Source organism: Dermochelys coriacea, chromosome 3 (genome assembly GCF_009764565.3).
Source record: "Dermochelys coriacea isolate rDerCor1 chromosome 3, rDerCor1.pri.v4, whole genome shotgun sequence".
Lineage (NCBI taxonomy): Eukaryota > Metazoa > Chordata > Testudines > Dermochelyidae > Dermochelys > Dermochelys coriacea.
Window position 1 is genome coordinate 206,499,588 of NC_050070.1, and position 144,179 is coordinate 206,643,766.

Below are 144,179 nucleotides of genomic sequence, written 5' to 3' on the forward strand. Positions count from 1 at the left end.
AAAATGTGCTCATTTTGTAATTTCCCTTACCTCGTGTCTGCTCTTTATCACTCCAAGGAACAGTAATTGAAGGAGGGAGGCAATCCAATGTGACCACCCTTGAACCAACTGCCTGCCAAATCAAGAGTGATCAGGCAGACAGTCTTAACCCTGAGCACAGTGCATACAAACAAAATTGGGGTTATTTGGTGGCAGTGTAATTCATTAAATGTTCTCTCTGAAAGTAAAACATCTAGTTCCCTTGTGTTTCAGGAAAGGGAAAAGAAATACAAAGCTACCCACTGGTCACTGATGTTGTGTTAGAGATATTCTTTTTTTTGCAAATGAACTGCTGCAGAATCTGATGCAGTAATTATACCCTTCAGGAATCACTCACCCCCGCCCCCACCAATAAGCATAAGGGGGAAAAAATCACTTTTACTAATACCGCTGGTGTTTAGATGAAATTAGGCAGTTAGCTTTGAAAATATATTAAAAGAAAAATTTTAATTAATCTGTTCCACTGAGTCATAAGATAATATCTGATGCATATAACAGGCAAACAGGTGAAGTATGATAAAATAATTATTTGCAATTAGATATATGCATTACAGACAATGCCATAATTAAAATGTACTTAATGTCATAGGAGGTCCTTTCTTATCAAAATCATTCGTGGAAGAACTGTAAAAACAATGTGATTATTATCCAGAGTTCTGAAAAATCTCAAAATTTACCAACAAGACCAAAGAATTTTCTATAACACTTTCTGTTACCGGACTCCTGTTATTTTAGTACCTAATGCATTTGTTACTGGAGTGGTGCTTCCGTCATTTGTTCATTGATATTCTTTTCTTTCATACTCCCTGAAATCTGATATGCAGCAAGCTCCAGACTAGCTACTGCCAAGGAATTAACTATTAGAACAGGGCATGTTTTTAAAATAGAAATGGATTTTTGTGCAGATCAGATGGGGGAGGGAAATGATATTATGCTGTTCTCCCCATAAAATTAGATATTTTTAATTCTGAAATTAGTGGAATAGTCCAGTGGTTAGAGTGCTAGCCTTGGGCTTGGCAGACCTGGGTTCAATTACCTGCTTTGCTACAGGCTGCTGGTGGGGTGGGGGAGTCAGTTTGTCTCTGTGCCTGGGTTCCGCACCTTGAATACTGTCTGCAGTTCTGGTTGCCCCATCTCCAAAAAGATCTCTTAAAATTGGAAAAGGTACAGAGAAGGGCAACAAGAATGACTGGGGGATGGAACGGCTTCCACATGAGAAGAGATTAAAAAGATGGGGACTGTTCAGCTTGGAAAAGAGATGACTAAGAGCAATATGAGAGAGGTCTATACAATCATGACTGGTGTTGAGAAAATTAATAAGGAAGTGTTATTTATTCCTTCATGTAACAAAAGAACCAGTGATCACCTAATAAAAATTAATAGGCAGCAGATTTAAAACAAACAAAAGGAAGAATTTTTTCACACAACGCCAAGTCAACCTGTGAATGCCAGAGGACGTTGTGAAGGCCAAAACTATAACTGGATACAAAAAAGAACTAGGCAAGTTTGTGGAGGATAGGTCTATCGATGACTATTAGCCAAGATGGTTAGGGAGGCAACCCCATGCTCTGGTGTCCCTAAACCTCTGACTGCCAGAAGCTGGGAGTAGACGATGGAATGGATCATTCGATTATTTCTCTGTTCTGTTCATTCCCTCTGAAGCACCTGGCACTGGCCAATGTCAGTGGACAGGTTACTGGGCTAGATGGACCATTGGTCTGACCCAGTATGGCCATTTTATGTGTAAAATGGGGATTATACCATTTCTCTGCCTCATGTAGGTGCTGTGAGGATCATAAAAACATAGAGCTAAAAGGCACCTAGAGAAGTCAAGTTAAACCTCCCCCCACCCCCAGCCCCACATCCCCCAGTGTTAAGACAGAACCAAGTAAACTTGGATTATCCCCGACAGGTGTTTTTTATTCAGCCTGTTCTTAAAAACCTCCAGTGACAGGGATTCCCCAACCTCCCTTGGAAGCCTGTTCCAGAGCTTAACTTCTCTTATAGTTAGAAAGTTTTCCTAATATCTAACCTAAATCTCCCTTGCTGCGTGCAGATTAAGCCCATTACTTCTTGTCCTACCTTCAGCACAACTGATCACAGCCCTCTTTATAACAGCTCTGAACATATCTGAAGATTATTACCGGGTCCTCCCTCAGTCTTCTCTCAAGACTAAACATGGCCAGTTTTTTAACCTTTCTTCATAGGCCAGGTTTTCTAAACGTTTGATCATTTATGTTGCTCTCCTCGGGTCTCTCTCCAATTTGTCCACATTAAGGGTTGTGGGGCACTTAGACAGTACAGCTATGGGGGTTGTTACATACCTGCAATTGTTAAATTAAATCAGGTGCATTTCTTGAAAAACTTGCGATGTTTATGAGAATGTAAATGCCAAAAATCTATGGAATTTTTTTTTACCATACATATATTATTTTCTCATACTTGTCAAAAAAACTGTTGTTCCTGGTATTTTATGAGGCATTTAACTAGTATTACCGCAGATTACCATAGGATTTCATGAGGCATTTAACTAGTATTACCGCAGATTTCCATACAGTGTGGGAAAGACTGGCCCAATTGAAATCAATGAGAGTTTTGTCATTGACTTCACTGGAACCAGGATTTCACCCAGGGTCTCCCAGAGCTCAGTAGTACAACAGGGGTCATACACCCATAGTTGTGAACTGTCTTTGAACAATATCTGAAATGTATTGGATTCACCAGTGGTGAAAGTAGTTTCAAAGAAATACAGAGGGTCAGACTGTGATTTGCATTGGGGTAAATGACCTGTTGGGTCTGGTCACAAACTAAGATCATAAGCTGTTTGGGGCAGAGGCTTTGTCCTTCCTGTCTGTACAGCACCTACCATAATGGGGCTCTGATCCCTGATCTATGCATCTAGGTGCTACTGTGTTAAAGATAAAGAGTAACTCCATGGATGTCTCACTGGTGAGATCATAGATCCACTCAGTCTGAGAATGACCCTTAGAGATCCTTTCAGGTGGTGTCTTCGAAAGCACCCTGTCTTAATTTAATTCTGTTGCCACTGAAGTCAGCATGTACTGTTGTAATTGTGTTGGTCCCAGGATATTAGACAGACAAGGTGGGTGAGGTAATATCTTTTATTGAACTAACTTCTGTTGGTCAGAAAGACAAGTTTTCAAGCTTACACATAGTTCTTCTTCGGGACTGGGAAACGTACTCAGAACCTGCAGAGTGGGAACCCGGGGGATTCTGGGCTGCTGACACCCCCACATTGCCTCTGGAGTGTGTTTTAACTTCCTGTGGGTTTATCCACAAGTGGGTTGACTGTGGACCTGTAATAATCCAGGGTGTTGCTGGTCAGGAGTGAGGTGCATTGAAGGGGTCTGTAACCTGGCACCTGATCCTGTTCTGCTGGTAACCTGACCCTGCCTGCCTCCTGACACCTAACTCTCAGTTAATCCTCTGGTCTATCTTGGACCCTGACTGCCTGGTATCTGACTTGGCATGACTCTTTCTCTGACCACTAGGTATGACTGCCCACATCCTGATCATGACAATGTAAGCCCAGAGTTAGTGGAACTACAGATGACCTTGGGTTAGAAAACCCAGGGCTTAAATATACACTGACTATTAACCTATGTTAAGAAATTTCTAACACAGGCTCAAACCTGGGGTTCTGGTGTCCACACTGCAGCATGCACACCCAAGTCAAACCAACCATATCCAAGACTCCATAGCACCCTGCCAAAAATGGCCTCTCTAGCCCTTTGATTGTGGTGCACTCTGAGAAAACTTGACTGTCCACCCTGCACATTACAGGAGGTTTGAACAGCCTGCCAACACATCCTGCCAAGCAGTCTTGTTGGTCTGTGTGCTCCCAGCTACTGAGTCAGCAACATGGAGGAGGCTTCTTTTGAAGAACTTCTCTTGCTTGTGCTTTCACACCTGTGTCAGGAGATGGGCTGAGTGTCTGAGACTCTGGTGGACATTTCCTCAGTATTTTCTGACCCACCAAAGACACCTGACATAGCTCATGATGGAGCAGAGAAGGAGGAGGTGTACCCAGGCATGGTAGACTCAAACTGGCTGCTTCTGACACCTGGTATAGCCACCAATGCCCTTTTATAGACCAATGCTTCTGGAGCAGGGACACAAACACAGACAGGTGGTATCATCGTGCAAACCTGGGATGATCAGCCGTGGGTCCAGAACTTTTGCGTAAAGAAAGCTATGTTTCTGGAGCTTTGTAAGCAGCTTGGCCTAACCCTCCAGGGTAAAGATACATGGATGAGGGCATCCTTGTGCAGAAAGGTGGGTTTCTATAACTGTCTGGAAGCTGGATACCCCAGGCTCCTACAGGTCTGTTGCCAGTCAGTTTGGTATTAGAAAGTTGACCATGGGCAAAAGAAGTGATGTAGGCAATCAGATGTGTGTTTTATCCCAACCTCGTGGGTGTAAAAGCTATTCCTGAAGTAATTGCAGGCTTTGAGAAAATGGGGTGTTCTAACCATTTTGAGGCCATTGCCCCTAGTTTACTCTCCTCAAGGAGCACTGGTTGAGCTGATAGCTGAATCGTTTTTTGGTGCTGTCAAGACGGTTGGTGTACCCCTTCATAAGCCAGGGGAGCCACAGATAGTCTGGTCACCCAGGATCACTACTGGCATTTCAACATTGCCAATGATGATCTGCCATTCATGAAAGAAAATCCCTGCTTGCAGCTTCCTGAAAAGTCCTTTGTTCTTAAAGATGTGAGCATAATGTACCTTTCCTGACCAGCCCTCACTGATGTCAGTGAAGCATCCCTGGTGATCCACCAGTGCTTGCTTAACCATAGAAAAATAGCCCTTTCTGTTGATATATTCTGTGGCAGGGTGGTCTGGTGCCAAAATAGGGATATGCACACTCTCTCTTGCTCCACCACAGTTCAGGAACCCCATTGCTGCAAATCCATCCACTATGTCCTGCACATTGCTGAGAGTCACAATCCTGTGTAGCAGCAGGCAATAAATGGCTCTGCACTCTTGCCTGACAATGGCTCCCATGATGGATTTCCCGCCTCCAAATTGATTTCCGACTGACCAGTAGTAATGTGGCATTACAAGTTTCCATAGTGGGATTGCCACTCTCTTCTCCACTGTCAGTGCAGCTCTCATTTTGATGTCACGCACTGGAAGGCTAGGGCAAGCTTGGCTCACAGATCCAGGAATGTTGCCTAGCACATCCGAAAGTTCTGCACGCCACTGCTTGTCATCCCAAGTCTGCACCATGATGCGATCCCACCAATCAGTTCTCGTTTTTCAGGCCCAGAAGCAGCACTCCACCATCTGCAGCTGCTCCCTGAATGCTACCAACAACCTTGAATTGGTTCTCGCTATGTCCCACAGCAATCTGTGGATTCGGTTCTTCGTGTGGCTCTGTAAATACAGCAGGATCATGGACCCTGTGCTTGAAAAACTCATGACAATAGTGCAGTGAGGAAAGCTGTGTGGGTCTGTGTTATTTTGAAAAAGAAGTGCAAAAATTATGGGATGCAGATAACATTATGCGATGGAGATTGTTGCAAACTGGAAAGTTGACCCCATGCGCCAGTCATGACTCGTTTTGGCCCAATCATGCATTGACAAAACATCTCAAAAGACAGTGGGGGTTTGCACACTGGGATACCTACCCATGGTGTGCTGTACTGTGCATCGATTCAAGCAATCCTGCTACCAACAACACAAGGAGCAAAGTATGCATGCACACAAGCAATCAACTAACAGTTGTGGCTTTATCCAAAGCAACTTAGGTTGATGAAAGTGCGTAGTGTCGACATGGCCTGAGTAAATTTTCAGTGTCAGCGCTCAGACTTTTCTTTCCCACCAACAGAAGTTGGTCCAATAAAAGATATTACCTCACCCACCTTTTCTCACTGCTCTGAGATCAATGGGAGTAAAGCTAGGCCAAGGAGAGAGCTTTCAAAATCCTTAGAGTCGAATGTGTGGAATGCTGCATTCCAGTCATTTAATAAGCACAATTCAGTGCTTTGAAATAAAGACCAAATATAGCAATACATTTTCTACAACAGGGGGCCCATGCTGTGTTGTCTTCATTTTATTCTTCTTTCCTCTAACCCCAAGCTTCTTTTCTTAAATCTCTTGCAGGCTTGTTCATCTGCATGGAACTTAATCCCATTCTCCAGACATATCCAAAGTTCGGAGCTCCTGTACTATCAGTGAGGGTTTTGCCTGTATGAGGAAGACAGGATTGGTCCTTAATATTTCATTAATCCTTTCTATATTTGATTGAACACCAACCTATCTATTTCATTTTTCTTTTCCTTTCAATTTTTCATGTGTGCTTTCCACTTCAGTTCTTTTTCTCCCCCCCAACATCCCTTTACAAAAAAAGCAATTTAAATTTTGTAACACTTAGCATTCCGAAGCAGCTCAAGATCCTTTCCTAATATTACAGGTTTTTTGAGACTGACTCTCATTTACAGTAAGTCTCCTTTACAGTAAGGGTGGACTGAAAGTGGCTAAATTACATAATCCAGTGGATTAAGATAATTTGGAATAAGGCACTTTTATTTCAGAATAAGAGTGTCCACATGGAGAGTCAGGCCTGATTTATAGAGTAACCCTGGCCCTGGCACCTGCTTCTATTTCAATCAAGAGAGCTAATGTTAAGGCCTGCAGCTGTGATGTAGTGGCATAGAAAGCTGTCCTGTAGAGAGAGGGAGCCAATGAGAGGGGACAGTTGGAAGGTGGGTAGAGAAGGAGGCAAAAGAGACTGCACTAGGGTGAAAAGGGGGTTTGCTGGGGAAGAGGAAGCTAGGCCACGAAGGGCAGTGTGCAAGGAGCCCAGTGCGAGGGGCACAGAGTATATGACCAGTGAGGTTGACCATTGGGCTGCTGACAGAGGGAATACAAATTGGGTGCCTGCAGAATGGGTGGGGCTATCTGGGTGAGGAGTTTACGGGTGGATTGGCTGGAAAGAGGTGCAGTCGCTGCCGTGTCAAAGCAAAGAGCATCACAAGCTGAAGGCAGGCACAGGCAGGACAACTGAGTGAAGCTAGACATTGCAGCCAGGGAGGGGAGGAGTTGGTTCCCCCTTGTGTGTTGTTGAAAAACATCTTTCAGTGTGATGTTAATTCACAGTGTGTTGTTTTCCTAAGCAAGTATTTGTTACTTTATATTATTTAGTTTTATATTCTATTGTTTCCATTATTTTATTGTTCCTGCCCAATTTCTGGGTTTTTCCAGGGCAAAGTTTAAAATTTAAGGTTATCTCCATTGCTCACTGGAGGCATAACCTAGCCAAGGCTGGATCGCTGCATCTACACCTAAAACCTAGATTAAGCTAACTATATCGCTCCAGGGTGTGAAACATGTAACAGAGACCTCGTTACGCCTACGTAAACCCTGATATAGACAGCACTAGGTTGCCAGAAGAATTCTTCTATCAACCTAGCCCCTTGAGCTGGTGGACTTACTGTATCAACTGAAAACCCCCTTTTGTCACTGCAGCAAGTGTCAATGCTACAGTGGCACAGTTGCAGCCCTGCGACTGTAGCACTGTAGTGTAGACAGAATCAGACATAGTTAATCCACTTTAAATTCACACCCTGCTTTAGCCTGAATCAATTTCCCTATGTCGAAAAGCCCTTAGATTTACACATGAAAAACAGGGGACATGCATTAACACAGGCAATAAATTACATAAAGCAGTTCATGATACAGTAGTCGAAAGAGTGACCAGCTGCTGTGAAACATTTTGGCATTGAAGATACAAGAAAGCATGCCTCCATTTTGTGGCAATCCGTAGAGAATGAATAGAGCCTGTAAGTCAGAAAGCTCGCCTGGTTTCTGTTTGTGCGCAGCTTTGTCAATAAGCAGGATCACCATATAAAGGATGCAAAACTGGACTCATAGCTTTTGTAGCTGCGCCTAGACTGGGTGCACAGCTGAGAATTCTGGCTTCTGTGCTTTGTTCAAGCTGCAAACTCTAAATCAAAGGGGATCATATGCCCATAGGAAAAGAACTGCAATAAAGACTTTATGAATCCTAATAAGCCCCTGATAGAACTTGAAGGATTCTGCTGTAGCTAAGTGAATGACTTGTGCTAGTGTGTCAGGAGGTAATCTGGGGGCTCATATAGCTGCTTATCTGAAAAAAGCAGCAGGATACGTCCGCTGAGAACACATGCTGCTGACCTTGATGTATATACTAGTCAGTAAAGATGGTCACATTTTTTTAGATGGAACAGTTTTCTACCAGAAAATGTAGTTTAACTGAAATTGAAACATTTGGCTTTGATAAAGTACAAATGTTTCATTTTCACTTCATCACTTTGATTCATTTCATTTAGCGCTATACTATATTTGAATGTTATTATATTTAATGTATATGATATTATGTTTTATATTTGTTTCAGGGATTCCAAATAAAATATCCTCAGAATTATCATTCTGTGGGACATTTCAAAACGTTGGGCTTTTTGTTCTGATTTGGAACAAAACCATATTTCAAAATGCTGAATTGCTCACAGACTGGAAATGCTAGTTTCTGCCTAGCTCTACTGGTCAGCTTTGAGAGTCAGCACATCCCCTAGGACCAAGGTGTGCACAGGAATGACAGTAGCTGACCCACTCTTTTAGTACCCAGGAGCACTTAGAGATCCTGGTCTGCTACTTGAGTGCAGCGGGCAAGGTGCTCTCATTTCTTGCCCATCCTTCCAGTTTGTCACTGCAGAAGAGGGCAGGCTGCTGCTGAGAGTGTGTAACCCTCACCCACCCACAGTGACCACTGGCCTGCTCTAGTAGTGGCTGGGCCACAGAGATTGATGAGTTTCCTCCAGCCTTGGCTAATGGCGAAGGCAGTAGAGGCTCACACTTTAAGATTCCCAGGTTCAATTGCTGCTGCTAACCACTCCCGTGAGCGGTCCAGTGTTACTAGTGCTAATAGAGATGTCACCAAACCTTTGCATTTGACTAACATTTTATCTCCTCGGAGTTGCCATGCCATGATTACTGAGATATCTGTTGTTGTCAGCCATAGCTAGAGCTTTCTCTGTTTGCAAGGGTTCAGTCGTGCACTGCTGCAAAATTTCCCTTGAAGTCAATGGAGAATAAGCTCTGTTAAAGTGCATGTATTTTCCTAGTGCTGGGTCTTTCTGAGAATGCTACATAGTAGCAATCTGCCACTGTCCAATCAATGTCTATTTATACAAATACTCATTTCTTCAAACTGTAAATAATAAGTCAAATTGTTTTGATACATAGCAAAATAAAGCAACTTCCAGCAGGAAGTGGCAAACATCCCCGCCATATAAACTGCTTCCTCTCCATGTCCCTTAGGCATCTTCACTTTACAGTTGTCAGAAGAACAAAGGGAATGTGCCAGGGCTGTGTTGGGATTTTAATGAAAAATAATGAGAATTCATTGCTAATTAGGGCAGCAATTAAAACATAACGATTGTTGCTGGGGCACTGTTAATGAACTTGTAAATTGCAGCTGTAGACTTGTATCCATATCCACATTACTGTTGTCTTAACTCAATTTGTATATCTAAAAATAGTAATCAAAGTACGCTGGCATTTATGCATGGCATTGCAATAATCACTTGGCCCCGTTACAGCAGTCTAATAATCCCTGCTGTTACTAGTTGTACTGTATGTTCTTTGGGTCACTTTCAGGACATGAGTGGCATATAGATGATCATGGTCTCTATTCCAGAGGAATATCAAAAGCTTAGTGATTTTAATAGCTAGTCTCTTGTCAATATGCACTGACTTTGCTGCCCACAGGGATGGCACAGGTTCAGGATTGCTGATTCAGAACGCTCCTACTCTGCATAGATAACACGTTTAGAATCTCATGTCAGAATCAGGACATTGTTCCAAATTTGAGAATGATGTTGCACTCAACTCCTCAATGACTTTCATGTGTTCTGTGAGGGTGATCCTCTATATCACACTCAGGGAAACAGAGGCAATAAACTCATGCCTGTCCAGGGACGGGAGTAGGAGGTGCACATCTTACCAGCGGACATTAGCGGGAGAGGGGGCAGCAGGGCTGTTTCCAGGCACCAGCGTTCCAAGCAAGTGCTTGGGGCGGCAGTTCGAAAGGGGCGGCAGTTCCTCCGGCCATGGCAGCAATTCGGCGGCAGCTTCTTCTTTTGCCATCCATGGTGGCAGTTTTTTTTTCACGCTTGGGGCGGCAAAAACTGTAGAGCCGGCCCTGGGTGGCAGGCAGAGAGCATAGCAGTGTGAGATGTTGTGGCTTACTGGGGTTGCTGCCCTGCACACCAGCTTTGCACTTCAGATTCAAGCAGCCTTATGGCCGCTCTACTTTACTTTACACCAGTCACTCATGCCAACTTTACCAGGCAGCCAGCTGGAGAATACATGCTGTGTGGGTGTCCCTTTATGGCCTACCCACACCCATTTTGAAGTTTATATCTCAGTTCCCAGAGCCTTCCACCATATGGCAACTACTCCATGTACTTTGTCAAGGAGAGAACCACGTTGGTGCTTTACAGTGTATACATCACTGGCAGTAAAGTTTAGTACCCAATTAAGATAAGGCTCAGCTGTCTACAAACAAAGCAGAGAATCAGGACTCATGTGTACATGCCACACTCGGTTGCACATACGAATATATTTCCCATTCTTGTGCCTGAGGAGCCATCATCCAGGAGATGTTTTTAATCAACAAAGAACCTATTGGGTTCAACTCTACAAAGATACATGAAAATTATTATGTAATGCTCCCCGTGGTGATGCAAAAGCATGAGTACCAACCTCAGGGCAGACTGTTAAAAACCAGGGCACAAACTCCTAATGGGTTGTGAATTCTCAAACTTAGATTTTCACCAACCAACTACACCAACGTGCACACACCTCAGGGCACTTTAATCATCTTAACAGGGAGTCACAGGTATTCCTCTTGGGCACTCCTGTCTGTCATGCCATGCAGGTGGGCATCTCTGGGGTATGTGGCCCCTTACACCAAGAAACTCAGCAATATTGAGGTTATTTCTGATCCTGAAGAAGCAGTCACTTACCCCAGGTCAATTGTGCTCTAGGTCTCAAACCAAAGGCAATGCTTATAGCCAATCCTATAGTAAACTATATGAAGATTTATTAAGTAGGAAAAGGAAATTAGTTATTTTCAAGGGTAAAGGGAGCCAACATAGACACACAAATGAGTTAGTATAATATAGGCTTCTATCAACAAGCTCTATTTGACCTTTAGGGCTAACCCAGGCTAAACAGCTGGGATTCTCTTACTTATGCCTAGAAAAACCTTGTCCCCCAGAGTCCAAGCAGCATGGAGATCCCTTGTTCCTTTTGTTGTGTTTCCTTTTAATCCCCCTCTTGCCATGTGCTTTGAGCTACAAAATCAACTGAAGGGAGGAGTCCACTTGCATGACTCATCTTCATGGGGAGGGGGAAGAAGGGGGAGAGAGCAGATCAATAATATGAGTCTTTAGCAGGGGTGAAAGTAAGGTGAGTACGGGTCGGTACGGCATACCGGTAAAAAGTGGCCGCCGGTACCAGCCCCGCACAGTTGACTTTGTTGCCCTTTTGCCCCCACTTCCGCCCGAGGCCTCACCCCTTCTGGACGGGCCAAAGCCGGCCCCTGTACCGGTAAGAGATCAATTTACTTTCACCCTAGTCTTTAGGTCTTTTTTTGAAGATTCCCTAATTCAGATTTGAGGAGTTTCCAGTTGTAAGAGCCACCTAAAGCCTGTCAGGTATCCATGGGTCTCCTCTTTCAGGAGGGGCGTAACAATTTCTGTAGAAGAGCAGCTCTTCACACTAATTAACGTCCCTCTCCTGTATGGCAATTCATGCAGTCACGGAGTACACGTGGTGCGGGTTTTTTATAACCATGTCAGTATAACCGCTCAAATACTACATTACAGTATGGACCACAGATATTTCAAGTAAGATTAATGCAACTAGCAACTCTCAAGCATTCAATAGTCTAAACACTAAAAGCTTTCTTATCATTCTAATACTTATTTTATCAATATTAACTGACAAGTGAGCCAGACTGATTCGAGCTATGTATTTTGTATTTTGAGACCTGGGGACCATGGAATGAGCTGGTGCATGGCCTGCCAGCAGATTAATAAAGGAGATTGTATAAGAAAACTGTTATGGAAAATTCATTTGGGGGCTTAAACAAAATTGACAGTCTTATAAAAGTTTTGGTATTATAATACCTTCATAAATAGCATATTTAAAGGATGAAGCCTCATTGATTATATAATTTCAATCAGTCTTGATTTAATTAGGATACCTTTTCTATTTCTGTAATGGGGTGTGTGTAGAAAGAAAAGTATCAGTTAAGGGTACTTCTGGATAATTGTGATTGTGTGAATGTACAATAGCACAAAACAGCCAACCGCTAATCAACATAAATATATAGATTTACATGTTCTGAAGAGGTATTTAATTAGAGGCTAATGGTTACCACAACCTCTACCCACTTTTAACAAGCTAAGGGTCAGTGGCTACAGCTGATCTGTTCAAGCTTGAAGGGAAAAAAACCCGACCTGTGTATAGGGAAGGGGAAAAAATAAAAGGGTTGGGAAAAGTTGATCTCTTTTTTGTTCAACCGGTAATTCAAGGAGAACAAAGCAAACTGAGCTCGCTGTAACTCCATCAGCTACAACAGAGTTACATCAGAGAGGCAATTGATCCAGTATTTGTTACTGTGGTCAGCTGCCGGGTGAAGGATGTTTTGCAATACACTTCGGTTTAAGGATGAAGGCAGCATGACATGATGTTTGTGAAGCTGGTAAATATCAAGGACATCAACGATCCTGTTAGGGAATTAAAGGACAACGATAGAATCAGACAGGGATGTTCAGAAAGCATCAAATGTATTTCATTTTTTAACTCAAATATTTTAGGAGCAGTATAGCAAGTGCCATTCTTTTTCCAAAATTATTGCTATGCAGGTATTTTTGGTGGAAGTTGCAATATCTCAAGTATTTCAGTTTCTTTAACTCTCGTACCCAAAGATAAATTCTTAAACATCTCTCACGTGTGATAAAGTCTTAGGACCAAATTCAGTTGAATACTGAGTATATTCATATTTACTAAGCTCCAGACTTCCATTGTCTGGAAGGTCTTTGGACCTGCTGCAAACAAGAGAGCTCACTGCTACCATGGAAAGGCCCTAGGAAATGTAACCCTGATTATATCTATGATATGTCCATTTGTTTGGCTCTTTTTATTAAAATATAGAAGCATTTTTTCCAATGACCAATTCAAAGTAAACCACCACTTTCAGCCTACTTTGGACCCTTGATTATTTTTTACACCACATTATGGGAGCACGTGGTGCTTGTCATACAAAACTGACAGATCCCTTTACCAAGAATCTTGCACTTGAAGTTAAACTTAACAGGCAAGCAAGTGATGACGATAAGGAAGGGTGATGGAAGAGGATATGGTGGAATGAGGATTAAAGCAATGAAAGCTCAAAAGTTCTTAAGAATGAGCTCTCAAAACTGGATACTCTCATAAAGAACCAACCTTCCACACAAACTTCCTCATGGCTGGACTTTACAAAAACTAGACAAGCCATCTACAACACACACTTTGCTTCTTAACCCACCCAGCAATATTGTTAATCTATCCAACTATACTCTTAGCCCAGCAGAAGAATCTGTCCTATCCCGGGGCCTCTCCTTTTGCCCCTCCATCCCCACAAACATGATACGGTTCTGTGGTGACCTAGAATCCTATTTTCGATGTCTCCGACTCAAGGAATATTTCCAACACACCTCTGACCAACATATTAACCCACAGAGACCTTCATACCAACACTACAAAAATTCTGGGTGGACTCCACCTGAAGGTTGAAATAACAGACTGGACTTCTACAGAGAGTGTTTCCGCCGATGTGCACGGGCTGAAATTGTGGAAAAGCAGCATCACTTGCCCCATAACCTCGGCCGTGCAGAACACAATGCCATCCACAGCCTCAGAAACAACTCTGACATCATAATCAAAAAGGCTGACAAAGGAGGTGCTGTCGTCATCGTGAATAGGTCGGAATATGAACAAGAGGCTACTAGGCAGCTCTCCAACACCACTTTCTACAAGCCATTACCCTCTGATCCCACTGAGAGTTACCAAAAGAAACTACAGCATTTGCTCAAGAAACTCCCTGAAAAAGCACAAGAACAAATCCGCACAGACAAACCCCTAGAACCCCGACCTGGGGTATTCTATCTGCTACCCAAGATCCATAAACCTAGAAATCCTGGACGCCCCATCATCTCAGGCATTGGCACCCTCACAGCAGGATTGTCTGGCTACGTAGACTCCCTCCTCAGGCCCTACGCTATCAGCACTCCCAGCTATCTTTGAGACACCACTGACTTCCTGAGGAAACTACAATCCATCGGTGATCTTCCTAAAAACACCATCCTGGCCACTATGGATGTAGAAGCCTCTACACCAACATTCCACACAAAGATGGACTAGAAGCCGTCAGGAACAGTATCCCCGATAATGTCACGGCTAACCTGGTGGCTGAACTTTGTGACTTTGTCCTCACCCATAACTATTTCACATTTGGGGACAATGTATACCTTCAAATCAGCGGCACTGCGATGGGTACCCGCATGGCCCCACAGTATGCCAACATTTTTATGGCAGACTTAGAACAACGTTTCCTCAGCTCTTGTCCTCTAATGCCCCTACTCTACTTGTGCTACATTGATGACATCTTCGTCATCTGGACCCATGGAAAAGAAGCCCTTGAGGAATTCCACCATGATTTCAACAATTTCCATCCCACCATCAACCTCAGCCTGGACCAGTCCACACAAGAGATCCACTTCCTGGACACTACGGTGCTAATAAGCAATGGTCACATAAACACCACCCTATATCGGACACCTACTCACCACTATTCCTACCTACATGCTTCTAGCTTTCATCCAGATCATACCACACGATCCATTGTCTACAGCCAAGCTCTACGATATAACCACATTTGCTCCAACCCCTCAGACAGAGACAAACACCTACAAGATCTCTATCATGCATTCCTACAACTACAATACCCATCTGCTGAAGTGAAGAAACAGATTGACAGAGCCAGAAGAGTACCCAGAAGTCACCTACTACAGGACTGGCCCAACAAAGAAAATAACAGAACATCACTAGCCATCACCTTCAGCCCCTAACTAAAACCTCTCCAACGCATCATCAAGGATCTACAACCTATCCTGAAGGACGACCCATCACTCTCACAGATCTTGGGAGACAGGCCAGTCCTTGCTTACAGACAGCCCCCAAATCTGAAGCAAATACTCACCAGCAACCACACACCCACACAACAGAACCACTAACCCAGGAACCTATCCTTGCAACAAAGCCCGTTGCCAACTCTGTCCACATATCTATTCAGGGGACACCATCATAGGGCCTAATCACATCAGCCACACTATCAGAGGCTCGTTCACCTGCGCATCTACCAATGTGATATATGCCATCATATGCCAGCAATGCCCCTCTGCCATGTACATTGGTCAAACTGGACAGTCTCTACGTAAAAGAATGAATGGACACAAATCAGACGTCAAGAATTATAACATTCAAAAACCAGTCGGAGAACACTTCAATCTCTCCGGTCACTCGATTACAGACCTGAGAGTGGCTATCCTTCAACAAAAAAACTTCAAAAACAGACTCCAGCAAGAGACTGCTGAATTGGAATTAATTTGCAAACTGGATACAATTAACTTAGGCTTGAATAGAGACTGGGAATGGATGAGTCATTACACAAAGTAAAACTATTTCCCCATGTTATTTCTCCTCCCCCCACTGTTCCTCAGACATTCTTGTTAACTGCTGGAAATAGCCTACCTTGCTTGTCACCATGAAAGGTTTTCCTCCTCCCCCCCCCCCCCCCGCTGCTGGTGATGGCTCATCTTAAGTGATCACTCTCCTTACAGTGTGTATGATAAAACCCATTGTTTCATGTTCTCTGTGTGTGTATCTCCCCACCGTATTTTCCACCGAATGCATCCGATGAAGTGAGCTGTAGCTCACAAAAGCTTATGCTCAAATAAATTTGTTAGTCTCTAAGGTGCCACAAGTACTCCTTTTCTTTTTGCAAATACAGACTAACACGGCTGCTACTCTGAAACCTGTGTTCTTTAGTTGTTTTATCGCTATTGTAATATCACACTCACCAGGTCACGAGGGGCTTGATCCAAAGCCCACTGAGGCCGATGAGGCTCAAGCCCTTGAATTGGAAAATATATTAATTAACTTAGTATTTTAAAAAAAACCCTTGCTCTTTTAGAGCACTTTTCATCAGTAGATCTCAAAAAGCTTTACAAAAAGAGAAGAGCATCATTAGTCCCATTTTACAAATGTGAAAACTGAGGCACAGGGAGGGCTGTGATGTGCCTCAGCAGTAGAACCAGGATTAGAACGCAAGTCTTTTGAGGCTCAGACAGTGCCTTAGACACCAGGCCATGCTAACATGGCTCCTTATTTGGAGATTATAATGGCAATGTTTTTATTACACGTCTGCCCAATATTTGAGCAGAAAAGTTATGCAGTGGTAAGCAAAGTAAGCACCTCCTAGGAGAGTGATCTGTAATTCTCCCAAGTCACAAGCAGCAATGGGATTGAATGGCTGAACTGTCTCATTCTGAATGGGCACAAAGGATTCCTGCAGGGAATATTAATACAAAAGTGATGCAAAAGTCAACAAGAAGTTACTATATTCAGGAAAAATACTTTGTACTAACAAAGGTGGAAAGAAGAAAAGAACAAAATGTTGGATTGTCAGTTTAGAAAACCTGCCATTGGCTTCTTGGGAATTATTTGTTGCATGGTTTGATGCTCTTTAGTAAACAGTGCAAGACTGCTTAGTGTCTATCCTATACTGAATCTCAATATGTTTTTTTTTTTAAAGAGACCTGATGGGAATGCTTAGACTGGTAGGTCAAGTGCAGTCAGTGGCACCTAACTGATATGAACATACCTGCTGACAGGCAATGCGACACTTCTGAAATTTGCCATAGTTTACTTTGGACTGGGCACATGTTAAAGGCAATTTTGTGCCACCACCGATTGTTCTTGCGGAAGTTATATATGGAAATGTTTGTATCTGTGTTCCAATATGTGCTTAGTGTGGTTTTCCAAGTCCATGCAGCTAAAAATGCCTATAGTACTCAGTGAAAATTGCTCTCTGCTTCCTAGCCATTTTATTTATAAATGGATTGTACATTTTTTGCTCTGTTATCTGTGAGAGAAATTACACTGTAATGTGGGTCCCTGTTTCTTTCCTCCATTTAATTCCACTATAAAATTAAGCAAAAGTGAGTCAAGAATGTAGTATAGCAAGAATGTGGGTATATTCTTTCTAAGGTGTTACCATGATTAATTTCACATTGTGCCACAAAATATGCTACCTCATTTAAATACTTTGAAACTTTGTAGAGTTTTAAGTGATAGCAAGATATGCATGCTTGCCCTGGAACTCTAGGACTAGGCATATTAAACTCTTGAGTGTGAACAGATCAGACAAAAATAGGCGTTAAAAACTTTACTGGACAACATTAAAACTTTTGGAAATTCCAGAATTGCTAGTTCAGTTCTGACTTTATTGGTATGTTTCCAAACAAGAACACCAAGATTTAAAAAAAAAACAACAAAAACAGGTGCCTAAAATTAGGCTCCTAAATCCAGTTTTAGGCAACTAAATAAATGGTCGGATTTTCAAAAGTTCTGAATACTCAACAGTTACCATTGACTTCAGTGAGAGGTTTAGGCTGATCAGAGCTTTTAAAAAATCAGGATTATATTCTGGTGCCTTGTCTACACATGCAAATTAATCTGGAATAAAATAGGATTTGAATTGAAAGTGGATTAACTATTCCTGATTAACTCCATGTGTGGAGTCTCTTATTACAAAGTAAGAGAACTTTATTCTGATTTATATTAATGTACTTCCAAAATGGATTAAACTCATTTTGGAATAAAGCACTCTTTTTTAGAAGTGACCACAGATGGAGTTAATCAGGAATGGCTTTCCAGAATAACTCCCTGTGTGTCGACAAGCCCTAAATATGGACTTTGAAGCCTAACTTTGGAGAACTCATTATTGAAAATCTTGGCCAAAGTCTCTGATAGGATATTTCTGGCTAGTAACACTCAATCTTGTGAATTTGTAGGATGCATCTAAGCTATGGGTTCTCAATCTGGTGGTCATGACCACCCTCTCCCTTTCTTTACAGCAGGGTGGAAGAGGGGTGCTGAAACTTCTCTCTGTTATAACACTATAAACCACTGCTCTAATCCAATTCTGTTTTGTATCCCATTCAGTCACTCACTCATTTTCCCTGTACAAAAATGAATAAATGAAAGCAAAAAGTTTCCTTCTGTGGTAATTCGACAGGAAAAGTCCTCTAAAACAAGATTTAGCTTATAAGCATAGCAGTGATTATAAAAGGATAAAATGCTGTGTAATGGGGAAAGTTTTTAAACTCAATTGATTTAAGGCCCTGATTCTGTTGCCACATCAGTGTAAATCAAGCATAGCTCCACTGAAGACTAGTATAAGTGAGAGCAGAATCAGGCTGCAAATTATCACCATGAGATGCCTAGACAGCAAATATGACATGAAAAATAGAACTAATACATTTTAAAATGTAAGAGGCAGGACAGTACATATTTTTTGTTTGTATCCATCTTTCAAACTTTCACAGAAGCTTTTCTTTGGCTGTGGATTTAGAGACAGATGTATCCATCCTGCACACAAAACTCTTGCTGCTTTCCAAGGGAGTTCTGTATGCAGAGCAGTGGTAGCATGATCTCTTTTCTTAATCGTTGCAGCCATCCCAGCCTAAGGTGGCCCTGCCAACAACAGCACAGCTCATAGAGTGGGCATGCTGAAAAGAGGGGGCGTGGAGGAAGCAGGCTTTCACACGGACACAGCGGCCTCTGAACTTCTTTGGATCGGTGGGGTTGGTAGCTCTTACAATCTGCTCCTCCTGAACTTCTGCAAAACTCCTCCCAGGTGAGGAGATGATGATTATCTGTAAACCCCACAAGGAGTAGGAAGGATGATCTAGTGGATAGGGGACTAGACTGTAGTTATCTTTGCAAAAGACTGCCATATAATATAACTGTTAGTAAATGAAACAAACCACCATAACCTTTTGTAGGCGAGTTAAAGTCCCACCATGCCTTGTGTATAATTCTTTGCATTTAAGCTAAACCTTAGTAGAACTTTAGCTGATCCTAGTGGGTTATCAATAAACTGATTATTATAATTAGTCCCTAGTGAGTTATCAATAATGGCTTATGTGTCTTCTTACTCTGACCTGTTGACCCTTAGGAAATGTGTCTAGGTGGCCAGAAAGGGCCTACTTGTAATTGATGAGAAGCAGGTATTTTCTGTGTTAGCTGAGACAATGGTCTACTGAGATGCTTTTAGCTTGTCCGATATTTATCTAACAGATATTTTCTGTCATAATGACTAGGTTAGAAACATCTTTTGCGATTGATAAAATAATGGATTGTTGAACAGGTGTTTTCTGTTAATCAATTATGTAAACCAGATTCCATGAGAAGAGCTCTCTGGGTCCATAGATCACTTTCTTTGTCTCTCTTCTGTACACATGCTGGGTATATAAGGGGATGTAATTCTGGGAGTTAGTTGCAACAGTCTAATGCTGACAGCTGCTCTTCAGATTGGGTCTGGTGGGTATAACCTTCCTTTCTGTTTTGTGCTGTGTTAATTTTTGACTAATAATCTTGGATTAATAAATTCCAGTTGAGCCAGTTATGTGATGCTTCTTATATTAATATATTACTAATAATACAATTAATACAATTTTAACACATAACACAACTTTCTGCTGAAATTGTGGATATTTTGCATTCCTAGCTAAATTCTGAAGTGTCTGTTTGCTTGCTTTCTGTAGCTGTAAACTTTTGGAGTGTTACCCAGGACGTAATTCAGTAACTTCTTTCCTTTTCTCATTAGCTTTCACAAAATATAACTTTTCCACAGGACATTTGAGCAGAGTGAGATTGATTAGTTTCACTAGCTCTTTTCAGTTGTCTGTGAATCAGGTTTGTGACAGTCTGTCTCTACAGAGTTCTCTCCACTTACATGTGAGCTGTCATAGATTCCCATTTGTAATGCTATTGCAATCACAGGATGCTATTACCTACTCTGTTACACTTCAAAGGACCCTCCTGCAGTTCTGTGCTATAATACTGAATGTTGTTTACCTATTGAGAAAACAGGAATGTATTATTTTGTGTGTTCACAATGGACATCCCCTTCTTAACCTGACTGAATGCAAACAATAACAGCTGACTGAATGGATTCCCTCCATTCGCTTGCAGTACTAGAAGATGAAGAAAAGCTGCATTTTCATATTTATTGGCGACATTAAAGCAAACATAGTAATTGACACTAACAGTCTCCACTTTGGCATGCAGCTAGCAGAAGGACATTTTATATTTGCACAGTGCATATAAAAAAGCAGGTGCTTTCCTTTTTTATATAGGTCAGGCCTTACATGACTTTTACAAGAAGAAAAACAATGCCATTGATACGCACATGCTTTAAATCTAGCTAATAAAAGTACCCAGGTGCCATGACATTCAAAACACTTTTACTGCGCCCTGGGGACAAATTATGCAGTCTCAGTCACTGATGCATAATAAAAATAAAATAAAGGGCAGTTGATTCACAGAGGGAGATGTTCCTTTTTATATAGAACTGGTCCTGTGAACTGTACTACTGTAGATATGCAGAAGGGTGTTATTCAGCTCTGTGCAGAGGGCCCGTACAAAGATTACCGGCTACTGAAATGCCATCCAAAGAGGGACAGGTTCTGATATCAGTTACACCAGTGTAAATCCGGAGTAATTCCTTTGACCTCAAAGTTCCTCTCTCTTCATGCTGTCCTGGTGCAGAGGCTAGCGGGGAGTAGAAGAGGGAGCACACTGCACTCTGGCTATCTCCAGCTGGTGCACGATCCTTAGGGGGACCATAACTAGTTGGTGCAAGTTACAGTAGACTTCAGGTTGTTCTCGCCTGGGCTGGGGTTGGGGTAGAGAATCAGGGAGTCATAACTGGTTTTGGTTCACACGTTCTCCTCTTTTGTCACCCTCCTGGGTGGAAGAGAGCCATCCGTGGCTAGATGTTCCTCTAGCCTCTGGAAGAGCCAGTTGAGTTCTTGATCTCGCTGGGGGTGCCAGAGTCTGGCCAGGAAACAGGCTTGTTCTTGCTGTCAGAGGTGGAAGAGAGACTTATTTTTGTGTTCCCTTCTCAAGGAAGGAGCTCACACCACATACCAGAGTGATGGATGACCTTCTAAACACCTTGCTAGCTAGCTGCTCTCTTCCCTCCCCTGCAGTACAGAAGGCGGCCAGCAGGGGAATGGCTGAGGAGGGACAGCAGCAGCTCAGCGTGCTCTTGGCTTGCATCAGAGCTGCTCCTAAGGGTTTGTCTACACTTAAAACCCTGCAGCTGTGCTGCTGTAGCGCTTAGTGAAGACGCTACCCACGCCTATAGCAGAGCTTCTCCCGTGGGTTCAGGTAGTCCATCTCCCCAAGAGGTGCTACACATATTGATGGGAGAAGCCCTCCCATCGATATAGCACTGTCTACTCCGGGAATTCGGTCAGTGTAACTGCGTCGCTGTGGGGTGTGGCTTTCCCACAGCCCTGAGCGATGTAGTTAACACGGATGTAAGTTTATAATGTAGATCAGGGCTGAGACTGCAGAGGAAATGGTGGGAAGCACAGCTGTGGAGGCGGTGCCATCTCTCTCCGCGCTCCAGCAAGCGGGGCAATGGAAATGACAGTGTGTGGCTCAGGGACCACATTTTCAATTCATAACCCAATGTCCATATGTCTTAACACAGCCAGCCTGGAGTGCCACCATTGAGAACCTCAAAAGCTATAACTGGCCTTCAGGCAACAGGTAGGGCACAACTGGTCTCGTTGCTACATTTTAAGATTTGGCATCAGATGTCTGGGATCCATTCCTGGGTCTGCCAGTAGCTTGAAGTGCCAGCTTGAATCTCAGGTCCCTTGCTGAGAAATGGACAATATCACTTCTCTGATGGAATTTTAGCAGATTTTATTACAAGGACTTGAAAACACTTGGGAATCTTCAGAATATTTGTAACGTGCCATTTCAGGGATCCTGAAATTACTGTTTTGCGTCAATATCTGTCAATCTGATAGAACGGCCCTAGGTACACAAACAAAACTCAGAATAATCAACTCTCTTCCAATGAGACACCCATGCCAGGCATCCAATCCCAAAGACTGAAATGAAAGAGAAAATTAAGTCTCTCACATCAAAAGTCTTGCTCAGTTTTTACTGTTGGATGTGTCAGGAGAGTCTGCATGAGAGAGCAGTATCCCTTTAAAACAAAGAAAACTCCTAGGGCTTAATTTTCAGCAACAACAGAAACAAGCAAGCGCCTGATTAGAGCATTCGGTGTGGAGATGTACTAGGAAAAATTATTCTATAACCAGAACTGTGAAACCTTTGCTGCACTGTCTGAGTGTTTGTGAATCCAACACCATATACTCCATGTGTTAGTCTTTGTTAGGACTCAGAGGAAAATATCTGTGAACTCTGTTGTAAGAGAGAGAGATTTGTACAGGGGATTAATGTTGCCAGGCTGTCAAGCTGTGACAATTTGAATGAGGGAGATTTCCAATGTCTCATTGAAACGCACAGCAAAAACTTTCACTGCAAGAGAGGCATATTTTTAAAACTACCTTAAATGTAATCCAAATGTGGGAGTTTCCCTCCCTGAGAGTAAGAATTAGGAGCTTTAAACACTTCCCCGTTCACGTTGTAAGGCGGACTTCTTTTTTACTATGCTCCGGCGAGAATTCTCAGAACAGCTCAGCACCTGCAACTGGGCATGGATGTTCAAAATGTTCAGATGTTAAATGTGCTGGGCTCCTTTGAAAATCTGGCCATAAGTGTCACAATGGGAGCTGAGCTCTTTTGAAAACCTGACCCTTAACTAAGTGCCTAAATTGATGCTAAGCGCTTCTGAAAATCTGGCCCCAAATGTGGTGCTGAGCCCTTGAAAATCTCTTTTAAAAATCTAGCCCTAAATGTTTCCAGGTGGCTGGATTCTGTAGCAAATTAAATGAAATAAGTGTCCTATGGAACAATGGGCACATCAAAACTCAGTTGTAGGGGATGGCAAGGAACTTCCCCAAAACTGAAATGCAGATAATCATTGCCACTACCGTGTCTTTTATTTTGAAGGACTGACACTCTGATTTTTATAGCTGCTCTGGCCTCTGCTACATCAATATCAGGCCCTGTTTTTTCACCCTTTGTTCTTAGCTTGGGGACTTGCTGAGTAGCCCAATCAGTGGGTCCAAGTTCCCACACAGGAACCCATGCCTGATGTCTTCACTCCTGTTTGTTCAACTGGCTTTGAAAGGAATAAGGCCTGCCAGAGTGGCACCTGAATGGGTCGGCGGTGGTGGCAGTACTTAATTTGCACCAGGGCTTGCCAAGTTCTGAGCCCTAGCACCTCTAGGTGTGGCAGTTCATGGCAGAGTAGGCCATCAGCACTTTTGCCTCACTGCCATTCTTGTGACTTTCTTGAGTCTGATACTTATGTTTTCTCTTTTTTCTTCCAAATGTGGCTATTTTATTTCTCGTAATGGTATCCCAGGGGACACCAGGATAACAGAGCCATTTAAGGAATATTTCTATGAATAGACATTTCCTGATGTAAAAATATTCCTGAAAATTTGAAAGATTGAATACTGGTTTGCCAATTAAAAAAAAAACATTGGAAATGCTTGAAAAGTTCTAAGGCTTTATAGAAAACTGATGGAACAGCGCATGTACATTTAGAATGCTATTGACTAATAGAAGAGAAGACATTTTGATTAAATTGTAGCAAAAGCCTTCATCATAAAATGCTGTGGAATAACCACAGATTTAGACTTCATTACATTTGCAAATGATCTCTTACACAAACTCGATTCTTACCTACAGTGTGACTTCAGCAATTTGCTGATTGTTAATACAGTGATTTGTTCAGCTACAATTAAACACCAAAATACAATGAAAGGTGTAATAATAATTCATGATTGGAATGCATTTTCTTCCAGTAATGCTATGCCTACATTTTATTTTGCACTTTGGGTTTTTGAGCCATAGCCCTACAGAATGGCAGCTCAGCATTGTGTAATCTGCTCTTCTCACTAACACTAGTAGAAAGCAGGAGTAATTACTATGCAGTGAAGCCAATGTGACCAGCTGCTATCTTGGCGGATACATCAGGAGTTGAATTGGGGACCTCTCAGGCTAAAAGCATGAGCTGCTGTTGCATGAGTTAAACAACCAGTGCTGGTTCTGTAACAAACTCATATTTTCTGTGGATCAGGTAGAGGGGGAACCTGTACATAGAGCAGATTCAGGCCCATAGTGCTTGAGACCACTGTAACACTTTTCATGAGGTTCATTGTGCATTTCCTCCCGCACTAGGTCAGCTTCCTTGGCCAGGAGGCAGGACCTGGCCTTCTCTGCCCTCTTTGAGTCTTCTATTGCTGGTGCTGGATTCTTTGCAGTCCTTATGCTAACGAGATGAAATTCACCCCTGTGCCATTGACTTCAGTGGTGCCAGGATTTCACTTAAGGTCCAGTCCAGACCCCACTAAAGTTCAATTTAAACCCTATGGCCCTGATCGTCAAAGGTATTCAGGCTCTTAGAAGTTAGGATGTGGGCCTTAGGAGATGCTGCAAAACCTTTCTCTTCACAAAAGCTTCTCTAGTATAAGAATGTCACTCACCCTATTAACAGGTTTCAGAGTAGCAGCCGTGTTAGTCTGTATTCGCAAAAAAGAAAAGGAGTACTTGTGGCACCTTAGCGATTAACAAATTTATTTGAGCATAAGCTTTCGTGAGCTACAGCTCACTTCATCGGATGCATTCAGTGGAAAATACAGTGGGGAGAGTTATATACACACACAGAGAACATGGAAATAAAACTAGACAAGTCATCTACAACACACACTTTGCTTCTCTACAAAAGATAAAGGACACTAAACTCTCGAAACTACTACATGCCACAAGGGGACACAACAGTGGTTCCCTTAACCCACCCAGCAATATTGTTAATCTGTCCAACTATAGTCCTAGCCCAGCAGAAGAATCTGTCCTATCTCGGGCCCTCTCCTTTTGCCCCTCCACCCCCATGAACATGATACAGTTCTTTGGTGACCTAGAATCCTATTTTTGACGTCTCCAACTCAAGGAATATTTCCAACACACCTCTAACTAACATATTAACCCACAGGGACCTTCCTACCAACACTACAAAAAGAAGGATTCTGGGTGGACTCCTCCTGAAGGTCGAAATAACAGACTGGACTTCTACATAGAGTGCTTCCGCCGATGTGCACGGGCTGAAATTGTGGAAAAGCAGCATCACTTGCCCCATAACCTCAGCCGTGCAGAACACAATGCCACCCACAGCCTCAGAAACAACTCTGCCATCATAATCAAAAAGGCTGACAAAGGAGGTGCTGTCGTCATCACGAATAGGTCGGAATATGAACAAGAGGCTACTAGGCAGCTCTCCAACACCACTTTCTACAAGCCATTACCCTCTGATCCCACTGAGGGTTACCAAAAGAAACTACAGCATTTGCTCAAGAAACTCCCTGAAAAAGCACAAGAACAAATCTGCACAGACACACCCCTGGAACCCTGACCAGGGGTATTCTATTTGCTACCCAAGATCCATAAACCTGGAAATCCTGGACGCCCCATCATCTCAGGCATTGGCACATCACAGCAGGATTGTCTGGCTATGTAGACTCCCTCCTCAGGCCCTATGCTACCAGCACTCCCAGCTATCTTCGAGACACCACTGACTTCCTGAGGAAACTACAATCCATCAGTGATCTTCCTAAAAACACCATCCTGGCCACTATGGATGTAGAAGCCCTCTACACCAACATTCCACACAAAGATGGACTACAAGCCGTCAGGAACAGTATCCCTGATAACGTCACGGCTAACCAGGTGGCTGAACTTTGACTTTGTCCTCACCCATAATTATTTCACATTTGGGGACAATATATACCTTCAAATCAGCAGCACTGCGATGGGTACCCGCATGGCCCCACAGTATGCCAACATTTTTATGGCTGACTTAGAACAACGTTTCCTCAGCTCTTGTCCTCTAATGCCCCTACTCTACTTGTGCTACATTGATGACATCTTCATCATCTGGACCCATGGAAAAGAAGCCCTTGAGGAATTCCACCATGATTTCAACAATTTCCATCCCACCATCAACCTCAGCCTGGACCAGTCCACACAAGAGATCCACTTCCTGGACACTACGGTGCTAATAAGTGATGGTCACATAAACACCACCCTATATCGGACACCTACTGACCGCTATTCCTACCTACATGCCTCTAGCTTTCATCCAGATCACACCACACGATCCATTGTCTACAGCCAAGCTCTACGATATAACCGTATTTGCTCCAACCCCTCAGACAGAGACAAACACCTACAAGATCTCTATCATGCATTCTTACAACTACAATACCCACCTGCTGAAGTGAAGAAACAGATTGACAGAGCCAGAAGAGTACCCAGAAGTCACCTACTACAGGACGGGCCCAACAAAGAAAATAACAGAACGCCACCAGCCATCACCTTCAGACCCCAACTAAGACCTCTCCAACGCATCATCAAGGATCTACAACCTATCCTGAAGGACGACCCATCACTCTCACAGATCTTGGGAGACAGGCCAGTCCTTGCTTACAGACAGCCCCCAAATCTGAAGCAAATACTCACCAGCAACCACACACCACAACAGAACCACTAACCCAGGAACCTATCCTTGCAACAAAGCCCGTTGTCAACTCTGTCCACATATCTATTCAGGGGACACCATCATAGGGCCTAATCACATCAGCCACACTATCAGAGGCTCGTTCACCTGCGCATCTATCAATGTGATATATGCCATCATGTGCCAGCAATGCCCCTCTGCCATGTACATTGGTCAAACTGGACAGTCTCTACGTAAAAGAATGAATGGACACAAATCAGACGTCAAGAATTATAACATTCAAAAACCAGTCGGAGAACACTTCAATCTCTCCGGTCACACAATTACAGACCTGAGAGTGGCTATCCTTCAACAAAAAAACTTCAAAAACAGACTCCAGCGAGAGACTGCTGAATTGGAATTAATTTGCAAACTGGATACAATTAACTTAGGCTTGAATAGAGACTGGGAGTGGATGAGTCATTACACAAAGTAAAACTATTTCCCCATGTTATTTCTCCCTCCACCCCACCCCCCACTGTTCCTCAGATGTTCTTGTTATCTGCTGGAAATAGCCTACCTTGCTTGTCACCATGAAAGGTTTTCCTCCGCCCCCCCACCACCCGCTGCTGGATGGCTCATCTTAAGTGATCACTCTCCTTACAGTGTGTATGATAAAACCCATTGTTTCATGTTCTCTGTGTGTGTATCTCCCCACTGTATTTTCCTCCGAATGCATCCGATGAAGTGAGCTGTAGCTCACGAAAGCTTATGCTCAAATAAATTTGTTAGTCTCTAAAGTGCCACAAGTACTCCTTTTCTTTTTTACTCACCATATTCTACCATTAAATCCCTACCAAAATAAACAAATAACCCAAAGCAGAGTTTTCTCCCCAAAAAGGGAGAAGTGCCAAAGCCCGCCTAAAGTCCACTAGGGGCTTTTATTGCTATTGGGTTTATGCGAAAGGGGCTCAGATACTGCCAATCATCACCAAAGTATAAACCCCGTAAGTAGATTGTTACCCTGTGGCAGTAACCCTTTTGCTTCCCATTATCCTTTTTTGCTATCTCTTGAACCTTTAATAATAAGCTTATTTTCACTATAAATATTTCAGTGCTGTGGTATCATGCAAGAAACTGATCCTGAGATGAGTCACACAAGCCGGTGTGTACCCTGCTCCCTTGGAGATAGCAGAACTGGTGATGTTGTGAGTGCTCAGTGGATAAAGGGCTGGACACTACAGGGGAACACTTCAAACGGGTTTGGACTGGGATGGACCTATTCTTAAACTGCAAGGCAAAGCAAAAGCTGGCATAGCCCAGAGGAGGGTGGGGCTGACAGGCTGGTGGTGTCTGACACTCAGCTTAGCACAAGCAATTCTTCCTCACTGGAAGCAGGAGGACAACAGGGTGTCTCAGTCCTGGGTACCCTAAGAATCCTCACAGGCTCCCAACTCCATTGGGAGATCAGTGGGAGTTGGGCACCCAACTCCTCTTTGTGCCTTTTGAAAGCCTCTGCCACCCAACACGTATTGGGTCAGACAATCCTTTTCAAAAGCATTCAGTAGTAGTCTGCCTCTGCTCCTGTTAAAACCAATGGTAAATCTCTCATTCTCCTCAACAGGAGCAGAGCTAGGCCACTGTGGAGTGTCTTTTTGAACATCCCATGCTCCATTATGAGCTGTGATCCAAACTGATGCGGTAATAAGCTGCCTTTATTATGCAGAAGCTTTATCACTCAGTGCTATGTTTAGTTTCAGAGTAGCAGCCGTGTTAGTCTGTATTCGCAAAAAGAAAAGGAGTACCCGTGGCACCTTAGAGACTAACAAATTTATTAGAGCATAAGCTTTCGTGAGCTACAGCTCACTTCATCGGATGCTAATGCTAATGCATCCGATGAAGTGAGCTGTAGCTCATGAAAGCTTATGCTCTAATAAATTTGTTAGTCTCTAAGGTGCCACGGGTACTCCTTTTCTTTTTGCTATGTTTAGGTAATCTTCCCATCATCACCAGGCTAATGTGCAGTTTACAGGCTGGCTGTTGGCCAGTTGACCACTGTTCCCATCAGCAACTGTGATTATGTAAACCTGGTCTCTTTTCATGGGGACCATTAATTGATCCTCTGAGCAGCAGGGCTGGGCTGAGCATTTCTGCTGCTCTGTGCAAAGGAAGACATGCAGCTTTCTCCTGATCTTTAATTGGGTTTATGACACTGGATATAGGTTGCGTGTGTGTATGGCGGGGGCCGGGGGAAAAGCCTTGTGGTAGAAAAGGTAGCAAAGATATAAAGCTATTCTGAGCAGGGCAACATAAACCTGGGAAACTGCCTTTTTCATGAAGACATACCAGGAAGGAGCATTTGAAAATCTCATACAAGCAATAAAAATAATTTGAGGCATCACACCTGCAGCCTGAAGCTTTTGCTTGCAGGATCTTTTTTCTCAGGAAAAGTACAGCAGTCAGCTTGGTCCGGTGAACAACTGGCACATCTTAGGTTTTCAAAACAGGTCTTGCCCTGGAGTAAAGTGATCTCCCCTATGGTCAGAAGTACATGCACACATGGACACTAATAGTTTCAACTCTGTTCCTCAGTTGCACCTTTACTATAATGGAGCATAAATCCAGACTCGGAACAGCTAGATAGAACCTTGCCATGGAGATGGTAAAAGGAATGGCAGAAAAGGAATGCCAAATGAATACACATCCTACTGGTTGAAGATATCAATGCAATTTTTGAATCTTGCAATAGTTAAACCCAAAGTCTTACCTTAGCATTAAGGCAGCGCTGACGGTTGGGGTTTTAATGCCAATAAGTATTGCTGTTGCAGAAGGATGACTTAGCATCCTTTGGAGGGTAAATTCTTGGCTGAGGAACAGAATAAATGAGGAATACTTCACTGGACTTGGTGCATTTCAAAGAGCTCATCAGTAAACTGACAGAAGTATAGAGCAGCTCATAACAGCTGTGCTTCCATGCAAAAATTAACATCCCGCTGCTAGTGGGGATTATTTTGTTTATAGGATACTGTTGCTTTGCAAGACTCGGTAATCCCAAATGTGCAACAGAAAAGCATGTTCTATATCTCAGAGCTTATTTTGAAAGGGACACTGGCAAAGTATATAGGTCTCACAATAACTTATTTTAAAATTGTGGTGGGAAGGAAGTGGAGGCTGTTTGGGGTTTTATTAGCATATGGGTTAGGACTGCAGGATTCTACCATTGACTTTTGTTTAGACAAAGCATTTTTGCATTTCTATGGTGCTGAAGACCTGTAGCTCCAATGAAGTTAGTGGCAATACCTTTGAAAAAATATAAATGGATGGAGCCAGAGATTTAATGTTTTTCTCCAAACAACCTTTTGTATGAGCCTTGCACTAGAAATAGAAGTATCTGCCAATGCCTCAAATAACCATTCAAGCCTGTTCCTCGAAGAAACAAGGAATAAAACAGGTGTCATTGGCTACATGACACTTAGTTGTGTACCTTAAGGCTAGATCTTGCATTTCAAATAAGTGTTTTGCTTGTGGGTAAAATCCACCTCTGATTATACCCCTCCCCCCATTTATTTTAAAAGTAGTTACATGAGTTAAGGCTCACAGTTCCTGAATATCTACCTGGACTTTCTTAGGATAGAATAAAGTTTCAGTACCATGTCAAACGGAGAAAATAGAACTGTCAGGGTTGTGTTTATATTTCACTTGTGGTGGAGAGTGTAAGTGCATGTCCTGTATTGTGTGCGGTTGATTTTAACTTTCTTCACAGGGAAACTGAAATCGAGCAAAAATTGCAATTTACAATCTGCTTTAACTACATAATTTTTATAACTGTGTTTATCCCTTCTCTGCAAGCCACCTAAGTTGTTCTTCCTTATGTTGGGTACTTCCCTGGCCTCTATTACGGTAATATCTGAGCACCTCACAATCTTATTAGGTTGGAAAATGCTGCTGTCCCCATTTTACAGATGGGAAAACTGAGATACAGAGACGGTCTCTAAGGAAGTTTGTGGTGGAGCATGGACTAAAATCCAGGTCTCCTGAATCTCTGGATTGCACCCTAACCATTGTTCCTTTACCCCAGCATCCTAACAAACCAGAGTGCATGGAAGCAGTATGGGGGGGATCACAAGGACCCAAATTAAAATATCTAGCTTCAAGAGGTTTATTACAAACAAAGAATGATTAAAAGCATAATACCTTGGTAACATTCCCTTGTCATTTTAATTAAGGCCTTGGTTCAGATGGCACTACTCAGGAGAGCACTTAAGTACATGCTAAGCACATAACTTCAGTGGGACTTGAAGTGCTGTTCCGAAAAGGACCAGCCTTGTGCTTAAGTGCTTTTCTGAATAAGGGCCTTAAGAATTCATAAAATATTTGTTTTGACTTATTGTAATAGTTTATAATATTGGTACAGTTGTATGTTAGTAAATGGAGCCCACTTAGATATGGCTGTCAAAACAACAAAAAACCTTCTCCACAGATGGTGAGCCCAGATCCTGCTAGCTTTCCTCATGCAATATCAGAAGGACTCTACATGAATAAGGCCCTGTATTTTCTACACACCAAGTGAAAACCTATTGAGAAATGCACTGACAGTCCATGGCCTGTGTTATACAGGAGTGCAGACTACATGATCACAATGGACCCTTCTGGCTTTGGATTCTATGACTATGCATTGAATTTTCAGTAAGGTAGAATGTAGAGCTAGTCTGTGGGTGGGTGGGTCAGGGGAGTTTAAACATGGAAAAGCTTGACTTTTCATTTAAAACTAGGGGAAGGGGAATATTTTAGCTTTCTGGCAATTGAAGACTAATTGCCAAAATGTAAGCAGGCACCTTTTGTGGGAACTTTCCTTTAGTCAAAAACCCAATTTTCTATTTAAGGTTTTGATAGAAGATTTTCAACTAGCTCAAATAAATGCAATAGAAAATTCACCTATTAAAAGAACAGATCTGTTAAATACATCTTCAGTATCTTAGAGGAAAAATCTAAAAAAAAAGCCTTCATATCTCAGAACTTAATTTGAAAGCGAACGTGTTAAAGGAACAGAACAAGGTGAAGAATGAACATACTCAAAAAGAAAACGAGTACTTGTGGCACCTTAGAGACTAACAAATTTATTAGAGCATAAGCTTTCGTGAGCTACAGCTCACTTCATCGATGAAGTGAGCTGTAGCTCACGAAAGCTTATGCTCTAATAAATTTGTTAGTCTCTAAGGTGCCACAAGTACTCGTTTTCTTTTTGCGAATACAGACTAACACGGCTGCTACTCTGAAACCAATGAACATACTGTACAACAAAGTAATCCCACTTAATGTATTTCTGCTATGTTACTGACTGTATGTAAAGATCAGAAGAACTTTTACATTACTCTGTGCCATAATATTGAAAAGGAGAGGTACAGAGATGTAGGTCAATATACACACAGTGTGAACCAGCGCAACTGGATCTCAAAGAAAGGCCCGCTACAGTTTTGGCTCATGAAAGGCGTAAGTATTTAGCCCTTTCTTGGTCTACAATTGATCCTAGTTCATGATGTGTGTTACTATATGTTTGGAAATGAAAGACAGCAGTTTTAAGTTTTTCTACGATGCCCTCTGCTGGTGAGCTGTAGCTCGCGAAAGCTTATGCTCTAATAAATTTGTTAGTCTCTAAGGTGCCACAAGTACTCCTTTTCTTTTTGCGAATACAGACTAACACGGCTGCTACTCTGAAATGCTGGATGTTAGTTACTATAAGGAATCATAACATTCAAAAACCAGTAGGAGAACACTTCAACCTCTCTGGCCACTCAGTAAAAGATTTAAGGGTGGCAATTTTGTAACAGAAAACCTTCAAAACAGACTCCAACGAGAAACTGCTGAGCTTGAATTAATATGCAAACTAGATACCATTAACTTGGGTTTGAATAGAGACTGGGAGTGGCTGGATCATTATACATATTGAATCTATTTCCCTAAAGTTAATACATATTGATACATAATACATAATACATATTGAATCTATTTCCCTCACACCTTCTTGTCAACTGTCTAAATGGGCCATCTTGATTATCACTACAAAAGTTTTTTTCTCCTGCTGATAATAGCTCATCTTAACTAATTAGCCTCTCACAATTTGTATGGTGACTTCCAACTTATCTGTATGAATATATATTTCTTCTTACTATATGTTCCATTCTATGCATCCGATGAAGTGGGCTGTAGCCCATGAAAACTTATGCTCTAATAAATTTGTTAGTCTCTAAGGTGCCACAAGTACTCCTGTTTTTTTATAATATGTATAGTATCTGACAAATGTATTGGATAAGTATAAATTTTAAATATGAGCCCTGTTCAAATCTTTTAGGGAGGGGGCTACATAAGGGAGTTGAGCTCTTTTCAGAGTGCTCATTGAGAGAGAATGGTTAATGGGTTAGTTCAGATATTAGCTTCCTAGGAATTTAGCCTGGGATTTTCAAAAGAGCCTAAGGGAGTTAAGCCTCTAAATCCCCATGAAAGACAATGGGAGTTGAGTTCCCATTGTCTATTTGTAATTTTGAAAATCAGGCCCAGTTCAGGCCACTGAACACTGCTCCCTACCTTCACCTGCTCTTACAGAGGGGCTGCTGCAGGTTTGCTGGGAACAGGCAAGAGCTACTGCTCCATCCTTCAGTGACTTTTTGCAAGCAATACCACCTCTTTTAATGCCCCTCTGCTCTACCCCGTGGAGGGAAGAGGCCGAGCTACAGTCCTTTAACCAATTCTTCCCAAGAGGAATCTCTGCAGTCACATGCACATGACATGTGGCTGAATTAACCTTGCATGTACCATAGTTCAATACCTGTAAATGGCATGTCTGCGAGATTTTTCATAAGATGGGTCAATGGTTAGGGCAGTAGCATAGTCTCCTGGGTTCCTGTATGATCTTGGGCAAGTCACTTAGGCTCAGATCTTCAAAGGTATGTAGCACCTACAAGTAACTCAGGTGAGGATCTGGGCCTCACTTCCCTACTTCTAAAATGGAAATGCTAGTACTTCCCTTCATCACAGAAAAGATTGTGAGGTGCTCAGACTGCAATGATGGGGGCCATATAAGCACTTAGATAGTATAAGATAAAGATTTTTGTCCATATTCATTTTAGTTCCACACCCATAGCAGAGGTGTTGATGTTACTTCAGAGAACTCTCTTTATTTTACTATGTTGTTGGAATACAGGTCTGTTCCCCATTTCGCTCTCAGTTCATTCAAATTACGTTTCACTGAGGAATGTAGAAAACTGCAGCCTTTCACAGCTAAAGAAATTCTGCTATTTCACTTGAAGGAACAAACCAGGTCCTTTAAATGCAGAAGGTCCTTTAAACACCCCAGGAAGGGACCTCACAAGTTTGCACAATCCAAACCTGCTTGAATGTGGCAGGGCCTATCTTGTTTTACATCAAAGCATTCCCCATTTCAAAACAAAACACTTACTACAGTACTCAATATCGAAGTATTCCCAATTAAAGTGAATACTTACTTCCCAGTGTCCCCTAGCAGCAGTAAACCAGATCATAACAGTGCCTATCTAGCACAAATTGTTGCACATCAAATTCATCTTAGGTTATGTCTAAACTAGAGATTATGGCAGGGGTGTGGCTGAAGAAGATTCCCTCTCTTAACAACACAACAATGCTTGGGGAAAGGAAGGAGCCTCCTGCAATGTTTTGGTGTCTGTGGCTTTCTCTCACTCCAGTGTAAAAGCTTTCTTGAATGTTCTTATAGTTATTTTGATTTATATAGAGGAAAAACGCCTATCTCAGGCAGTCCAGCCCATAGGTTAGGTGTAAAGCAGTCTGCCTGCTGACTTGTGCTGCAGACTTATTCATGTGATTTGCATGGCTTGTCAGGAAAAATGTATTCCATTCACATTAAGGGGTGCACAAGCAGGCAGAGCTATAGGAAGAGATCTTTAGGAAGCATGCATCGAGCTCAGTGCTATAGGCCAAGAGGCCTATCTTTGGGTGCTAGCTGCATGGCCCAGACTGCGTGCTTGAGCTCCTCTGGTGTCTCACTAAGCTAGGTCCCTCCTAAAATCTGACCCTATTTCTCCAGTTCACTTATCAGGTTACAAGATGGACATAGCAGGCATAGGATGTGATTGAGCTGGGAGACAGGAAGCTTTTGGAGAGCTCAGTACTACAGAACTCTTCTGCAGGGATGGGATTTTTCAAAAGTGCTGTGTTGGTCTAACCGTAAGACATCACAACTTATGAGTAATACCCCTTCAACTCATGAGATTAAAAATCCCCATCAAAGCATGTTTTTAGTTTGTCTTTTGGCTTTTTAACTCCCCTCTACTTCTTTGCCAATGTGGGTCTGAGAATTTCTGGTTGAAAAGCCAACCTCTAATGCACACATCAGTCTGGCTCTTCAGCTGGAGACTCCACCCAACCTCCCTCAGGTCTAAGACAGGGGAAGTGCCATCTCTTTCCTTCTCCTGTCTTGACTCTCTCCCCTCCTACTTGGTTTCCTTTGATAAAAGAGGGGCTGGATGGTAAATGGTCTGAGAACTGCTGACCTGACCAATGCACCATGGTTCACACCGGCACATAGGACTTGTATTATTTTTTAGGGTTGATGAGTTATAAATATACCTATTAAAGAACTTGATACTTATATCAATCATTTAGATAAGTTATAGTGTCACAATAAAAACACTAGGGAAGTGGTTTAGCCTTTTACAAAAAGCACCACTCCATCTATTTGAATAATGTAGCTGGAGTCAACATAGCTTAGGTCGACTTACTGTGGTGTCTACACCACGCTGGGTTGACAGAAGACACTCTCCAGTCAACTTACCTTACTCTTCTTGTTCCGGGTGGAGTACTGGGGTCGACCGGAGAGTGCTCTGCCATCAATTTAGCAGATATTCACTAGATCCGCTAAACTGATCCCCGGTGCATCGATCGCCAGAGCGATGATCCAGCGGTAGTGTAGACATAGCCATAGTAACACAATTCCTAGAAGTGAGCTAGCACAATCAGTGAGATATATTCTAACATAAGCTATTAAAATGTAACATTAGTATTGCAGTTTGTGTACAAAGTCCCATAAAAATACATGGCATGGTGGCACCTAGATTCTATGGTGAAAAGTTCAGTAGAAAACCTTATGATAATTTAATATTCCAGTACAGTACATAGAGTCTGTGATATGAAACACAAATCAAGAGTTCCAGAAGCGACTAGTGATATTGGGTGAAATCAGACCCCTCTAAGATTACTTAAATTGGGCATCCCAAAACTGGGGCCCTCAAAATCACTAGCCACTTTTGAAAATTTAAGCCACAGTACATAGTATACTAAATCATTAAGTAGGTGGCTTCTAAAGCATAAATAACTTGGTTGTTTCCATGATTTGGAAAAGGAAGGACTGGATGGGAGGATATAGCAAAAGCAGTTAGTACACTTTGGAACTTGTAAAATTCTCTTTCCAAGCATCGGCCAGAGCACTGCCCAGCTATACAGCCTTCAGGAATTACGTTTATCATACAAAAGCTGATAGTCTCTTAACTACCTGTTTTAGTTGGTGCTGCTATAATACTCTATAATTTTAATTGCAAGCTGGTTTTCTACCTTACACTTGTTGACGGCTATTTAGAGCATCCTTGTTTTAATGTTTAATTACACTATAATAGCACAATAATTACCAAGTAGCTACAGAGGAATTACATACTTGTCTGTACTCTGTAAACAACAATGCTAACCCTATCTGCAAATAAAGAATTATGCAGCAAAAGTAGTTGTGAACTTAAACAATAATGACCAAACATGTAAACAAAACTTAAAAAATGCAGTGACCTATTACATAAACAATATTTTAGTATAATTTCTTAGTAGTTAGCTGATTACTTTTTACTAGAATAGGTTATATGGTATAATAGATAGTACTAAGAAGAATATTGTTACTATACTTTAAAGCTACATTGCACATTCATCATGCAAATAATATGTATCATGAATATTTGTTCCTTTCTACAGAGATGGTTTAAAACCAAGAGAATTGGAAATATTTCCAAATGAGTCATATTTGTTTTGGATGGATTTGTGAAGCCTTTTAAAAGAAAATTAGTGATACCACAGCCACAAGGTGGCAGTGTGTACAAGGAAATAAAAATCTCACATTTAAAATTATTTTGCCTGAGAGGTATAGCACCCCTTAGACACACTGGACAAGTTGTTGGCCTTTAAAATTATATTGTATTCACAGCTGTCTCATAGTGATTTAATTTCAGGATTTCAACTATTGGTACTTTAAAAAAACCCCACAACTTTATAAATTACTGCCACTGCTATGAAAGCATTCACCCAACCTGTTTTAACTACCTTGTCTCATATGCAGAGTGCCTTAGTTAAATAGATATTTTGCATTAGCATTAAAGACTCAAAGATGCCTCATGAAGCACTTTGAGAAACATTCCATTTAGAAACACATCTGCTCATTTGCCATGGTTCTCACCTAAAAATTGAAATGAATGTAATCCATCTGTGCCTTCCTTATGTAACCATCACTGGGGCATCTAGGCACCAGATACAAAATTAAGAATAGCATGATTTCAGTCCATGAAAGACCATTTTCTCCACCTCTCCCTTATTTTTCAGATGTTTCATGCAGTGTGTATTTTCACGAGGAAGATTGCCAGGCCATTCTTACCCCATCACTGGTGAGGAAAGGCTTTGCAAAAAGTTGGGTCAACGACAAGGCCTTGTTGCATCCTGAGTTTTGCTGCTAAAGAATTCCATAGCCAAGGACCTTCCCCTGGCAATGCCCTGCCCCCAGTCCCCGAGAGATACACACTGGGCTCTGCTGGCTGCAGTGTTTTGACTGAAGAAGTGGCCTGTAATACAGATAGGTCCAAGACCATTGAGGGCTTTAAAGATTAGGATCAGAACCTGGAAGTGGGTCTGGAATTGGATGGGGAGCCAGGGAAGAGCACAGAGAATCACTGTGATATGATCAAATCAGTTTTTTGGGTTTTTGGCCTGCTTTGTGTCTCTTTCTTTGTTAATTGTGGATATTTGCATAAAAACAAGATCTTTGACCCTTAAGAGTTCATGTGCTCCTCCTGCTTATACCTCACCTGAGCTAACAATCCTCTACTGCTGACAATAAATTGTGATGTCACAGGGAATTAATACTCTCAGATGGGAAATAATCAGGAGTAGATTAACATTAACATTAATTACTCTTCTCAATATACAGGGCAGATCTAAGTTCTCAATTTATCTCAAATTAGAGCATCCTTTGCTAAAAAACACTTATGTGCTCTCCTTCTGGGATGTGCTTGTGTGTTTCCCAATCCAGTTTTTAGAGAAGGGCCTGAATTAAAACCCTGTATCTGAACTATGGAGTATGGAGTCAAAAATTATCCGGCTCCAGTAGGATTTAGCTACCAAAATAAGAGTTTTGCAGCTTCCCTGTACCAGGTTGTGTTAAAATCTATATTTTGTGGGTGGAACAGTAGAAGCAACTACTTTGATTATGCAGTTTCTGGATTTGTGTCTGCAGTTTGGCAGACTCCAGATACAGGATCTGAGGTTTTGCAGGAGAGTTGTACTGGGGCGCATCACATCTGGACTATAAAGGTGCAACAGGAGTGGCTCAGCGTGTTCTCTATTTTGGCAGTGGCAGATGGGCTTGGGAGCAAAAACTTGTTCAGTCCAGTTGGATCCAGATGCTGGATTTGGGTGTTTGTGGTGACTGATGGCCTGGGATGCATTAGCATTTTTTGCTGAAGTAGGAGTGGCTAAGTTTATTCTGTATGAATGTGTTAGAATTTGTGCAAGAAGGGCCAAAAATTGACTGGATGCAGGATTCCGTGGTGCTGTCGTGCCAGGATGTATCAAGGTCTGGATTGTATTGGTGCAGTAGGAGCATCAATACTTGTTCTCTGTTTAGGAATTAGAATTTGGGGCCTGGGTTCAAAAATTGTCTGGATCCAGCAAGATCCAGTTGTCAGATCCGGTTTTTGCATGCTCTTGTGCTGGGGTGTGTTGGGATGTGGATCTTCTGGAGGCGGTAGGAATGGTTAGACTTGTTCTCTCTTTTGATAATACACTTTGTGTACAAAATCCGTCAGGATCCAAGTTGATCCATCTTTTAGCTATTTCCTACCACGGTAGCTGTGCTGCTTGCTCCAGAGCACCTCCCTTTCCTGGGCGTCTTGCCAGAGCCAAGCCACGTGCTTCTCCTGTGACCTTTGCACTGAGCGGATGGAGTCCTGGGGCCCAGCGCAGAGTCCTGGCCACAGGAGGGAGTCCAGGGAACAGGACAGCCACTGTGAAGAGCTCTAGGAAATTTAATATGGTGAGTTAAACTGCTCAGCTTGCTCTGCAACTTTGTTTCCTCTGCTCCAACTTCCCTGCTCCAACATTCACCTTCCTTGCTGGGGGGCTCCTCTGAGATTCAAGGCTACGGCCCTGGCCCTGCTTTGGTCATTTTGGCTACTTCAAATCCCAGTGTCTCTGGCTGCGTCTGTGAGATGAAATAGCCATGCAAGGTTGTAATGTCCGTGTGCTTGGAGGTGGTTAAACATCTTCAGTATTTAATTTCAGCAGCAATGCAAGGGGCAACGAGAGGCATTGCCACAGGAGAGCAGTTCACCTTGACTGCACATGATGATCCCAAAGCACTGCACAGACTCCATAACGTCGTACCACACTGTGCCTGCCTCTCACACAGTAGAGAGGCCACCTGCCTCTCCAAGAGAGAGGAGGACAATCAGTGTGGACAAACACAGGACAAAGACTATTTTCAAGGGATACCTCACTCACACATCAGTGTTTCATTTGTAGTGTAAAATCAAACAGGTGGATCACAGTGTCTAATTACCACTGAGAAACAGGATGAAGTTTATCCTGTATTGACTCACTGTGGGATGTGAGATATTAGATACTAAATAAAGAATGTGCCTTAAGATAAGAAACAGGTGATCACCCTACTAATAGGAGAATTTGAAATTTCCCTCCCTTTGCAAATCTTTTCCCCAACATCACCCTATGTTTCTTTGTGAAAACAAAAATTGAATCATCTCCATGTATTTAAATTATGATTTATAACTGGGAGGCTGATTGGTCTAATTTTCAGGTGCACTAAGGACCCCTTACACTATTCTGGTAAATGTAATTTACATGCGTTTTATGTCCACTCTTCATGGTCAGAACAGTGTAAAAAGGCCATCGTAAAATGAGAACCTGGACTAATATATACCCTGTTCTGTAAGTGTCTCTGGACAAAACATGGACTTAGCACCTGCCTTTTATGTGGCCTTCCTGGATCGTCTAAAGGGCCCGATCCTGCATCTGGGTCCACATATGCAATCGGGGCTCTGTGCAGGAGCAATGGTTTGCCTGAGCATATCCAGTCACAGGATCTGGCCCTAAGAAAGAACTAACGTCTTTCTTTTGCCTCTGTTCTACTCAAACTTACTTTAATGGTTGCAAGGAATATAGCTGCTGAATCTCTGGCACCCTCAGCTGTTACACTACTGAAAGTACAGAGGACTCTGAAGCTAGTCTGAGAAATTGCTCCCAAGGACAGGTGTGTGGGCTGCACCACAGGGAATCTCCTATGCCTGGGAAGAGAGGATATTGGTCCAAGTACATGGGGGCAGCCTTGTAATTTTACTAATATTCTGTATGATTTCTGATATCCATCTAGAGCAGAATAGAGGAGTCCTGTGGATGAGCCAGATTGAGCATTCAGTTGACAATCTCTGACGCTGACCTTCTTAGGTTGGGGTACCTGTGTTTTGATATCATAGCTGTTTTCAAACTGATGCTTAGACTGTTAAGCTATGAAGAAGCCCCCACCTTTAGGATCTGGGTGAGAGATTGGCAATTTTGGCTAGGGAATCAGTTTCCTACTTCTCTAGCAAATAATCTCATTTATTTCCTCTCTGCATAGAGATCATTCAAATCACTTTCTTTATAGCCTCTTTAGATATAATTTGGACACTAATGTCATGTATAATATCTCTAGCATTGAGACTCTGTCTGCTTGAGGTATGGGATAGGGCATTTTGGGAATACAGTGATGTATATCATGACATTCCATCCAGACAATATGACTACTGTTGTATATGCAACCCTAAAACTGATATATATGGGATTAGAGCAAAAATCTGGTTCCACTGATGTCATTAACAAAATTTCCAAGATTTAACCATCAAAGCCCCAAACCGCCTTGTAAGGAACAGCATTTCGTAATATTGCTCTCCAGCTATACAGACATAACTAGGTCCCATTTGGTTTGAGTGTTGTCAGCATAGGCACAGTGCACTCATTATGCACATGTAGATATTTAACATTCAACTTCTTCCTATAGGTTTTGTCCTTTTTTCTAAGTCCAGATTTTTCTTTTATTTCATTCTCTGCTTTGTGCATCCACGACGACTAGAATTTCACAAAAGCCTCTGTAGCTCTGAAAGAAACTGGATTGAAGCAGAGTTGACTGTTACATGAAGATAATTATGTAGTTATGCCATGTGGGTTGTCAGCGGATAGTATTTTGCAGAGAAAAAATATTATGCTACAGTATTCAAGGTTTCCCAAAGCAATATCATTCCATTGTGTTTAGACGTGAGAATATTATGTGGATTCCTTTGGTGTTCCTTTTGCTGTATCTATTTGCAAAGGTCTGTAACTTTCACCCTATTCTTACCCGAGATGGACCCTAGCCCCAGTGACTTCAGTGGGGTTCTGCATTTATAAGGGATCATCCCTGGTGACCATATTGCAAGATTGGGGCCTTCAGAATAATTGTAAAATGAAGCAAAAAGAAAAGGAGTACTTGTGGCACCTTAGAGACTAACAAATTTATTAGAGCATAAGCTTTCGTGAGCTACAGCTCACTTCATCGGATGCATTTAATGAAGGTCTTCATCTTTCATAACGAGCATGTACTCTGGGGCTAGAGAGTGTCTCTTCTCCAAGCAGATCATTGCAGTTCTGCCCCAAAATAGTAAATAAAAAAACCCACCAAAAACATTTTTGTTAGGATCAAAGCCATAGACATTTATTAAAAATAGCACAAATATGCTTTTACAAGTCTATTTAAAAAGAAGCTATTTTTATAACAACTCACAAAAGAATGGACATCTCACAAAAGAATGTTCTCTAAAAATTAATCACTTTTAGTATCAAAGTACCTGTAGTGACACATTCTGCAGCATGCATGGATAATGTTAAGACCAAACAATGCACATCTAAAATGGCAAATACACACTGAGATGAGACCAATTGCTTTTTTTTATTCTCTCAACTACATGAACTTTTATGGAGTGCTTTAGCTCCAGTCTAATCAAGACAGCCTAGTCATAAAAAAGATTGAAAAGGTAAAGGCCAGATATTCAAAGACTTACCCATATGCTTAATGACACCTATGCTTAACTCTAAGCACGTGCATAGGTCTTGTGGATTCAGGACCAAATGTTCATAGACAACCCTAGTGGTTTTGTCATGTATTTCTCTAAGCAGAAAATAATTTCAAGACAATAAAAAGGCATGAAAAATAATTTGGAAAGCTAAATAGGAGTGCTTTCGTACTCCATCTTTGCTGCCAAAATACATTAAGTTGCACTGTTGTGGTTTTTTCCCCCTGAATTTTCTTTAAATTCTGTGTCTAGCAGCTTCCTTATATGAGGCTGGAAAAGTCAGCTGTGCCTTTACTCATTTTAACCACCAGGTGTCATCATTTTAGAGAGACAGGTGAACCAGATAGGGAGAAGCTCTAAGAGCTTTACTGAGTTTTTTTGGGCATGGTTCCAAATGGTAATATCTTTCCCCACGAGTTGTGTTACAGAGGTACGCTTTAGTTCATTTAAAAAAAGGGGGAGGTAGGGGAAGGGGTCAGTTAACTCCCCCACAAATCCTGTTTCACTCATGTACAGTACTTTTGGGATAGCTGCTTTGTGAGCAAAGGGCCTGATCCTGCAACTGACTCCCTGTGCAAAAACCCCTGTGCTGGCGTGCAGCCTCACTGAGATTAGTGGTCTCTGTGCAGGGACAGGGATCTTCTTGCACATCATTAATTGCAGGATCACAGCTGAAATCATCTGCAGGACTACACAGACGAACTGCATGAAAGGAACAACAATAAATCTCTGGTATTGTGCCCGGCGAAGCAGGGGTGGCATTGTTGCATCACAAAAGTGCAGTTTTTATTAATCCAGCAAAGCCTGGACAAAGATTTTCAAAAGGAGCTCAAGATTTTTGGGTGACCAACGAGAGATGCCTTAAATGGGCCTGATTGTCAGAAAGTCCTTGGCCAGCCCCTGAAAAGCAGGCCCTTTTAATATGTCTCATTTCAGGTACCCAGAAATGGAGGCAGCTAAAATTACGAGTCACTTTTGCAATTGCTGACTCTGATGTCTCTGTGGTTAACTGAACATCACCTACATTCTGCCTCCCTTGCGAGAAAGCTCTTACCTCCACGACTATTGTCTCTCCGCCTTTTCTTTTTCAAAGAAGTACGAGCTGTCAGTAGGGGACTACTCGTACCACCCTCCTACCCCTAATGTACAGGACTGGCTTTGCAACTGACATTCAACCGGATGCCTGCAGTACAGATAGGATACATTATCACTTTCCTTCCACCAACCTTCACTTTTTTGACTTTAGGCAAATACATGGTGTGCCGGATAATTTGGCAAAATAGGTATTAGGCTCGAAGCAAATATTTTGATAATTTCTAGAAAAAGGCGCTTCCCCCACCCCCCCCTTGCAAACCTCATTCCTGGCCTGTAGCCAGCAGGGCAAATTCACTGCCAGTGTGCGTGGGCACAACTGCATAATTTAGACAACCATGGGGGTCCGTCTAAATTATGCCCGCCTCCACAGGGCTGCCCTATGGGCTTCAGAGCTGGATATTGCAGCCCTGCCCCTAAGCTCTCCTCCCTCCCTCAGCCCTGCTGCTGGCATGCCCCCTGGGCCAACACTTGGGATAGCGTCCTTAGGAGGCAGCACTTAGAAGTCTTTGGCTCACCCTAGTCCTTATTTGATACAGTCTTCTATCTAAGGTACTTATATGGCCCGCATAACCACAGTATCTATGGTCCTCACAATCTTTTTTTTTTCAATTAATTTAGTCACACACACCCCTGTGAGGTAGGGAAGTGCTATTACCCCCATTTTAGAGATGGGGGTACTGAGGCACAGAGAAATTAATGGTATGTCTTCATTGCAGAGTTAACCCTGGCTCTTAGTCAGGTGTTAGCCCCTAAGCCCCCGCCCATCCATACACAAAAATCTCTCCCGCAGGCCAGCTGGCCCATCCTAGGGTATAGGGTAAAGCTTAAGTGCTGCTTTCACTCAGGCTGGTAACCAGCCTGCTTTGCAACACAGGTTAAACCACTCAAGTGTGGATAGTCCTCCAGTGCCTTCCCACAATTCCCCTCTATGCCCAGAAGGACAGACAAGTTCTCCCACAATTCACTGGGAATGAATTGTAGAGCAGCTCAGCACACTGCAGCACAAAAACCCAAGGGATCTGGCTGCAGAAGTTTTAGCAGCACACATGGGGGAGCTCAGCACCAGGGAGGACACAATATCTTGTGTGTAAGTGTGGCTGCTCACGCCCTGGCTAGACTATGACCCAGGTGCCGATCACCTGTTACTTTGACAGTGAACACACATGCCAAGTGACTTGCCTTAGGTAACACAGATAGACTGTAGCAGAGCAGGGAATCAAACTCATGTTGTCCCAGGCCAGGCCAGACTGGGGTCCATCCTCCCTATCTTTTCCTCACAATGCTTTTTATGAAATTAGTCCTTACAGCTGGTTGAAAATGTCTGGGTTTTCAGAATGTTGATTCTTTTTTTGCTGTTTACCGACCAGCACATTGAGTGGTTGAAATGTTTTGAAAACTTGAAATTTTGACACAAAATTTGCATGAAACAAAATTCAGAAATGTTCTCTGAAAAATATTCGGCATTTTCCATCCAGCTTTACTAACAATGTAAATGAACGAAGCCACCTGTTCCTTAGTGATGCTAACCACTGGAGACCGGTACGTAATAGGCAGACGGATTCTGTCTTAGCCCTTCCATCTGAGAGCTTTACCCCCTGGATTTTGAATAAGTGGGGTTTTTTGCTGTGGACTTATAATGGTCCGGTCCAGCTGAGAGACAGATTGCAAGGCTGATGCTGTCTTATATTCTGTTCATTGGTCCCTGAGCCCATTCAACTGCAGAGTTGGACACCAGCCTTCAACAGCCCAGCTGATTTTAAAATGAATCCCGGGGCTGGGTGTGGAAATCAGTGGCTCTTTTTGAAAGAATAGAACTGTTAGTGTCTGAGCGGCAGTACTATTCTCCTTTTGTTTTTCTTTCTTTAGCTCTTTGTTATAGCAACATCTGTAGTCTTGAGTAAATAGCATACAGGGAGAATACATCTTGTATTTCTATTAAAGAAGCAAAACGGCGTAGGGGCCATGTTAATGTATAAACTATATAGTCTGCATGTGAAGGAAGTTGATACTTGCTGGTTTGGGATTAAAGGCAACGTCTTCCTTTGTAAGGCCTCTAGGCCGATCATGAATAATAACATTTACTATTTATATAGCACTTCATGAGCCACATCCTCAACTTGTGCAAATCTGCATAGCTCCATTGACTTTAACAGAGCTCTGCTCATTTACACAAGCTGGGGATCTGTCCCGATGACTTAAGACGGTGCACAGACATTTGTTAATTAGTGGAGCATATGAGAGAGCCTTGGTAGTCTCTTCCCATGATCTTTCTACCAATACAGGTCACTGTCATGTCAATGTAAAGTTTTAAAATATACGGTTGTAAAGGATTGCTAAAATTCTTGCAAAGAGAACTCGTTGTGAAATGACGCCAGAGCTCCTAGGTTGAATGTCATCCAAGCAGTGATCTTTAACGCAGTGTATGGTCGCTAAAGGAGAGCAATTTAATCATGAATCCACTTGAGATTGCGCTGCTCCAGGACCTATTCATTGCTATGAAAATCTTTCCATGGACTTCAGTGGGGCTTCGGATCCAGCCCTTAAGGAGCAAAAATCAGGACCATAGTTAGGGTCTAAAAAAAGAAATCTTTCACAAGGAAAAACTGTCGATACAAAACATATTTAGAGTCTCAAAATAGTGAATTTTGGAAGGGTGAGTGGAGCTTGCAGAGATTAACATGGTAGAGCAGGTTCTCAAGGCAATGTATTTCCATAGACACCACACTGTAACTGGGAGACTAGCAGCTGGATGCTGTTCGTTCTATTTCTGTTGTGGCTATAGGAAACAGTGATGCTTGTGGGCCTGCGGGAATGAGGTAGTTGCTATGGAATATTGAGATTATCCGGTACCACACTGGTCATGTTGCAGAGCTCACTGGAGAAGCTGCCATGTGATGGGGTGGGGTGAGGTGGGGAGGGTGAGAAGAAGTGGCCCAAAGCATGAACTAAGGAAGTTATAATCTGACCCATGGAATATTAGCACTTATTACACAGTTCCTGGGGATCTAATTGTCAAACTTGTGCCTTGCTCAGGTGACTACTTACTTGAGACCAGTAGGATAAGCATGACTAACAGCAGGATTTGGCCTCAAGTCTGTATTGTTTTTCTCTGCAGTCCTGTCCCAGCTTTCACCAGTCTTACTAATAGGATAAAAGCACGTACCTCTGAATGACATGTTGATAAATGAGTGACTTCTGTGTGTCCCGGTAGAAAATCTACTCTGTGACTCATCATTTTTGTCTTTTGCCTGTGTTCAGCTGTGAGCCATCGTTGTACCCATTGTTTTAGCTCTGTATTCTGTCCTCTGAGTTGTTTTCTACCCCAGACTCAGTATTTGCCATGCCAGCCTGTGTTTTATGTGTGTTTGTGTTGGATTAAAAGATGTGGCGTGTATCCATAGAGAAGTTAGATTTAGCCAGAAAACCACACAATATATGGGATTCTTCCAGATTTGGAGCTTGTTTTTCACACCTGATATAAAACCAACTAACCCATAATTCAACTGTAGTTTCATGGTTTTCATCTCATTTGAGCCCTTGCTTAGGTCAAGGCAAATTTACCACCTCAAAATGGGATTGAAAGCATTATCAGTACAGGTCCCACTTGCCGTGAGGTTAGAAGGACTCCTAAAGGAACTAAGTCAAGTGAGAACAGGAAGGGAGGAGTGAACTTAGAGACCAAATGGCTGGCAGAATTACTGAAATCTCCCTCACTGCTGGAGTTAATTCCTTCAATGCAGTGAGGAGACAGGTGATAGTTTTCTGCATTTTAAAAGCTGTTGTCAAGAACCAGCTGGGGAAATCTCATGCCACAAGTTGGTCTTAAAAGTCTGCCAGAAGAACTTTCAGAAGCAGATGAGATGATGAGCAGCTTGAAGAAGAACTTCTTGTGGGCTGTGTGTGTCTGTGATCCTCAGGTGCAGCAGCGAAAAGAGAATGGTCTATTAATAACCTGCACCATCATGGCATTTGACAGCTGACTAGTTAAACTGAAATATTGGCATTCTTAATATTATTTCACAAATTACCTACAGGCTTAACCTGATTTTCTTTAAAATATTATAACAGATTTTAAGGCCAGAAGGGCTCATTAAATCACCTTTCATCCTGTTACTCCGGTATTGAGGCCAATAACTTGTGTTCGACTAAATTTGTTCTTTCAGCCAGGCATCCAAGATTAATTTGAAGACATTAAGAGATGGAAAATCCGCCACTTTCCTGGGTAGTTTGTTCCAGTGGTTAATCACCTCACTGTTAAAAATGTGTGCCTTAGTTCTAATTTAAATGCATGTGGTTTTAACTTCCAGCCATGGGTTCTTGTTATTCCTTTCTCTGCTAGATTAAAAAGTTGGTATTTTCTTCCAGCTTAGATCCCTCTCACAAGATTAATGTTAGTTGTTAATATTGTCATTTATTATTAATTATTGGCTTTGCTTGGCCCAGAGTAAAAAGAGAGACTTGCCTCGAGGACTGTATTCAAGGGACCCAATACTGCAAACATTGTGTTTGTCTACATTGCAAGTAAAACTCCATGGCTGACCTGTGCTGAGTGACTCAGGTTCATGGGGCTTGGGCAGTTCAATTGTGGTGTAGCCTGGGCTCTTGGACCCTGTGAGGTGGGTTGCCAAGCCCAAAACTCTACACTGCAATTAAACAGCTCCTTCACCTGAGCCCTGCCCACCCAAGTCAGCAGGCACAGTCCACCCGCAGGTGTCTAACTGCAGTGTAGACATACCCACTATGTGCATGTTTAACTTCACTCATGGCAAGTGGTCCATCAAAAGCAAAGTTAAACAAGTGCATAAGTATTTGCAGGATTAAGAGACAGAAACAGATCAGATAAGTGTGAGTCTTCCAGTACAGGAGAGTGCAACCTAAGGCCTCAACCTGCAGACACTTAAACTAATGCACAGCTTTACTCGTGTGAGTTGTTCCACTGAGTTGGAATGCAGTGAAGGAGAGTGCAATGTCATCCAATGGACAGGGCACTGAACTGAGACTCCGATCTCAGATGGGGGCCTGTCGGCATTATTGTAACACCAATCATTAATAAAAATGAGTTTGATGGGCCTACCCATGTGAGTAAACTCGTGCGTGTGCTTAAATGTTTGCAGGATCAAGGCCTTAGAGTTAGTTGGTTTCATCTTCCTGATCTCAACCTGTTTCCTCTGTTAGAATGCCGGGTGCAGCAGACATTTCACATGAGTTCGTGTTTGCAGAAGTACATTTCTTTTTCTTTCTCAGAATACTGGGTATCTGTTTCTTTCCTCTTCCAAATTCAAAACACTATTTGAAGAGACAAAATAAAAATTCCCTTGTTTGTAGCTGCCTTTTTTAACCTTTGTAGAGTATGTCTACATTGCAGCGTGGAGGTGTGCTTCCTGGCCTGGGTAGATAGACTTGCACTAGATCTGTTCCAGCTAGCATGCTAAAAATAGCAGTGTGGACTTTGCAGCATAAGCGGCATCTTGGGCTAGCTGCCTGAGCTTGGACCCGGGGGTTGGGTGGGCTTGGATGTGGGCGGCTAGTCCAAGCCACCATCAGTGCTGCAATAGCCACAAAAATGTTCTAGCTTGTGCAGAGCTGGTGTGAATGTCGCCACCCATGCTCGCAATCATTCCGTCTCCAAGCTGCGGTGTAGACGTACCCTTTGAGGCATGAGAGTACAACTTGTTTCCCTCAAATTTAAGTGGGAGATTTTTAAAGGCCTGCACAAAGGGCAGGTTAAGCAATCGCAATGGAAATTTGGTACATGACACCCCTTTATGCCTTTAAAAATCTTCCCATATATGTTTTTTCATTTGTTTGCTTCAATTGATTATGAACAAATGTATCTGGTGGATGTACCTGACTCATCGACATCAACACAGCTGTGTTCTCATAGCTAACAACATTAGTTGAAAATCAGCAGGAGGCTCCCAAGAGCACAGAATGTTGGTTTTGTCTATGTCATGGGCAGACAGTTTTCTGCTTAGGTAATATCTCCTCTATGGTTTTATAGCTCTCCTGGCAGTGGGGTTTGTAAAGAGCTGTTATTTAACATAGGAGGGTCATGTACTGTTCCATTAGAACAAAACATTAATGTAAACATTTATCAAATATAAACAGGGTGGTACTAAATCTTTATAAAAATGCAAACTGATACTCTGCAGCAGGGCCACAAAGAAAGGTGTGCGTGAACTGTAAATTACAAAAATTACAGTAAATACACTAGCCTGCTCACAATAGTTTTAGGTCTTGATCCTGGTAAGTGCTGAATGCCTTCTGCGAGGCACACAGACATGATATCCAGCACGTCTCAGGAGGTGCTCAGTACCTTGTGAGATCTAGCCCTGCTAAGGAAAGTTACCAGACAAAAGAAACAACAGACATCCTGTTTTGTTCCTTCATGGGATCTCCCATGTAGCAGTGTCTCAAGGAGAGAAGGAAACCAAAGAAGGGCAGGGGAACGAAACATGTCAGCAATAAACACCACCTAGCAGAACCCACTTAAATGTAATCTGTAATGGTACCACAGGTGAAGTCATCCTTAGTTGACTTCCTATCAGAAGTTCTGCTGGAGATAGTCCAGAAGCAAGCAGTGTTGACTGATATGCCAGGACTCAGAGTGCTTTATATGTGTCCACTGATTTTTGCAGAAGTCTTTTAAAAGTCTGCCCTGCTCTCTCTCCCTCCTTGTTGCTTGGGGAGAGTGTGGACTACTAGTATGATCTTCAAAATCAAAGCCCTGTGCAAATGCTAGGAATGTTGCAGAGGTAAATCCAGGCCCATTATTCAAGATGAGGCCTTCAGGAACTCCATGTCTTGCAAATATTGACTTTAGTTTCTGAATGACCTATGCCAGTGAATTCTGAATATAGCCAACTCTATATATCTCAAAGTAATCAACTGCAATTATATATGTCCTGTCCAGAAAGACTGATCTGTGGCTACCAGCTGCCAAGGTATTTCAGATTGCTTTGTAGAGAGCAATGGTTCTGGAGACTGTTTCCCCACCCTACCCCCCATCCCCCAGTTACATATTTTACAACCCTCTACTAAGGTCTGAATTTGCCTGTTCAGACCAGGCCACCATACAGATTGTTGTGCTCATGCCCTGCATTTTTGTTACTCCTTGGTGTCCTGCCTGGATTTTGGATAGCATCTCTTTATGAAGTACCATAATGATAAGAATGGACCTTCAGCCATGTGAAGCTCATTTCAGTCCTGCCGACATGGCAGTAGGTCTGTTGGAAGTTGCCTTCTTCAATCACACCCTCTTTGACAAAGTTGAGTCCATTTCCGGCATGTTCATCCTTTAGTTTTTCATCTCTAATTTGCTGAAGTTGGCTGGCAGATGCTGGGGTTGCTGCCATAATAAGGTCAATGTAGCCTTCGATATCTTTCTCTAAAGCCTCTTCTTCCATTGGTGGCTGCTCAGCTGCTGCTCTAGATAGCGTCTGCTGCTATTGGTGCTTTCCCAGGTATGTTTTCAATGTTGAAAGAAAATTGTATCCGCCAGGTCGAAATCTTTTAATCTGAGGTAGAAAGTCATCCAGTGGTTTCGAACCCAATAGTTCCAATAAGGGCTAGTGGTCTGTTACATATTAAAATTCATGACAAATACAGTAGAACCTCAGAGTTATGAACTGACCAGTCAACCACACACCTCATTTGGAACTGGAAGTATGCAATCAGGCAGCAGCAGGGAGAGAGGGGGAAAAAAAGCAAAGACAGTACAGTACTATGTTAAAAAAAATTAAGGGAAAGTTTTCAAAAAGATTGGACAAGGTAAGGAAACTGTTTCTGTGCTTGTTTCATTTAAATTAAGATGGTTAAATGCAGCATTTTTCTTCTGCATAGTAAAGTTTCAAAGCTTTACTAAGTCAATGTTCAGTGGTAAACTTTTGAAAGAACCACCATACTGTTTTGGTCAGCATTACAAACAACCCCCATTCCTCATAACTCTGAGGTTTTACTGTAGAAAACAGAACTTATCTGAAATCTCTCAGCTCTCTGGATCCATCCATTTAATAGGTAGCAGATTTAAAACAAACAAACGGAAGTATTTCTTCACATGGTGTACTGTCAACCTGTGGAACTCTTTGCCAGAGGATGTTGTGAAGGCCAAGACTATAAGAGGGTTCAAAAAAGAACCAGATAAGTTCATGGAGGATAGATCTATCAATGGCCATTAGCCAGGATGGACAAGGATACAAAACCATTCTCTGGAGTGTCCCTAGCCTCTGTTTGCCAGAAGCTGGAAATGGGTGGCAGGGGATGGATCACTTGACGATTACGTGTTCTGTTCATTCCCTTTGAAGCACCTGGCACCGGCCACTGTCGGAAGACAGGATACTGGGCTAGATGGACCATTGGTCTGACCCAGTATGGCCGTTCTTATGTTCTTAGGAAGGCCTGCTGCCTGAGCTGCGAAAATCAAACTTTTCTAACAGAGCCATTTATGCTATAGGCTCCATTGCTGTCTTGAGACAGGGCGCTGACCCCTCCTTGCTGCAGCTTTCACAGGTCTCCTTCCTAACTTTCCACTTTCCCCACTCGCTCACCACCCTGGCAGTCTGGGGTTCTCTTCTTTCCTTTACTACTTCTTTAAAGAGAGGGATTTGCTCACTGCTGACCCCATGTATTGCAAGGAAGTAAACATAACGAGCCATGCTTTAAGCTGCAACTAGTAAACTCTCCCAACCAGGAAGTTCCCATGTTTATTAAACTCCCCACTGCAATGCATCCTGGTCCTCTCTGGTAAGACTCCAAGAACTCCACAATGTGCTTTGCTGGATCGGGGCAGAGCGCACAGCACCTGGCAAAATTGAGCCATAGACCATAAATGCCGTGTGAACAGCCCAAGGAAAAGTAAATGAAAGGTGATGATGCTGAGCTCCTGAGCAGATTGTCTTAACTTCACTGCTGTAATTTATAGGAACATATGTCTTGTTGACTGGGTCAGACTTGAGGTCCAGCTAAGTATCCTGTCTCCGACGGTTGCCAGTACCAGATGCTTCAGAGGAATCCCTCTGCAGGTGGATACGGGATAATCTGCCCTCCATAGAAGTCACTCCCTAACCCACAATAGAAATTGGTTTAAGCCCTGAAGCATGAGATGTTATATTAGTTATCAAACTCTTTTTTTAGATTTACTATCCCTCTGTATTCCTGTTATTCATATAAATGCCCATTCTCTCTTACAACCTCGCTGAGTTCTTTGTCTCAAAGACATCCTGTAGCAATGCATGCACAATTAGACTGTGGAGCTGAGCTGTGTGTGGGGGAAAAATCAACTAATTTTGTCACCAGTTAATGGCTTGGTTGGCACTAAACCTGATTTGCAGACACAAACCATGGCGAAAGCTCAGTAACTGTGGCCGCTAAGTGTTTCACCTTAGCCAGACAACAAGTCTGGCACATAGGTGCCCACCTGTAAGTGACCCAGCACATTTTACTTGTAGTTCAGCCCTCAACGTATTTGCGTAGCAAGGTTGCCACCCTTCCTTCCAGTTCCTTGTGGTAGGACGTCCTGCAGCACGTTGGGCTGTGTGCTGCTGTGACATTGTGTGAATGTTGATAGAGTACTCTGTCCTGCTGAGGCACTATGGGATAGCTGCATGGATTCGTCCAGAATGCACTGGCATGAGCAGCAATGTAGATTTGGGTGCACACACGCAGCTGTGCCAGCTGCTATGTGGACAGAGAGAGGCAGATCCTCAGCTGCTGTAAATTAGCTATGATCATTTGCACTAGCCATAGGATCTGTCCCCAAATGAAGCATGTTACTTGTAACTTGTTAGGGTGATAGTGCCTCTAGTTGGTTACAAAATTACAATTAAAAGTTGCATTATGGGCAGAGCCAAAATCTAGTCCAAACTATCCCCCACCATATACACCGAGTGGCACAAGAGCCAAAACTCATACTCAATCTTAATTCTCTCACCATGGCAGACACAAATGATTGTGAGTGCAAGTGAAGGGCCAAACAAGGTGAAACATTCAGTGAAAGCAATAACAGGTGATTCAGCATATGCACATTGACCCTGATAAGATAAATACAAATCCAAACTGGACAATGGAGAGCCAAGGAATAATTATGAACAGATGAATTTGCAGCTATCCCATGAAACAACCTTTGAAAATTATAGTGGGACACAATCATATCCCTACTTATCAGGGTTTCTGCAAAAAGCATGGAAGATTCAGACAATGAAAGCCAAGGAGGAGGTTCTCAAAGACACAAATAGCAGGTTGGTGCCTAAATTCCATTGAAAGCGAGTGGGAATTAGACACCTAACTCCTGTCTATAACTTTGCAAATTTTCCCCTTGGCCCTTACACGATCCACCTGGAACTCATAATTTTGAGTAAGGATCAGCAACGCACTTAAGAACATTCTTAAATTTAAGCACATGCTTAAATATAAGTGCATAGGGCCCCAATTCAGCAAAACATTTAAATGTGTTCTTAATTCTATTCCTGTTTAGCAAAGCACTTGAATTCACACTTAAGTGTTTTGCTGACTTGGGGCCTAAATTAGCTCTACACATTTTATTGGACTCCAATAAAATTTAAACCAGATTATTTATTGCACAAATTTTCACATAAAATTCATGATCTAGTTGGCACCCAAGATATAATCCATTTTTATAGAAACTGATGCAATTTGAAATGCATATTTTTAAAAAATGAATTGTTTCCATCCCAGGTGTTGGCCCCCTCTGCATTTGCCTATATGCAGTGTTCAAGTGTTCGGTTTCAAAGTGATGACTTACATGTGTTTGAGGAACAGCAAACTTCTGAAGAAATGTATGTTAGAACTTCCTGCTCCACATTTTCTGAGGCAAAACATGAGTGTAAGATGAAAAGAGAGTTCTATGGCAATCTTTCATTCTGAGTTTGCTTATAATTCATCATCATTTGTGGCAGATCTTTTATCATCTACTCTACCTTATGTCTTTTATCTTTTCTAATACTGTATTTTAATATTTAAATGTGCCTTGCAGTTCAATTAAAAAGTGACCATCCTTTGAGAAAAGGACTTATCATGCACTGTGTGCTTTGCTTTTTTTGTTTTGTGCTTCAAAGCAATTTAAAAAAAACCCCAAAAAACAAAGATATAACTGTATTGTAGTAAAATAAGAAAATGCAATTATCACTTTCCTCCACTTTTTGGCCAGACAAATTCCTCTGTGCTTTCTGCTTTAACAGCAGGGAACAAAAATGTGCAAAATAAGAAGATATATTTTTAATTTATGGGAGTTTTTTAAAAGGCTGCATTAGATTCAGATTAAACCCTGCTGCAGGTTCAAGGGAAAATTTAAGAAAATCAATTTTCCCAGATTGGGGAGTGGTGGCGGAAGGAGAGAAAAACACTGCAGTTTATAGTGTTCTTTGTTATTTGACTCAATAGCTCTGTTCCCATGAATAGCTGAATAATCACTGGTTGGCCCAGCGGTGGTATACATACAGACTTATCTCCTTCAGACTCTGTTCTTGAACCTGCAGCAGCACGGTTTTGATCATTAACAGTTTCTTGCTCTTATCATTGTTAATTTTTTCTACATCTGTGAGTCTTACTCTGAGACTGGAACACAGCCATTATTCCCTGCTGTGGAACCGGCAGGCTCTATAAAAACATGGCTTTCATATAAATTAACATTCTCACAAGAAATCATAAGGAATGTCAAGAAACCAGGAGCTAAATGTAACAATTTTGGTGGGGAAATTTGCAAATGTGCTGTCTTACAGAATTCAGAGCATGAGAGGAAACATACATAGCTTAGTAAGTAACAATGCTTCAGAAGAAAACACTTGAGTAAAATTTGTATTTGGAAAGGCTGCATGGTTTTGCTTCCTGTTATTAGAAATTGGTAGTGTGTAATATCTGTGATGTCAGGACTGGCCATGGGCACCTGCAGATGCTGTGAATGCAGCAATTCTCAGCTGCCGCACAATGGAAGCAGAATTTAAGTGGGTATAGATTTCTCATGTGCAAAGGCCCCTGGGTATTATTGTTTGCAGGGAAGTATCTATTACCTAAGGTAAATCATGAGTGGTGTTTGGATTTTAGTGGAATATTAAATAATGAAGGGCTTGATAATTCTAACCTTATTTATGTTATGGTACTGCCTGGAGGGCCTACCTAGATCGGAGGTAGGTGCTGTACAAACCCATAGTAAGAAACAGCCTCTGCCCAAAAGAGATTATGATTATTAAATAGACAAGTGAGGCTATATGCATATTATTGTATAGAGGGAACTAAGGCAGAGGAAGACTTGTCTGAAGTCACACACAGCATTTGTGACAGTGCTGGGAACTGAATCAAGGTTCCCTGAGTCCCAGCGTTAGAAGACTATTCTTTCTTTTAGTGTGGATAGTTCTTTCTTACGCAGTAGTCCTGTGTCCTTGAATGGGTCTACTTCCAATAGTAAAGACTACGCACATGAGCCCTGCATCAGTAATCGGATTGGTCCCTTAGTGCCTTGCAGGTTAAAAGTGATGGTAAGAAGCTTCTTTTTTCCTTTACAGTTCTGCAATTTAAATTGTTGTTGCATGTAATCCTGTGAGGGCACCATCATTTCAGAGGCTAACGAAGACATGTATAACAAAGGAAACTGAAAGCAAAGCTTTCTCTGATTTTGGTTTGATAATTCATACTTATTATCTCTTTGTATTTTGAGCATCACCTTTCCCACTTACAAACAGTTATATGGTTAAAAAGATATTTCCAGAAGATAGTAACCTTGGCAGTAGTTGTCAAGGCTAATAGTTTGACATTTCATATCACCCACAGCTAATCAACTGAACATGGCAACACATTTGAAAAACCCATTATAGGTGTACAGCTTAGGAGTAATATGTCAAAGCTAGCACTAACAGCTGTTATGTAAACTGGCTGATTTTCTTCTGCTGGATAGTCACATGGTAAAAGAAAAAGTGCTTTTGAAGGACTTAAGAGCATCTAAGCATGAAGACCTGAATAGTGTACTGTACTTTTGAATGCCATATATTTATAGAAAGTTTGCCACGGTGATAAGCACTCAGTCTTCTCTTTCAGCTGCTTTAAGTTATTTTTTTCTCCCCCTAAACTGCTGTAGTTTCCAAAAGATGTGCTGTAAGATATACCATTTGACAGGTGTCTCTGATATCCTTCGAAAACAATCTTTGGTACAAATGGTTTCCATAACTGTTGTCTATACCTTCCTCCAAAATCAGGGAAGCTCAAAGAACCCAGAAGTTACATTCAAAATTGAACCATATACCTAAGTCCAGTAGGCAGAGAGAGAGAGAGAAAATAATTTTGTTCTGAGTCTTCTAGAATAACTAGTTGCTCAAGATAATAATTCTTAAATTAGTTGCACTTGCTAATTGCTGAGGAAATAATATTTTTCTTTAGATGCTGGGTAGGTTTCAAAGCTTGTATATAGAGGAAAATAACTCAGTGTGCTTTGAAAACACCAGCAAGGCAACCTTTTACAGTGGAGTTAAGAAGATCATTACCAGTCACATAAAGGGCTTCAGCTGAAGGCTGGCAGCTTTATTTAATAATAATGTTTAATTCTGCAACATTGTGTGCAAAAGGATGGCTCAGACAGGTTTATTGTTTAGGAAAGAATTGGAAACGAATACAGAAATACACTGAAAACTTATGCTTGCTAGAAGTGAGTACTTTCTTTGCAGATTCAGATGTTAGTGAAAGAGACAACCATCTGCAGTGTGCCATGGCACTGAGATGATATCAGCCTTCAAATGCACTGTTGCAACTTCCATTGATACCAGCGTGAGCGGTGTGTGTGCCGCAGGGGCAGAATTGGCTTACTGACCTTAGCAGAGATATTGAGTGGAGGTTCATGCTAGTTTTGTTCAAGTGAAGAAATTAGTCAATTTGGACTGGGGCTCAGGAGACCTGGATTCCAATCCTGGCCCTGCCACTGGCCTGCTGGCCTTCTGTAAAACGGTTTTCCCATCTGTAAAATGGGGATAATAGTTACCTTCTTTTGAGCTGTATGGATGACAAGCACCATGTAAGAATTAGGTATAATTTCTTTTCTCATTTACAATAACACCACCACAGTGCTAATGCCTGTGGCTGAATGTGGAATCTTCCTAACTTAGTGGCTGCCACATTCTATTTATTCACTTCGTTGCTTGTGTGTAGTAAAAAACGTTATTTGCAAAGGGTTTGGGGTTGTTCTCTAAACAATACAAAAAACACAGTGGAAATGCAAGGTGTTAACTTGTCACCTGCTTATTCATGCACACTGCAATCGAAGTAGAACTAATGAACAGACATCATTAAATAATCCAGTCAATTTGAACTATGTGCAATGAAGTAGCTCACAGAGTGCTACAATGCAGGACAAATGGAATTGGGACTGGCCATGGGATGCTAGCTTTCCTGCTCAGTATGCACAGAGGATGCTGGTTTGAGCTCTGTATTAGCACCCTCCAGCTGGCCACTGCATGCAGCGTGGGTGCTGGTTTGAAAACAGACATGCTCTCCTGGCTGGAAAAGAAGTGTCACAATGACAGCTGTCTTTTTAAAAGGGAATTGCTAACAGAATAGCTAATGGGAAGTGGCAATCTCGGAATGAAACTGGTTGGGCCAGGCTGAAAGGATGAGTTAGATCTTCCATTTTCTTTCCATTCCACTTGTATCTCTGGAGGATGTTAAACAGAAGCTACCAACATTATTTGCACTGTTGTCCAATAAAAGATATTACCTCACCTACCTTGTCATTAAACAATTACAACCCATACTCAATTGGGACCACATCCTGAAAGAAATATTTTCCAAACCCTCTCGTGTGGCCTTCAGACAACCCCCCAACCTTGCCAAGCTCATCATCAGAAGCAAGCTTCCCACACTCCAGGACCCACCAACTCAAAGCAGCACCAGACCCTGCCATAACAGCTGATGCAAAACCTGCAGACACATCTCCACTGCTATGATGATCAATTCCCTGCACAACACACTCTTCAAGATCCATGAGACCAACACATGCCTATCACAGTATATGGTGTACGTCATCCAGTGCACTAAATGCCTCGAAAAAAATTGTGTGGATGAAAGCAGACAATCACAGAAAAAGGATAAAAGACAAAAACATCATGTCCCCCAAGGATGAACACTTTTGACGATGTGATCACTGCATATGTGGTCTCTCAGTCCTCCTCCTCAAAGGAAACCTGTACAACACCTTCAAAAGACGAGCCTGGGAGCTTAAATTCATAACGTTGCTAGATGCTAAAGTCAAGGACTTAATAAAGATACTGGATTTATGGTTTATTACAACAATCTGTAACCCCTAGCATCTCCCCCCCCCGGCTTTTTGTCCTATGACTACAGAGGTATTAACTGGCGATTTCACCTTGAATGGGCCCTTGAAATATGTGTTAACTGCTTATGCTAAACAATCAGTTCCACCTTGTATTTAGCTGTGACATTCTGAGTACCTTTCCCAGATCTGAAGAGGAGCTCTGTGTAAGCTTAAAAGCTTGTCTCTTTCACCAACAGAAATTGGTCCAATAAAAGATATTACCTCACCCACCTTGTCTCTAATATTCTGGGACCAACACGACTACAATTGTTGTCAGATGTTGGCTGCATATGGGTGTCTTTCAGCATGCTGACCTAGCTCTGTGCAGGTAGCTGACATAGCAGACCTCCATCAAACCACCCAATAAGACCACAAATCTGTTTCAGTCATGAAGGCGCCAAGTCAGGTTTATTGTTGACGAAGTATGGTATAAGTGCCTGATACGTGCGACAACTATACTTAATACTTGTACGTCTGTGACAATGGACTCAGCTCAGTGAATGTCAGGACTTTCCAATCCCCCGCCTCAGCTGGCCAAAGACACTCCCTCTGAGACCCCTCATTATACCGATACTCACTAGTTACATACTGCCCCTCTGATGTGGTTAGTTACCACCCTTTACCTCGTACATGTTGGTTCAATCAGAATATCTTTATTCATTACCCTGTCATCCTGAACTTATCTCTAAGAGATGTCTACATGTTCTTGTTATCTTTGTTTGTACCGTACTTGGTATCAGGTGTTCTGGTACCATCCTTATGGAATGTGCTAGGCCTCAGACATTAATGTATGCTCTTCTTAGGAATGTGTATGTTTTTGCAATACCAGTCCTGTTCTTGCCTGGTTCTATGAGACTGCACGCAGGCAGAGCCTGACTTCTGCTCACAACCTGACTTTTGCTAACTTTGCTTTATATTAGCAGGGTCTGACTACCACTTTAGTTCAGGCCTCAGACTTTGTACCGGACCTCTTATACCAGGCCTCATGTTTCAGGCTCTCTCTTTCTACTACAATGACACTGCAAACAATAAATGTATCTATAGCAGCTTTGAACAGCCTCTTGGTGGGAACACTGTGTTGTGGAGTTCCAAGAAATGACCTTGTCATAGGAGTGAGGTTTGGTAGGTTGGTAACGCAGCTTCCACCATTAGAGGTTCACTCATCATGGCTCTATCAGATACGACAGCCAATACTTAATTACCTTTTTTTGTTCTTTTTTCTGGTGGTTTTTTGTTTCTTGTAATTGTGGTAGTGTCTAGAGTCCCAGTCATGGACCAGGACCCCATTGTGCTAGGCCCTGTACAAACATATAAAAAAGATTGTAAGCTCTTTTGGACATGAGCCATCTAATATAAGCAAGAGACAATGGTTGGATACAACCATGGAGCATACAGAAGCAGCAAGCTGATACTGATTAGCATGGCAGGCAGTGCACTCAGCGCACCAACTGACCAACTGTTGTCAAGTTTTGTGTAGGGTTCATGGTGAAGGAGAGTTTTAAGGAGGGATTTGAAGGAGGACAATGAGGCGGCTTTGCAGACGGTTACATGGCGCTCCTCACAAGCATGAGGGCAGCGTGAAAGGAAGCACAAAAGCACTTATTTGACAATTTAACAAGTGGGTGACGAATCTGGTATCATTGGCAGAGTGGAAGCGGAAGTCAACATCTTGATAGCATTTGAGAGATGATAGATAGTTTAGGCATAGGTCAGGAAGGGCCTGGAAAGCAAAGACGAGTAGTTGATGTTTGATGTGATGGTCAGTGGAGTGATGAAAGAAGGGTGACAGTCAAAGTGATGAACTAGAAATATGATCTTTGTAATTCTGTAATTACAGCAATTCAAGAATGGGGGCTGTGCCTCATCTCGGCAGTTCCTCCTCCATAGACTTTCACTCTCCTTGCACAGTACTTGGAACAATAGTCCAATTGGACGCTTTTTATTTTCAGGTTTTACATCACCATCCTATCCATTAGCATCATTCTTTTGTTGGGTTTGCTTAGAGTGGCTGCTTTGGTGTCAGAAAGGATACAAGCAACTATGTATTTCCTTGTTCCGATTCAATGTGCCAAAAGTGTAAAGAAATAGAGTTCAGCATTTCTACTTTGTATTTATGCTTTTGTTAGGAACTTGTTCTTATGTTCATGTTCAAAGCACACAGAATGGGCAGAGCAATAGAGATGCAGGTTTGGTTTGTGCTAATCTCTCTGGTTAATTCTTCAGATGGTTTAGGTATACAGATTACAGTTTTAGCAATGCTATGAAGGAGTCAGCAATGTTACATTTGGGTCCTGTAGTACGCACTCAAAGATAATTTATTCTCATTGACACTTCAGCATATAAAAGCCATTTTCCATCTTCTAACATCATCTTGGAATAACTGATTGATGGGCAGGCCTAGTTCTTTTTGTGCATCTGCTAGGGAGTTTAAAAACTGCCAAGGACAAGTGTTCAAAATGGCCGACACCTTTCCAGCTTAAAGTTATCGAGTTTGACACATCTGTCTGGATAAACAAAGCACTGTTAAAGCATAGCTGTGAGATGTTTGCAAGGAAAGCCTAACTGTAAACTTAAGAGTGATCATGAAAAACCTTTTTCACATGTCATGGACAACAATGTGGCTGCTAATTCTTTATCTCTCGTTTTCCCTATCATTTTCTGAAAGGCATAAGAAATTTCACTATCTGTATATTTTCCATGGGAGAACTTATAATGCAACACTGTACTACTTCTGTTAAGGTTGTTATCCGATGGCAGTCAGGACTCAGGCATATTACTTGGCATTCATATATCAAATAGTAACAGAAAGCAAGAAGGCATTTATTAGGAGCATTAAGACTTGCAAGACTCTTTTAATAGAAACTAGGGAGTGCAAGTCTTCCTTGATGGGGCTGTATAATGTGTTTCAAGTGTCTTTAGCAATCTCACTCCTTCTGTTACACAGCAGAATGTGGCTGCTGACCTAATATAAGTATAATCCACTGGTGTATGTGTGCTGCAGGTCCTGCGGTGCTGGTCCACACAGCCCCAGATATGGAGCCTTGGTTCTTGAGTTCAGGCGGTAATGGCTCATGCTTTTAGCCCTGAAGGTCCTCAATGCGTCAACCAAAATGGCAGCTGTCACATAAGCCTCTCACCGAAAGTGATAGATGTCTGCCTAGGCCCCTGTGGTATCCATCGCACAGTACATTTGGCGAACTATACACTATTCTTACTTCTATTTCATAGTGCCGAGAGCAGTGGTGCCAATTGATGTGGAGGGAAAGGGACAGCAAAGGAGGACCATGGAGCCAGGAGAGATTTGGTCTGGCAGCTTTTAAGCACTGGTCCCATGCTAGATCGGTATGGCTGCTGGCAGTCTGATCTGGCGTGTTGCTCCGATTGCGTGGTCACAATGCCACTTGCTGAAATTTGACCTAGCCGCTCTTCCCTGCAGATGGAGGGGCACCTGGCTCAAATTTCAGTGAGTGGCGTTGCGACCTGGTGCACGGGGTTGCAGCACTACTCCATTGGCCTGGCTGCCCCTCTGTCCCAACGTAGAAGTGGCTGGGCCCAATGGTGTGGTGAACGGGTGCAAGGGGAGTCTGTCCTGTATGGCGGAGCACAGAGGAGTCTGCTGAGAGCTCGGCTCTTTGGGGCACTGTCTCATGCACTGTGTGGGTAAGAAAGAGGTGAGACTCCCCGGCTGAGGACACCTGGGATCTGAAGGGGGTGGGGGAGATTAGCAGGGAAACGAATGAGTCTCAGCTGTGGGGGGAAGGAACCAAAATTACATCCCCCCCCAAGAAATGTCTGAATTGGTCCCACTGCCCAGAGGCCCCAATAAAATCAGGGACCCATAGCACTGAGCAGCGTAGAATCCCTAGTCTTCTGTACACACACATTCAGGCAGTACCAGATTCTTACTGACATTACCTGAGACCTGCTCAGCAGACTTGGCAACTTCTGCCATCCCAACATCTACGCTGGGCATCGAGCTGGATCCTGTCACTGATGAGGCTTGGGTTCCCCCCCGCCTCCCACCTGGAGAAAGTGAGCAAATGGAACAAAGTATTTCTGGATGTGAGGGACGCTAAACAGATCCTGCTTACATGGCTCCAGTCACTTCTGGGTTTGCTGTTCTTTGTCAGGGGGTGGCCCCTGGTCAGGCAGCCTGCTGGTTCTGTATTCAGTCGCAGCTTGTCACCCATCATATTTGCCTCACCACAGTGAGTGGGGGGAATTGGAGTCAGGGATCTATTTCTTTAGAAACTCAATGAGGTGTCATTGGGATGTTCAGAGTGACACTTGTCCCTCCACAGCCATTTCTGCTCAGATGCCTCTGGAGACACTGGGTTTGGCACATACTGTATTGTCTCCTGCTTTGCTCAGTGGTGACCAGAATATTGCATTACTAGAGACGTCATTCAGGATTAGATCTGATCAAAATTTCCCCAAATTTGACTTTTTGATGAAATTTTTCAATGAAACGTTGAATTTCAAACATAGCAACGTTCCGCTTCCATGCATACATACATACAAGTATTTTGCTCCCACCCTGACTCACTCCAGACACTTTTGGGCCTTTCACAGGATAGAGAATTGTGATTCAGGGCTTGCCTGTATGGTGCCGCACTGCAAACTAAGGAGCTGTCATTTCTAGAGCGCTCGAGCATGTTGTGTTCCAACTGCCCAGGTGCAGACTCTGCCAGCACGCTCTAAAAAGTACCTACTATGTGTTAATGTTGTTCTATTTGAAACGGGACTACAGCAACGTGAACTAGGTACCTTTTAGTGTGTGCCAGCAGGGTCTTATTAGATGGAATATATATGCTGGGCACAGTATACACCATGTTAATAGATATTATGGCATGGTCTTGATATGGTGTATATCATGTTAAATGTAAGTGTTGGGTAATCAGTATGCTTACTCTTGCTCACTTATGCTAAGTATCCCACAGTGCCTTGTAACAGTACAACTCAGCATTTGGCATAGGAAGATAGAGATGCTGTCAAAGGCAAAATACATAAGTGTTCTATCTTGGCACAGATAGGGAGTGCCTTCCCGGCTCAATTAGTTTGAAATGTCATGTTCAAAAACAAAAGATAAGAGGGGTACACCATGGTACGGAAAAACAAGTTTAAATTGGTGAGTGGAACTTTCAATTGGGGTTTTAGCTTGTAAACAGCCCCATTATAAATATGAGAAATTTTGGGGGTGTATTTTTGGGAGCCCACCTTCTACGTAAGGTGGACTTAACATAGTGTGAGTACTGCTTCCTGGAAAGATTGGGATTGTATTAGTTCATAAGAATGGCCATACTGGGTCAGACCAAAGGTCCATCTAGCCCAGTATCCTGTCTTCCGACAGTGGCCAATGCCAGGTGTTTCAGAGGGAATGAACAGAACAGGTAATCATCAAGTGATCCCTGTTGCCCATTCTTTCTTCTCTGTACGATAATGTTTTTGTCTGTAATTGGCTGAACTTGGTTATTTGGTCTCTTGAGCATCTTTAATAACGAACCACAAGTGTAGACAAATCAATTGGCTATACACAGTCAAGCAACAGTTACATGGGGCAGTTTGAGTGCAACACATTGGAGCCTCTCTAAAATCACACCCCTCCAGTTTGCAATGCCATGCTGCATAGACAAGCCCTCAGAATGTTATTTCTACTCCTGACACAGTCATTTCTGAAGTGAGAAACAGAGTTTCTTTCTCGCACAAACAGGTAACTCACAGTGACTACATGCAGTAAATTGTCTTACATAAAACAAAGTTTATTGGCATAGGATGGAGAATACAGAGGAGAATCACAAACAAACTGCTGTAAATGTAGATGACTCCTATGGCTAGCCAGACTCCAATCTTAGGACACACAGAATATTGGAGCAGAATCATTCTAATTGTGCTTCATTGTCCCAGAAAGAATGTGGCTCTCTTTCTCCTGATCACTTACTTTGATATATATCATTTCTCTGTGTTCTGGAAATGAAGACTTACCCAATTGTGAAGGGATCCTATGGTTTGGAATCTAGGCACAAGAATCAAATGTATTCTTCTGCTGTACTACCAGTATTTTGGTTTTATGGTTGCACCTCAAGGTTGTGAATTGGGACTGAGGCCATGTTACGCTAGGTGCTGTACAAATGCAGTGAAAACAGGCGCTGTCATATTATTTATGTTAGCTTCTTGTTTCTTTTCCTCTTCCAGTGTTTTCAAGAATGTGTTACTAATGTGCCTATAAATAACAAGGTTTTCTGTACTTAAACCAAAGGATATTTGATCTAAAGGAATGCAACCGGCAGGAGGTTAGCAACAAAACCTCATTAGCCTCCTGATTATTTTCAACACCTTTCTGAGAGAAATCTTTATTACCATGGAAATGTAGCCTCTCCTAGGATTGCAGGGGAAAAAAGAGTGGTATTATTTGAGAAATAATATGTGATCATGTAATAAAGAATGTATAAAGCAAATTTGCATCTACAACTTATAACTTTCCATTCCTTGGCTTTGCATGCTGCTAATGTTCTCTTATGGTCTTTTTTTGCCATGCATCTGAAGAAGTGGGTTTTTTACCACGAAAACTTATGCCCAAATAAATCTGTCATCTTTTAGGTGCCACCGGACTCCTTGTCGTTTTTTGTATAGAATTTGCTAGGATTTTTTTATATATAAAAGAGAATGAAAATTCTGTTCTGTAATCAGGGACTAGTTCACTAGACATCTGGAATGCTATTTCCCACACACATTTCCAGATCCTGGGAAAATGTGCAGCATTTGAGAGCTCCTTAAGAGCCCAGGTTCATTTAATCTTCACTTAATGCAATGGACATATTTACTGTACAATCAGCTAATTATGCACATACACACCATGCAGTCTACCTCCCTTCTTTCCAAATGTTGGTAAAAAATGCTAGCATAATGGAGCAAACTAAGTGCTAGAGAAGGACTACCATCACTTGGTCTTTCAGCCAATGTCTCACCCACCAGGCTAACAGAGTCTCCCAACTAAGGCACTGGATCTCTCTGTGCCTGAAAAATATAGCAAATAATAACATTCTGTGTTTACCTAGTACCTTTCCATCTGTAAAACCTCAAAGCAATTTATATTATTATTACTTGTATTATTGTAGTGCCTAGGATACTAGTCATGGACCAGGATGTCACTGTGATAGGCGCTGCATAAACACAGAACAAATATAGGGATGGGTAAGAGTTACTAACCTTATATTTGTGTTGGCCTAAGTACAAATATATGAAGTGATTGGTATGACAGCCAATGTGATCTAGTGGATTAGACATGAGCCTTGCATCTCAGAGGTTAGGATTTATGTTCCTAGCCCTGCTGAAAACTTCCTTTGGCAAGCTGCACTGAAATGTCCTATCTCTCAGGTACCCATCTGGGAAATAGAATACTGATAGTGGGCCCCTTCTCTGGGAGGTGGTGTGAATTCTCACTAACTGTCCACATACCTCCTAGGCCAAACGAAATTTTGGTAGCAAATGCAGATCCTGCAATTTGCTTTGATTACTGAAAAGCAGCCTAGATTGTTTGAGATGTGACAGTGAAAATAATCTCTGTTGTTGAAATCGTGCTAGACTCTTAGTAGACTAATTAAAAGACATGGTCCCTGCCCCAAGGAACATATGATTTCTAGACATGACTCAATGAATGAGAGCAACAAACAGTAGTGAAAGAAGGAACAAAGATTACAATAATATGATCATGCCAATATTCAGGTTTGTTATATGCCTGACATGATGCATGACTTTAAAATGTAAGTTCATATCGTTATTTCATGTTATGGCTGATCAAAAAACCTGCAGAAAATATTTATGAAAATATTGGACTTTTTTGTGGAAAAATTGCATTGAAATTTTGGCTTCCAGAAAATTTCCAGAAAATTGCAGCGATTCTATAAACCAGAGGTGGGCAAACTACAGCCTGCAGGCCACATCTAGCCCATGGGACCGTCCTGCCCGGCCGTTGAGCTCCTGGCCCCTCCCCTACTGTCCCCCCTCCCCCGCAGCCTCAGCTCACTGTTCTGCCAGTGCTGTGGGCAGCAGGGCTGCAAGATCCTGCCAGGCAGCACGGGTGCGAGACCCGCTGGCTGTAGTGTATTAAATTGCTCCCCGTAGGAATGTGCTACTTACGGAGCACCAAGACTGGCCACCGTAAGTAGTACATCGTAAATAGCACATTCCTACGGGAAGCAATTTAATACACTACACCAATCCTCCATACAGTTTCGAAACCCCAATGTGGCCCTCAGGCCAAAAAGTTTGCCTGCCCCTGCTATAAACTGTACATTGAAAACAGCAAAAAATATGGAAAATTTCTGCAAAACATTTTAATGGAAAATTTTCAGGCTGTTATGTTTTTTTATGTTGGTTGTTAGCAGTCTGAACTTGTTTTTTTTAATTTACTTCAACACCCTTCCCTTTCCCTCCTTACGTCACATTGAGAAGGAGAGGTTACTGTGCTCAGATGCTGTGGTGACGGGTGGCAATACAAACCTTAAAAGAAGATATTTGATTGATGAGGGTTTGTGGTTATGCCATTAAAACGGTGTTTTTAGGAGGGATTTGAATATAAGGACAGAGTCAAGACCTAAGCCCTGATGCACTGCTGATGAAAGACTCCCATTGACTTCAGGGGGTTGTTAAAGGCCTCTCTGATGCATTGAGATCGGAAGGTTGATCCATGCATAGGGGCAGCATGGAAGACAGGGTTGGGAGGGGACACACAAAGGGTTTGTCTACATGGGGCATTAGCCTGCACCAAAGGTGAAAATTCTAGTGCATACTAGCATGTCACACAGTAACTGGCCCATATGGCCCCTAGTACTGTGCATAAAAGTTCCCAATTCACATTAATGTCATGCTGTTTGAAACAGAACTACATTAATGTGTGCAAAGGGAACTTTTAGAGTGCACTAGTAGGGTCCACACAGGCCAGCTGGTGAGCACTAGAATTCACACCCTTCTGGCGCAAACTAATGCACTGTGTCGACAAGCCCAGATGGGACACTGGGGCTTGAATGTTTGGTAGAGCAAAGTAGAAGAGGGGGAATGCAATAACAGACTAGCGAGGAGATGTAATCTGGGGCAGAGCTGTGCAGAGGCAATGATAGTACAGGAACTGTAGTTGCCTTCTTTCTTTCATCAGCTGCCAGGATTCCTGCCTATTTGAGGCCTTTTCAGCCATACTTTAAAATTCAAATCATGTCTGTCCCCATTCATGCATGCCCTCAGCAAATAACTTGTTTGCTTTGTTTTAAAACTCCCAAATAGCTAACGTGTCAACTATGTTGTTGTGTTGATTCTGAGTTCTTGTTATTTGCAGTCACATTGTACTAATGTAAATTCATCTTTCCCTTTTTCTACCATTTGATGATCCCATGGGTTTTTAGGAAATAATAAGAAAAAAACATGGACTAAACATCTTTGTGTTTTGTGTGTGGGGGTTTCTTGTTGGCTTAATTGCAATAATATTTATATCACATAATATAGTGCACCAAGGTTGTAATTTTCCTATCATCTAAATTGCAGGCTGAAAATTTTGTTAAGAAAGGACTGTAGAGAATGAATTACTGCTTTCAAAATCACTACTGTTAACTGACAATGTGACTGACTGCCAAATGATTACCAAAGACAGGATGTTTTTGTGTTTAATGTTAGTCAACTCTAGCATGGTGTTTTTAAGCATAGCCCAGCATACACTGTGTGAATAATACATTTTAAACTGAGAAGCACTGTATCTCTCTAAACATAGATATAGATATTTGTTATATATACTTTGAAAAAATTAAAGGAAACAATCAAGATGCCCTATCAAAAATCTTTCTATTACTAAAAGCAACTAGATAATGAAAGCTGAAATAATTTTTAAAATTTAATTTCCTGCTCTGTTTACATTTTGCTTGAATATTGAAACAAGACTGGTAAGTTTCACACATGTTTTGAAATCAATTTCACTGACTGGTTCTCATGAACTATTTCTATTGCTATTGTAGACTTGACACAGAGTGATTCTATATGAGATGCAAAAACCACAGTCCTTGCCTCATAGAGCTTAGCATGTACCAGACAGACCCACAGAGACACATATATATTTGTACCTATATGATACTATGTGGGATTTAAATAAAAAGATAGTGGAAGCCTAGTGTACTAGGAGTGGGGGATTGTCCCATGCCTATGGGGTAATGTGGACGAAGACATGGAGACAAGAGCAGGAAAAGAAAAAAAGGTAGTGATAAAGCTTACATCATTGGAACAAATAGGGACAGGGGAACACAACAAGAAACAAAGATCTGAGGTGTAGACCAGAGCAGTGCAGAGCTTTGAAAGCAAAAATTAGGGGTGAAATCCTGGCCTCAGTGAAGTCAATTGCAAAACTCCAATTGACTTCGGTGGGGCCAGGGTTTTACTCAAGGAGTTTAAACTTGATATGATGTGCAAAGAGGAACCAGTGGAGAGATTCAGACAGGGAAGAAACATGGGTTTGCTATCTGACAAAGAAGGTGATTTTAACAGCTGTGGATTGGATGGACTGGTAGGGAGTGATGTGGGAATCAGGGAGATCAGCATGAAAGAGGCTGCAGGAAAGGGGACAAGTGTTTTAGCTAACAGTAGACTTGGAGCCCAGTAAATGTCAGGGGAACTCAGGAAGTTCCTGGGTACAGGTTTCAGTTAGCCATACTACACAGCTGTTGTGTTCCGTGTAACCATGCTTATTTCCAATATCACTTTTTAATTTAATGTGAAAAAACCTTGACTTCAACTAGCTAACACAATAAAAGTCAAATTAAAGCATGCCACATATTTGCTGGTAGACAAGGGACAAACGGCTGGGAGGGTAACAGCTGTAAAGTATTGCTCAAGGGGAAAAATACCTCCTGAGATTGTAGTTTGACGCTGAAAGAAGTCAGTATTTTTTATCCTTAGGACCTTTTTAATGAGCCAAAGTCCTTGTGCACATAAGGATTTCAGTGACTGAAGTGTTCATCACAAAACTCCTTAGGCCTTGGATATAAGGAAGTTTGAAATTTAAAACAGAGACAGGGAACTCAGCTACTATCTTGAGTGATCTCATTGGTGCTGATGTCTGAGAGACTCCTGCTCTCCAGCTTCTGAGTAATCTAATGGTGATGTTATTTCTTTGGAACCAATCAGATTAGTTAAAAAAAAATCAAAGAGGTTAATAAGGCACTTTATAAAAAAATTACTGTGAGCTGGTCTTGGACCTCTCAAAGATGGTATAAATGAAGGATGGAATGACAACACTGATTTGGAATGTCAGGCCCTCCCCTCACTCCAACTTCAGTGAGAATTGGAGCTGGGCAAACATTGCAAATATTTGCAATACGATTTGAAAACCCCCAAATTGAAGGCTTTTGCAAATTTGCGACTGTTATCCAGTTGCACAGAAAACCTTGGCGTGCACTATTTTTTGAGTGAAAAGTCACCATTTTGAAACTTCAGATGATATGGGTTTGTTGTCTGTGTGTTTTGTTTTTTGTTTTGTTTTAATTTTGAGGGCTGTAAAATAGAATGAAATTGCAATTTTTCCCCATGCAGTTTGGTGGAGATACTTCAGTACATTTTGTACTCCACTGATTATAGTTTTAATATTGTTTTGGGGCCTGATCCAGCAATTTGTTGCTTGTGGCCAGATCCCTTCACCTGTGCCAGGCCGCACTGAAATCAATGAAGTACTACAGTTTAAGGGTTTGCCAGTGTGGAGTCAACTGCAGGATTGAGGCCTGAATTAGAAATGAGCTCAAGGTACAAAATCTGGATTTGGGTTTCCACAATCCTCAAAGATCTGGGTCTGGTTATTTGGTTTGACCCATTGTGGATGTAGGGGGCTCTTGGTTTAGAATGTTAGTACCATCACAAAATCTGCTGGTGTTTTGGTTCAGGCCACGGATCTAATGTGAATGGGGAAGGGTATTATTTGGGGAATGAATGAAAGTGCTGTATTCCAAAATAGAAAACAAAAAGTCAGCTGTTTCATTACTGTACGTTCTGCTTTGCTTCCAGGCTTTGCTATTTCAGTCAATGCTGTGGTCCTTTTAGACATATTAAAATACACTATTGTGCATGGCACATCAAATGTCCTGCAGAATGGATTTTTGAAATGCAGTGAATGCAGTTTGGGAGCTGTTGGGTTCTCACCTGTCAGCACATAGTATGGTGCCTTTTTGATGTTAATACAGATGTATGGTTTAATAATACACACCAGGTGGGTAGTTAATTAACATATTGTGGCCCAATTATTAAATATTAATATGGGGATTGCTTTTTATTTATTTATTTTAAATACCAAAGTGGCCAGGTCCACAAAGTACATGAACAGCCTGGAACATGGACAATTTTTTAAAAAAGTGAACCCATTTTTAACTAGTGGATACAAAAAAGGTACTCAAACCAATCAAATTGCTACACTCATTTTCCCCTTCCCATTAAACATCCAAACTGTACAATAAAAAAATGTCATAGCTTCCAAGCTGAGAACTTTAATGGGATATTTCATATAAGAATAAATTTTAAGTAACAAAGACTTGACATTTGTTTCTACAGAAAATGTTACTCTTCCATATCTGCTTCATGCTTATATTTTTATTTTACATTATCAGACAAAGAGTAAATAGATGTTGATGTCTTAAAATGTATAGTCAGGGTCATATTCTCATTTACATTAAGATCCCTTACCTTACTCTGTCTTTTCTGTTAACTACAATTCTGTAAATAACATTTATACTAACTTTAAGACTGTTTTACATTAACAGCATGCACTGTAAAAGGGACTAAGTGTAAATGAGAATAGGGCCTTCAGTCTATATACTTGTTGCTGTCATACAAAGTCCAGGAAAGCATTTGTTTATTTAAATCTTAATGTTAATTTTAAGAATATATTTTTTGCATACAAGACTTCTTGCTTGTACAACTCTCTGTATGTCACATCAGTGGAGGTCTTGACGTTTTGAAGCACCGGTGAAGAAAGCAATTTCATGGTTCATGCCATCATTAACGCTTTGTTGTAATCTTTAGAGAGCAAGACCCTTTTGTTTAAGTTTGGCATAATGAAGGGTTTAAGTTTTCGGTTCTGTCAAATTAGTTATCAGAGTGAAAAGAGAGGCCCACTTCTCTTTTGGTTTTGTGTAGATTGCCTGCAAAGATAAATAAGTGAGCATTACAGGTGATTCTTTCTATGTGCGAAGGTAGAGAGGTTCCATTTATTGCCATCAAATGCATTAAGCTGGAAGTCAAAGCCCTTAGCTTTTTGCTTGCTGCTAGTCTGGACCAGAAGACAATCAAACCATAAGGGTCATTTTCTGCATGAGCTAACCTTTTCCTCTCTTATGGTTTGAAGCCTTTGTTGACAATGAGATGCTCAGTGGGAACATTAAATTAACACTTCATATTCGTGGCTGTAAATTTACTGGCAGGCTGAGGAAAAGTCAGGGAAAACAAACACTCCATCATTTCTGCTTCATTTAGCTTGTGAATGGGGAAGCTCTCACCTGCAGAGAAAAGAGGTCAGGGCAAACAGGGATAATTTTAATCTGACTCTCAGCCTAGTCTTTAGTTGTAGTGGATTATGTTGCGTTCTGTGCTTAAAGTAAAGGTGAGAGGGAGGTGAGAGCAAGAAAATAGATAAGTACTATATGAAATGCTTAAGAGATCTTGTCACACTAAGGAATGCGGGGATAGTTATTAAGGAAACTAACAGCCTAAATACTGTTAATTTTGCAAACTACAAAATCAGCTCACTGTCGGATAACAGTTGCATTGGGATTTGGTATGTCATGTATAAAACCAAGAGACCACTGAATTTCACAGCTGAAGATTTTCAGATGGAATATTTACTTTCTCTCCAAGATAATGACACTTGATTTTTAGGCTGCATGCTTCCTGGTCATGTGTTAAATATTTTCCGTCTCTGTCCTAGGTCAAGATAAGTATTAGGAATGGTGTTCAGGGACTGCTGAGCAAATAGTGCCTGTTTGTGTTTCACAGCTAAGTAATGTAACAAACACTGATTCATTTCTTACTGTTGGTGTTCATCACTTTGACCCCATAGACAGAACAAAGAAAAATTATCAATGTTAAATCCAAGTGTACCTTAAAACTGATTTATTCAAAGGACTTCCCCCCCCAACCTTGTTCCATCCATACAGCATGTGAATTGTATAGATACTAATTATGAACGAAAGAAAAATGAATTCTGAAGAGATGTTTGTAGCTGAGTAGGAAGACAATTGAAACTCTGTATGTGTACACACACACACGTTAGATCTGCTAAATCTGTTTTATGTGTTACTGTACGTTACTTTGTCTTCAAAAAAATCAGTGTAAAACGTAGTTGATATTTGAATGTTCATTTTTACGGACTCTTGTTTTAACCAATGCCAGAATTGAAGCTCAATCTTAAGGATAAAACTTCCCTCATTGGCTGAGGATGGTGAGGTGGGGTAAACAAAATAATTGCACTGCATATTATGGTTGTTCCCAGACAGTGGAAATGCTGAAAATTGTCAACCCCTGTGAATTGGTGTGCTAATTATTTCTGAAACTGAAACATTTCAGTTTCTTCCTGCTGTGAAATCTCTCATGTTCTACATCAGATCAACCTTCCCCACTTTCTGATATAGAAATAACCAGAAAATTAATAATTATGCTCCCATTATGTGTGTTGTTCAAGTTGAATATCGGCTTGTTGCTGCTTTAAGGTTTTGGTTTTATTTTTTTAAAATTAATTTCTTCTGAAATGGAATCACTTCAAAGACTGAAAGTGACAAGAGGCAAACACATTCCTCAGCCCGTTTATCTCTCCTTAAGTGGGCCAGAAAAGTCTGATTTGTTACGCTGCTTTGAGTAAAACCGTCATGCTTGGACCAGGGATGGATTAGTTGATTATGGTGAACGGACAAGCAAACATGAAAAGGTGCTCACATTGTGCCCAAAGGGATAATTATTTTTGGCCATGTTTTTCATCACAGGTGCCACCAGACAAGAGTAAAATCATGTAATCCTTTATTAGATAGCCCATGTTGTGTAGTTTTAACTTGGGACGTTTCAGTGGACGAGTGGATTAAAAGGAATTTCAGTTTGTATTTAGGCTATGTGGGAGAATTGAGGACTAAGTGGGAGTGCTGAACTGGTGTCATGTTAAAATTAGCCTACCAGGTGGTCCAGAAAATAGACACAGTGTGTCAAGTAAACTGAAAAGCTGGGACTCTTTGCAATTCGCTGGCTGCTAGCAAGCCTGGCAAAGGGTGCAGGCTCTGGGGGTGGCACTGATGTAGCTATTGAGGCCTCAGGGAACTCTGTGTCAGGCTTGGTTTACTACAATCAGAGTAGTGATTAGAGTTCTTTTGATCGCAGGTTTAGTTTTCAGCCTATCAAGGGAGTGGGGGGTAGCGATGAGGGGTGGGATACATATTAATGTCTTGCACAGGGCCCACATAATTTCCCAGAGGGTTATGAGGTCAGGTTTGTATTTAGTTAGCAGTAATGATCTCGTTAGGGATCTGAATGGACCACCGTCCAAGCTCTTTCAGGGATCTGAGCGTGCCTGGCCTTCACCCTTCTTTCCCTTCGTTGTGTGGGCTTACACAGGACGTGAACTGTGATTAATGGACTTCCAGTGCTTAATAATTTGCAAAACAGTACTAAACAAGGAAAGTTGAGGACAATTGGAATTGGACACAGGAGGGGCAGAAGGTTGTTGTAAACAGAACCAGTACAATCCAAGTGCATGGAATTAACTAAGATGGATGCATACAATGTCACAGCTGGCAACTGGCAGGGAGCCAGGCCTGAGAGAAAGCTCTATTGCGACGTCCAGGTGGTCAGGCTGAGCTGGCCCTTTTAACTTTGTAAGTATTAAAAAAGGGGAGAGAAAAAAAGACTACTTTTGCAGTGGGAAAGAAAGTAAGAGGAAGCCATTGAGCAACAGAAAGAAAGAGATTAAGAAGCTGAGAAAGTGACAAGCTGATAGTAGAAAGCACTTTCAATAGTAGTAATCCTTGACATACAAGGACAAATATGAATACTTTTGTTCTTGAATTTAGATTAACTTTCAGTTCAGGAGCAAAACTTCAAGCAACTCCATATACTTCCATTTCCTGGCGTACCACACAAAATGAAAGTTTGTTCTTCATTGCTGTTGACCTTGTAAAAATGCTTCTACAAAGAACATTGGAAAAAACACAATGTGGCCCTGGTAGCAAGTAGATAAAAATGCTGAGAGTGAAATATGAAGTAGAAAAATGATTAAAAATATCAATGCTACTTTTCTCAGATTTATGTTGGTGCTCCTTGGTGTGTTTGTCTGCCATGTGCATCATCCCCAACCTCTCGGCTTACACAGTAAAGAGCTGGACACATTTTACTTTTAATAAATTCCCTAGTGCACTTATGAGAAAATAGATTTTGATAAGAGGGTCTTCAAAATCAGCCAGTTTGTATGGGCATATGATTTGCAGGGATCAGAAGCAAGGAGAATCTAGAATTCTTGAAGTAGTGATATGTTTATGGTAATTAGGTCATGTGATATCATGAATAAATGAAACTGTATGAAATAAAAATCTAATAAAAAAATCTCAGATACATAAAGTTTATTTTTTTAGTTTTTGGCCAAGCAAGAAGTCATAGCTTTCTGATTCAACTGCATAGCATTGCAATTACTGTCATTCAGCTCAGTTGATTTGTTTTCTCTGCTTACCAGTTGGTTGGAATAAATATCTATTTGCCCCTTTCTCTTTGATGTTCTGAGATCTAAACATGAGCAAGTGACTCAAAGGCCGGTAGAGAGTGGAAAGTTAGAGGGAAAAGGGGCAAATTCTAAGATCCCCAAAGCAGTGAGTTTCTTTAGTCAAATAACTAAAAACTGCTCATGTATAACAAAACCTAACCAGCAATTTTGTGGATGTAGATTTCCCTCAGTGTCATAAAAAAGGTGGCTCCGAAGTAAATAGCCGGAGAAATGAGCTGTGTTAGCAAGAGGAATCAATTTGCAAAATGTTGACAGACTGCGGGTGCCTGACATCCTTACTAAGGGAGGGCAAAGGCCTCAAGAAAGACCTCCCCCCTCCCTCCCCTGAATTCTTGCTCGTGGTCAAGGAGATGAGGTGAGGTTGGCTGCCTGAAAATCATGGCAGCAAGGTAGGGGAGGGAAAGACAAACAGCCTATGAGGGCTGCTGGTGTTGATCAGCTTGTGTAATGTTGTCAGACTGATGTACAAAAGCACTTCATTGTTGCAGTACTTTTTGGCCCATGTTTTATCCAGTAAGGATGACTAACAGCCTTACTTTGAAATTTCCTAGCTTCTGAGGACTTGATAGACATCCTAATACATTGCTTCCAGGCAATGGCAGACTGTGTGGAATAAAAGAACTTGGGAGATTTTTCCCCCTCCTATCCATGTGGCCCGTGTGTTTACTGTAGACCACACTGGATGTTGATGTGTGTTTGCCATATTTTTATTCTGTGTTTGTACAGTGCCTAGCACAATGGGTTTGTGATTCAGGGATGGGGCTACTAGGTACTTCTCAATACAAATAATGCATGTATGGACATAGGCACCGACTTTCCCTCTTTCCCTTGGGTGCTTGTTCCCCACCGGCCCTGCCATGAGGCCCCACCCCTGCCCCGCCCCCATTTTAACCCCTTCCCCAAAGTCTCTGCCCCCTCCCTGCCCCTATTCCGACTCCTTCCCCAAATCCCCACCCCAGCTCCGCCTCTTCTCTGCCTCCTCCCCTGAGCACGCCACATTTCTGCTCCTCCCCTTCCCTGCCGGAGGATGCTAAATGCTGCCAAACAGCTGTTTGGCGGTGGCTGGGTGGGCAGCGCTGGGAGGTAGGTGGAGGAGCGGGAATGCGGCACGCTTGGGGGAGGAGGAGGCGAGGTAGGAGGAGGAGGAGCACCCACGGGGTCGGCGCCTATTTGTATGGACGTTTGGTGTGAAGCAGAAGATTGTTTGATTGGTTATGCCGACCTGTTCTGTCTGCTTCCATCTCTCACTTGCAAATCCCAATTGCTGTACAGGCCTCTCAAGGCGAATATCATTTTGGAAAGTCTAAAGAAAAGTCTGTGGTTTTCAAGTGCTGAACATCAACAGCTCGTGTTTTCTGTTCTGAAACATTTCTGATTATTTTGGGTTCTTGGCAAGCAAGAAAGCAACTCTGTTTGAAGCTTTTAACTGGCCAGCTTATAGTACCGAGCAAACCATCACTGTACCAACCTCCACCCCCCACAAATCCCTCCCCCGCCCCCCGGCCGCTGGACACAAAGACACACAACACTGACACATTTGAAATGATGGCTATATGGAGATCTAATTTTCTTATGGCTGGTGAACTTCTTTACTGGTGAACTTCTTTACAAGAGAAATGGCCTCTCTGTAGCTGTGAGGAAATTTGCTTTGCTTTGTGATTAGGTTCTGTGATTAGAGCAGAGCTCTCATAACAGTGCAAAACATTTTGTGCAACTATTCACATGAATGAAAAAAACTGAATTCAACAATTGACTGTGTTCATTCTTTTTCTTGTGTTTGTTTTTCACCTGTATGAATTGACAGGCAGGAATATTTGCAGAAGCAGTGAATTTAAAGTGAATATTTGCAGAGTGAATTCTGATGTAGGAAATAGGATTCACATTGGAAGCCTGACACTAAAAATTGCTGTAATCATTTGGGTATGGAAATGATATCATGTGACTTGCGTGACCAATCGAAATGAACTAACACAGCTTCAATTTTGAATCTCAGATTTTCACAACCAACTGTTCATGACCCTATAGACAAGAATTATTCAGAGAGACTATTTAGGGTAAAATTCACCCTTGCACAGAGGGGTTAGCACTTAAATCCTTCTTAAACCCTATTTAAAGTGATTAGAGTGATGTATAGGCCTTAGGCTGGCCCTCTGGGAATTTCATGCTTGTTGAATAGTTTCAAACAGGGAGTAAATCTGAGAAAATGCCCCCTCTCCCCTAGGGTGAATATATAGATCAGACTGGCAGTGGGATAGACAGCCCAGAAGGGACTGGGAAAGCATGTCTGAGAATGCAGGGATGGGCTCCTTCTTTCTGGGTTCTCTGTCTCCTACTGGCTAGTTGGCTGGGGAGCAGATTAACCATTTGCTCTGCCCCATTAATTTAAACCTCTTTCTGGGCTGTAGGGGCCTCTCCCCTCGTTAGCTGCCCCTCCCACCCCATAGTATAGGAGCTATGTTTTTAGGATGCTCTGTTTCTGACAATCACCTAATTTTAGATCAAGAAGGAATTTTTCCTATTGGACCAAATTGGCAGAGTCCCGGTGGTAGGTTGTTGGTTTTTTTCCCCCTTCCTCGCAGCATCGTGAAGGGACTGCTAGGTTAAAGGGAGTGTGATTTGGATATTTAACATTAGGAATTTATAGGAATGTTTAGTTTGTCACAGCCGGTTTCCAGTACAGAGAAAGCCCAAAAGGGCCAACTCCCAGTGGTAAAAGAAACCCAGGATTTCGCTGGTAGACTTTGTGCTTTTTGGAGAAGGGGACTTCTGAAGTCTTTGCAGGCTGAGGTGCCCCTTTGGTACCTTCTACGCCTTCGCAGGAAGGCGGGTAAGAGTATTCAGAAGTGATTTGAGTAGGCTGAAAAGGATGTACCCCAATTTATTGGTTATAGGATGGGAAATCTGTAACCCTGGACTGGACCCAGTTAAATTCCTGATACATGGGGTGGGGGTGGGTGGATAGCATCCACCCTTAATGGTAAGTTAACAAAGTTGTGGCCTGCCACTTAAATCCATCTCCATCTTTGTCTTCATTCTCCTGCATATCCTGGTCATTCATGAACTGCTCCTGGATAATTTATAGACATAAGAAGAGGCTGATCTCTTTGAATGAATTATTTGATCAGATCTAGATTAGAATCTAGCTCACATTACATTGCAGTTTAATTGGTCATAGTAATTAAGCATGGAAGAGGTTTTATGGTTCATATGGGGGTTGCTGAAAAGATAGCTGAGCATCCAAGGGCCAGATTCTGATGTATTATTCAATGTAAGGAATGGCCTGACTCCAAAAGAGTAAGGGACCACCCAACACCAGTCTGGCTTTTGGAATCTGCCCCAAAGTTATCTTCATTGGGGTAGGGGTGGGTGGATTTGCTTGTCAAAGAGACATAAAGACATTTGAGTAAACTCTTTGCTCTAGGCATCAACGCTCATTCTACAAGGTAGCCTCGTGAACAGAGAGAAATAGAGCACGCTGTGTGGAAATTCATAGCACCATCACCTGGGTTTCACTTGGCAGCCAATCTCACTCCCATTGAAATTAATGGCCAAACTCACATGGATTTCAGCTGGAGCAGGTTAGGCCTTTTATTTCTTCACTGAGACTCAGAAAACACTTAAGCACCTACTTAACTTTAAGCACATGAGTAATTTCATCCAAATCAATGGAGTCGATTTGTATCATCTGAGAATCTGGCCCAGCACATGCAATATTGGACTCATTCTACATCTGTGCAAATATTACCATTTATTTTACAGATTCTCTTAAAAAGATACTGTTGAGACATAGAGGGCAACAGATAAAAAGGGAAAACAAGGAGGATCAGACATATAACTCCCATGCACATGTGATAATTTCTAGCATAAGCTTATCTTGTAGGAATTATAATATACTGTATAGGAAATAAATCAGAATGTCAGGGCCAAATGCCATTTTCCTCATCTGCATGATTTGCAGGATCACAGTCAAACAGATTTCTTTCTCTCTCATAGATGTCTTCTCTGTAATTGAATTATGCCCCTGACTAGCACACAGAATTCATTGTTTGGTGAGATACAGGGAAATTACCATTTGATAAAACAATACTGTACTCTTCCGTCACCTGCACAAACATCCTTCAGGAAAACCATTATGTAGATTTCCTTGATTACAGACTATTGTCCCTTTTTATCTAAAACTTCATTTGCCATAATCAACTATAGAACATAGTACTGCACGACTATTATACATTGAATGCACAGATGCATTTGAACTATCCTTGACAATTGTTTGCTGGATATTCCCTTTAGAACTTCAGAAAGTTCCCTGAACCTATTTAATTAAGTTTTTTTTTGCTTAAGACAATCAGTTTATAGGCAGATATTTTCTCAGTGAATCATTTGGTACTTAAGGCAAAGCCTATTTTGGAATCTCCAGATATCTAAATCCAGCCCCATTTTACCCTCCAGGTGGAGACATTTAAGAATGATTAACTCTAATAACCTTCCACCCTGACTTTCTTATAGGGTGAGGCTTCAACAATTATTATAACTCCCAGTTTAAATTGATAGTTTTACCTTAAAAGTTATGCACGGCTGTCACAAGGAAAATCAGATAAATCATTATTAAATGTCAAGGTTCAGTGTTACCAATTCTTGAGACTTTATTGTGGGTCACACAATATTTGTGGGTTTTTTTCAATCCCCAGCTCCTGGAATCACATGATTATATTAGACTCTCAGGGTATGTCTACACTACGGAGTCTGTGAGCGTAGCTATGACAGCATATTCTGCTCATGTAGACACAGTCTATACAAAGAGAACCCCAAATGATGTTTGTTATATTGACAGAAGTTCTTCTTGTCTTCACTGGGAAGTTAATTCGGAGTAAGGTCAGGTGTGAATTTAAAACAGAATCACTACTCCTGATTATCTCTCTGTGTGGACTCCTTTATACTGGAATAAGAGTGCTTTATTCTAAATGATCTTAATACAAATTCATCCACTGGATTAATTATAATTATATAATAATAGCTATCCCAGCAAAACTTCCTGTGTAGGCAAGTCCTAAACCTCTATTAACCTGATTATGTACATGATGAATATCTTTCTCCAAAAATCTTTGGTCTCGTAAAATATTTGTGTATATTTCTAAAGGTGCCTTTAAAAATGAATCAATGAACATGGCAAGTCTAGTAAGAAAATCCTTACTGATAAATGAGGTGGAGGGACAGCAGCTAATCTGATTACAGTAATGACATCGGATGTATTTACTTGGAGCAGTGATTGCTGAACTGCACCGTCATTGGCAAGCTTATTCTGTTTACAGGAGTTGTGATAAATATTCAAAAATCTGTCTCCCCTATGTAGGCAGAGAGCTTTGTCAAGGAATGGAATCCTCCCCGCACATATAATCTGATCTGTCTGCTTTGTCAAAAGCCCTCTCTGCTCATTGCTGTTGTTTTTGTAGCCTTCCATGCACCCAGTTTTTTTTCCAGTTTAATAAGAAATAATTTCCCGTAGGCTCATGGCATAAATACCTTTAGCTGAGTACTAGCTCTGTCTGGTGAGCTTTCTTACGACTTCCCTTACTAAGATGCTGTATGGACTGACTGTTTCACATGCCTGATTAGTTGGTTCACCAACCTCATAATTATTGCATATGTAATTTGTAAGAAGGATTAGTTCCTTAACACATTCAGTCAGCAGCATTACCAGCTGAGTGCAAAAATATTATAAGGAGCTTTGAACCCATAAGCTTAAATCCTTTCTGAGGCTGGGCCATTCATTCATCAATTGTAAATTCTACAATGCCATATAACCTGACTGGGAACGTTGCTTCCTAAAATTCTGTTTGGCTTTCTACAGATGCTTTCAGGCTACCTCTCCATAGCCTCGCATTTTAGCCAGGTAGATGCATGCAATTCCATTTCAAGTGTAAAATTGGTGCCTACTCCAGCAATATCAGAAATGAAAGGAGGACAGCACAAAAATAATTATTTACCGATTCAGCTGCTAGTTTAATTTATTACAGTTACAGATCCCTCACTGAGCTAATTATGGTGAATCTCATTAACTCTGTGGAGTGGACTGGGGAGTGAGGGTTTCCTGAGACTGGCTGCTGATGTAAACTCTCCGTGCCACTGTACTGATGGGTAGTGTCAAGAAATCCAGAATGCTCAAGGTGAAAGGGTTAGCTCATTTGTTGTGCATGCTGACATACATGTGTGGAGACTTAAAGTTCCACCTGCCCTGTTGGGTGAGTTCTGTTGAGTAACATGAGTTGCTATAACAATGTTGCTCCCTTCCTGAAAGGCAAGTATAATTTTAAGACACCAGGGACCAAGTTCTTCCCATTGGGGCCAGGGTTACACCAGAGATGAATGTGGCTCCACGACTGTAGTTTAACTCGTGTAGCTGCAGAAGAACTTGCTTTTATTTAATGGTTGATTTTCTCTGTTGTCCATGGAATGGACTGTAACCCTCGTTACAGGCATTCTCTAGACACACACATTTAAATGTCCTGTAAGACTCAGACATTTAAATATGTGACACAGTACTATGTGCTTTATCTTAACTGATTTAAATATAACAAAGTTCTGTGGTGAAACTAATGATTCTCAGAGGCTAAGCTTTACCACTTAAGCAAAGTTAAGCTGCTTTACATTAAATCGACCAATGTTCATTAGTTTTAGACTAAATCAAGGGTAATTAGTGCACTTTATAACATATTCTTTGTATTTTTCATTTGGATGTACCTTTTATTGAAAGGTGCACAGTCTGGGTGGCCTGTGTGTCTCTAGGACAGAAGGAGCAAACTTATTTTCAAAATGATTCTGAACAATCCACTATCGCCAACCCCAAGCATTTGAAAATCATGAGCCAAGCCCCCACACCTTCAAATCATGAGACTGCCATAAAAGTCGTGAGATTTTAACAAATAACAATTTTGAGGGGTTTTTTTTTTTGCTGCTTGTTTGTTTTTGAGCCTTTAAGGCTCATGCTTTCAAGCTTTTTCTCTGCAACCACAAGGGTCTGAAATTTACATTAAAAAATTTAAAACTGAGAATTTATGTATTCACATGACTCCATGACCTTGGGCTTTAGGAAAAGCATCCAGTTTCGGGAGACTGGCAGTAAAATCACCATAAGAATTAGTATAACATTACTATTTGTTTTTTTTTAATCTAAGTGTGGTAGGAAAGTTGCATCATCTTATTCTATAAAGGGATTAAGCTATTGCTCTTAAAGACTCAATAACTGTGTGCTGATGCCTAGAGGTCGTGTATTCTTTGTTAACTAAAGCCCTAGAAAACTAGGTGGTGCTTCTACTGCCCAAAAGACCTTCTGAAGATTGTTTTTGCAATTGCAGCATCAGTTTACTCCTTTCCATAATCTCATGATTGTTAGTCATATAGGAATGGGACTAGTATAAACAGAAGGGATGCCCTCAAAGCTGCAATATCCAAAGATTAGTCTATTGTATCAATAATTACTTTTTAAAAACATCCTGCAACTGCGGAAAACTCTTACTAGTCCCTCCAAAGTGAGGCCTGTAGCCGTATTAAAATCCTAGTTCCTCAGGTGGGAGGCTTGCTACCATAGGCTACTGGCTTATTGGGATCATGGTCTATCTGTCCCTGCCTGGCAAAATTTTGTAAACCACCCATGTACTGTGAAACTTGTAAATATCTGTAGCCTTCCTGGCATCAATAGTGGGGCAGGCAGGAAGAGCCAGAGGTCACTTTTTGAATCATGTCAACCCTGAGCATTCAAAAAGCATGAGTCAGACCATGAAAAATCATGAGATTTTTTTTAAATAATAAATGTGGGGGTCTTTTTCATTGGTTTCTGGCTTTTGAGCCTTTAGTATGCATTTGGGTCATGTTGGCAAGATTTTCTTCACAGTCACAAGGACTAGAAACTTACATTCTTTAATGAAAGTAGGGATTCTCTTCTCACCTAACCACAGGACTCCAAGAGCTGGAGATTTAATTTAATATTGCAAAATTTAGGATAAAATTATGAGAGCTGGCAACACTGATGACCCAGTAGTGGAGCTGAAATGTTGACATGTTTGCACCCCTTGTTTCAGAGTTGATGTTGGCTGGAAAGGGGGCAGCTAAGGGTAGGGAGGAAGGTCATTAAAAAATAATCTGTAAGGCACAGTAGGTTACATTTTGGGACTCTTACTGGAGCTGGTTAGACTGTCAGGTCTCTGAGTTTGTGTGTTTGATTCAAACAAATTTTACAGCTCTGTCCTTTTAAAACCTGTGTGGCTGGTGCAAGATATCACAAAGCCACAGGAAAGCTTTGATTGTGGCACCTTTTAGCACATGCCCTATGATTCCATTTGAGTCACTAAAATAAAAATAATGTTTTGACTTCCCGGCTAGAAACTACCTTTAGCTAAAGATCTTGGGCTTGGGGTGGGGGTTGTAACTTGAATAGCATCTCTAACCAACCTTCAAAGTGAGAAAATTACATTTTGAGTTTGGATAGGATTATACTAACAGCCTCCTTGCAGCCTGTATTTTCACAGAAGTCAAGCAAACTTTTTCATATATGCTCCTTGGGTTGACTGGAGCTTAAGGGCTTGGAGCTGCTGACGTATCTTGTGCCTTTTCATGCTGATAGTGAAATAAGGCTAGGCCAGAAAGACTGTTGTTTCCTTTCTGCTACACAATGGGTAAATAATTTATAATGGAAAATTTAATTTGCTATTTACACCTGATTTATAAAGAAAGACGAGTGCCTCACTAGATACATATGACCTGCATCTTTCAACCCTGCCCCTCCTTGCTTGTCTGAGATTACTGAGGGCTTGGCAGAGCTAAAACTGGGATTGTGGCTAGGACAAGAATGAACAAGCATATGTCTAACTGGTATATAATAAATACATTACTGTTAGTACGAACTGGTTATATGTTGATGGTTTATGGCGGGCTCAGCCCTGTACAGATCATGGAGGAAGGAAAGCCAATGACCCCATTTGTTCCTCATGTCTGTTTGGACACTGCTATAATGTTTATGAATGTCTGTGTTAGAAGACTTGGGCAATTTGAAAGGTTCAACGGTGGGGTGCCGGGGGGGAAGAGGGAGGCACGGCTTGCTTAGAAACTGGCTGATTTCAGCAGGATTCTGTTTGCCCTCTTGGTAATTCCTTACATTTTTTCCCACCACCATTGGGGTAACTCTGTGGTGAATTAATGAGCTGATTGAAAAATCCCAACTAAATTGTCCCCACTGCTAAAACCCTTGTCCACAGTGTAACTGTCAAGCCCCTCCCCTGCCTCTCACCTCTGCAGCCGGTCAAAAATACCCTGCTCAAGTCATCTTCCTCGCCACCTTCTCCTCAGCTCTGTGAGTTCCTCCATTGGCTTCCCGTCTCTTACTGCATCAAATTCAACCTCCATGTGCTCACCTACAGACCGTTCCTAATCTTCCTCCCAGGTGCGTTTCTTCCTGTTTCCCTGTATTTCATCTTCTGCCCAAAGGCACCATCTCATTATTTCACCTTATTCCTCCCTCGGTTTCCCTTCTTCGCTTTTGGCTTTTGGCCTGGTACCCTGCTGCCTTCTGTCACCTGGATCATTCTCATTCACCAGGCCCATTCTCTGCCTCTGCCCCATTCCCTTCAGATCTATTTCTTGATCCAACCAGCAAACCAAATTCGGTGATGAATCCTGGTCACGTGTCTCACATTGCGCATATGCTAAGAAGCAGCAATCTCTCCTGCCTTCTCACCGTTGCTAACCTCCATGCTGTCCCTCTCCTGAATGCTTCTCCTGTGCCTTGCCTTCCATTTCCCTTGCTTTACTTACATAGCAAACATCTTGGAGCAACTTTATTTCCCTATTGGCCAGATCACTGCTGACCCCTGTGCATGTGTAGACATGGGGGGTGAGAGGGGAACATAAGGTGTCTTCAGGGGTGGCTGCAGTGCTTGAGCTCAGGGGAGACTGGGGGCTGCTCCCACCAGGCATCCATGGAGGCTTCACATTGCTTCAAGAGTGTTGGGGACTCAGGCAAAGTCCACTGGAGTCAATGAGAGTCTTTACACTGACTTTAACGTGCTTTGGATTATGTCCTTGAGGAGGGGTGGGGGCTACTCCTCCTTCCCCAGCTGGCAGGGTGGCCTGGACACAGTTGGGGAAGACTGCCCCATCCTGAGGTCACAGGCATGACGGAGCCCTACGAGTGGGATTTTCCAAAGTGTGCACTGCATGGGCCTAAAGCCGCTCCCATTGAAGTCAGTGGTACAACTCTTGCTAAAGCCAACGGGAGCAACGTCGCTCTTTTGAAAATTTCACCCCAGGTGTTTCTGATGGCACGTGAACAGCCTCCCCCGCTGCTCCTCCAGGAGGATACAACTCCGCAGGATCCCTTGAGGAAGGTGAACCTACCCGCTGGCCAATGCGTCAGGAGCCAGCTCGGCCTCCAGGCCTCTTTGGTTCCTGGCCTCTGCTGAGACTGCCAGTATCTATTCAATAAGAATGACCTTATGTATAGGGTACTTAGGGCAGCCCCCATTGCCATAATATCAGCAGAGTCCTGCAAATCGGCAGACGAATGTGAATCCAAATTTTGTATCCGCGCAGGGCTCTAAGTATCTGAGCACCTCCCAATCTTAATATATTTAGCCTCACAGCACCCCTATGTGGTCAGGAGATGTTACTACTTTACAGCTGGGTAACTCAGTGATAATTCATCCAACCTCAGAGTAAATCTGTAGCAGAGCAGGGAACAGAACCCTAGTCTCCTTGGCTAGTACCCTAACCATTGGGCCATCTGTCTTCACATGCACAGCCCCTCACCAGTTCATTCTACATATACCACTTTGCAGCCAAGCTCCAGGAATAACTATCAGCCAGCTTGGATTGGGTTCAGACCGCTGAGCTAGAGCTGAAAGGCTTCAGTTTCTGTTATCAGAGCCCTGAGTCCTCCAGCCCCTACAGCCAACAGCCGTTTCATAAAAGGACATAAATAGCTTTTGCAGTTCAGGCCACTCCGGCATTGCTCTGATGGTTTATTATAATGCTAACAAAATCCTTCAACATATTTAATTCACAGTTACTTATTATTTATTCTCTCCATATGTGTGGTGTGTGCTTGTGTTCTGCATGTGTATTTATATAAATTCTTATTTATCAGCTTCATAAAATATCCCTTCTGAGTGGGGCCGTGTGAGGATGACCCAGATGCACAAGAGCAAATGTTTCATATCTCAAGGAGTGCCTTATGTGCCCCCTAGACAACCCCTCCCCCTGGTGTGCCGTACATAGAACTTAATGGTTTTAAAAATTAGAGCATCTGCGTGGCTTAGAATTTATTGACCTACTGTGCATAACAAGTGGAATTTAAAATATAATTAGCTGAGCTGCGTCGTGTCAGTTCACAGAAGTTTGACTTTGTCTGGTGTTGTCACGGGCCTAACTTTGGAAGTGATGTTTTCATGGGGCTTCTAGACTTTTTGGGGGGCTATCAAGGGGTGGATTTTGTATCTTAGATTTACAGAAAAATAGAAAATCCCTCCGTTATCACTGTACAGTGCTTGACATCCTGCAGGTATCCCTGAGAAGAAGGCCAAGGGAGGACAGCTGCACTATCTACAGCTCTCTGCTCTGCTGTTTATGCAGAAGCTGCTAATGGAGGAGGTGGATAACATCAACTGTCTTCAGCTGGGGGAAGACACCCTTACAGTTTGTCTCCCAGCTGTGTCCAGGCTCAACTGGTTACTCTATGGTACGTCCAGAGTTGTCACAGTTATACACTGGAGTGGATTCTCCTTGCTTGAAATGCTAACCCACAGTCCTAGCAATACCTCATGTGGTGGAAGAGCATCTGACTGGACATCTGGAAGGCAGTTTACAATGCCTAGCCTCCCTTGATAGAGAAGCTATCCTCTGATTACGGAACTAGGACACTGAGCTCTGCATATTAGAAGAAACTGTGTCCAGTCTCAGAGACGCATAGGCCCCAATTCAGCAGCTTATTTAAACTTATGCAGTCTGGCACAGTGGCTCGAGCACTAGGCTGGGAGTAAAGAGATCTGGGTTTTATGCTTGGCTTTGCCCCTTGGCTGGTCGGGTAACCTTGCAACAGTCACTTGATCTTGCTGTACTGTAGTTTCTACAGCTATAAAATGGGGAGAATGATGCAGGGACCTCCTTTGTGAAGTATTTTGAGATCTGTGGATGAAAAGCACAGTATAAGAGCTAAGTATTATTATCTTGAAGTCAATGAGACTTAGGCACATGCCTAAAGACATATGCATGCTTTAGTACTTTGCTGGATCAGGGCTACAACCTGCAAACTTTGTCAAGTTACAGAGACTGGCAGAGGAAGGCAGTAGATGAAACCCTAATTACTATTATTATTTGTATTACCACAACACATAGGAGCTCTAGTTTCAGACAAGGATCACATTGTGCTAGGCTCTGTACAAACACAGAACAAAAAGACAGCCTCTGCCCCCAGGGGCTTACATGCATAGTCAAGTGAATGGTACTGCAATGCCTGGCACTGCAAGGCTGGTTATTAATTTTGCTGTCAGAGTGTGTCTCTACCCCTCAATTTCTCTGAGGCAGGGGGGAGGAGGAGGAGAAAGATTTGACGTATACATTTATAATGTGCTATGCGTTTGCCGTTCCATGCTTGTCTAATTTAGATCGTAGAGCTTACAACCTAAATCAGACAGGAAAAGCATCTGAATGTAACAGACAACAGAAGGGGTAGGGAAAGAAGGGACAAGGGTTAAAATCAATACAAATAATATAAGGACAGTATCTGAATACAATGGATCTGGACAGATATAACTGAGGGCAGAAACTAGCCTGTAGAATCTTTATTACTCCTGATGACCCCTGGGCCAGAAAGAACCCAGCTTGACTCTCAGATCCCAGGTTGAATTTGCAGCACTGGCAATTAGAAAAATGTTTTTAATTGTCAGTTGAGCTAATTGTGAGAGACAATAACTATAGAATCCCATTTTTATAAGTCAAATTTTCAGAACAGGCATTGACTTTAAGGTGGAATTTGTTCCTATTTATAAAATTCTGACTGAACACGCTGGTTCAGACCCCAGAGGATGCTGTCCCCTTCCAGCACCACTTCCCTTGGTTTTCTACCATCTGGGACAAAACTTTCAGTAGAAAAAATAGATTTTTCTGCCATATTAAAAAAAATGGAGCTGACCGTGGAAGCAAGAGAAAATGTGATTTAAGCATCGATTCATCTCTTTGTAGAGAACCGGCAAAGCAGAGCACATCTACCTAAGGCAATGTAATATCTTTCCTTCTGATAAAACTGTCTCATTAAATTCCTCCCCTGAAGAATCCTCACCTATGCCTTTCTGTCTGCCTGTGCCTTTTGGCAGCTATGTGTGTGGAATGAGAGAATACAGGGTGGTATGGCCAAAAAAAAAAAAAAAAAGTTGGGGGTCAAAATGTGCCCAGCAGGGGGCAGCGTGGAGCCATATCGCTCCAAGGGGAGCTCAGAGAAGGATTGTGTCTGCCAGAGGTGAAGTCCTTCCCTGAACATCCCAGTATGCAGCTAAACTGCTCATGTGGCCCTGTCCTTTAGTCCTGTGCCCCCAGTTGTGGCCAGTGTGATCTGCCGCATGGCGTGGGGAGAACAGAACTATGGCTCCACTGCCTCCCAGCCCTCTCTGCCCCCTTTGGGGTGCCGTGCACCCCGAAGCACACACTGAGAGTGCTGTCTCTCTGCTCAATCTTTTACCCTTGGATGGCATTCTTCATCAAAACACATTCTTCAATTAATTAAACCCTCATCACACCCCTGTGAAATCACTAAGTACTATTATTTATTATACCCATTTCATTGGGGAGTAAACTGAGCCAAATTGATGTTCACTGTTTTGCCTCAGGTTATAGACAGTCAGTGACCGAGACCCCTGGGGAACAGAACCCAGGAGTCCCGAGTACAAGAACCCTGCTATACACCCTAGACAATATTTGCTCTTAAACCCTTCTTTATCGGGAGCGATTGGGAGTTATTTATTTGGACTCTGAGGAAATGTTGTTTTTTAAGGGCCTTTCCATATGGATAGTGATATCTGGGGGAATAGCTATGGTGACTAATAGTGAGGTTCGCTCTTCTGAGATAAGCCTTTTTAAAGTAATTTAATTGCCTGATGATCTTATGAAGCTTCTTTCTTACAAGGGTACAACATGCAAAGCGAAGAGTAGTATGTTGTGTATCCAGGACATGCCTACTGTACTTCTGCACCCACAGGGGTATTCCCAGACAATTCTTCTAACTGCTTGCTACATGATGCCAAGACCTTTGCGAAAAGAAAAAATTATATGCGGGGTACATCAGACCAGGGTCTGACTATCATCAGCAAGACAGGAGAAGGTTTTCTTAAGAGCTTAGATACCATTGTGATGGGTGTAGTAAGAGAACCTGAATAGAACAGATTTCTTATTGGTCTAAGGTAGGTTTGCTCTGGACCCTTTTGAAGTTAGCTCAGGGTGGAGATAATGCCTACATATTCTGTACCCTGAGGAATGCCTCGCTGGACCCAAGCCTGTGTTCTGCTGAGCCATTACAACCAACAAGGATTAGAAGAGAAACACTTTCCCCTTGTATCTCCTGCTCTAGGAGAAGATGAATGGGCACTGAAATAGCCTCACTTAAGGGCATATCTCATTACTCCATTAAGTCAACAACCACTTGAGTGCCCAAGGATTTCAATCAAAGCTAGATGTTGAAAAGGGGACAAAGAGTGCCAAAGTTAGCTGATTTCCACTTACCTCCAGATGCTGTTCAGCACAACTCTCCTCACCGCATGAAGTGAGAGTCGAGACAGAGGAGCGCTGCCCTCTGCCACCAAAATGACTGGTCAGGAGCTTGTATAGACACTGGAGCCATATGAAACATGGGTCTGCTATGTAAAAGAAGGCCATGGCTAGCTGGCCTGAAAATTAAAGAAGGGAATTATCCAAGCCCTTCTTGGATACTTAGCTCTGACATGCAGCAAAAGGGGAGATAGAATTGTTACTGACAGTGGCATTATCCATGTTAAATTTTTCCGTATTTAAATCCTCAGAAAGAGATCCAGCAGAGCAGCCTGTTTGGATGTTAATGCTGCTAGAGGCAGGGAACAGGTAGCAGGACTCTGGGGAGAAGAGACCTACAATGTTTTGCACATGAATTCAGGTGGTCGGCTCTCCTGGCCTAGCCTGAGTGGAGGGGGAGGAAGTATTACAAATTACAGATTTCTGCTTCAGCTCTGTTTCTTTATTCACTCGCTTTCCTTTTTTATGTACGAATAAATGAACAGCCGTTCATGGCTTCCTGAGACTACTTACAACTCATCACTTTAGTAAAAACAGTGATAGCAATCATAAACTTTTTAGCAGAATGATCTTACAGTCAATGTGGTTGTCTGGGACTCAGGAAATTAGGATGCCTGCCTCCACTACAAACTTCCTGTGTTACCTTGGGCAAGTCACTTAGGCCCAGGTCCTCAACAGTATTTAGGCTCCTAATTTGCATTGAAACCTTTGAGGATCTGGGCCTTGCTCTCTCTGTGCCTCAGTTCCCCATCTGTAAAATTGAGCTAATAATGCTGCTTTTGTCAGTCTTGGCTATTTAGATTGTGCGCTCCATTGAGCAGAGACTGTCTCCCACTATGTCTTTGCACGGTGCCTAGCACAATGAAGCCCTGATCCCAGGCTATTTTCTCTGCAAAATGTCGTTCTTTTTTTACATTGGGATAGTGATCTGAATGGAAAATGCTAATGGAGGAAAGGCATGGCTAGTTGTTACCTCAACCTAGAGGTTAACGCTGCCCTCTGCATTCTCATCGGGGGTTTCCCGTGACTATCTACATTGAAGTAAAAACTGCAGCCCTGGTTCCACTCACAAAGAAGAAAGTTGGCGCCTGTGTAAGTAGGTTTTGCAAGTTTGTGTATCGTTAGTAAACTTGGTTATTTGGGACCCAACTTGTGTGTGGTTTCTTCACGTGTCTGTTCTTTAAAGAGCAAAAGGTGCAGCGGGACCTGTAGATGCTCCTGTAATACAACTAACCTCTGCCCCACCTAGCCAACATCCCAGTGATGCTTTGGAAATATGAAAGGAAAAGCTGACTTCTGCACTCACCATAGGGAAAAAGCTCTTGAAGTCCCAAGTTTAACATAGGAAGAAGGAGAATTCCAGCATGGGCATTTCAGATGAATGGGGCGGGGGGGGGGGGAGGAATGCGGGATCTGGGAGAAGACTGCCTGCAAGGTGACAAGGTATTCATTAAAAATAGGTATAAAAAGATGTAGTTCAAGGATCTGGTGACAAACCAACAAAGCTCTTTTTTTCCTCATTGTTTATATTGTCACTGACTTCCCATCACAGAATGACACTATAACCTTGTACTTCATGGTTCATTACCTATTATTATATTTATTAATGTGTTCTTGGGTCCTGGTGATGTGACAAATCAGCCATGCTTTTCTCTTATGGTTTAATAGGGTTTTTCTGAACCCCCTCAATGTTTACATAACCTTGCAATTCACAGTTATCTATCATTTATCCTCTACTTTATAGGCACTCAGTACAGCTGTTACAGTGAAGGTTCTTTCAGCCTGCACATTATAACAGTAGTATATTGCTGATTAATATTTTCCAGTTCTTATAATGAATGGTTCATTGAAATCAAATTCAGCTAGCCTTTGGAGATGCGCATGCACCTAAGTAAATGGGAGCTGCAATGTATAGTATGTGAATCCCAAGCCAGGATCAGATACGATGAGCATTTGGGCAGGGATAGATAACCAACCAAAATTCTGCAAGCAAATAGAATTCGTTCCTTTTTCCTTGGTTTTAAAATTTGGAAGGGCCAAATCCTCAGCTGGTATAAATGGGCATATCTCCATTGCCTTCAATGGAGCTGCATTGATTTACAGGCTTAAGGTGTCTCAGATCACCAGGCAGCGATAGTGAGACAGCAGCCTGGGATGGGCTTTATAAAGGTGCTTTATGGTGCACCACTCCCGTCATTTGTGCATGTTGTGGGTTCAAGTCCTACATGAGCTGCTCCTTCTTCTTGTATACATTGTCTTACAGTAGGGGAAAGGGTTTTCCCTCTTCCTGGGAGCATTCACAAATAGGGGGCAGGGAGGTGTTCTCCCCAACACAGGACAGATTTGGGGGGAGCAGCATACTATGGTGATGAACATGGTATAAGACCCTATGTAGAAAGAATAACGTTCTCTTTGGACGACAGGTTTGCTCCCTATTCTGGAGCTGGACACAGTTGCTGGATGGGAACCCTTTCCCACAAGACTATATGTAGTTGTGGGATGGGTTCAGAAATGACCTCTGCCTGCTGAGAGCTGGGGGGACAGAGTGAGGGCAGCCGGCTTCAGCAGTGTTATTGAGCAGGCTCAGTCTGTGTGAGCATGCTCAGTACAATCCAAGCAGCAAATGTGGGGATGGGGGAATGGGGGGCTCCATGGCACAGGTAGCCATCCTGAGTCCTTACCCAGGGTTTTGGATGGGATTATACTTGAGTGGCTAGCCCATGCCATCACCTGCACTGCTTCAGCGACACTTCTATTTTTAATGTCCTAGCTCAGTCAAAGCTAGCATCTATACATCTACTGGGGCTGGAAATTACATCTCTAGCTGCAGTGTAGACGTACCCTATGGCACAGTGCAAACTCTCTTGATGTTTGCTGCATCTGCCCCGAGAATCTACAGGAGCAGCCACATAAAAAATCTTCATGGGACCAGGTGTTAAAGTGTGCAAGGGCATAGCCAGTGGGACCCCCTGCCCAAATCCCCCTGGTTAGCAGCTGTGGAGGCTACTGCAATCCGGTGGGGAGCAGTGTCAGGCTCTGTCCTCTCAGACTTCTGGGTGTTACCTATGTGTTATCATTCTCTGTTTCAGAGTAGCAGCCGTGTTAGTCTGTATTCGCAACAAGAAAAGGAGGACTTGTGGCACCTTAGAGACTAACAAATTTATTTGAGCATAAGCTTTCGTGAGCTACAGCATCCGATGAAGTGAGCTGTAGCTCACAAAAGCTTATGCTCAAATAATTTTGTTAGTCTCTAAGGTGCCACAAGTACTCATTCTCTGTTTGTATTATGGAAGCACTTACAGGCCCCAACTGAGATCCAGGTCCCATTGTGCTAGGTGCTGTGTATACACAAAGTAAATGAGAGTCTGTCAGCTCTTGGGAGACAATCTAAATAGGAATGAAAATAAGTGATTTGGCATAACTCATAAAACAGCACATGGCAGTGCTAGGAATAGAATGGAGGTCTCCCGATTCCTTGTCTAGCACCCTACCCACTCCACCATACTACCTCCTCATCCGTTTATTTGAACTTTACACAAGAATAGAACATCAGTGCATAGTCAGGATTTGCCTATGTAAATTTGCTTAAATAGCCTCTGTATAATAGATGCCTCCAATTGCTGGATAGCAGCATACAACGTAGGCAGAACATTATCTAAATATGATGTCAAACATGTATTAATAATATGCATGAGTAAAACTGAAGACATCATTTACGATTTTGTTCAGAATCCCTTCAAAATGAGTTACTACCAGGATGCAATCAATGGATTATGTGTTAGTCCCATGGAAAGCCAGCCACAATTGATGGTTTAATAAACTGGTTGTATGCAATACTAACAACTAAGCCATGAGGGAATTAACGTATTTACAAACCCTAATTTGTAGTTTGTTACTGTGATACCAAATTTAAACAAATCTGTAGCATCACTGACCATCTGGGTTAGAAATCTCCATTTTGAATTTAATTAGAAAATAGTTGTGACAGCAAACTGGTCTTATTAGTTAGCTAATGATCCGCTGTACACTAATTGAAATGAAGAACTCTATCCTGCAGGTTTGTGAAATGTTTTATATGTGAGTGTGAACAATCAAAAGACATGCTATCCTTTGGGGCTTAGGAAAGTACAACAATTGATTAAATAAAATAAAAAAGATATTTTACTGAATAAAATGCGAATGACATAACTTTAAAAGTGTGTGACACAAATCTGGCAATTAGCAAGAGAGTGAGGGTGCATCCATTTCTGTTCCAGTTTTTAACTTTTACTTAAAACTACTTTGAGCCTATGCAAAGTAGAAACCAGGAAAGCTACAATATGTGAATGAAATTTCAATTTGAAGTTTCTGGCCCTTGTCAACGAGAAAACCCCAGGCTCAACTGGGAGCTGTTATTAAGCTCATGCTTTGCTATAGCTCAGGGAAGGGGAGGCAAAGTTGGCCCTAAGCCACCTTTCTGCTTCCTTCCACCTTAGGTCCAACTGCATGACTCAGAGCTGTTCCAAGGCTGTTCTAAATTGCGCTGGCTGGAGAAGGAGCTGTCCAATGAGCAGGAGGAGTGTGGCCTACAGTGTCATTCAAATGTCACTGTCCCAGGGTGCACTGCTCAGAGGATTCAGGAGCATTGTTCACCGCTACACATAAATAGCACGGAAGCCTTGATCGAAGTTTGAATAGTGCCTCTCTCTAAGACCTTGTCTACACTGGCAAGTTTCTGCACAGAAAAGCAGCTTTCTGTGCTGTAACTCTGGAGGTGAACACACTCCCAAGACACTTAGTACGCAGACCCTGCGCAGTTGCAGTGCTGTAAAAGAACCCCCCTGACAAAAGGCGCACAGCTTTCTGCGCCGGGGGTACAGTGCCAGGGTGCCAATGTAGACACCCTGGTCGATGACAGTGCTGCGACTGGCCTCCTGGAGGTGTCCCACAATGCCTTTCTCGCCTCTTTGGTCATCGGTTTGAACTCTACTGCCCTGCCCTCAGGTGACCCACCGTGGGCCCCACCCTGTACATTCCTTGGGAATGTTGAAAGTCCCCTTTCTGTTTGCTTGGTGATGCGTGCAGTGGTCTCAGCACAGCTTTCCAGGTGACCAGACCTGCTCCACGCACCAGGCAATCCCCCGCTTGGAGCAGTGCCGAGCTGCTGGACCTCATCAGCATTTGGGGAGAGGAGGCTGCCCAGTCCCAGCTGTGCTCCAGCCGTAGGAATTATGATATCTACAGACAGATTTCATGATGCATGACAGAAAGGGGCCATGACCAGGACATATTGCAGTGCAGGGTCACAGTGAAGGAGCTGCAGGATGCCTACCACATGGGGCGGGAGGCAAACCCACGAGCTGATGGTTTTACAAAGAGCTGGATGCGATACTCGGTGGTGACCCAACCTCCACTGCAAAGGCCACTGTGGATACTTCAGTGGCTCACATGCCAATCAAGAGTGGACCAAGCCAGGAGGAGGAAATCTTGGATGAGGAGGGGGACCCAGAGGCAGAGGATGACTTGGAGTCAGAGATGCAGCCAGGAGCTCTTTTCTATCCCAGAGAAGGCTAGCCAGTCACAACTGTCAGAGCTTGGTGAAGCGCAAACAGGAGAGGAAGCCCCTGGTAAGTGGATTTGATTTTGGGAATTGCTGAAGCGAGTTGCTGGGAGTAGGAGGGTTGCAGAAAGCAGACTTGTGTCTGTATGATGTGCGTACCACCACATGCCTAGTGTGAGCGGTGGAACAGGCTGTTGATTGATTCCCTCACTTCACGGGAATCTGCCTCAGAGATCTCCAGGAAACGCTTATGGAGATACTGGGCAATCCCCTGCTGCAGGTTCTTTGGCAGAGCTGCTTTGTTTCTTGCCCCATTAATAGTAACTTTCCTGCACCACTTTGCCATCACAGGGTGGGGGATGGGAGCTGACCATTGCTGCATGCAGGCAAGCCACATAGGGGCCAGGGCGGAAGCCACAGGCTTGAAGAGGAGCCTCCCTTGATTCCCTGCTCACCCTCAGCAGCGAGATATCTTCCATGATGAACACAGCCTGCGGAAAGAGTGGGGACAGAAATGATGATCAGCCCCCCACTACAGTGCTGGCTCTCCCCAAGAGTCACATGCCCAGTGTACAGCAGGGTCTGGGAACACTGATTCACCCTGCCCCTGCGACTACTCACCATTTGGGGGTCTTGTGGCTCATGTGTGCTTGCCTGGGGTCAGCCAGTTAGCGACAGGTGTGAGAGAACTGGCTGTGTTTTAAACCCCAGAATCCGTGGTCTGTGTGTTGCAAACAATACTGCTTCTGTAAAATGTTGCATTTTGGCTTCACAGAGGTGACCTTGGGAGTCCAGCCTCCCTTTTTGTTATCGCCAGCTGAACGGCTGCACAGAATTAGAAAGCGGCCACGAAAAACTAAGGAGGACTTTCTGCGTGACATTATGATGCACTCTGCGGCCGAAAAACAGGAATTGAAGAAGTGGCGGGACAGTGAGAAGAGGGACCAAAAGGAGAATGTGGTGCGCCAGAATGAAGCCATGGAGCAGCTCTTTAACGTTATGGAGCGCCAAGTGGACACGCTCCAGGCGATACTAGCACTGCAAACTAAGCAGCTCCATGCCCGCCCCCCTGCAGCCACTGTCTCAAAACTCTTTTCCGTGCGCCCCCAGACACCGCCAACACACTTTTATCAACCTCCTAGCTCCAGTCTATACCCGCGGCATTCCACTCATCCCCCGGCACAGTCCAGCACTGCGGACTCCCAGTTCTCACTGCACTCAATACCCATCCCTCTGCAGTTTAGCCCTGTATTTTAAAGGAGAAGTTTGGATATGCTCCCTGAACATTCGCAAATCTTTAACCGTCCCGGGACCTCACTTCCTCCTGGGACCTTCCCTTCCCCATCCCCCTCAGTGCTCATGTGGGGGATCGTTTGCTCTGTGAAGCAGCCATGGTCACTTGGCCAGATGAGCACTTGCAAACAAAACAAGAAAGGGAGTTTCAAAGTTCCTGGGGCTTTACAGGGGGAGGGGCGGACATCTGTTTACCTGGTGTCAGAACACAGAGCTGCTGGCCAGGATGGTCACCCTAGGCCCTGTGGTATATCCTCTGGAGGCTAAAAGCTGTTTACACAGGAAGAACGTGTCTCCACTTGCACATCACCGCAAAACGATCACTGGTAAGAGCTGTATGCCTCTCATGGAGGTGGTTTCTTCTGAGTTTTCACCACAAAAAGTTATTGGCAAGTGTAGACACTCCTGCGGTTTTTGCGCAAAAAAGGGACTTTTTGTGCTTTAAATGGCAAGTGTAGACGTGTCTTTACAGAGACAAGGTGGGTGAGGTAATATCTTTTACTGGTCCAACTTCTGTTGGTGAAAAGGACAAGCTTTCAAGCTACAGGGAGCTCTTCTCTAGGAAAGGTACTCAGAGTGTTGCAGCTAAATATAAGGTGGGACAGATTGGTCTCTTCGAATGTGTTAACTCCTTACCCTAAACATTCAAGGTGAAGTGGCCCGTTAACACCTCTGCAGTCATTGGACAAAAAAAGGTGGATAGTAGGTTGCATTAATAACATGTTTTTAGGCCCCCATCAGCACAGTGTCTGAGCATCTCACAACCTTTAACATATTTACCCATACAACACCCCTGTGAATTAGGGAAATACTGTTATCCCCAATTTACAGATGGAGAACTGAGGAACAGAGAGACCACATCAGAGATCACCCAGGAAATCTGTGCTAGAGTAGGGACTTGATGCCAAGTCTCAGGGTAGCGTTCTACCCATAGGACCATGCTTCTCAAGGGGGGATGCAAAATTTCTGACCTTCTTTCTAGAAATGTTAATCCTTACCTGTAACGTGAAATGGGGGTGCTCCTCCCAATTATTTTAATAAAGGGGACAATTTTAGAAAAAAAATTCCAAATCTTATCGTTCTTGAATATATGGAGATACAAACACATTGACTGTAAATTAACATTTTTTTCAATTAAGATGGAACATTAATCATCATGATACAAATAGGGCTTTATCTGACACCTGAAGAATGGCAACAGAAAGACTCCGATTGATTTATTGGTCATTGGCCCACACCTATAGGCTGGGCAGGGACTCTCTTTAGTTTTATGCTTTGTACAACACTGATCCTATTGCTGGCATTTAACAACTAATCATAATGGGGAGGCAGACCTGTTTCCTTTTCTGCAGATGTACACAGATTCCCAGGGATTGTCTCAAACTTGCGATCAAACGTTAGGTAGCTCTTTAAAAACACAGGCTGCAAGTCTTAGTTAATTTTCACTTTGTCCCTTTATAGTTCTCTGCGGGACTCTAGATATCGAGGGGGCCTGAGAAACTTTCCAGATTAAAGCAAAACATATACACTGAAAATAATGAACAACCAAATTGTTGCTGTTTTAACATGACTTGATATTGAGAAACTCTTTATATATTATAACAGACAATGAAGTTTCTGTAAGGGCTCTAAATCACTTAATGTTGAAAGGAATCCCCAGATGGCTTTATCAAGTCACTGTGTAAAATTGTTAGAGATCTCCACCAGCTAATAAATTTGATTTGGGGTTTGTTTTGCTGGCATTTGTTTAAACCCTCCGAGAACTATAGTTACTGTATTTGAATTCAAAATTGAAATGCCTGGTTTGCTATCCTCTGGGACCGAAAATAAAATTCAGGCATAGAATGTGAATGTTGGTTGGTTTTCTTTTTAAGTCGGTACATTATTATTTGAGGGGATATAGTGTAGGATAAAACCATTTATTTTGTTTCAAATATTTTACTGAGTAATAAAACTAGCTTGCATTGTTGCCACATATGGGGATGTGTGCCTGTTACCATGGAAGGCAGGTAACTAAAGAAATCAGTACCCTAGTCCCACCATTTTTAACTTTATGATTCTCGCCTCCATGCTCCTTATTCTTTATACCATGCAAAATACAACAGATGAAAAGACTAGATTGTACCATTAGATACAGCCCAGTGCAGACTCTGCGCTCTCCCAGAAGTAGCCCTGGGTGGCGCTGTGACTAGACACCAGGGGAGGTTGGGAAATGTGCTTTGTTCTTGTGAAAAACATAAATGAAAAGAAAAACAGTTTTGTTTCTGTCAAAAAACATTTCATAAAAAAAATCCAAACCCCAATCACTGAAAATTCTTTGAATTTCAGTGGCCAAAATGTGACAAATATTAAGTTTTTAGCTGACGTTTTTCTATCCCCCGCCAAAAAAATTTAGTTTAAAAAAATGGAAATTTCTCATGGAATCTTTAACCATTTTTTAAAAGCTGTTTCAGATGAAAATGATCAGCTCTGCTAGTGACACCTTTCTGAGATGCAATTCTCTCCCCACTCCTCCTTGCTCTGGGAGAGTAGCAGTTTGCTGCGGATCGATATCAGCACTAACCTATGCTCATGGCTGGCTCACCTGTGCTGGCTAGAGGCTCTGCCCCTCCCCAACCATCTGCTCTGTGGTGGAAGTGTGCACCCGTGTAGTCCCGCTTACTCCTGCTGATCAGATTGCCAGGTTCAGGTAGCCCACACGAGGGTTTAAACAGGGGGCGTCGCTGCTTTGTGCAGGCATCTGACAAGTGACAATCTTGGCCTAAAACCAAAGGAATCTGGACTTCATAACCAACATTTAGGGCCATTATTGAGATTTTCAAAGCCCACTGGCGGATTCAGCTGTGTAATGCTCATTCATTGCCGTGGCAGTTTGGTGGCTAAATCCTCTAGGTCAGCTTTGCCAAACTCAACCAATACCTCCAGGAATATGCAAGCTGATCATGATGCTGCCTCCCCAGACACTGTGCATTATTTGTCTGCCTAGTTGAGCCTTATGTAGGCAGTCCATTCCATTCCCACTGTGGTTCTGATTATAATCTCCTACAGCAGCTTCCTCCTCTCTAGCCTGCTGGACTCTCTCCATAACCCCTTTCAGTCTGTCCAAAATGCAGCCACAAAAATCATCCACTTTGTTTCAAAACCAGGAGAGGCAAGTGTCCTTGGGGAAGCGGAGAGAGAAGCCATGCAGTGCCCAATTTTCCTGATGCTGATCCACAACACTGGAAGGCACCTGATATTTATCAGCAGCCCCAAGAGCTGTGTGAGGATATTGCCCAGCCTGCAGAACCTTGAGCCGGCTACTAGTAGCTCCAGAAACATGAGGCACCACTGGGTGCATCTCTGAAAAGAAGGTTGGTTTTATGGTTGAGGCACTGAGCTGGCACTCAGGAGATCTGGTTCAAGTCCTGGTTTTTCCATGGACTCACTCTGTTGCCTTGGCAAGTCACTTAATTTCTTTGTGCCTCAGTTTCCTGTCTGCAAAGAGGGGATGACAGTACTTTTTCTCCCACCCTTTGACTATCTTGTCTATTTAGACTGTAAATTCTTAGGGACTATGTGTCTGGACTGTGCCTAGCACAAGGAGCCTCTAGGAGATACAATTAACACTTACTTCAAAATGAGAGATAATATCACAGAAAGAGGGCTGCTCGAAGACCATGCAATAAAAATGGATTTACTAACATATTCTGATATACTCTGCTGACCCACTGAAACTAGGCTATAAAGGATAGATTTATTAAGGAAGTCAAGTACGAGCTATTACCATTGTAAACTTCTCTTCTACACAGGCTGGACCTAGTGCCTTTTCTGTTTATGCCCTCCGTTTGGGGCCTGGGGAAGACATTGTCACCTCTTTGTTAAAATTTGTAGAAGATAAGAAGCTAAAAGCTCCATTTGTCATGACTTGTGTGGGAAGCATCACCAAAGCAACTCTGAGACTGGCCAACGCCACTGCTTCGAATACTAATCAGGTACCTGACACATGTAGTGATGTCTTAGCAATGCATATGCATAAATTGGTGTGTGCACAGAGCTTTCCTGGAGATGTTTTCTGTTCCTTATTAACTCACGGTGAAGTTTAAGGGCCAGATGTTCAGCAGGTGTAAACTGGCATAGCTTCCCTCAAGTTGATGCAGCTGAGGATCAGGCCCTCAGTGCAGAACGGCAAGCAGATCTCTAAATCTGTTCTGTTCTATGTCTAGCCATAGCCCATAAACCATATTTTCTCAGTAAGTGTGTTATCTTTATTGCTGTGTGTTTAATTAAGCATTGAGGTAAATTAGATGGTACTAGTTCAATATTCAAGGATGTTTCTTAAACTATAAATAGACATTTCAATCATGTGTCTAGGTCCATTAACGGGCTTATGTGAACAATAAAATGTCTTCCTGTTAGTATTTATAGAAGAGGGGAGCGTCTCTGTGGCTGAGATTGCTGGGCTGTCCCTTCAGAGCTACGAGCCAAGTCCTGTTGGGCCACTGAACAGAGGTACTGGCCAGAAAACCTGCAACCAGCAGTGACTGCATGGGATGGGTTCTTTCTGTGCCACCTCTGGCTCCCCAAAAGTAAAGGAAATGCCCTCTGCAACAGGACCCACTGGCTGGCTTCCTGAGATGGGGCCTTAGGCAATGTACATTTTTTCACTTCTGGTCTGACCCAAAGTCCATTCACTTGGGTCACTTGGGGTATGTCAGCACTGCAATTAAAAATCCGCAGCTGACCTGAGTCAGCATGGGCTGGAACCTGCATTGTGGGAGCCCACAATGGGGGAGGGCCCCTGAGCGCAGGCTCCAGCCCTAGCCTGAATAGTCTCTAAGGTGCCACAAGTACCCCTTTTCTTACTGCAATTAAATAGTCCCTTAGCTTAAACCCTGCTAGCCCAAGTCAGCTGGCATGAGCCAGCCATGGGTTTTTAACTGTGGTGTAGACAGACCATTGCAGAGCTGGGAGTAGAACCCGAAGTGTCTTTATATTAAAAAGAAAAGGAGTATTTGTGGCACCTTAGAGACTAACAAATTTATTATGCAAGGCACTGAATTTAGCCATATAGAGTGGAAATCTGTCAACTTCATGAAAAAACTCGCACAGATACAGACAGACATCATCTTCCTCTCCAAAATTTTTAAATTTGTTAGTCTCTAAGGTGCCACAAGTACTCCTTTTCTTTTTGCGAATACAGACTAACATGGCTGCTACTCTGAAACCTGTCTTTATATTGTTGTTCATAATAAAAATAACAATAATTGATTATTAAAAATGCTACTTTTTCTAGATTTTAAAAAAACATAAATGCCCTGCTGTTTATTATATGGAGGAGAGATCAGTGAGTGGGAGTTTGGTTTTTTTAAATCAGTGAGAGCTTACCCTTGAATCTAACATATTTGCTTCAGGACTATGTCGCCATGGGAGTTTTACGCTACATGGAACCAAGGAAAAATCAATGTAAAAATTGGGGATTATACAACAATTGTGCATTATTTCTAAGCCAGGTCTGAGTCATGTGGGCTTCCCCTTTGTTAATAAATCTACTGGAAGAAACAAATGTACAAGCCTATTTAAAAGGGGCTAGTGATTTTGAGTGTCTGGGTATTTGAGGAGCCCACCTGGTGCCCATTAATGGGGATTGATTTTCAGAAAGCGCTGGGCACCTGTCCTTTCAAAATCAGAGCCCTTTGAGGTGAGTCTCAGATAGAGCACTCCGAAGCAGCAGCACCCAAAATCATTAGTCAGTTTCTAAAATGTGAGTGGTGTGTGCTTGTGGGTGTATGCATGCCTGTGCATGTGTGTATATAATGTCCATGCAGTGGCAACAAACTATTCCAAGACCCCGAGTTTCCCATAAGTGCAAATTTGTTGAACAGCATCTTTCCCATGTTGCTGAAAAGTTCCTTTGTTGACAAGATAAACAGAGACTATATGTGAATAATGATTAAAAACTTGGTGTTTGAACAAGCTGGGAATGCTCTTTTGTTTCCATCTAAGTACAGTTGCAACAGAAGCTGTTTACAAGAACACTAAAGATTGCTCGGTTGGTATTTTAATGGTAGTTCTCTGCATTTCCATTCAGGAGACCCGGTATAATTCCCACTCTTTGGCTCTCCTGGCCATGAATGACAGGCGCTTCTGGGGCAGGGAATGCATCTTTTGTCCTTCCACTGTGATTCCTTTTGACAATGAAAGAGTGATATTGATGTTTTCCAAAGGTTTCCCATCCATCCCCCTCAAAGATGAATGACAGCTGCAAGAAAGAGTCTGGAAGGCAAAAGGGTTTAATGTCCTAGAAAATTCAGAGTTCTGTGGAGCATGCAGAAGATTTTCAAAGGGGTACCTCACCGATTACTCACCTGTCACTTTCCATCCCCCAAAGCACCCAGAAATGACAAACCAGTGGCAGAGAGGCTACTACACCTCTGAGGAAGAATGGATTTGTTAAGACGTGGAGCTGCAGCCTGGGCACTCTCTTTCCTGTGTGATCTTAAATAAGTTAGAACCACTCTGGCCTTCAGGTTCCTTGACTGTAAAATGGGAATCTCAGGGCTTCCCCACCTCCCCGTGTTGCTGGGAGGCTTCCAATAATTCAGTGATGTCTGGAAGGCACTTTGAATTCTTTGTATCAAAGGCATTTTGTGATGGCAAATTGTCATGCATAGCTGGAATTATGCCAGGTCTAGGCTTGAGTAATCCAAAGAGTCCGAGTACTTGTCAAGCCGGCAGGTCAAAGGAAAACAAGATATTATGGTGCTTTCCCATGTTGCTCCACTTCTGGCAGCTGACTTCCAGCATTCTAGTGATTTTCCCCCACAATGATGAGTGCTGCCACAAAAAGAATTCTAACACTCTATGCTACTCTCTAGCATTACCGCTCCACACATTCCCCCACTCATTCAGCTTCCCCAGGGGTGACTTACCTGACTGCTAGTGGAGCTGAAACATGAAGACCTGTATTTTCTAAGCAAAGCTAACAGCTGTGCCTGCTAAATTGCTTACACATCTGTTGCATTCTCAAACCCCTATATCTGTATACCACACTACCTATTTTCATGCATGGTTACTCTCCTATTGTATCCCCGCTATGATAAACAAAAGTAACTGGCTCAAAGTAACTCTCAGTACTCTTTTTCAGGTGGTTATTTCAAGTGATTTGAATATATAACGGTAGAGCTTCTGTTAGATATATTGACCTGCCTTTCCAAAAGTGACTAGTGAACTGAGGTGTCTCCATTTTTGGATGTCCACTTTGTGGTCTCCGAAAGGGGCCTGATTCTCAGAGAGAGTGGGTGCTCAGCCTTTTCTGGAAACCAGGCTCCTTTAAAGGGTCTCAAGTGAAGCACCCAAAATCTGAGGCATCCCAAATCAGTTTTGAACATGTAGGTCCTTTTGGTAAAATTTTCAAAAGCGACTAAGTGACATCGATGATTGAAAGTGAATGGGATTTGGGCTTCTAATTTTTTTTAAGGTATTTAAATGGCTAAAGATGCAGATAGGCATCTAGGGGATTTTCAAAAACAACTAGGGTACTGATTCTCAAAATTATTTAGGCACTTGACTCCTTTGAGAATATGGACCCTAGGCACCTAAGTCTCATTGATTTCTTATTGATTTCAATGGGAGTTAGGTGCCTAGGCACTTTTGAAAATCCCACTAGCCACTTATTTGCATTTTTAGGTGTCTAAATACCTTTTAAAAACTGGCCCTAAGTGCGTAAGTCATTATGGAAACTGGGACTTGGGGGCCCATGTCATTAAGGTGCTTTTGAAAAATTTAATCCTTTGTTCCTTAAGATTCTAGAATGAATGTAAAAAGAAAGGGAGGACTTGTGGCACTAGAGACTAACAAATTTATTTGAGCATAAGCTTTTGTGAGCTACAGCTCACTTCATCAGATGCATGCAGTGGGAAATACAGTAGGGCGATTTTATATACACAGAGAACATGAAACAATGGGTGTTACCATACACACTGTAGGTTTCAGAGTAGCAGCCGTGTTAGTCTGTATTTGCAAAAAGAAAAGGAGTACTTGTGGCACCTTAGAGACTAACAAATTTATTAGAGCATAAGCTTTCGTGAGCTACAGCTCACTACATCTGATGAAGTGAGCTGTAGCTCACGAAAGCTTATGCTCTAATAAATTTGTTAGTCTGTAAGGTGCCACAAGTACTTCTTTTCTTCATACACACTGTAGAGAGAGTGATCAGGTAAGGTGAGCTATTACCAACAGGAGAGAAAAAAAACCTTTTGTAGTGATAATCAAGATGGGCCATTTCCAGCAGTTGACAAGAACGTGTGAGGAACAGTGGGGAGGGGGGAAGTAAACATGGGGAAATAGTTTTACTTTGTGTAATGACACATCCACTCCCAGTCTTTATTCAAGCCTAATTCAAGTCCAGTTTGCAAATTAATTCCAATTCAGCAGTTTCTCATTGGAGTCTGTAGCTCATGAAAGCTTATGCTCAAATAAATGTGTTAGTCTCTAAGGTGCCACAAGTCCTCCTTTTCTTTTTGCGGATACAGACTAACACGGCTGCTACTCTGAAACCTAGAATGAATGTGTGTCACCTATTGAGATGTCCTTGATACCAGAATGTGAATAAAGCAATGTACGCCATATTGGCAACTGATGTCCAGTTTTGCTGTTTTAATTGTTGTAGATTATTCATCTAAATGAGAGGTTTGAAATCGTCTCCTTGGTGGGAACCCTGAACAAAGCACCTCATCTCCACATCTGCCTGTCTGATAAGGATGGGAAGACTGTCGGAGGGCATGTTATAAGTGACTTGGAAGTCTTCACTACAGCTGAGATAGTGATCGGGGAATGCACAGGCCTGCAGTTCACCCGGGAGATGGATGATCGCACAGGTTTCCCAGAACTTGTCATTAGTTCTTGCTCTGAAAAGGCTTAGTAATTTCTGCCCTGTAAATTATGTGCCATGCCTCAAAAAAAGTGGATTAAATAAATGGGGTTGGAGCATGCCTTCCTTTCTCTTAGCTTTTAGCTTATTGATTCAGACATATTTTCATGCAGAGAATAATCAATTCTTCAGTGGGTGGACAGAATAAAATAATTTCAGGCAAACTCTTCAAATGACTTGTCATTAATTTGCCTTTTGCCAGCACTTGTTCACTCCAAACAAGATGTGTTTAGCTTTCTCCAAGTATTAACTGAGTTGTGCCCTGGGGATTTTCTGGGACTGATTGGCCAGGAAGGAGGGGGAAGGTGGGGGCTGGCGAGGGCTAATGAATGCACTATGTTTGCTCATCTTTACAGAGTCACTTATTACCACTAATTGGGAGGGACAGTTCAAACAAGCACAGAGAAGCAGTTGTCACATGAGCGTGACATGGTTTTAAAGAGGCAGTCAGGGACGATTGCACTGCCTGGTCCTGGCCCCTGAACTCTGCAGCATCCTGGCTGGCAGCCTAGCATATCTCCTCCTCAAAGTGGAGCCTTTGTCAGGGAGTGCTATTAGAAGTCAGCAGTCTTAAGAAATCTGGGCAAGACAAGTCATTTCAGGGAGCTATAGACAGACATGCAGCTGTCTGGGACACTTAGAAAGTCAACAGCTGACGGAAGGGGTGGACTTCTGGCTTGGCTCGAAATGGATTTAAAGATGTGATCTGAATTAATTTGTGGTGCATAGTTTGGGTTTGTTTTCTTAAAGAGTTCCTTTGATTTAAGAATACTTGGTGGTAGTAGGAGTCTAATATTAATACCGGACATGCTTTGTACATTGTTTCACAATGGCATGACGGTACCTGTTGATTTTTTCCTGTCTGTTGTACTTAGCAGAATGCAGAAATGTTAATTTCTGACTCTATTTGGATGGAATGGCACCCCCCTTCAAACACAGCTAATATTTCCAAGTTATTTTTGCTTTAAAGTGTTTCCCTTCCAAGTAAATACTCTTTTATTCACTGTGACATTCCCTGATTAAAACTATTTGAATTAATCTGTTTGTATCAGGATGTGTCTTTCACATATAAATTTACCTTCAGCTTCAGCATCAATATGTTTTGCTGGTTTTTGTGGGGGAATCTTTTACTGAAAGAATTAACCAGGGGTAAATATATTGGAAATATTAACACAATTTTGTTTACCTGCTACATTTTTGGTTCAGGATAAGTTGACCAATGGGGAATTATAATAAGTTGGAAGTAATGGGTGGCGTGTGATGTTATATGGGTGTGTGGAAGCGTGTGAGAGAACTTTATGAAAGAGGGATATATAATGAAGACTTGTTACATTAGGTTCTAAATCGGAAAGCTGAATGCAGTCCAACAGGACTATAGTAAGGGCCAGATTCTGATTTACACTTATGCTCCCTCTATACGTCATTGGCAATTAATAAATTATTATTATCAATCATGGTAATAATATTGTGTCCAAAGTCCCCCCAGTTGGGATTGGGGCTGCACAGTGGTGGGTGCTGTACAAACGTCCCCTTTAAGGCCCATTTACATTGGCAGTGTGGTGTAAAAGGCACTCTGTGTAAATGAGAATCAGACCCCAAGTGTTTGCACGATCGGGCCCTTAACCGGTGAGCTACGTAATAAAATTAATTCTTGATGACCAAGCGGTCGGGCTGAGCTTTGAATTCTTGATTTATTAATTCTTCCAAAGAACTGACCAGTGTAGAACTAGACGATGCGAAGCCAAATTCCATCACCCTTTATCCATGCTGAGTAGTGCCTGCCTCTGAAAATATTGGTGTCAGTAACGTTCCTCTTCGAGTCAGGAGCACGAGTGAGGGTGGCAGAATTGGTCATTTGACTTTTATCAGCTCACATGTGTCCATTTCTGGGGGTGTAATTATGGGAGGCCTGACTCCAGTGACAGTTGCAGGTGCTCAGAACCTCTCAGGATCAGGCCCTCAGGACCCAGGTACCAAGTCAGCCAAGTTGTTTCATTTGAAGTATGTGCGTAAGTGCTCTGGTAAAGGAGGGTGGTTTGTTGAATGGGAGTCCAAATCCTGCTCGCCTGTTCGCTCGATGAGTCCCTACTGAAGTCAATTAACTGTTCTTCCAGGCCTCACAGAGAGCTGGTTTGGGGTGAGAATGGGTAGGGCTGAGAGGACCACACATCTTACTCCCCCTTAATCCTATTCCCTATAGAGGTAATATAATCCTCAGGAAATATAATACAGCCCACACTGTAGGTATAGGGACACCCCGATCGGCATCCTGGAGATTATGTCGTTAGGGATAATCCCTGGTAGCATGAGTCCTTTTGCCAGGGAGTCTGGACACCATTGATCCATGGCTGAGGAGATGGCTGTGAATGGTTATTGATTCCCTGGGGGTCACCGTGGATCTCAGGGGAGAAGCAGGTTTGGGGGAGTTGGTCCCATGGCCTTTTCTGTCACCTAGCAGAAATATATGAGGAAATCATGCAGCGATTTCCTCTCCCTTCAGTTCCTGGGGTGGGTTTTACAATAGGAGGGGAGTGAGCCAGACCACTGGATTCCATTAGTCCTTGTTTGCTGCCTGACTTTGAATTGTAGATTCCAGTTAGGGTCCAGCTTTCAGCTAGCGTTTTCAAGTTTATACTCTAGTCTGATTTTTTTTTTTAAAGGAAAAGTGAAAATGACAGGTTGGGTTTTTGTTTAAATAATTATTCCTGTTCCCTTGGCAAAGAGCACCACATTTTCTGTTTCATTGCGGGAATACAGAGATGATGTGCATCTGCAGTGTGACTGAAAATACGTTCTCAAGATGCATTGTACACACATTTTTACAGAAGAGGATAAAGCTAAGGAAACCATCTTAATCTGAGAAGTTAGACTAAGCGGCGAACGCACCAGAAAAAATTGTTTGTGTGTGGTTTGAATTCTAATTGACCATAAAGATACTTTCAAAAATTATATTATCAGGGGACTTAATAAGAAATTAGAACATTTATCTGAGCATGGAGAAAAGAAAATGAATTTGTTTTGCAGTCTCGTCTGTTTTAGATTTCTTGTGTCATAATAGAATGAATTTGTTGTTCATTGATACCTTAAGATACATAGGGTGTTGTGTTTTTTTAAGGATGAAAACAATGTGCCCTTCACTTTTGCATGAATGAATGAATTCATTTATTTTTCTTAACATCCGGAAGTCATTTATTTTGCCCTGAGACATCTGCAGGGTCTGTTTACGTATGATGGTTGCAGGGTACTTGGCAAGGATGGAAAAACCATGGGCTGTAATTGTTCTTGGTAAGATCTAGCACTGTGGTGGGCTGTGGGTAAATACTGGAATAATAAGTATATGCTGATCAATTAGGAAGCTTAATTGAACTTATTTAAGAAATATTTAAAACGTTTAAGGAAAATAAAGGTGACATACCTCAGGTAATTTTGCTGATCATTTGCCCTTATATGGGCAATGATATTTACAGGCAGCCACAATTTATTTCAGCCTTCATTTCCCCAATAATATTTTAAACTATTTTAATTGTCCTTTTAAGATCATGAATGACTAAGAAGTTTTAGTAAATAGCAATCACAATTAATTGAATGTTCTGATCGGTGTCATGTGTTGTTTTCTGTCATAGTGTAGCATTACATTACATTACACTACTCCGATGAAGTGAGCTGTAGCTCACGAAAGCTTATGCTCTAATAAATTTGTTAGTCTTTAAGGTGCCACAAGTACTCCTTTTCTTTTTGCGAATACAGACTAACACAGCTGCTACTCTGAAACCTGTCATTATGCAAGGCACTGAATTTAGCCGTATAGAGTGGAAATCTGTCAACTTCACGAGGCATCCGATGAAGTGAGCTGTAGCTCACGAAAGCTTATGCTCTAATAAATTTGTTAGTCTCTAAGGTGCCACAAGTACTCCTTTTCTTTTCATTAATTAATGGATATCTCTTTATTTAAGAAAGAATGAAATTACCAGCTACTGAAGGCAAAATCCTGGTCCATTGCAGCCAGTGGCAAAGCTCCCATTGATTTTAATGGGGCCCGGGTTTCCATCTGAGGGTTTAAATATTAATATTGAAAATACTCAAAAGTAGAAAAACAGTTTTAAAAAGAATTTTTTTCCCTTATTTTTGTGTATTATTGTACATTGTATTCCTTATGGTTTAATACCCACAAACTTTTTCTACTGTTAGTTTTTCATTTTATAAAAATTTCTAGATTTTTATATTTAGAAGAGGCATTTTTTCTATTAGTTTTATTTTTATACCTTAATTTTTTTTTAATTTCTCCAGATCTGTGGAAAGCACCTCTCCTGTAGCTTTAAAATGCTGTTATTAAAAATGTATTAATGTAAGGGAAAATCCTAGATATATTTGACTTGCCTTCTTTAAAACTAAGACCATATTCAGCAAAATATTTCAGCATGTGCTTAACTTTAAGTGCATATCTAAGACCATCTTAGCAACGCATTTCAGTAGCTGCTTAAGTTGCATTGAATCAGTGTTAAAGTTAAGTGTACATTTAAGTGTTTTGATGAACTGGGACCTTAGTCATCCCTACCAAAAAGATTGCAAACCATTCATCATCTATCAAAAATGCCCTCCTCATGCCATTCTCCATTCCCAAAATCCCAAGAAAATAAAAGACCCTTGAGATACTGTTTTACATTGGACAGATAAATACACATCTTTTATCTTAAGTTTTTCTCTCTTTCCAGTATGCATCGTGGACCATGTCACTCAAATTGTAAATGCTCCAAAGAGACAATAACTTGCTTTGGAACTGCGGTGTCATCATCTAAATTGTGCAGTTGTGTTTTGGTGTCAGCAATAAAGATGTTATTTTCTCTGCATCTACCTCCTATTCTCTTCTGCTTAGGAGCTCACATGGGTGTCAAGGGACCACATTCTTCCAGGGATGTGGGCTCATACATTTAATTGATTTCCATGGCAGTTAGAAGCCGTAATACATTTCAGGATCTGGGCCTAGGTGCCACTTTGCAAAGGAGGGAGTCCCCTGGAAACCAAATCCTTTGCTTCTGCTGTCCTAGGCCTGGATCCTACAGGCTCATCTATGTGGAAAGACTCCTGCAACCTGCACAAAACCCCACCAATCTCAGGTATGGGGCCTGGGCCATTTTGAATCCTGAGTTCATCGTTAAACCTCCCTCTCTTACTTAGCGATGCCTTATTGCTACCCTCCTGCTGGAGAGTCTCCGATGGGGTTTACCAGGCAGCAGCAAAGACGTTAGAGATGGAAGAGACCCATTCAAGCATCAGATCCATCCCTTCTGTAAGTGCAGAACACGGGGCTCGCACAGGTGTTAAGCAACTTCAACTCCCATTGAATCAGGTGGACACTCAGCCCTTCCCAGGAGGAACTAAGGCCCAGACCCTCAAAGGTATTTAGGCTCCTAAGTCCCAATGGGATCTTGGCCTCAGCACTTTGAAGAAGGGACCTGCAGTCCCTTCATTCCTTCCGCAGACTTCTACAAAGCAACTTTCATGCTGATGCCAATAGCCTTCCTTACCTACCCCAGGAAGTGTAACGACGATAGATAGATAGAAACACCAGCATTCAGAACACTAAGGGCCAGATTCTGATCCCCTCACTCCTGGGAAAAGCATCTTCCTCCATGAGTAGCCCCAATGGTCTGCAGGAGGAAGAGTGGCAGGATCTGCCCCCGAATAAAAGCAATTCCCGCCCACCCCCTGAAAACTTACTTCTTTGCATCCTGATTTGATGTCGTTTATATTTTCTTTCACAGTCTCCCCTCCCCCACAGCTCCTCCGGTGGCACTTAGAGTGCAGAGCCTTGGCAAGTAGCTTTCCCCCAACCTTCTGCTCTGCACACAGCCTAACAGAGAGCGATAAAGCCTGCTTGCTACCTCCCCTTGAGATCAAGTACTCTGTGTGCCTCCACTTTATCTGGCCAGAGTATATTTAAAATAATCTAGTGGTTTTAGATAGGGGCAATGTAGGATTCTCTTTGACTTGGTTAACTGGTGTTCCCTACCGATGGTGTAGCATTCGATTTAATTGTAGGTGTGTATAAAGTACACTGTGAATGTAATGCAAAGTTTATGAAGGCGTCTCTGAAGTAGATGTCCATGGTTTCGATTGTTGCTTTTATCATCCGGCAAATACCAGGCTATAAATAGGATGACACTTAGTTGGTGTGATAATCAGGAATAATCTGATTTTTAATATAACGTCTCCATGAAAAGGTTTTGGAAATAATGTATCAAATTAATGGTTTACAAGAATGGTTTTAAACATTTGAAGGGGGAGGGAATAAAACAAACAGCTTACCTACAGACCTTTTCTGTACCATGAATAAATTCGCTGTTGGCCTAAAACTGAAGCCTAAAATTGGTTTTGATTTTTCTTTAAAATTCAAATGTCTGATGTTCTTAAATTGAACAAATGCTATTTTTAAAAAATATATCGGGCTCCAACATCTGCAGATTATGATTTGCATTTTGAAATTGGCTGCTTGAATTGAACAGGATGAATACTGTCAGTCTTCTTTTATTCACTCAGTTTATTTAATGAAATGCTAGAGGTCAACCCTTTGTCCTTAAATTAGTTACTATAGAAATCTTTTTGTACTTTTCAGCTTGTTATGATGTCTTCTAAGCAGAAGAAAAGGTTGCCATTAATTATGTCTTTGTTGAATATGGATATCTATTCATAGTTAGTTAAACAGTTTCAAACAAAATTAGCATTGAGCAACTCTCAGGCCAGCTTTAGGTTGGTTATCAAGAATTTTTTGCTAAGAGAATGCTCTTCTGCAAGTGTGCATTATCTAATATATTCAGCTTTCAGTTGCTAATTTTTTTCCAGATGAAGATGGGCTTAATTGAGGTTGTGCTTTTAAGTTTGTAGAGCTCTTCAGCATCCCATACAAAAGCATCTAGAGGCTTTTCATTTGTCTTGAGTATGTTTTAGATGTAGAAATATTATTTACTTTAAACTCCAAATCAAAAGGCGCACAGTAACTATTTTAAATACAACATTATTCTCTGCTGAAATATATATAAATTCAAAGCAGGCATTTTTTTTCATTATCGCTTAATAATTTATTTGAAACAGTCGCTATTAACAAATTCTAGGATAACACTGGTATAGCAGTTTAGCAACTAGTCTTAAACAGGCATTTAATAATATAATTTGTTGTGAGCTCCTCAAAAATAGAGGACATATATTAAAATTAAGATATAGCTACTGTTCATATCTAGCTCTCAGCTAAGTGCCATTTTGAATAGAACTTTAAAGATTAATCTTCCATAGTTTTTAGAAAGGTCTAAATATAATGATAAAGTTCAATTATTTAATGAAACCAGCACAATGTGTATTAATCTGTAGTGATTTTTATTTTTTGGATTCCAGCCAATAGTGCAATCCATAATAGTTTTCAGCAAGTAATAGGAAATCCAAGTTCAGTGACAAATCTAAAAATACTACTTGGTTAGAAACTTAGGATCAGGCTTTTGGATAGTGAATAGGGTCTCCGTGCATGAGAGTTTGTTTTAATACATTTCTGAGGACCAACGTAACATTGGTCATTTTGTCTGGCCTTAAAGTCAGACAGTAAAGTGCTTGCATTAAAGAAAGAAGAAGAAAAAAGAGTTAGCAGGAAAATTAGAAGTTAATTAGGAAAAGCCATAAGAAAAAATAATTGTGGTAGCTGAGGATTAATCCTAAGTGTAAATCAAATGAACATAATGATCACTCACAAAAATAAAATGTATATTTCAGAAAAGCTTTCTCTCCCTATTTTTCCCCCTGTAGCTTGTCTTCAGTATACCATAGCTGCCTTTTTCACCAACACTATAGATGCTTAGAGAGGAAACTGTCACCTTGTAATGCTTTTAGGTATAATGTAGATATTTTTCATTTTAAAAACTAGCTCGTAATGACATTGTAAAGTAGAGATCCCAAGTCACTCTTATTATCATGGTGTCTCCTTGAGCTGAACCTCTGAGAAATGTGAAGGGGAGACTCTTTGGAATGAACAAATCCTTTAGCTGCCTATAGTTATTTATTAAAATAGACTGGAGAGATAAAGAATGGGGACAGGGAGCAGAGGGAGGGGAATATCTATCTATCTATCTATCTATCTATCTATCTATCTATCTATCTATCTATCTCCAGATAGAAAAGATTGAGACCATCAGAACACAAGGGTTTGTTAGGTATACATTTAAGGAAAAATAGTAACATCCTGATCATTGTATTTAGCATTTGGATAGTTCTAGTGAAAATGCTTGTTACGAAGGTGGGGTGAATGTGTTTGCATATTTGTGCAAAAGAGTTAAAATAGGAAATAAGAGAGAAATATAGGTGGGACAAAATGTAAAGAAAGATGGTGAAATGGAAAACATACTACTTTATTTTCTGAGGGCGGCTGAGGAAAAGTAGTTGAAGTCATTTCATTTAATGGACTGTATTCATTGTTGCAGACTTGTTTAATTCTATTACTCAGACAAAATAATCCCTGTGTTAGGATTATGCTTCTATGTGTGGTGGGAATAAAGTAATGCAATCTTCTCTCTACATCTTGACTGATTTTATAAACTTAGCAGACTATTAAAAAAATCTTTGAAGTCAACTTTCCACTTATGCCTTTAGCTCTTGAACAAGTACTTTTCTGGTTTTTCTTCTAATATATAGGATTCATCTTCAGTTCTGTGAAGAGCTTTTACATTTAATCCAGCACTGGAATAGCAATTTGCTGCCACAGCTTTAAACCAGGTTCTTTCCCTTTAACTATCTCAGGATGTAGGTACTTTGGGCTAATCTTGAAAAACAATGTCAACCTGTCTTCCTTGTGTTTCAGTTTTGGATTGCAGATGTCCTTAAAATATGAGGAATGAAAGCTGGTAAAGTATGTCTTTACCAGATTGATCAAACAAAAATTGTCTAGAACTGATACTCTAAAAACAATAAGAATCCTCCAGGTTTTATACCAATGTCACAACAATAGTCAGTATTCTAAACTTTGTGTCAACTTCAGAAACCACTGCACTAAAAGCGATTCACTGATCTGATTTTTATTAATCCCATCATGATTTTGGGCTCATCTTTTCATTTTTATTTATTTTTTTAGTCTCATGAAACTTTTCTGGGAATTTCTGGGAATTTTGATGGCACTGTATGTTAACTGTTAATCATTTAGAATTGCTTCTTTCTCTCACTTGCTAAAATTGATGTTACTTAGGTATTAAAAATTTATTTTGCTTGAGGAGACAGCAGTATAAGCTATCAATATGTTTATTACAGAGGAGGAAAAAATCACAGTAATGGAGAAGGATCTTTTAACAGCTGTGTTTGTTATTCAGGCATCAATGATTTATTTTAAAAAAACAAAAACTTTGTAAAAAGATAGTTTCACAGTTCTGGCAAAATTCTGCTTCAAAGAAACATTCATTTTTCTATTATAATAAAAAAGTACTTTTAGTCTCTTATGATTCTAGCAGTGGTTTTCAACCTGTGGTCAAAGGGCCCCTGGGGGTCTGCAGACTATGTCTTAGATTTCCAAAGGGAAATTTGGAAATGCACCTCCATGTGAAATTTTTGAGGGGTCCACAAATGAAAAAAGATTGAAAACCACTGAATTAGAGCATATTTTGTTCCAGATACAAACACATATTGGAATCATATTTAGGCATATTGTAAACATTTGGAAATGTTCACCACAAATATGAAATATTCTCTCATAAATAAATATATCGAAAGCACAATATTGACAAATGGGACTGTCTGCCTTTATATTTCATCAGGAACAATTCTAAATTAGACTGTGTCATTATATTAAACTTTTTGGACCCAGTGCCTTGGTTAAGAAATTTTGATGTATTTATGTGAGTTGCAGTGTGTCCTTTGTGTTTTAGTGTCTGGACAAATATAGATACTCTTTATACATCTTTCAAATTTGTTCTTAGGGCAAAGTATATGTTAGCATATGCTTCTTTAATTTACAATAGTGTCAAAATTGTACATCTGGGAATGTTACGGTTCTAAGGTATGTTTTTATTTTTTTTAATAGTTTATTGAGAAACACCATGTGAACAATTCTCATAAACTTTAACCAGCATCTACTTCTGTTTCTCTCCTTACTACCATCTCATGGAAGTAAATTATTGCTGTCCTAACAGTAAATTTAAAAATAACAACAATCTGACACCATTTGTTAAACCATAAATAGGGGAACATTCAGTTATGAGTATAATAGCATATATTGAATTTTCATAGGAATGATTTAGTGAATATTAGAACATATTTTTACTCTATTGTTTAGACTCAAGATGGCATAAAATCTTTAACATCTATTTATCATGTAGTTATTTTAATGTAAACATTTGTCCATTTAGATGAAGTGTTTTCATTATTAAGCTAATTTCAACATGTTTCAGATAGTCTGATGAATTAGAAGCAAAACACTTGCTGATGAGAAACGAAATTCTGTCTCAGCTCAGCCTGCTGTCAGATACATCTTCATTAGTTTTTGTCATTCACCGATGGCAAATGCTGTATAAATGAGATGACGATCAGGTCCGCCTTGATAACTTGCCTTATCTCATTAGTTTTCACATCAAAGTTAATCAGCAATGTGAATTGTAATTGCTGGAAGAGACAATGCAATAGATCACTAGGCCTTTTTTCTGTATGGCATCTTGAAACATCAGCAGGCTGGTGTGAGTAGATAGGCTCAGAAAGAAAATGATGTGGAAAGCATAATAAGCAAGCTGCTCAGAATTAATGAGCTTACCCAATAAGAAAAGAATAACCAATCAATGTGAGTTGGGCAAATATAATTTAGGAATAATTGCTTGATTGGTTGTCTATAGTAGACTGATTTGACCACACGCAAGGATTAAGAATTAAGATGTCAAGGCAAAAAAATAATTTGGCAACTGAGGGCATGTAATTTTTTGTTTCCTTTCCTTTATGACTGAAAGAGATTGCTGTGTGATATGTTATTCCCCAAAATGAAAACATTAGATAGAAACACACTAGCTTTTTCCTTTATGCTTCCCTTATAATACAAGCTCTTTCAAACCCCAGTGGTGATATTTGAATATGGGACATTAAAAATGAATAGTATTATTTTTTTTAATTCCAAATGTTTTTATTTAAAAGCATTGCACTGAAAAGAGATATATGTTTGTAGGCATTGGGCACAGAACAGTGGTATCCAGCTAAATTGTGTACGCGGGAGTTTGTAAAATACAGCAATTATTCGGTTTAAAGCTGAAAAGCAATTCTTGCAGTATACATGCTTTTAAAATAATTTCCCCTACAGCCATTCCCCAATTAGTAAAGAACCCTTATATTCGTCTATCTAAACTATTGGAAAGGTTCAGGCAGAAGGTAAATTTGCTTTGATCTACGTTACATCTAATTGAGTCACTACCAATGTCTCTATCCCAACATCAAGAAATGTGAAAATGGTAGATTATTTCACTGGGGATTAAACCTAATTTTCGCGTGTTCTGCATTAACCTATTAGGCTGACTCATCTGCATTGCTAATGTGGCTCAGGCAGCTGTCACTGCTAAAGAAAAACATGATCATGCAATCCTTGAATGAATGATTCCAGCTCTGATTAGTGTTAGTGAAGTTAGCTGAGCCCTAGTGATAAGGAAGGAAAATTCCCAGGTTGCCAATAGCTTTGAAAATTATCAGACTGTAGGCAAAAATGTACCTCATGACTCATATAGTGGTGAGTGACATTATTTAAGGCTGTCTATTTAGGCTAACTAAAATTGTCACTTGCATGAATGTGTTTGTTTCTTTTAAGGGGCTAATGCAATGGATACCTATTAAAATGCTAATAGAAAACAACCTGAAATAGAAAACAGCATTTTACCTTTTCTCCTTCATTAGCAGTATTTAACTGATATTTCTACAAATATACACAGAGGGAAGCATATCATGATTCATGCTAAATAGTAGCTTCGATGTTATTGTTTTAAAAGCTGCTTCGATATTCTTTACATAGTCACTCATTTTTTTTCTTAATGTGCCGTTTTGTGACTAACAAATTCCAGCCCTGAAAATGGGATATAGATGCACTGTACAAACCCGGTGCTCTGTCCCTGAAGTGAGTTTAACAGCAGTGTTAGATAGTTGTGCGTTTGCACTCATCCCTGTTCTTTGTTCACATTGCAGCAGGCATTGTTGTAATCTCAAGCCTTTACTTATTTCTTTCTATCCGTCAGATTTAAATAGTGAAAAAGCAACAATGACACATCCCCTTGAGATGTGAAAAATTTTGGAATGAGTTAGCCCCCAGAAATAGAACTAGGAGCCAATTTAATCCGATTAGTGCTTCCCAACAATAGATGTTCCTAGCCCATTGTGGACAGAAGCCTTTACTTTATTTGTTTCTATTAGCCAAGAAGCTCAGATATCAGAAAAGTGGAATTTTGCCCCATCAGATTGCACAGACAATCAACAAAAGCAAATTGAGAAAATAGTATAATGTGTCAATATTTATCTTTTGGCCCTAATTGTCTGCAAAGAGGACTTGTTGAGTGTATAAAGTTTGCAGCATTGGTTTATCTATGTGCTCTTGATTCTTCCTATTGTATGGATATAGAGGCAGCGACTCACAATGCCATGGTATTTAAGAAGGGTAGTAACTACAGAGACACAATGGAAGAATTTTAATGGGAAAAAGACGTGGATTTGTAAACCAAACTGTAGTACTAGATAGAAAATATTTGTCCGAGGCTTTAAACTGAAACATATCTAGATATAGATATATAATTTACAAGTCATTTATGAATACATTTAGTGCAGGTTCACGATGTAGGCATAAACCAGTAGAATCTGATACCGAGAAACTTGTTTTTAAATACTTCTGAATGATTTATACGGTTTCACTATTCCTTCTGATTCTCATTTCCTTTTCTTTCTTTTTTTTTTTTTTTGGACTAAGGCCCATAGTGACATTTCTATCAGTTAACTGTAACAGCAGAAATTAATATCACTGGTGGCTTACCTCATCATATTTTATGTTTGTGGTATTGTTTTTAGAAGCAGGTGACTTATCTGCACTATGGAAGATTACTCTGTAACGTGACCTCTTTCCCAATCTAAACCAAAGAAAGACTTTCAGACTGGTTTGGGAGGATCAGTTGTAGTTTGCAATCCAAGTGGAGAAATAGAGCAATCTTATTACAGTCATTTTCAGCAGTATGCATGGTGTCAATTGCCTAAACCAGGAAGCCACTTCACTGCTCGAAGTGAACTATAGTTTGTCGTCCAATATAAAGTCAGCGGGGCAGCTTCAGATTAGTTATACCAGGGTAAATCCGGAGTAACGATACTCAGTGGAGTTACTTCAGAGTTGCACTGGTGTAATTGAGAAAAGAATTTGGCCCAGTATTCTCTGCTAAAACAATTGTTGTGGTGTAGAAAAGCAATGCCTGGTGGCAGCTAAAACAAAATACAGTGCACTCATATTCTGGCTGCGACTTTTCATAATGAACAGAAATTAAATCTGGGAGTGGAACTTTTAATTTCTATCTGCAGGGCAATGTCCCAAGGCCTGTCCTGTAATTTCAACACCATGTCACTCCTCTGGACAGCTCAGCGACATCATTTTAGGAGACCCAAGCTCCTGAGTCTACAAGTCTCCCCTCCCACTCCTAATCCTTAGGTCAGTGGTTCCCAGACTGGGGTTTGCGAACCCCTGGGGGTTCGCAGAACATTACAGGGGATTCGCCAGAAAAATTTCACTAATGGCGGCCAGAGGACCCCAGGCATTGCAGGCAACAGGTGGAACCCAGTTGCAGGGCAGACAGCCCGAGCCCCAGAGATAGCGGGGCTGGGCAGTTGGGGCTGGCAGCCCAAGCCTTGCCCCTGTGAGTGGGGGAGCCGGCAGCCCAAACCCCAGTGCTCCGTGCAGCACTGGCAGCCCGAGCCCCAGGGAGAACAGGGCCAGGCAGTTGGGGCTGGCAGCCTGAACCCTGGCCCCATCAGCGGGACCTGCAGCCCGAGCTCAGTGGAGCTCAGTTGACTGGGGCGGTCAACGGGGTCCAGCAGCAGGAGCTCCACGGAGTGCAGAGCTGGCAGCGCAGCCTGAGCCCTGTGGTGGGCAGGGCAGCCTAGGCATGCAGGTGGCAGCTCGGACCCCTGTCTTTGTCATAGGGGAAGTTGGCACTGAGGGCCGAGTGAGCAGGGGTCACGCTGTATGTGGGGGGTGGTCCAAGCTAATTTGTCCCTTGCAGGGCACCCTTGTAGGGGCGGACCTCATGGCAGAAGAAAAGCTGTTTGTGAGCCAAACCAGCCGGAAGCACGTTGTAGCCAGTGTAGCAGTGTTCAGGCCTCAGTAATTGTCATTCCCTCTGGAGTGTGTTTTGCTTCAGTGAGACTTGAGTGAATCTTCTCATTTTCTAGTTTGTAGGCTGTTAGCAGTCTCTCTGTGTTATTTTTATTAGAACGTATGTACACAGGTTCAATGGATAAGGGGCTGAAAAAGGAAAGTGTAAAGACGCAAGAATCACCTAGTATTTCCTCAAGTCCACACTGTGGAAAATCTAAGTCTAATGATCATGATGGTCCTGGAAAGTCACTTACAAAGAAAAGAAAATATGACCATGATTTTATAAAATATGGCTTTACATGCATTGGTGATCAAGAACGTCCAGTACCACTGTGTGTGATTTGTGGTGATGTTCTTGCAAACAGCAGCCTCAAACCTTCTCTACTTTTGTGCCATTTAGAAACTAGGCACTCTGCACAACTCAACAAGCCTGTTGATTTTTTCAAGCGAAAATTAGCTGAGAGGAAAATTGACATTACCAGTTTTATATCCAAAGCAAGTACTGATAATGAAAATGCACTTGAAGTGTCATATCGCGTGAGCTACCGAGTGGCAAAAGCATCAGAAGCCCATACCATAGCAGAGAGCTTGATTGCTCCATGTATAAAAGAGATAGTTCATTGCATGCTCGGAGAAAAGCCTGCAAAAAGGATTGACATGGTACCTTTGTCCAATAATACGTTGTCATGAAGAATTAATGACGTCAAATAATGTAGAGACCACAATTGTACATAGAGTGAAAAATAGTCCATATTATGCTATGCAGTTGGATGAATCAACTGATGTAGCTAATCTAGCTATTTTGCTACTGTTTGTACGTTATGTGAATGAAGGTATGGCTGAAGAAGACTTGTTGTTTTGCTGACCATTGGAAGAACGTACAATTAGAGAAGATATCTTCAATCTGACTAATGCATATTTTCAAGAAAAGGAAATAGATTGGTCTCGTTGCCTAGGCATTTACACTGATGGGGCCATATCAATGATGGGGAAGTATACTAGATTTGTAGCTCGAACAAAAAAGATTGCATCAAAAGTCTCTTGGACTCATTGCAGCATCCATAGACAAGTCCTCGCAACAAAACGCATGTCTGAGGGACTGAAGGAAGTGCTGGACAATGCAGTGAAAATGGTGACTTTCATAAAATCATGGCCAACAAATTCCAGAATATTTCACGTACTTTGTGAAGAAATGGGCAGTATACACAATTGTCTGTTGACCTATACTGAAGTTAGATGGCTCTCACGGGCAAAATCCTTATGCGCTTGTTTGAGCTTAGAACAGAAATCCTAGTTTTTTTCAACAGCCACTCTTTCCACCTTGCCAGCTGTATGGAAAATAATCTGTCTGGCTCCAAAGCCTAGCTTACTTAGCAGATATTTTCTCAAGACTTAATTACCTAAATTTATCTCTTCAAGGCCTCAATATAACAGTTTTCAATGTGCAAGAGTGAGTTGAATCCATGGTAAAGAAGTTGCAGTTCTGGGAAAGTTGTTTGGAAAACAATCAAATTGAGTGTTTTAGTAATCTTCATGACTTCCTGGCAGAACATAAACTTCAGTTGGACTAACTAAAACCAATATAATTGCACACCTAAAAGGACTTTGCACAACTTCCAGGGAATATTTTTCAGCTATGTCAGGCGATAATGACTGGATTCGCAACCTTTTTGATGATACCACTTTCTCAACACAGATATTGAACACTGAGGAAAAAGGTAAATTGATTGAGATCTCCTTTGATTACGAACTGAAAAGGAGTTTCAGAAATCTGTCATTGATCAACTTTTGGCTGAGTTTAAAAAACGAGTACCCCCTTCTGGCAGAAAAAGCTGCTGCAGTTTTCAATCACACACTTATGTGAGAAAGTGTTTTCCTTGTATGCACATAGGGTGATCAGACGTCCCGATTTTAGGGGACTTGTCCCGCGTCCCGACCTTACATTGGTCGGGACACCCTTTGTCCTGATATCGGGACCGTCTGGACCGCAGCCACGGCACCGCCGCCACTCACTGCTTTCTGGGGCAGCTCCCAGCGCCCACCCGCCGACAGGAGCACCGCCTGCTGCCGGGGCGGGGCTTGCAGGCACTGGGAGCGGGCATAGAGCCCTCCACCCCCTTACCCCCACTGACCCAACCAGCGACCCTGGGAGCCAGAGGAACCTGCCTGCCAGATGCTTCCGGGGATGGGAGCTGCCCCAGGTAAGCACCGCCAGGACTCCCCACCTCGCCCCCTGGCAGGTCCCTCTGGCTCTTGGAGGGGGGGGCTCTGCGTGCTGCCGGCGCCTGCAAGCCCTGTGCCGTGGCTCCGGTAGCTCCCATTGGCACTTTTCCTGGCCAATGGGAGCCAGGGAGCTCATGCTTGTGGTGGGCGCAGGACGTGGAGAGTCTGGAGACTCCCCTCACCACTCTGACCCTAGGAGCCAGAGACCTCCCAGCAGGGCTGGTGAATGCAGCCAGGGAAGGGGGCAGGGTATGATGGTGAGTGTCTGGGAGGTGTGTGTGGGGGGTGCTGGACTGTGAGAGTGTGGAGGGCACTGGGCAGTGGAGGAGGTTTGTGTGTTTTGGGGTGCTAAACAGGGGGAGCCTGTTGGGGTGCTGGGAAGTGGGGGAGATCTGTGTGTGTTAGGGCAGTGGGCAGTGGGGGAGGTTTGTGTGTTTTGGGGTGCTAGGCAGTGGGAACCTGTTGGGGGTGCTGGGAATTGGGGGAGATCTTTATGTGTCAGGGCACTGGGCAGTGGGGGTCTGTGTAAGGCATTGTGTAGTTGTGGTGGTGGGGCTGTGGGGAAAGGCACTGGGAGGGAGGAAGGGAGGGAGGGGAAATCTGTGTGTATTGGGAAACTAGTGAGTGGGGGGTTCTGTGTGGGGTACTGGGCAGCTGTGGTGGGGCTGTGGGCAGGGGGGGCTGGGCAGCAGGGGGTGTACACAGTACTGTGCATTTGTAGGTTGTAGGGGGGCTCTGGGCATAGTGGTTCCAGGGGGTGCTGGGCAGGGGAGCTGTGTGGCGCAGCGTGGGCCCACCCCCAAAAGGAAGGGGCACGCTGGTAGCACAGAGCCAGGTGGACCAGTGTGCCTCTGGCTCCAGTCGGGGCTGTGCACCCATGTCTGTCTTCCCCTCCCCCCCCCCATGTGTCCGGATATTTCACTCTTGTGATCTGGTCACCCTATACGCACATCTGAAAACCAAATACAGAAACAGACTTGATGCTGAACGTGCCCTGAGACTTTATCTTTCTCCAGTGGTTCCAGACTTCCAAGAGCTATGCAGAGCAAAGCAAGCGCATCCATCACACTGAGGAAATTTAAACTTAAATCCCTGGAAATATTCATTTTTTGGAGGGGGTTCATGAGATTTCACAATTTAGTGAAAGGGGTTTGCGGGCTGTTAAAGTTTGGGAACCACTGCCTTAGGTGGAACTGGGCACTCTGATGGGGTAAACATTAATTAGGTGTTCATTGACAAGGCCTTACCCTCACCAGTGAAATGACCAACTCCCGTCAAGCCCACCGTACTTTATCCAATGCTTTGACCTGCCAAAAACACTGCTAACAAAGCTGTGGCAAATCCCATCACCCCACCCGACTCTGGGAAGATAACAAAAATACTAATTTTGTGGCCATTGTGAGCATCTGCTCCGACCTTCCTGCATACCACAGGCCTTAGAACTTCACCTTGCATCCTGCCCAATAACGTGTGGTTGAATGTGAGTGTCTTTTTCCGAAAGACGTCCAGCCTTGCGTTAATGATTCCAAGCGATGGAAAAATCCACCACATCCCTGGGTCAGTTGTTCCAGTGGTTAATTGCCTTCACTGTCAAAACCTTGTGCTTAATTTGCTGGCATGCCATCCCTCTAGACGCTATGTGTATACATAGAGGATGTTGCTCTCTTCCCACTTCAGTGGGAAGATCCAGAGGTTGTTTCTGTCTCTACAGTGATAGTTCAAAAAAAAATCTATTGTCTGCCCTTGTAAAAGCATAACCCCACTGCCTGTGTTTTCCTGTTGAAGCTCTCCCCTGGAGACTTTCATTCACTTGATTAGCAGGCTGCTCAGGTGAAACATACTTTACCAAATTTACATGTAGACAGAGATAAACATCTTTTGCCTGAAAGAAACCTGTCTCTCACCTTTTCTGGTCACCAACCCCTAGTCACTGAAATAATTTTCAGTCTATATACATAACTCTTTACATATTATACGTACATACGTTGTGCAGTAATTATGATGAACAGTATGACACAGGCTTTCATTAGAGACCTTGCATGGTGTTCTTTGGTGAACCAGTCTGTAGATACCAGAACCAAGGGATTCCTCTAATCCGTATGCACCCACCTCTGTCAGTGTGCATGAGGAGGTCTCTGGGTGACACAGACCAACCAAACTTACTTAAGTTCCAGGAAAACTGGCTGACATGATAGTTAAAAACAGAAATATAAAACACCTAGGCGTCTTGTTGTCTCTCATTGTAGATTGTAAACTCTTCAGGGCAGGGATAGATTTTTTGTTCTGTGCTTGTACAGTGCCTAGCACAGTGGGGTCCTGGTCCATGATTGGGACCCCCCAAGGCACTACTTCAATGCCGGTATATAATAACAATTCAGAATTAAGAAAATTAAAACACCCCTGGGGTGAAAAGTAAAGTGCTGCCATGGGTCAGCAACTAGCTAAGAGTCAGACAACAAAGAGTTAAATGATCAGTCTTCAACATGGCAAAAGGATAACAGGAGTGTACACCAAGATTTTGTAGCAGGAATTGGGATGTTTAAGATATTTATCTAATTGACTGAAAAAAAAGCATGAACAGTGAGGTAAAGGTTTGCAGATGAAAATTATTTAAGATAGTCAAGACCAAAGAAGTCTGTGAAGAACTTTCAGACGACCTAACAAAGGTAGGTGAATGGGCAACACAATGTCAGATGGAATTCATAGATTCTCAGAGTTTAAAGCCAGAAGGCACCATTAGATGATCTAGCCTGACCTGCTTTATAACCCAGACGATTAAAATTTCACCCAATTACCCCTATACTGAGCTCAATTATTTGAATTTAGCTAATTTCCCAGAAAGGAATCCAATCTTGATTTGAAAACATCAAGAGATGGAGAATCCACCATTTCCCTTAGTATTTTGTTCCAATAGCTAATCACCTGCATTGTTAAAAATGTGTGCCTTATTTCTAATTTGAATTTGTCTGGCTTCAGTTCTTGTTCTGCCTTTCTCCGCTATATTAAAGAGTATTTTAGTATGTGGCATTTTCTGACCGTGAAGGTACGTATACACTGTAATCAAGTCACCTCACTACATCTTCTTTCTGATAAACTAAACAGATTAAGCTCTTTAAATCTGACACTTTAAGGCATTTCCGCCAGCCCTCAAATCATTTTGTGGCTCTTTTCTGCATCCTTTCCAATTTTTCAACATTCTCTTTAAAATGAGAACACCAGGACTGGATGCATTTTTCCAGTGTTGGTCTCACTGTATACAGAGGTAAAATCATTGCCCTACTTGTTTAACATCCTCCTTAGTTATTAATAGACTGGAAAGTACTTTATTATCCTTGTGTGATAGGAGTACATCGTTCTTGCTTCTTTCCAAATATAGAACAAATATTTATTGAACATGTCTACCTTTTCTGCATCATTATTAACAATTTTACCATCTCCATATAATCATGGGCCTATACCATTGCTAGGATTTCTTTTGTTCCTAAATTACTTTAAAAACTCCTAGCTGTCCTTAGCCCTGCCAGCCATGGATTTTTCCTGATGTCTTCAGCTTCTCTTATCAATTTTCTACATTTTTTATCTTCTAATTTATAGAAGCATAGCATATAGTGCTGGAAGGGATCTTGAAAGATCGTCAGGATTAGCTCCCTGTGTTGAGGCAGGACTAAGTAAACCTAGACCATCCCTGACAGCCTATTCCAGATCTTAACTAACCATGTAGTTAGACGTTTTTCCTATTAACTAACCTAAATGTCCCTTGCTGCAGATTAAGCCCATTACTACTTGTCCTACCTTCAGTGGACATGGAGAATAGTTGATCAGAGTCTTCTTTATAACAGGCCTTAACATGTTTGAAGACTGTTATCAGGTATGCTCTCAGTCTTCTTTTCTCCAGACTCAACATGCCCCAGTTTTTTTAGCCTTTCCTCATAGGTCAGATTTTCTAAACCTTTGATCATTTTTGTTGCTCTCCTCCGGACTCTCTCAAATTTCTTCACATCATTCCCAAAGCATGGTGCCCAGAAATGGACACAATGGGAAGGCAGCTGAAATCTCACCAGTGCTGAGTAGAACAGGACAATTATCTCCCCTGTCTTACATATGATATTCCTATTAATATACCCCAGAACAGTATTAGCCTTTTTTGCAACTGCATCACTGTGACATTGCACTCCATATGTTTTATGGAAGTATGCTTATTAATATGACATAACTGGAATATGCTTTATGCTAAATACCCCTTGTATGGTGCCATTAGAAAGCTTGTAATCTACTAAGTGTGTTCATCATATTTGTTTGCATGTATTTCTATATCTGGAGTTAGGAGAATAAGATATAAACTTGTATCACTGATGTAAACATATTAAGTGGAGGCCATTAAGGGTGCTTCAGAAACAATCAGTTATAAATGGCCTTAGTTACTTGAAAGCTTTCCTGTGTACTTTTGGGCCAGCCCATGAAGAATGGAGACTAGGGGTCTTACAGTGACATGTGTCCATGTCACCTGATAATGAAATCCATCTTAAATCTGGTACTTTTCCATTTAGAAGGAGGGGTGGTGACCCAGAGAGACAATAGATTCCTGCCTTGTGCCAAAGCTATAAAGGAGGGTGGAGCATGACAAAAGGCTGCCAGTCATTAGAAAACCCCTGCTTGCCACCTGAGGTGTCTGCTGGAACTAACAAGACTGAACCGGGGAAAGGATTGTGCCCAGACTAGGAAGAAGTGTAGTCTGTGAAAGAAGCTTATTGGAACATCCCTGAGGGGGAGATATTACCTGTAATCAGTTTCTTAATGTATTAGGTTTACACTTGAGTGTTTTTGCTTTATTTTGCTTGGTGACTTACTTTGTTCTCTCTGTTATTACTTCAAACCACATAGATCCTACTTTTTATACATAATAAAATCACTTTTGTTTATTAATAAACCCAGAGTAAGTGATTAATACCTGGGGGAGCAAACAGCTGTGTATATCTCTCTATCAATGTTAAAGAAGGTGGAAAGTTTATGAATTTACCTGGAAAGCTTTATACAGAGTAAAACAGAGTTATTTGGGGTTTGGATCCCATTGGGAACTGGGTGTCTGGGTGCTGGAGGCAGGTAACTCGCTGAGCCGTTTTTAGTTAAAGTCTGCAGCTTTGTGGGCATGGCCCAGACCCTGGGTCTGTGTTGCAGCTGGCTAGCATATCTGGCTCAACAAGGCAGGGTTCTGGAATCCCAAGCAGGCAGGGAAAATGGGCTCAGAGGTAATTTCAGCAAGTCAGGTGACAGTCCCAAGAGGATCTCTGTGACCGAACCAGTCACAATCATGTTGTTGACTCATATTCAATTTGTGTTCCACTGTAACTCCCAGATCCCTTTCAGCAGTACTACCACCTATCCAGTTATTCCCCATTTTGTGGTTACATTTGGTTTTTCCTTCCTATGTGAAGAACTTTGCACTTATCTTTACTGAATTTTATCTTATTGATTTCAGACCAATTCTTCAATTTGTCAAAGACATTTTGAATTCTAATCCTGCCTGACAGAGTGCTTGTAACTCCTCCCATCTTGGTGTCTGCTGCAAATCTTATAAGCATTCTCTCCAATCCATTTCCCAATTTATTCAGGGAAATGTTGAATAGCACTGAACCGAGGACTGACTCCTGTGGGACCCCACTGAATATGACCTCTCAATCTGACAGTAAACATTGATAACTATTCTCTGAGTATGGTCTTTTGACCTGTTGTGTACCCACCTTATAGTAATTTAATCTACATCACATTTCTCTAGCTTGCTTTTGACAATGTCATTTGGATTGTGTCAAAAAACTTACTAAAATCAAGCTATATCATATTTACTGCTCTACTTCCCTCCCCGCCCTCCCCCATCCACTAGGTCTGTATCTCTGTCAAAGAAGGAAATTAGGTTGGTTTGGCATGGTTTGTTCTTGACAAATCCATGCTGTCTATTCTTATAACGCTATTATCCTACAGATGCTTACAAATTGATTTTTTAATAATTTGTACCAGTATCTTTCCAGGTATTGAAGTTAGGCTGTCTGGTCTATAATTCTCTGAGTCCTCTTTGTTCCCCCTTTTAAAGATAGGTTCTGTGTTTGCCCTTCTCCAGTCCTCTGGGACCTCACCCATCCTCCAGGAGTTCTCGAGATAATTACTAACTGTTCTGAGATTTCATAGTAGCAGCCGTGTTAGTCTGTATTCGCAAAAAGAAAAGGAGTACTTGTGGCACCTTAGAGACTAACAAATTTTCATGAAGTTGACAGATTTCCACTCTATACAGCTAAATTCAGTGCCTTGCATAATGACAGGTTTCCTAGTAGCAGCCATGTTAGTCTGTATTCGCAAAAAGAAATCATGAAGTTGGGTGCCACAAGTACTCTTTTTCTTTTTGTTCTGAGATTGCTTCAGTTAGTTCCTTAAATATTCTAGGATGAATTTCATCAGGCCCTGCTGACTTGAATACAACTAACTTATCTAAATATTCTTTAACCTGTTCTTTCCTTATTTTGGCTTGTGTTCCTTCCCCATTGTTGTTAATATGAATGGTGTTGGTCACCATTAACCTTTTTAGTGAAGACTGAAGTAAAATAGGCATTAAACACCTCAGTCTTCCTGATGGCATCAGTTATTAGCGCTCCTACCACATTAAGTAGGGGACCTACACTTTCCTTCATCTTTCTCTTGCTCCTAATGTATTTAAAGACCTCTTCTTGCCTTTTATGTCCCTTGCCAGGTGTAACTCATTTTGTACCTTAACCTTTCTGATTTTGTCTCTACATGCTTGTGCTGTTCTTTTGTACTCCTCCTTAGTAGTTCATCCATGTTTCCACTTTTTTGAAGATTCCTTTTTGATTTTCAAATCATTACAAAGCTCCTCCTTTTAACTCTTTCCAAAACTTTCCTGTGTGCCATACCTGTTTACCAGCTCAAGGGATTGCTTGGGATTAACTTAATACATAAATCTCATGGTTTAGCTCCGCCCATTCTCTCACAGGAAGGGATTAATCACTTAAACTTCAAACACTTGTTCCGCTCAAAGACCTAAGGGTTCCAGCCAGACTGTTTATTTGAAAGAGAAAATGAACAGGAGGCGATAAGTTATAGGTATATTGAATAACAAACAATATAGAGAAGGTAATTGGGTGCTTTATTTACCCTCTCATAACACAACAAAGGAACCTGCAATTATATTGTAAACTCTTTGGGAGGGACCATCTCGTGTGTGTGTGTACAGTGCCTAGTTCAATGGGGTACTGGCCCATGACTTGGGCTCCTAGGAACTACCATAATACAATAACTACTACTACTATTAATAAATGAAACTGAAAGGCAACAACTTGTAAATGAATAAAAGAAAACACTTTTTTACACAAGGGATGACTGACCTGTGGTACTCATTGCCATAAAATATTTTAAAAGGTTTAGACACGTAGGGTCAAATTATCCGCTAGTGTACATGGGCAGAATTCCTTTGAAGTCAATGAATCTGTGCTGATTTACACCACTAGAGGATTTTAATATCCCCAGTTACACCAGATAGGATTAAAAAATGTTCAAAGGGATATAAACCCTCATGCTTCAGGGTATAAGCCAGCTACCAACTCTTGGGGTTAGAAAGAACTTGTGCCCTTTGGGCAGGTTATTCCATAATTGTGAACTGCAAGGTTTCTTGCACCATCCTCTCAGAGCACTTCATGCTGACCACTGTCAGACACAGGATTCTCGAGTAGATGGACCAGGAATCTGATCCAGTGGAGCAATTCCCACAGTCCTAGAGCTTGTAATTCTACTCCTAGATCCACTCAGCATGCCAACCTAACCTATTAGATGTGCTGGTGTCAGCATTTTTATAGTGAGCTATGGTTTTATAGCAGAGGTGGGCAAACTATGGCCCGCGGGACCCTCTTGCCCAGCCCCTGAGCTCCTGGCCTGGGAGGCTAGTCCCCAGCCCCTCCCCAGTTGTTCCCCCTCCCCCACAGCCTCAGCGTGCCATGCTGCCAGCGCAACCCTCAGGATGGCTGGGCAGCACAGTTGCACAGCCGCAGCCTGACCCGGTGCTTTTGGTGGCACAGTAAGGAGGCAGGGAGCGTTGGGGGGAGGGGTTGGATATAGGGCAGGAGAGTTCAGGATGTAGATAGGGGTCGGGGCAGTCAGAGGGTGGGGAACAGGGGGGTTGGATGGGGCAGGGGTCCAGGGGGCCATCAGGAAGGGGGGGGTTGGATGGGGTGGCAGGGGGCAGTCAAAGGCATGGATTCCGGGGGCAGTCTGGGGGCAGGGAGAAGGGGTGGTTGGATGGGGCAGGGGTCCCGGGGGGCAAGTCAGGAATGAGAGGGGGGGTTGGATGGGGCGACGGGGGCAGTCAGGGGTTATTTGGCTAACGGGCTCCCAAAGGACGTTTTTGAAGTCCCATTAGTTAGGGCTTTAAAAGCACTAGAAAATGGGTGGTATGGAGCAATCTTGCATTGGCAAGGGGATGGAATGGGGGTGGTCAATTGGAAGGAAGTATGGTCTTGTGATTATGGCACTCAGCTGTGATTCAGGTGACTTGGGTCACACTCTCTTTATTAACGTTGGGCAAGTCAATTAATCTCCCTGTGTCTTAATTCACCATCTGTAAAATGGGGTTAGGACAACCTCGTCTGTCTAGTCTACGAGGACGCTCTTCAGGGCAGGCACTGCTTCTTACCATGTATATGCACAGTGTCTATCACAAAAGGAGTACTGATCTTAGGGCTTGTCTATATGGCACAATTGAGTCTGGAATAAGGTGTTCCACAATAGCTCTTTCAGAATCCTTCCTGTGTGGACACTCATATTCTGGAATGAGAGTGTCCACATGAGGAGTTATTCTGGAATAGCTACAGTGCATTAAATTCACACTTTACCTTATTCCAGAAAAACTTCCCTATGTAGACAGGCCCTTAGCTGGGGTCTCTAGTTGCTAGTAATAGACCGATCTAATAGGTCTTTTAAATCTCTGGTTTTGAAAGCTAAGATTGGGGAATTAATTTCAGACAGGTTCAGCAAGGTCAGTAAAGAGCAAGGGTGTACTATGAATCATAGAATCATAGAATATCAGGGTTGGAAGGGACCTCAGGAGGTCATCTAGTCCAACCCCCTGCTCAAAGCAGGACCAATCCCTGACTAAATCATTCCAGCCAGGGCTTTGTCAAGCCTGACATTAAAAACTTCTAAGGAAGGAGATTCCACCACCTCCCTAGGTAACGCATTCCAGTGTTTCACCACCCTTCTAGTGAAAAAGTTTTTCCTAATATCCAACCTAAACCTCCCCCACTGCAACTTGAGACCATTACTCCTCGTTCTGTCATCTGCTACCACTGAGAACAGTCTAGATCCATTTGGAACTCTCTTTCAGGTAGTTGAAAGCAGCTATCAAATTCCCCCTCATTCTTCTCTTCTGCAGACTAAACAATCCCAGTTCCCTCAGCCTCTCCTCATAAGTCATGTGTTCCAGTCCCCTAATCATTTTTGTTGCCCTCCGCTGGACGCTTTCCAATTTTTCCACATCTTTCTTGTTGTGTGGGGCCCAAAACTGGACACAGTACTCCAGATGAGGCATCACCAATGTCGAATAGAGGGGAACGATCACGTCCCTCAATCTGCCCCTATTTATACATCCCAAAATGCCATTGGCCTTCTTGGCAACAAGGGCACACTGTTGACTCATATCCAGGTTCTCGTCCACTGTAACCCTTAGATTCTTTTCTGCAGAACTGCTGCCTAGCCATTCGGTCCCTAGTCTGTAGCCTTGCATGGGATTCTTCCGTCCTAAGTGCAGGACTCTGCACTTGTCCTTGTTGAACCTCATCAGATTTCTTTTGGCCCAATCCTCTAATTTGTCTAGGGCCCTCTGTATCCTATCCCTACCCTCCAGTGTATCTACCTCTCCTCCCAGTTTAGTGTCATCTGCAAACTTGCTGAGAGTGCAATCCACACCATCCTCCAGATCATTTATGAAGATATTGAACAAAACCGGTCCGAGGACCGACCCTTAGGGCACTCCACTTGATACCGGCTTCCGATTAGACATGGAGCCATTGATCACTACCCGTTGAGCCCAACAATTTAGCCAACTTTCTGTCCACCTTATAATCCATTCATCCAGCCCATACTTCTTTAACTTGCTGGCAAGAATGCTGTGGGAGGAATGGTTGTGTGATGGATCCTAGTTTTTAAACCTACCCACTGGAGAAAAGGTTAGATATCAAACATCCTGTAAAAGAAATTAGGCTGAGGGAATACAAGACATGTATAGATCTGCTGACCCATTCTCAATCTCCAGTTAATGAAAATGCAATGGAAAGGGAAATTTAAGAGCCTGCCGTGCCATGGAAAGTTGACCCCAAAAGACTGGTGGAAACCAAATTCTATCAGGCTTCAGAATCTTTCTTTAATCACAAGGGGTAAAATTTTCAAAAGAACCTAAGAGACTTAGGAGCCAAAACCTCACTGATTTTCATTAAATACTCTGAGCACTTCTCTTTCATATGCCAGTTAAACAAACACATCCCACTGTGTGCAAAATGAGATTTCACTAGCTATACCAGTGTATCTCCTGTCCATTAATTTTGCCACTCTGTCTCCATGTGTGTACGAAATGTGTGCTGTATGTTGTACTTTTGTCCATTAATAAATTGCTTTATAATGTAATTTTATAGATTTATGCCTGATTTTCAGAGCTGCTGAGCAGTTCCCCAGGACCAAATAAAAAACAGTCCCTAAACACGGGTTTTTCAGAAGCATGCACTCAGTGAGTATTTTTGAAAACCCACTCATAAGCTGTATTGTTCAGCTGGTCACCAGTTTTTCACTGAAACATTTTTTTCCATGAGAAATGAAAAATGTTAGTGAGAAATTTTCATTTTGGTAGCAATGTTCCAATTTTTCAATAGAAAATTGGAAACTAAGCACCATAAAATGTTGCCGGGTTTTTTCTCAGTAAAATAAATAAATAAAATCTTGATCTCTGTTTATCATCAAAACAAAAAATGTGTGGGACAGTTAGAAAAAAAAGATTTTTTTTACAAATTCTCATTAAAAATAATTGAGATTTTTTTTCAACCACATCTTGTCCTTTGGAATAGGTCTGATAATCCTTGTCAATGACTGGTATTCAGTGTTTCATGAACTTTAAAAATAAAAGCTTCATCCCAGCCCAGTCCCCATCTCTGTATATTACAAAGCATCTCCACACAATATGGTGTATTTTTCAGGCTCTAACTAAGAAAGGCCCTGGTCAGGAAAGAGATGCAATACTAGAGCTGTGTAAGGAAGCTCAGACAGTGCCGCCTCATATCAGTCTTGCATAAAGTCAGTATATTCTGTCTCCCTCCCTTTCACAAGTACTAAATTCACGTGTAAACAAAGAAAATTACAAATGCCAGTCCATTTTCAATGTAATAAACAAGAACAAGAACTTATTAATCATTGCTGACCTTCACTACTCTTCAGGCAAGCATTGTCACTATGGGTAAGTTCAAGGAAAGAGCCACTGAAGACATTGTTAATTAAACAATAAAGTGAATTTAAGAAACAAATGATAGTTCAATTAGGATCCCAATGGAAATATTTAAATGTCATCCAACAGCACCACATGATGGCATGCTGAGTAAGATATCGAACCATTTAGAAACATTAAGAAAAAGAGAGATTTTGGAAATATTATTTTGGGTTTGGTTTTTTTTTAAACGACACAGGGAAGATAAAAGCTAACTCTGCAGCATGTGTAAATGCATCCACTGATTGGAGGTATGTCAATTTTCACCAGCTGAGGATCTGGTTCTGGTACTGTACAGGGATATTTATACAGACTTACAGACAATATGTGCTCATGCTTAATTTTTGTTTTGGTGCTTTCCTAGACATGGAAGGATTTATTTGTTATCTATTTTTGAATATAAATGGTTAATATCCATGTTTATTTCCAAGTATTTATTTTTATTGACTTATATTTTGTACTGTTTGCAAATAGCTTTTTTCCCCTAAATTCAGATACTAGTTATTTGCTTAACATATGTGGAAGTATAGAAGTCAAAATTCAAAGCTGATTCAGAAACAAAATATTTAATCATTCACTTTTAAGCAGTGTCAGGCATCATGGAATACTGAACTCTTTGCAAAAGACATTCACCCAGATACATTATTATTAGTGCTTGTGCAATCTGGTAAATTGTTTTATCATCTCTACCACTGTAGATTTTTGTTTTTAATTAGGGACATTTTGTGCTGGTTTTTGGGAGGAGGAAAAAATAATTTTCAGTAGTCACTTATTAAAATCGCATCCTTATAACCCGAGTTATACTTTATACATTTACCATAAGTGATACATGCCTTGAGAATAAGGTAGACCACTCTGATGTGTATATTACTGTGTAACTCTATTCCCCTTAGTCTTACTAAAGAACATAAAGTAGGTACAGAAGTGATCTATAGACTATAGGCAATGTTTAGTCGTCAGTGTTTTTAAGGGCTTGGCTGCTCACAAACGTAAAGTGGTTTAACTTAAACTAAACTGAAATAAAACTGGTTAAATCAAAATAAGCACTGGTTGAACATAACACCTTAAGTCAATTAGGAACAGGTTTAATCTAAACTGAAATAAGACACTTTTAAATTGAAATAGTGTCCACACAGGAGTTTGCACTGACTTAACTAAACCGATCCTAGTACAATCAGTTTCACTAAACCTGTGTGGTTTGTGTATAGATAAAGACTAATGCGTGTTTTTAAATAAGAAAGCAATAACATAAGAGGTCTGCAATTTGCTCACTGGAGCATAGGATGTTCCAGATCACTCTGAGATTGCATGCTCATTGAAGAGCATTGTCATCCATATGACTTTAGAAAAACAAAAATCTTGTCAAAAATGCACGTGAACGTACACATGAGCACAGCAGAAAACTTTCAAGCTATGTATATTGTGGCATGAGGAGAAAAGCATGGGGGGGGGGGGCAGCAGATGGTGCGTATCGAGAGGCTGATGTCAGGAGAAGAAAATGAACTCTGTGACAGTGATGGGTGATGTATTGGATGACAGCTAGGGAAGATTTTGGTACTGCTGAGTTCTGGCATCAAGACTGGAAGTGAGCGTAGAAATGAATGCTTCCAGGCAGACATGGGTTTCCATTGCATGGATGCCTTACAATCCAGGTAGAAGTCCTTCTGTTTACCTCCTTGTCCAGCAGCCACTGTAGGTTATCTTGAATGCTTTATCTTAACCACATCTTATACCTCCTTGGGTTGCTGAGCGGTTCAGCATTGGTCTTGGTGCATTTCCTTTTTCTACTGGAATCCATAGTGCTGCTGAAGGAGGCTGGGTTGTCGCAAACATCATCTTGCCTTGCTATAGGAGTGCTGCTGCTTTTGTCACTATCTTCTAAATCAGCGGCTAAAGACAGGAGAAAGGGCAGGGTGAGGGGGCGACCTTCGAAAATAAAATAAAATAAAAATAACTCATTTTTCAACATCAGAACAGCTGTGTATATTTAAGCCCATTATTTCCAGCATCCTAGAAGTATTTTTTGCTGCTTTTCTGTCTTCACTTTAAAGGAAGGACTACACCATCATTCTTCCTCAGACCAGACCGACTTCTGAGAGATCCAAGGGAATCACGGTCATTACAAAATTGTTCCCCAGTTCATATATATTTTGCATCTTTTGGGTGGAACAGCCAGATTACTATGACAAATCCTACATTGACATCTGGCAAGCCCAGGCATGGTGGCAAAAATGCCTCACCAACATTGTTCCGTTGTGCACCTCTGTATTTTCAACTTCTTGGGTAATGGTATGTTTGTGGGGCAGTCACAGCCGTAAGGATACATTTGGACTGGAACCTGTAAAATGGCTTATCACCATACCTACTGGTGTGGATCAGAGAATGATGGTGGGACCTGGGAGGAGAGTAGCTTCTCCTTAGCTTGGTGCAAAAGAATTTGCCATGGAGACAGTTAGTGGTAGGGGAAAATGAAATCGAAGATCAACTATTATTTTCATTGGACGTTAGTGCTGTGACGCTGGCAGACCAGATGCCAGCTCATGCCAAGGCTGCTAGGCCTCAGTTGAACACTGATGAATGCAGAGCTGGAAACCAGTCTGGCTCACCTGTGTGTTAGTGTTGTTAAAATAGATGTTAGGTTTACAAAAATGTGCTTAATGTTTAAACTTTAAGAAATGCTTGTAGGATGCTGCATGTATTAATCTCACTTAACATCTGTACCCCATGTTATCGGGTTATACTAAATGTTTGCATTATAAACCTCTGCAACTGTGTAACTCACCAAACAGGAAAGAAGCATTAATTAACATAAATCCTGGCTTCCTATAGAAGAAGGCCATTGTGAAACATTATAAATTGCTTATTATAGAAGATTCTACCACCCTTTTGAAACCTAAGACTGTAACTTGTGTGTGTGTACGTTTACCTGCTTTAACCTTGTAAATAACTCTCATTTTCCTTTTCTAGTTAATAAATCTTTAGTTAATTTATTACAGGATTGGTTACAAGCATTGTCTTTGGTGAGAGATTGAAGTGCAATTGACCAGGAGTAAGTGACTGGCCCTGTGGGAATGGGAGTAATCTGAATATTGTGATTTTTGGTGGAGGGGATCATCTATCACAAAGGCAAGCCTGCCTGAGTGGCAAGACAGGTCAGAGTACCCAAGGGGATTGTCTGTGATGCTATGCTAAGGGTATTCTAGTGCCTGAGGAGTTCACACTTGGTTGATGAATCTAAGTATAGAACTCCCAACCAGTTTGGGTTTTGTGCCCTGCTTCTTAACAGTCTCCTCTGAGGTTGGTACTCATGCTCAGAGCCACTCCAGGCAGCCTGACGGTGTCATTAATGGGACTGGACTCAGCACAATGCTTTGTTTCATTGTTAAATGTATAGATCGCTAATTGTGTATACTGAGGTCCTCTTTTCTCTATTTCCTTAATCCCCTCTGATGTAGCTTCCAATTGCACTCTGCTGAACCTCCCCTCACCTACGTCCCTATGACCTCTTCCTTGCTAAGTCTAAGGAGTTCTTCAGTATTCATCTCTTTGATCTTTCTGTTGCCTTTGACACAATTATTTGATAATTGACTGATCCTTGAGTTCGTCTCTACTGTAGGCTTCTGTAGCTCTGCTTTCGTTCCTTCTTGTCCTTTTCTATGGCTAAGATTTCATTTACCATCTCCATGTGAATGATTCCCATCTCTTCCTCTTCCCCTATTCTTTCTCTAGGAGCCCAATACAAGTTTTGCCATTAACTCAAATGGAAGCAGATCCATTGCCCAACTGTCCTCTCTCACAACTCAATTTGTGTCCTGGACATCTTCTGGGTGTTCCGTTGCCATCTTAAACTCAGTGATCCTTAGCCCCTTACAGGCTGCTTCGGGCTCCTATGGTGGTGCAAATTAGGCTTCAAGACAGTTAAATTGGTTAAGGGATGATTCCTCCTGCATAAGGAGAACCTTCATCGTGGAAGCCTGCTGTTGGGCTCATAAACCAGCACCATTCCTGATGTTGGGGGAAGAATATGAAAAGGAATGTCTCATGGTCCCGGCTACTACCAGATGCTACATGGTCCCATGGGTCTGTTTAGAGCTGGGTGCAAAGTAGACCCTCTCTGAGCCTTGTTTTCCTGAGTGTGCAGTTTGGGGCACTGGGCTCCTTCCGGGTGCTGTTCCATTCCACGCCTGTCTGCAAAAATCTGCACATTCAATAAGAAATTCTACTCAATTTGTTATCCATGCATGCTCAGTAGAATGGTGAGTGATTGCAACGCAGTTTACACACAAGCACATATCAAGCCAATACAAAAGTAGAGCTCTAGCTTTGTAAATATTGTAGGTCCTGCTGTAATTTTCAGGTAAAAGATAGTGCATTTGCCTAAAACATATCTTTGAAAAACCTTATTTGGCTGAATCATATTGGCTTTCACCAAACCTTTGAAAGAGATACAAAACATTTTAAAAAGTGCCAAAAACTTTTTAATAATTGACTCCCTGTCTCTGCTTTCCTCATGCACCTGATACTTATTCACAGATATTTTAGTGCTCCATTAATATATAAAGATTAAATAAGTGAAAAATAAGTTGCTTGGATAATTCTTGGATAGTCAAAAATGGTTTCAAATGACAAACAAAAAATTAACAAGAGGTTGAAACCTAACTTGCCACAGCCAACATCACAGTGTGACTCAGCTATTTTGTGGCAAGGTTTCATACAAGATTTAGCAACGTTCAAAATATTCCTGATGGAAAAACCAGACAGCATTTTAACAGGCATTGGTTCTCGTAGAAGTGATGTCTCAAATGTCAGATCCTGAATTTAGAAAATGAGATACAAAAAGTGTCTATTGAAACAAGTCAGATTAAAGTGAAAATTTTTCCCTGAATGGATGATTGTGAAGAAAAACTGGGTGGCCTGGAAACTGGATTAAAGAGAAATAATCTTTGGACTCTGGACATGACAGAGGATTTGGGAGGTGAAGATGCCATAATTGTCTTACAAAAATGCTGTCAGGCTTCCTCAAGTTAGAGTCACAGCTCTCTCCAAATGGTATAGAGTGTGCACAAAGAGTACTTCTACAAGGCGGGAGCATAAGAAACCCGGGGTAACATTTTCAAAACCATCCATGTACTTAAGTTCTATTTTCAAAAGTGACTTAGGCCTAGATCCCCATAGGTATTTAGGCACTTAACTCCCATGGATTTCAATAATAGGCACCTCAATACCTTTGATCTGGGCCCCAAGTGCCTACGTCACTTTTGAATATGGGACTCAGGCACCTAAGTCATTTGAAATTTTTACCCCAGGACTTTAATATTAAAGCAGTTGAAATATAATGAAGCTATTCCTGATTAATGCAGCTGGAGAACAAGGTGAGTGAAGTTACAGTGGTATCATGATTTCAGTCATTCACCTCATACTCAGTCAGACCAATCATCCATCTAGCCAAGTTTCCTGTTTTCCAACAGTGGCCAATGCCAGATGCTTCAGAGGGATGAACAGAACAGGGCAATTGTCAAATGATCCATCCTCTGTGGTCCACTTCTGGTAATCCGAGGCTAGGAACACCTAGAGCATAGGGTTTTATGCTTACTATCTTGGCTAATAGCCATTGATGAACCTATCCTCCATGAACTTATTTAGTTCTTTTTTGAACCCAGTTATAGTTTTGGCCTTCACAACATCCCCTGGCAATGAGTTCCACAGATTGACCATGCATTGTGAAAAGAAGTACTTCCTTTTGTTTGTTTTAAACCTTTCATTGGGTGACCCTTGGTTCTTGTGTTACATGAAGGGATCAATAACACTTCCCTATTCACTTTCTCCACACCAGTCAAGATTTTATAGACCTCTATCATATCCCCTCTTAATCATCTTTTTTTTTAAGCTGACTTGTGACCCGAGGTGCCTAGGGTAGCCCACATTGAAAATGTCAAGGGCAGGGTTGGACAGGCTGCAAAAAGGAGAGCAGATTCTCCCAAAACTGGAGGTTAACACTGAAGTTAGACTCCTGACCAGTCACAAACAGTGCTCCTGATTCCCCATGCTGGTTATCAAGAAGCTGAAAAAAGAAATCACACATCCCCCTTTATTGCATTCCAGTTCTTTGGTTCCCAGACATCACATTGGTCCAGTAAAGTGAGAAGTTATTTAAAAACTCTACTCAAATGTATAAAGTGTTCTTCTGATCCCCAGAGAACCAGCCACATTACCAGGTCAATATTAATTTGAATCTTACCCAGAATACCATGCAATCCTTTAGTATCTAAAACTAAAAGTTTATTATAACGGAAAAGAACATAAAACAGTTGTTAAATGGTCCATGAAATCAGATACATATATCAAATTTCAGAGTCCATATATCAGATTCTTAGCAGTGCTAGTGAGTTTGCTGGCTTGAAAGTCCCGCTGGAACAGATCCACAGCTAGACTGGGTCATTCAGTCCTTTGTTCAATGCTTCAGTTTGTAGAAAAGTTCCTCCAGAGGTAGGAAGCAGGATTGAAGACAAAATGGAGAAGATGTGGCTGACTTTTTTAGCCTTTGCCATGCGGTTTGTACTTCCTTTGTCCAAAACTCACAGCCATGGGCATGGAAAAACACTTGGGGGTCCTCTGTCCACAGGCATGTCCCTACATGTCCTGCTGACTCATAGGTGTAACCTCTGCCTTCTCTCAAGGGTTAATTGTACAGCAGGTTGCCTTTGATAGACCATCAAGCATGCTGGATAGTGCTGATGCCAATCTGTCTGGGGGTGTCATCCAGAAACATAGCACAAGTTTGATATACAAATATACCACACATTTATAACTTGCAATACAAAGATGATACATACGTGATTATTATATTTAGCCAATCATACCTTTACCACTGATACCTTACATGGCATACCTGGTAAGATTCATTGCAATTTTATAATGTTGGTATCAGTAATATTATAAATGGTCACCCATATTCCATATAGCATCACATGCATAGTTCCAATCTTTTTAATCTCACCTCAGATGGAAGCTGTTCCATACCTTTAATCATTTTTGTTGCCTTACACTGTACCTTTTCCAATTCTAATATATCTTTTTTGAGATGGGGCAACCGGGACCGCATGTAGTACTCAAGGTGTGGGCGTATTATGGATTTATATAGAGGCATTATGATATTTTCTGTTTTATTATCTATCCCTTCCCTAATGGTTCCTAACATTCTGTTAGCTTTTTGACTGCCATTGCACACTGAGTGGATGTTTTCAGAGAACTATCCATAATGACTCCAAGATCTCTCTCTCGAGTGGTAACAGCTAATTTAGACCCCATCATTTTGTATGTGGAGTTGGGATTATGTTTTCCAATGTGCATTACTTTGCATTTATCAACATTGAATTTCATCTGCCATTTTGTTGCCCCAGTCACCCAGGTTTGTGAGATCCATTTGTAACAACTTGCAGTCTGCTTTGGAGTTAACTTTCCTGAGTAATTTTGTATCATCTGCAAATTTTGCCACCTCACTGTTTACCCCCATTTCCAGATCATTTATGAATATGTTGAACTGCATTGTCACAGTACAGATTCTTAGGGACACCATTATTAACCTCTCCCCATTCTGAAAACTGACCATTTATTGGCAAAAAGAAAAGGAGTACTTGTGGCACCTTAGAGACTAACAAATTTATTAGAGCATAAGCTTTCGTGAGTTATAGCTCACTTCATCGGAAGTGAGCTGTAGCTCACGAAAGCTTATGCTCTAATAAATTTGTTAGTCTCTAAGGTGCCACAAGTACTCCTTTTCTTTTTGAGAATACAGACTAACATGGCTGCTACTCTGAAACCTGACCATTTATTGCTACCCTTTGTTTATTACCTTTAACCAGTTACTGAACCTTGAGAGGACCTTGCCTCTGATCCCATGCCTTCTTGCTTTGCTTAAGAAGGGAGGTGAGGGATCTTGTCAAAGGCTTTCTGAAAGTCCAAATACACTATATTCACTGGCTTACCCTTGTCCACATGTATGTTGCCCCCTTCAAAGAATTCTAATAGATTGGTGAGGCATGATTTCCCTTTACAAAAGCCATGTTGACTCTTCCCCAACAAATCATGTTCATCTATGTGTCTGATAGCTCTGTTCTTTACTATAGTTTCAACCAATTTGCTTAAACTAAAGTTAGGTTTATTGGTCTATAATTGCCAGGAAGCAATTTGGAAGCCTTTTTAAAAAATTGATGTCACAATAGTTATCCTCCAGTCATCTGGTACAGAAGTTGATTTAAGTGATAGGTTACATATCACAGTTAGTAGTTCTGTAATTTCATATTTATTTGTACAGTATCAGAAAACTCATTCTGTACTCAGTGAGTAAATAGTGCTGTAGGTTGGAGGAGGATACACTGGATTTCTCCATACAAAGCAAAGAGGTGGAATCCCCCCTTTTTGTTCAAGAATTCAGCCTTAATCAGGGAGTCATGACTGGTACCTCCGTGACTGGGCCAGTGCTGGAAGTCTTTAGCTTTTGCTCTGTTTTAACTCAGAGAAAATTCTGATTAGGCTGAAATCTGAGAGGAACTCACATATTTTGGGATTTCGTCCAATTACTTCCATTGGAGTTTTGCCTGAATAATGATTTTTGCTCATCTATTAGAGTGAGTCCTTACTTGGGAGAAGACTTTAGAATTTGGCCTTCCTGTGTAAATAACACTTACTTGAGTGTAATAATTTTGCATTGACAACTCATGTATTTATCTGTGTATAAAAACTCCACACCAACGACCGAGGTGAACTGGGCTGCTCATGCTACTCATAGCTATTGCTTCCGGCTGTCTGAAGACAAACGACAGGGCCTCAGTTATATGCTGCCTCATTTTTAAGGCCAGCTGAGGTGTAAGAATGTTATTTTTAAATGAAAGCTGAGATTCTGCTGTCATCACATGACTCCAGAAGCTGGGGCCATAGGCACATGTCTATGATGCCAATGCCTTAAGGGGGTCCTGCCTGGGTCTACAGGAGCTGGAGCCTTCCAGCACTGCGGAGCTGTAGATTCCATAGGGAAAGTCTTCCTTCATTCCAGAGAATCAAGAACTGGAGTCATCTTCACAGACAGCACTGGCCCTTGTATTGTTCATCTGCCCCCGTCTCCTTCTGGGCAGCTTCAACCTACAGTGCTTCCCACCTGGATCTCCACATGGACATCGTGAAGGGGACAGCTTGGTGGGAAGTGGCCAGTTGTTCCCAACTCTCCTAACAAACCTTCTCTGGCAAAACTCCACTGAGATCTGTCCCCAGTGCAGGAGCCCGTGTAGAGTTCCAGGGAGGAAGGTGTGGCACTGTACTATTAATATTATTTATTGGTATCCCTGAAGTGCTTTGGAGCCCCAGTCATGGTCCAGGGCTCCATTGTGCTAGGCACGGAACAAACACAGAATGGAAAGACAGCCCTTTCTAGAGGGACAGGGGGAGATCTGCCTGCAGAGGAATCCCTTCTGCATATGTATCTGGAGGGGACACTTTTGCCCAGCTATGCCCTGACTCCTCCCACATGTATGCAGGCCACCCTCCTTTTTCTGAGGTTGCAGATCTTTTGGCTGGGACGATTTTAATGATGTGAGAATGGCAGCCGGCACCCCAAGATGAGATTTTAGCTTGGGCTTAAGCTTTGGAGGCTTTGTCGAGAGCTGCTACACTTTTCGGCAAGTGAGTGATGGGAGCATATGACCTTAAGGGTACGTCTACATTGCAATAGGGGATGGACAAGAGCGACGGGATGGATCACTTGATGATTGCCTGTTCTGTTCATTCCTTCTGGGGCACCTGACACTGGCTACTGTTGGAAGACAGGATACTGGGCTGGCTGGACCTTTGGTCTGACCCAGTATGGCCGTTCTTATGTTAATAAAACACGGAGTCACAGAGCCCAGGCTCCAGCCTGAAGATGAATGTCCATCCACTGATATCTGCTTTAATCTGTGGACCATTTTTGTGGACCATGGATGGATGCAGATCCAAATTTTATATATAAAGCCCTGCAAATCTGCAGATATCCGCTTTATATCCATGGATCATTTTTGCGGATTCGATGCAGATACGAATTTTGTATCTGTGCAGGGTTCTGTGAATGTCTACACTGTCATGTTACAGCCC

At 41.9% G+C, this 144,179-nt stretch overlaps 1 protein-coding gene across 1 annotated transcript; it reads left to right on the plus strand.

Moving 5' to 3' along the window:
• The first annotated feature begins 39,097 nt into the window (after positions 1-39,097).
• Positions 39,098-111,529, plus strand: LOC119854094 (bifunctional protein GlmU-like). Its single transcript, XM_038398022.2, has 4 exons — positions 39,098-39,196; positions 100,862-101,044; positions 105,721-105,928; positions 110,694-111,529. Exons 1-4 carry the CDS (start codon positions 39,194-39,196, stop codon positions 110,744-110,746), a joined length of 447 nt encoding a protein of 148 aa, XP_038253950.2. The 5' UTR covers positions 39,098-39,193; the 3' UTR covers positions 110,747-111,529.
• Positions 111,530-144,179: the final 32,650 nt, after the last annotated feature.

Bases quoted from the DNA above. Each gene is read 5' to 3' on its own strand.
- LOC119854094 (XM_038398022.2), top strand. The intron at 101,045-105,720 runs GTACCTGACACA...TAATTGTTGTAG, and splicing joins CTGCTTCGAATACTAATCAG to ATTATTCATCTAAATGAGAG. The intron at 105,929-110,693 runs GTTTCCCAGAAC...CTCTCTTTCCAG, and splicing joins GGAGATGGATGATCGCACAG to TATGCATCGTGGACCATGTC.